The sequence below is a fragment of the Lycium barbarum genome, chromosome 12 (assembly GCF_019175385.1).
Source record: "Lycium barbarum isolate Lr01 chromosome 12, ASM1917538v2, whole genome shotgun sequence".
In the NCBI taxonomy this organism is placed as follows: Eukaryota; Viridiplantae; Streptophyta; class Magnoliopsida; order Solanales; family Solanaceae; genus Lycium; species Lycium barbarum.
In genome coordinates, this window is record NC_083348.1 from 8,329,848 (window position 1) to 8,468,750 (window position 138,903).

At 37.3% G+C, this 138,903-nt stretch overlaps 1 protein-coding gene and 1 long non-coding RNA gene across 3 annotated transcripts; both read right to left on the reverse strand.

The window, feature by feature from the left end:
* Positions 1–1,694: 1,694 nt before the first annotated feature.
* LOC132622870 (uncharacterized) lies at positions 1,695–4,180 on the reverse strand. Its single transcript, XR_009576027.1, has 3 exons — positions 4,015–4,180; positions 3,154–3,204; positions 1,695–2,175 (listed from the first exon to the last, which is right to left on the reverse strand). It is a non-coding gene; the product is annotated as an uncharacterized LOC132622870 (long non-coding RNA).
* Positions 4,181–15,420: 11,240 nt separating this feature from the next.
* Positions 15,421–77,520, reverse strand: LOC132622327 (uncharacterized). Of its 2 annotated transcripts, none has more exons than XM_060336916.1 (13): positions 76,975–77,520; positions 75,046–75,772; positions 66,121–72,101; positions 59,937–61,405; positions 55,129–55,392; positions 39,578–39,798; positions 36,917–37,188; positions 32,710–35,755; positions 25,138–25,270; positions 21,057–21,664; positions 20,039–20,941; positions 18,594–18,785; positions 15,421–16,052 (listed from the first exon to the last, which is right to left on the reverse strand). In XM_060336916.1, the coding sequence occupies exons 1-13, from the start codon at positions 77,316–77,318 to the stop codon at positions 15,855–15,857; spliced, it is 14,358 nt and encodes a 4,785-aa protein (XP_060192899.1). In that variant the 5' UTR covers positions 77,319–77,520; the 3' UTR covers positions 15,421–15,854. The 2 variants fall into 2 exon arrangements, with proteins under 2 accessions (XP_060192899.1, XP_060192900.1); XM_060336917.1 differs by having other exon boundaries at positions 21,150–21,664; positions 76,975–77,518.
* Between the last annotated feature and the right edge of the window lie 61,383 nt (positions 77,521–138,903).

A 138,903-nucleotide genomic window follows, 5' to 3' on the forward strand; every position in this document is an offset into this window, starting at 1 on the left:
ATGTATCTGATACTTTGGGTTTTCTATTTACTTTTTGTACGTTCTGTACCAGTTATGATTTTGTTTCTGTAATTCAGGCTTTGCATATTCAGTACATATTTCGTACTGACCCCCTTTCTTCGGGGGCTGCGTTTTCATGCCGCGCAGGTACCGACGACAGGTTTGCTGATCCGTCCGCTTAGGATCTTATTCTCCTATTTTGGAGCGCTCTCTTATCCAGAGCCCATCTTTTGGTATAGTCTGTCACTACTGTATATATATATTCTCGTTCATGGGTACGGCGGGGCCCTGTCCCGTCATATGATTCTGTCGGTCTGTTTAGAGGTCTGTGGACATGTTTGTGGGTTGGGGTCTTTCTGTACAGATGCGTGTATATGTTGTGTTTGGGCGATCTCATTCGCCGCGGCGGCCGGTCCGCATATGTTTAAATGTTGCTTCGTTGGCCCTGTGTGGTCTTTTGTTGGTATTTTCTGTGCGCAGGGTTATTTTGGATAGCCTGTAAAACAAAGGAAACTCTGCCGAAATTTTTCTGGAAATTATCTAACTTTGAAATATAGCCTTGTCGGCTTCCGCTATATACTTGAATGCGTTTGATAAAATTTGAGATAGCATTTGATAGATGTGTTCGGGTGCTCAGATCGGGCACTAGTCACGGCCTATGGGGTTGGGTCGTGACATATATATTAGTAATATATTGCATTTCATACGAGATAGGTCAGTCGAGATATTCAGGGAATTCTTTGGCCTCCAGATTGTATTGTTTTCAGTTCAGTTTCAGTTATCGTTTGCCTTACATACTCGATACATTGTTTTGTACTGACGTCCCTTTTGCTTGGAGGCACTGCGTTCATGCCCGTAGGTTCAGGTAGCCAGATAGGCGATCCAGCTCAGTAGGTCTTCCACTCAGCTGCAGACAGTGCGCTCCACTCGGATCGGAGCTGCAATCCCTTTTGGTATGCTATTTTGACATGTAGATATGGATATGATGGGGCCTTGTCCTGTCCTTTCTACAACTTGTGTTCCATAGAGGTCTGTAGACAGTTGTATGTAGTAAGATGTTATGTAGCCTTGTTGGCTCTCATTCTTGTGGTATAGCATATGTAGCGGCCTAGTCGGCTTGCACTACTATCCTCAGCACGTATGTATATATATATATATATATATATATATATATATATATATATATATATAGATATATATATATATATATATATAGATATAGATATATATACATACATATCGCTGCTTGTGAGTTCTTGATGCAGAGTCCATTATGCTAATGTTATAGGAGATAGTATAGCTCAGTGATAAGTTATTTATGGGCCACCATGTTGCTCAATGAGATTCAAGTACAGATTTAGGGGTGCTTGGTCAGTAGAGGTCGGGCACTCGTCACGACTCATCGGATTGGGTCGTGACAATAATAGTATGCAATACATTATAATCAAGACTCTAAAAGAGGAGACTCGTGCTTTAGCAACACAAAGTAACTTGTTATTACCAGTTGAACTTGTATCGTTAGAGTGTATACTAACTTGAAATTGGGTTCCCATTACTTGTGTTAAGTTTAAGGATTTTAGCCTTATTCCCCCAGGATTAATTTGTACTGCATTTCTTCCAAAAATAAATCTTACAAGATTATATGAAAGAAAAATCTTTCACATAACATATCACATATCAAGAAGTCTAGACTTTTCATTACATATGTGATTGTTGGATACTCTTAATTTAGCGTCATTATAGAAATATAAGAGAATGATTGCACCAGTTGTTGTCACACCCTAATTCCGCTAGGGTGTGATGGGCACCCGACCCTTACCTAGGGCCGAGCGAACCCTCAGACTCTTGCTGCACATAAAATCACGTCAAACTTTTCAAATCAAATGAGATGAAATACATCGTAAATTTTTTTTCAGAAATATTCTTCCACGTAGCTTCCAAGCATAACAAATCTATAATCATACAAAATTCAGTACATAACACAGACCGACATTTCGGCTGACGGAGCCACTTACAGACTGACAACCAATACCCACGACGCTGTCTGCAAAGTCTCTAACGTAATCCAGAAAGCATAACATACCAACTCTGACTCGGCAGCACTACGGGAACAAATGGAGCTTGCCATCTGCACTGGAACATCTTCTATACTGTCTTCAACTTACCTGGGAGTACCTGCGCGGCATGAAACGCAGCCCCCGCAGAAAGGGGGTCAGTACGAAATATGTACTGAGTATGCAAAGCATAAAGTACAGAAAACGAAGTCATAACCGAAGTAAAATGTACATAAGGTGAGCACAATAACCAGAATACCAAAGTGTTGCATTTGACGTACAAATCATACACAGGAGGTTCCGGAAGACAAATACGGCAATCAAAATGCCAACATGCTTGCTTTCCTTTGAAAAATATTTCCGTCTCATACACACAGAAAACCAGACACACAATTACTGCGACCAAAAGTCCAGCAGTCACTATCACATAGTGCGGCATACCGCGTCAAGAGTCCAGCGGTCAATGTCGCACACACCGCGGTCAAGAATCCAGCGGTCAACATCACAAATGCGGCATACCGCGGTCAAGAATCCAGCGGCCAATGTCGCACACACCGCGGTCAAGAATCCAGCGGTCAATAACCAAATTTATTACTTTCCAAACATAAATCACATATGTCAGAATCAGGCATTACACATACATACAACGTGCCCCGACCCTCGGTGAGGGACTCGGTGATTAGATTCATGTATGCCAAAATCGTATATCAGAAAAATACAGAAGGTAAGTAGCTTATCCAGAATATCAAAATACTTACTTTTATATCATACAAGAATAGCTCAAGTGAGACAAGCGAAGGAAGTTTCGGAACTTGTGGGCCCACCTCGGGTCAAGTCGAGGTGGCGGATATAAATTACAAACATTGGACTCTATGGAGTCATCCAAGAAAGTTTCAAAGCAATTCGAATACGCTTGTGGAAGTTATGGATGTTTAGACACTTTTCCAACAAAACATAAGAATTATAGTTCAATTACATTGAACGAATAGTATTCAAAATCAAACTCGGGTTTCGATGGACAGAATTGTTCCCGAGGCTCAAGTCTTGACCTAGTATACATAGGACATGCCAAAAGAAGGAAGGATAAAGCCTTACATACCTTTTCCGCTTCTTACGCTACTCCAAATTCAAGTCCCAAACTCTCCAAAATCTACAAATGGTTACATTTACCAAATATTAATTAGAGCTTTTAGGAATTCAATCTTGAGTTAACATTTGTCTACAGAAATTTCGGCAGCATTTCCCCTGTAAATGCGCCATCCCCGAGAATTCAACTCGGCCAAAAGTACAACAACAAACCTGAGAATGGAACTCGGCCAAATTTACCAACAACATTACCAACAATGATACTAACAAATTCAACGATCAATCCCAAAATATATTCTAACATTAACAACTCTTGTCACACAAGTCAACATCATTCCATTTGTATTCAATTTAATCGCATATAATCAAGCCAATACCAATGATTCCACATTCAAGTATAAATCCGAAATCATTCTAACATGATTCAAGAGTACTTCAAACAATTCACATAATATTCCAAATAACCCGACCAACATACCACTTCACCCGAAACCGTCCAAATTCAACAAGAACAATAACAACACATTTCCTTCTTTCAAATTCATGAACTACACCAACCATTCACATGCTAACAACATTATTTTCCAAAAATACAAGAAATTGTATTAAAATCACATTAGCTTCTAAAACAGCCCACAAAGATTACAACTTCCACTTGAACCATTAAACCTTCATTTTTACCATAGAATCCACAACAACAACAACCAAAATGTCACATAAAACTCATTCACCATGTTCTACAAAAACAGCCCCTACACGGCTCAAACAAAGCTTCAACATCAACCCACACAATTTTTGCATTCAATTCCACATCCACCAATTCATACCAAGATTAATCATTTCCAAAACATGGAAAAAGGGAATGAAATCTTACCTTAGAAGCAAAACTCTTAAAGGAAGCATGTGACCTCTTCAAGTGCAGCCATGGCCGTGAGTTGCCATGGCTATTGTGACCTCCATCTTTTTCCTTCAATTTGCCATGAAATCCCTCAATTTAATTATGTAGAAAGGAAGGGAGAGGGGCTGAATTTTTCTGGAAATTTCTGGAACCTTTTTTTGCTGAAAAATGAAGTTTTTTGTCCCTTTAAAGAAAAGGCCAAAGTCGGTTTACTGTAGCTACAGTACTATAGCAGTACTGTAGCGGTACTGCTGAAATGCTGTTTCTGCGTCGACAGTTCAGTTTGTAACGTCTATAATTCTCTACTCCGATGTCCTATCAATGAATGGTTTGTTGCATCACAAACTAGACTTGATGAACTTCATTTTAGGCTTTTAAAACACCTTAAAACTCCACATATACTATGAGATATGCGCCTCCAGAGTTGATTAAAATTTCGCCCAGCATTTTTTTTCAAATTTTCGTCGCACTTATTTTCTTCAATTTGCTCGATCTCTAAATATTCCGAAGCTCTCCATTGCTACGTTAAGTTGCATGTCATACTCATGCTCTGAAAACGCGGGGTATAACAGTTGTGGCCACAACTCTTAATAAGAAATGCATTTCTCAATCATTTCTCTTCTCTTCTAGCATATGTATGCTCAATTTCCATATATTGTGGAATAAAGTTTGGCTTCATGCCCAAAATGTACCTCCATTCAAGGTACAAATCCATCTTAAAGTGGATTTTTTTCTTCTTATTATTTGATCAAATGATTCTTAAATTCATAGACCAACTCTGTTCATGAACATCACATCTCTATATACAAAGAGTTGTCTAACAGACACATCTTTTCATGAGAAGTCAGAACCTTTTAAGTGACACTATTTCATAAAAGAATACAACATTTATAGGAAGGTTCATAACCTAACCATCAAATTCGTAGTTTTATCAACTAATTGTCATTAAAATTATCAAGTTGTAAATTCACTACCATATCAAGGATGTATTTTATGGGAGTTGAAGAAATAATTTTAAATCTTAAACTTCTTCAAATACTATTGGCTATCAATCATAAGCCAAGCAACCCCACACTTTAAAGTGTCCTTTCCAAATAATACTAAATACTTGAAATCTTATTATGAAAGTCGAAACCTCTCAAGTACATGAGAGAACATAACATTTCAAGTGACACCCTTTCATAAATAAACACAATATTTCTTTAAGATTGTTAGAAAAATAGGTAACATAATCGAAGAAGAAATGGCTTTGAGGCGTGGATAAATCGACTTTCCTTAAAGAGATATTGTCCGTATACAAATTGGAAAAAATACAAGCAATTCCCTTCAGGATACAACAAAGCACACGTTTATACCTGCAGAATTTTTTATTCTACTTCAAGAGTGTCCTCATATTTATAGAACTTCAGAGATGACTTTTTATAAATAGTCATATCATTTCATGAACATATGTATCTGTTCAATTTAAGACCTCTTATATTACAATCTATCTAACGGCTATGACAACTTCAAATACATGTCTGAAGTTAGGCTTTGACAAGTCAAACTTCAGACATACGGGTCGGGTCAAAAGTTGGGCTTGAAGTTTGATGAAGTGTTTTAAGATTGAAAAGAAAACACAGCCAAACTGAATGTCAAGAAAGACTTGAAGGAAATACATGAACAATAAGCAAGGATATATCATATTTCCTGTGAATACGAGCAGATTAAATTTTCCTATATATATATATATCACATAAGTGTGGTTCTGTTTTGTCTCTGCTTTCCAGAAGATATGCTCTTTAAAGCTTCTAATCCAGTTGATTGGAAGTGTTATTAATCTCGCATAAAAAGTCTGGCTAAGACACATTTGGTAATCCAACAAATGTTGCTGGAAACTTAAGAAGACGATGTTGAAATTCATGTTTTTCATTGTCTTTCAAGTCTGTTAACATGACGGGTAATCATTTATTCACTTTTGTCACGTTATTCACAGCTTTCCACTTTTGCTCATAGATTTTCCTTCTGCTTTTGTGTCAATTCTTTTCTTGTGGTTGCAAAGACTGCGTTGCTAGAAGAGGCAATCACTCAGGGCGTGTTTGGTATGGAAAAAAATATTTTTAACATTTTTTAGAAAATATTTGCCAATTTTTTAATATTTGGTTGGTCAAAATATACAGTTCTAAAGAAAATGACTTTTCTAGTAGAAATATGAAAAATAAGTTTCATAGGTGGCATTCCAAGTCCATTGTCTCCTCCTCGCCCACCCAACAACCCTAACCCCTACACCTTTACCATCCCACCCTCGCCACCCCGTAACCCCAACTCCCCACCCTTCCCCACCTTTGCTATATTACATATAACTGGTCTAGGAATAATTTTTTGTCTACTTACCGAACACTAGAAAACCCACTTATTATTATTTTTTAAAAAAAAAAACATTTTCCATGAAAAATATTTTCCTTCGTACCAAACACACTTGATTTCTAAACTCATCCCTAATTGCATTCAAACATATTATAAACAGTATGCTAATCCCATACATACTGCATACATACCCGAAGTTAGGCATTTGGAGAGGAGAATTTAAACCCGTATGTTTGAAGATTCTTAAATTTCAACTTGCGAATTTGATGTTAATTTTGAGGCAGCAGTTAAACCTGTAAAAAATTATGAACGTCGACTATTTCTTAAATGGGGATTATAGAAACGGCTATCTTTGCATTTCTAAACTTTTCAAATTCAATAGCGAAGCTATCGAAAGCTCCTTTCGTATTTTTTAATAGACGTAATGCACCAACTTAATAAACTCTAATGTCTCAATCGGAGAGCTTAGTTTGAGGAGGTCGAAGTTAGACATTCCATATATTTATATTACTTAGACTTCTTTTAAAATGAAAGAGACAAGAGAGGAGCATATATTATGACATGAAGGCAGATTCTTGTCAGAGACGTATGGTTGGAACTAGGTATATTATAGCCAGTATCTAGACCTTTTGAGATGCTAGTACAATCTAGGAGATAATGTAAGGCATAAAATAGTACAATCTGGGAGATACTGTAAGGGTTTGTTTGGAAAGCTACCTTGTTAATTGGAATTGCTGTAATGCTAGGGTTGTAATTACACAGTCTAGTAATTACACGGTATTGCAATTATGACGACCTGTTTATCTGTCAAAACGTAATTTTAATGTAATTACAAGCACACTGTTTGGTTGCACAGGTGTAATTTTTTTTTTTTTTAAAAAAGTTAATATTTGAAAAATATGTCCCTTCATAAATGATAGGGAGAATGGCTAAAAAGACCCCAAATTATAGCGCGATTTGCTGTAACATACCTAAACTTTGCGGGGCCTATTATTCCCTGGCCTATTTTGGCCTTTTCCAAATTTGAGTGGTGTGTGATGTACATGCACCGACACGTGTATATATCACATATTTTTTTTTTAATGCTTTATTCGTATTTTTTTTTCCTTTTTCTATTCACTTACATTTTCCTCAATTTGTTTTTCTATTCCTATCATACTTTTTTTCGGGAAAAAATCGAGGAGCCAAATTGGCTTCTCTTTCTCTCTCTCTCTCTCTCTTTTTTTTTTTTGATCTATTGTACTCTATTTTTTTCTTTTTTCTTGTACTTTAGTTTTTTCTTTATTATATTTTAGTATTGAAATTGTGCCGCAAAATATGGATGTCTTTGCAAAATTTGAAAATGAGGTTCATCCTCAACCTCATATCTGAATTTTCAACCAAATCCATCTTAAATCTTTTACCAAATCAACTCAAATTTTAGATATGAATTCACCAAGATATTGCGGAAACACATTTTCTAACTTTGCGATACAAAGAAGCTTTAATGGATGCCGAAGGTGTTTTCTACTCTTTCTTCACGTTTTTAAGCACACAAATCAGTAGAACATTAGAACCACAAATATCAACATCTGTATAGAATCAAACACAATAGTATATGAAATCAACAGATTCAACTTGCCAAAGACAAATAGAACCAAAAAGACAAAGAAAAACAATGAGCAAACGATGTTGTTGAGGCTTTTTCGGCCAGATCTCGCCATATACAGCCCGTTAACCATATTTCGCTGGCTTGGGGGGGAAGATCTCATCGATGTTAATGGAGTTCTGATAGATTCACGACCAGTCTGATTTTCCCCATGTTTTCAGCGAAGAGGGATGAAAAGAAGGAAAGAGTAAGAAAAGGAAAAAAAATCAAAGAAGTAAATAAGATATGTTTAAAGAAAGAAATGTTTGAAAAAAATATTTTTGATATTTTTATTTGCTTCTCACTCTCCCAAAGAGAGTGAACTACACTCTCTATACCACCTCACCATCCAGAGTGGTATATATATATATATTTCAATTTAAACCCCTCAAAGTTTAGGTGTGTTACAGTAAATCTGACATTGTTTAAGGGTCATTTTAGTCATTTTCCCTAAATGATATTAAGTAAGGTATTTAAGATACATATTTTTGTTTTTTGAAAATATATAATTGATATATATATATATATATATATATATATATATATATATATATATATATATATATATATATATATATATATATTCAAATTAATAGTATTTTAATTTAATTAATTAAAAAATTAAAAACACTTTTTTGTAAGAACATCATGGATTGGATGTTTGAAAAAAAAAATTACTATTTATAAATATAATGTCATCACATTATTCAAATGTTTTACAAAAAAAAGTAATTTATCAATTGTAAGTGTAAATGGAACAGCATGCAATGCGAAATAACAAGTCAATAGTACAATCATTCTTTCTCAGCGCATGTTTAGGTCACCTTACTAACGTGCGCCACCTTGCACCGCCATGGCTAAGCGTGGTCGAGGACGACCGAAGAAGACGGAGGAGGAACAGGTACCTATTGGTGTACAAGGGAAGAATACGACATCAAACCCAAGGCACCACTACAAGCCCTAATCTCTAGTAACAAAGAGAAATTGGGGAATACGAAGTCACCTACGATTGGGAAGAATAATGAGGTATTACCAGTGACGATGAGCTCTGGCACCCCCAAACTCAAAGCAATTGCAACAAAGGAGAATGAACCACAATCATTTTCAATTGTGGACTCACACTCTGAGGCTAATACGAGTTCGGGCCCCAAAAATGGTGTTGGAATCACTACAAATGAACTACCAGAGAAGACTATTGAGGAACAGATGCCTCAACTGGATAAGGCACACATAGCGATGGAACAGGAACATACTCCACTTTGGAAACAAGAGGCAGAACGATTGAAACAAACAAAGTCATGGACAGGGTTATTCACGAACAACAGGAATGCTGCAAATGGTATGGCCCTTATGTTTATACCGCCAGTAGTTATCGATGGTAAGCCTACAGTACTTGTGAACAGTAGTGAAAAAACAAACTAAGGAATGGACGAATGCTTTAATCCTGCATACTATGGGTGAAGCCCCGTCCTATAACTATATGAGTACCTATATTGCAAAGAACTGGAATTCTGTAGTTGACCCAACTATGTATTGGCATGATGAGGGATACTATATTGTAAAGTTCCAAAGTATTGAGGATAGGAATGAAATCTTGTACTCTGGGCCATACACTATCAATAGCAGACCTTTAATATTGACACCATGGACTCCTACCTTTGATTTTGAGCAGGACTTCCCAAAGATTATGCCAGTGTAGGTCAGATTTCCTAATCTACCACTTAGTCATTGGGGACCTGTGCCACTGAGCAAAATTGCCAGTAGAATAGGAGCTCCCATGTTTGCTGATGAGTGTACCAAGAAGCAGACAAAAGTCTCATATGCTAGGGTGTTGGTGGATGTGGATATTACTCAAGATCTGCCTAGAGAAATTATAATTACTGATGAAAAGGGGAACTCTCAGACACAAGGTGTTAGCTATGACTGGAAGTCTTTATTTTGAAAAATGTGCGCTCAACATGGGCATGAGTGCAAGGAAGGCCCTAAGAAACCACAACAGCAGAGAAATCACCAGAACCCACAACCACCAAGGGATAGAGGTGGACAGAAGGATCAGCAGAAAGGGGTACAACAGTGGGTTGGGAAACCTGTAATGATTAAGGATGTGCCACAAGGTCCAAAACAACAAGAGGAACCAACTGACACTGCAAAAAAGGATGAGACAAATGGTATTCAAACACAGAAGGAGAAGGTAAAGAATCAGGGCCCTCAGGTAGTGCAAAAGACAACCAAAAACACTCCAGTTGCTAAGAGCAGTGGCAAAGTAGCAGAGGTGTTTGTGACCCCATTGCCTAGAGGGTTCAGTGGGGATACAAATGTTGGAAGTCTTGGAAGTATGTCATATGGAGCCGCACTACAAAAGGGTACAATCATAAATCAAAACACTTTCTCCCCTTTGGCACCAGGAAGCACAGGATCAACTGGGTTAGGAAGGCCTCCAGATGGGCGGCAAGCTACTGTATCTCAATGAATTGGTTATTCCGGAATGTGAGGGGCATTAATAAGCCCTTCAAACAAAGGGAAATGGGGGTATATCTGAAAAAACATAAAGTATATCTAGCTGGATTAGTAGAGACTAAGTCATCTGAGATGGGGTTTATTGTTCATGATGTGCATAGTCAATACATCCATGGAGTAATCACTGATAGGAGAACTGATTTTTCTAGTGCTATTACTGTTGTCTATGGGAGTAATAGCCAAGAAGAGAGGAAGGAACTGTGGTCTGGACTACAAAGAGTAGGTGCTAATCTAACAATCCCATGGTGTATCTGTGGAAACTTCAACTCACCCCTAAGTATTGAAGATAGAGTTGGGGGTCTACCTGTAAGTGAAGCTGAAAGTAAGGATTTTTAGCAAGTAATAGATAATTTGATATTGGAAGATATGATATCTACAGGAAGGGTCCTTACATGGACTAATGGACATATTTGGAGCAAAATAAATAGGGCACTATGCAATTAGGAGTGGATTATTCAAAATGGACACATCATTGCCCAGTTTCAGGAAAAATATTTCTTAGACCATTCACCTGTTCATATGGAGATTACTAGAGCAACTACACATAGAAGGAAGCATTTTAAGTTCCTCAACATTCTAACTGATGATGAGCAGTTCTTATAGGTAGTGGAAACCACATGGGAGACATCAATACAAGGTACAGCTATGTTCAGGCTATGGAGCAAATTAAACTGTGTAAGATTCCATTAAAGCAAACCCAAAGTTGAAGGTCTGGAAAGCCTAGACATAAAAGTGGATGAGGCAAGACTTAGACTACAACAAATCCAAGAAGAAATTACAGCTGATCCAAGTCAAATGTTGCTGGATAGGGAAAAGGAAGCCATGGCGGATATGACAAAATGGATGAACATCCAGGAAAGGGTATTAAAACAAAAGTCCAAAGCTCATTGGTTAATGGAAGGTGATGGCAACAATAAATATTTCTTCAACTGTATGAAGGCTAGAGCAAGTACTAACTGTATCTCCCTAATTAAGGACTCTACTGGCAGAACTCTACATAGGCATGATGACATAGCAGAAGAAATACTAAGGTTTACAAGGGGCTGTTGGGATCTGCTGCTGCTATGATCCCTGCTATAGAATTACCTATCATTAGAAATGGGCCTAGTCTTACCATACCCCAGCAACAGGCCATGTGTGTGGAGATTACAAGGGAGGAAATAAAGGATGCACTGTTTGCTATAGATGACCACAAAGCTCCTAGCATTGATGGTTTCAATTCTTATTTTTTCAAGAAAACCTGGAGCATCATTCAAGAGGATCTGTGTACAGCTATGATGGAATTCTTTCAACAAAACAGGCTGCTTCGAGCTATCAATAATACATTGGTCACACTTATCCCCAAAACTTCATATCCAGAGACTATTAGAGATTTCAGACCAATAGCATGTTGTTCCATAGTATACAAGATTATCTCAAAAATCATCTCAAACGGAATAAAAGGGGTCATAGATGGAGTAGTGGGACACATTCAATAAGCTTTTATCCCGGGAAGGCTAATTGCAGACAACATAATTTTAAGTCATGAGCTGGTTAAGGGGTACACTAGAAAGAACATATCACCAATGTGCATGATTAAGGTGGACCTACAAAAATCCTATGATTCAGTGGAATGGTACTTCATTGAACAAATGTTGAAGGAGTTGGGATTCCCAAGCAAGATGGTCACCTGGATCATGAACTGCATTCAAACTGTAAGCTATACATTTATGGTGAATGGAGAGATGACTGATACTATGAAAGCCAAAAGGGGATTGAGGTAGGGAAACCCTATGTCCCTATATATATTTGTCTTGTTGATGGAATATCTAAATAAATGCCTAAATACCTTGAGGTCAGAACCAGATTTTACCTACCATCCAAGGTGTCAAGGGATGGGAATCACACATCTATGCTTTGTGGATGACCTTCTCCTCTTTGCAAGAGGAGATGGGAGTTCTGTGAGACTAATACATGAGAGATTTTCACTATTCTCAGAAGCATCTGGATTGAAAGCAAACTTAGCCAAGAGTCAAGTATATTTTGGTGGAGTGGATGATAATACTAAGGCAACTATTCTGTCTATCTTGGGGTATGAAATAGGAGAGTTGCCATTTAAATACTTGGGGGTGCCCCTTGTGACGATCCCCTTTGGGTCCCACTACTCAAGGTATTGTCTATGCCAGGGTACAGCCAGTCCGCACAGGGGCTTGCCCCATTATCCCTCTTCAAGCTCAATTGGTGAAAGGCGATTCCCTTTGGGGAATGTAAAGGAGCCAGAGGTTCCGGGTTCGATACCCCGTAGCGCTGCAGCGTGAAGAGGGATAATGGGGCAAGCCCCTGTGCGGACTGGCTGTACCCTGGCATAGACAATACCTTGAGTAGTGGGACCCAAAGGGGATCGTCACACCCCTGTCTACAAAGAGACTCACAATTCTGCAATGTAAACCGCTGGTAAATAAGATAACAGCCAGAATTACTACATGGATGGCCAAATGTCTTTCATATGCAAGCAGACTTCAACTTGTGAAAGCAGTGCTATTTGGAGTTCAGGCCTATTGGTCTCAACTGTTTTTGATGCCAAAGAAAATAATTAAGATGGTAGAGGCAGTATGTAGGAGTTATCTGTGGTCAGGAGAAGCAACTATAACTAAGAAAGCCATAGTAGCTTGGGACAAGGTATGCTTGCCTAAGAATGCTGGGGGGATGAATTTGCTAAACCTAAGAATATGGAACCAGGTGGCCATTTGTAAACTACTATGGGCTTTAAGTTAGAAGAAGGACAGACTCTGGATTACTTGGATACACAACCACTATATCAAGAATCAGGACATTCACACCATGGACAGCCCCAAGCAAGCTGCTTGGATGATAAAAAAGATCATACATATGAGGAAGTACTGGCAGGAATTAGGAAATATTGATAGCCTGATCATAGGAGGAAAGTTTCATTTGGCTACTGCTTATAAGAGACTTCGAGGAGCAGTTGAGAATGTGGCCTGGAACAAACTTATATGCTACAACATAGCTGAACCCAAACATAATTTCCTCCTATGGGTGAGCTTACATGGGAAATTGAGAACAAAAGATTTGTTGATTAAATGGGGACTCAGTGTGGATCCTCTGTGTGTGTTTTGCAACTCTGCAATGGAAACTCAGGAACACCTATATTTTGACTGCCCATTCACAAAGGGAATCTGGCAGAGTATGCTCAATTGGTAACAGTGGGATAGACGAATTCAAACATGGTCTGTTGAATGGGCTGGGTGCAGCAGCAGTCCACAGGGAAGCAGCCTAGGAAGGTGATTCTCAGGGCAAGCTTGGCAACAGTGGTTTACAACATCTGGGTAGAGAGAAACAAGAGGATGTTTCAACACAAGATCACACCTAGACAAAATATGGTGCACCAGATAAAGCTCAATTTGTGCATCAGAATCAGAAGGAATCAGAGGTTGTTTAGCTATATTAACTCATTATGAGTTTAGGAACATTGTAACTAGTTGAGTATTTTTGTCATAAAGGGCAGAATGAGAAGGGACTGAATTGGTTAATTCACCCTAGTTTTGTAATGAGTGCACTTGGTAATTAATAAAATTTCCTTTAATTGCCCAAAAAAAAAAAGTCAATAGTACTAACCCAAATAAATTAAAATCGAAAATATAACCTAAAGTAAGGAAATGAAAGATAAATAATGGAATTAGGCACTGTTACCTCCCATACCTTTTCAGGGGTGTTATTATCCCCCTAAACTTTTTTAAGACGGAATAATTACCATCTTAAGCACTGACGTGGCAAAGAGAGTGTATTTCACTCTCTTTGGGAGAGTGAGAAGTATAAAATCTGACACGTGTCATGTTTTAATTGGGTACTTCACATTTAATTACACCTAATTATTTATCATTAAAGCTAATTTTTTCTATATATGAAAAAAAATCTAGTCTTCCAAATTTAGTTTAAAAAAACGGATTTCCACATTTTTAAAAAATAAGTAGTTTTCAAGTTTTTATAAAAATTTAATTTTTTCACATTTTGACAAGAAAAAACACTTTTCCCAGATTATTTTTTAAAATAATCCAAACTTTATTTGAAAAATAAAAATCACCTAAAAATTAAAATCATGAAAATCTAGATTTTTTAAGACCAAAAAAAAAAAAAATCCATGTTTCCAGATTTTATTTCTTTCAGAAAAACGAGTATCAAAAAAAAAAAATCAAATTTTTAATTTTTTTTTTGAATATCCATTTTTCATGTTTTTTGAAAGAAAATTCAATTTTTTCAATTGTTTTTAAAATTGCCACGTAAGCTAAAAGAATTTTAAAAAATAGAGAAATAAATATACATGTGTCACTCTCTCATCAGAGAGTAGATATCCAGTTTTAGGGTGGTAACTATTCTGTTTTTAAAAAATTCAGAATGGTAATAAGATTCCTAATAATGTAAGTTGTGTCATAATAACTGCGGCCAAAGTTTAGAGACGTAATAGTGCCTTATCCCATAAACAATATAAAAAAGAAAAAAAATAGAATTAAAACAATTTTTAATATAAAAATAAAAACAAAAAACAAAAAGAAATTGAATAATAGAAGTAAATTTATTTATTTTTAAAAAAGATTTAAAAAAATAAAGAAGAAAGAAACGAAAAAGTAGTCATGTGTAATTACACCCAATTCTCAAACCCTTGAGAATTGAAGAGCGTAATTACACCCTCCCAATTACACTCAATTTCCTCCTAACCAAACATGTAATTACTTGACCAAACACACAAATCAAACTGGGTGATTAAACCCAATTACACTCAAATCCAATTCTCATGTGTCCTTCCAAACAGGCCTCAGGCGTAAAATGGTTCAATCAAAATAATTATTCTTTCCAATTTCGCCGTCTTTGAAATTAAAAAGCACGCCATTAAAAAATAACACTTCAACTGTGACTTGAATAGACATCATTTAAAACACCATAGCCAATTCCTGTACATGATTAGACCTTTTCAAAAAAAAAAACTGTACATGAATAGATGATAAGGAGACCTGTTATGAATGATACCATATGCCAATTTCTGTACATGACTAGATTACATGAGACCCTATCCTATACAAGTACCTCAAAAGTTGAGCTCTATATACCGCTCCATCTACAATAATTTCTTTTCTGGCCAGATATAAATCGCGACTTTACACTAATATGGTATCCGGAAGAAAGCAGCTTGGAAACAGTGAGAATAATTCAAATATAACACTCCAAAACTGCATCAACTATTCTTTAGCAAATGTAGCATACCACGCAAATGAATAACACCAATAAAGTACACGGTAGAAAGCTTGGTAGTAGTTTTGCAGCAATAACGTATTCAGGGCCGGAACATCCTCATGACCTTAGAGACTTGAAGCCGGCAGAATGGACACCTGGAAACTGCAGACGAGCATCTACGACAAAGCACATGACCACAAGGGACTATAGTAACGTCTACTTCAGTGTTGAGACAGATGCGGCACAACCATGCTGCTTTAGCTGTGTCAGCTTCTTTCGTAGCCATGTCAGACTTTTCCTGCAAATTCACGAGATTCACAAGTTTATATGCTAATAATTTGGCTATCTACTCGGCAGACAATAACATTTGCAACTCTGAGAGATCGATTCATGATCGTATGGTAGCATTCATAAGGGGACCAAGAAATTACATTCTGTTCCTATAATGCAACCATTGTAAAAGGGGCAGGGTTTTTAGAATTATATTGCGACATAGTTCATTTCTATTTCACGAATGAAGACACTATTTGTAGCTAATCCTAAATTTACGATCAGTTTCCAAGAAAAACAGCTGCTTATATTCAATATTGAGAACCAAACTTACACTGAAAATAGCAAGATAGCGGGAAACATAAATGGAGACAAGGAGAATGAAAAGGAGACGGACTCACAAGGGGAATGAGGAGACAGAAATTTGCAACAATAATATGCATGCCTATTCTTGCTTTACCCTTTTATTTTTTTACATGCCTACTGACCTGGATCCCAGATATAGTCTCTTAACCTTTATGAAGACCTTCTGGCCATATGCTTCTTCTCAGCTCAATAACCGTTTGAGTGATATCCACATTTGACTTGGGTTGATTCATAGCAATAACCCCATCCTCAACAAGGACCTTGTCCTCAGGGTTCGAGTAAGGCAACATTGATATCATAGCAGTGATTTTATTAAGACTTGAATGTAGATCAGGCACTAAATCAATAAGATATACGTCTAGAGAACCGCTAGGAAAATAGATAAGGAGTTTTTTACAGATTATCGAACAATTCGTTCGAATCCGACCCAACATGAATTTCTAGCTCAAATGGTTTTTCGGAACAAGATCCAAAAAGAAAGATCTTTTTCCAAAAATTCTCATTTCCTTCCCTTAATATCATACTTCGTCTCAATGAATATTCACTTTAGATTGCTTAGTCCATCTCATTATTAATTCATTGTTAAAACGATTTGAGTACAAGAAATTTTGTCAATAATTCTTGTTGTATAGGTAAACAAACTCATGAGAACAATGTCGTCAAGAAGCAAGGCTTATACTCTTCTTTGACTTCAGAACATGAGGATAACTCTTCTACAGATGCAGCCAACTCTACATCTCTGACCAATTTCTGCTATGCCAACCGACAAACCCAAACAAACACTTTACCGCGTGTGTTAAGAAGCAAGACGTCCTCTTTACTCCATTGGAGGTTCCAAGAGCTAGTAAAATGTCGATCATAATGCAAAGATGTTAGTAAAATTCTCTAACTTAAAATTTTGGACAAGAGCACTGTCATACTTTTAAAGTGTGTATGAAATCCCAGAAAGTGGGATCTAGGGAGGGTCGAGTGTACGTAGACCTTACCCCTACCTTGGGAGGTAGAGAAGTTGCTTCCGGTAGACCCTCGGTACAAGGACTCAATACTTTTAAAGTGTACGAATAAGAATCTGGCAACTCGATGATTTGGTACACACCCATGTTTTCTCATGTCTCTAAGAAGTGAACAACCAAACTCTATCTCGTCGAATATACATATTGCTTGTATCATTCGAGCAAAAGTAAATATAGGAGGAGAAATACCTTTAACAACATTTCATAAAACACATTTGGAGCAACTTTTGAACAATATCCAGCCAACAGAATTTCCTACACCTGATTGTACAACCTAAAAGTGGGTTCACAAGAGTATTCCACATATCCAATAGCATTCTAGTTGCTTGCCCTGGTAAACCAGCTCTCCTATAAGTTTTATTGAGAATGTAAACCAGCTCTCCCATAATGCCTTACAAAGAGGGACTCTTTGAGAATAACCCCTACATCTTTCATCTGTAATAACAATCTATCTATAATCTTAAATTCGATGGCGATAAAAGCACCAGCAATTTCCTTGGCCTTACTAATCGCAAGGAAAGTAAATTTTCCTAAGTGATGAGCAACTCCAAGTGCCTCAACCTGTACTTCAGTTTCCAAACATAATCCACCTCTAAGTGTATGTAAACAACTAGAAAGCATAAGGTAGTCCACATGACCCTCATTGCCGGCAAATGAATTCCACACCAACAATACCATTCTCTTGGTGAATATTAGTCATGCTCTCCATAATGTACAACATTACCAAAGTTGTCCGCCAAAACCCAATATTAATATGCGTAGGATTTTGAATGCACTTCTCAGGGGACACAACATCATTTCCAAATGCAACTGCTGCCTCATACTCAATCCCAAAAACAGGTTTAATCAGAAGAAACACAGCAAAAATTCATCACATAAGCTGGTGATAGCTACAAATGTGCAGATTCAATCTCTGACATCAGCAAGGCACGGACAACACATATTTCACCTTTCCTCGAACACTTGGTCCACTCTACTGTCCAATTATTCCAGATATGCAGTAACGTTTTTACTTTGAATGAAAGGACTTTTGGGGTTCGCGAAAATATGCAAGCATGATATTCCCTCGCCTAAGGACACGTGTGCATCACTAAAACAAGAAGACTTGGGGGAGGGACAGCAATCATATAGTAGTGGGAAAACAATGCGAGAACCAGAAATGGCAGAGGTCACTAAACAAGGAGAGATACCTGCTCGAGCAAGAGTGCTGCTTGAGAATCCTTATATTGCTCTTGTAATGTGATTGTTGTTTCCAGTAATGATTGCTTCTCCATATCCGTACTGATTCCCGCTGCAGAAAGCATCTCCTGAACTGCCTGGACCAATTCTGCAGCAGAGACTCTGCCATGTTGGAGTGCTTGAAGCTGCTGCTGCTGGTTCCCCTATCAGAAGCATCACTTAAATCTATAAGTAACAAATATTAGATCAATTTTCACAAAAAGTAGACCTAGAGACAACTTTGTTAGAATCCAGTCGATTACTATGTGCAATGGGAGGACATTTTAGCGAACATTCATTTATCACAGGGAGGTAGACAAGATAAGTTTCTGGAAATGAACATGGTATGGTGATACATCTTAAGGTCTTCAATAGCTAGTTTCCATAACCAGTGACAGAAATACAACAATGCCTAATGTGATGAGAAGGGAAGGGGGGCGGGCTTTATGGGGCACCAGTGTAGAAGGTGTGTGGAAGACGCACAAGAGATGGCTCAACCGATAGATTTACAAATTTCCCTGTATCAGACAAAGATACTGGAAGGAATATGGAGACAGTACTAGTACAATTTTTTTCGACAGAGTAATAAATTTCATAAATGTTTAGGTGAAAAAACATGCCTCAATACAAGGGTATACCAAAAACTAGAGAACATACAAAAAGAGATGGTTTTATAAGAATGACACCCAATCATCTATACAGAGTCACTACTAGTACATCAAAGCGACTGCAGACAAGCCGTTATGAAGACCCAGTTAACCATAGCAGTTGCCGGAAAATGAAAGAGGACCGGTTGAAAAGGGAGATACAAATAGAAAGTTCACCATGAAATCATTTTATTATGTGCTAATTAAGAAGGAAGCAGGATAGTTTCCTCAAAACGCTATTTGGTCTCCATGATCCCAGGAAGGTGAAACCTCTTCACTTGGACAGAAATTAGGAATGCAAACTTATATGTTGACCATTGCTCATTCATTGAAAGATAGCAGCCATGCAGTTGGATTTGTTTGGTGATATTTTATGCTAACTGGACAGCGCCTAGACTGTTGTTCAGACTCTTAAATGCTCGAAGGGGAAAGGAAGAACCAGAGGAGCAGCTTGGAATATAATACCACAGGCAGTTATGAGAAAATCGGATGGAATAAGGAAACAGTTTGATCAGATTTTTGGCCATAACACATTTTCCATATAATTTTGGAGTACACAAAAGAGAACTACATGTATAGATGGTTGGTTGGATGTAGTGATATGAATGCAGGTCTCTAAAAATCAATTACAATTGGTATTCATTAAAAATACTGCAATAAGACGGAGTTCAAAAGGCACATGGTTTTTGCTCAAAGCACTTAAGAATGCACTGCTGCTATAAAATGTCAACCATTTGATTCTACATCGGAAATTTAGCACAGGTATGTACCTCAGAAGGTCTTGACTCAACTCTTCCAGTAACACCTTCACTCCTGGTACTGTCCATCGTACAATAACCCTCCAGAGAATCAGCTGAGGAATCCTCACTAGAGATTGTGACACTTTTGAACGAAAAGACATGTGAAGATAGAAGAAGCTCAACCAAGCCCAGTGATGTTTCTACTTTGAATCTGTAGAGTGCTTGGCCTGATGATGGTCTCACATTCTCTAAAACCCTACCATACCTCAACTTTTCTCCATTCTGCTGCCGCCAAGCTACTATTTCTCCAGCATAAAAAGGTCTTAATGGGTGAAATTGTACTTGTAAAGCATCTTGGGGTAGTATATCCCTGCCAAGAAGACAATCTTTTTCACTTCTGCATCCTAATGCTTGCATATGAGAACTAAGTTTCAAGATATCAACAAGGGCAGTCTCAGAGCCCTCAGGACAGAGGAATAGAGAGCCCATTGGTAATGGGATGGGGAAGTCCAAAACCCTGCTTACAGCAATCGCTATTACATCAGCAATAGAGACATAGGCTGGTGGTTCAGCAATCAACACAGAAGCTTTAGACGGTTCAACAAAGTAAAGGGCCCTGTGACGTGATGTATCCTTCCACTCTGGGAACATCGATTCCTGTCTAACTCGAGTGATATCCAAAGATTTTGGAAGGAGCACAAAGCGTGTATGTAGACATTGAACAAATTTCAACTTCTCTGCAACCAATTTCAATGAACTTTGTATATCCTCTAAGGTAGCATGACCAATGCCAGGAACGTTACTTGCCATGCTACTGACAACAGTCCAGATTGCAGCTTGAAAGGGTCTGCTCAACAACTTGTGCCTTATAGCTTCAATTGGAACTGATCCAATGAATTCCAAAGATTGCAAATGTTCTTCACAATATAGTTCCTGCAAAGATAGACCATTAACATCATATAAGAGACCACATTATGTGGGCATACAGAAAAACATGTTAGTGTGCTAATCATTCAGGTAAGAAAAGGGGGTGAACAAACTCAAATACATATAGCAAACATGACGTCTGCAGCTGCACGAACATGACCAGAACCTTATGTAGAGTAGAAATACATATAAGTAACCACATCCTTTTGGGTACCTCTATAACCACATCTGAAAGCTTCTTGATTCCAAAGGCAATACATAACTTTTCAGGGAGATCTTGGTGGACAAACCTCAGCTTGGAAATGTCAATAAACTTAATATAGCTAGAACCATAAGAATCTATGTATACACATGACTTAGCATGTACAAGTCTGCAATCATTATCGGGGACAACTGCTTCAGAATGCCAACTGCTCATGTTCGAAGTGTTCGCTTGATCACAGATGAAATGCACAATTTCCATCACAGCACGGAATTCATTTGGGTTTAAACGCTGATATCCACATGCTTTTTGAAGATTCAAAAGGAGAGTCTTTGCAGAAGAGATAGAAAGTGTGTCCTGGAGGCCCAAGTCTTTAAGGATATTCACATACGGCAGGTACAGTGATGGGAGTTCAAAGGCAAATGGGGAAAGATTAATTGTCAGATGTGTGAAAAGGCAGCTTGCTGTCACCAAACGTGTACCATTTGCGGCAGGCATGAAGGCCACTTGGCGCAATGCCTCCTTGTCTGGCAAGGAAAAGAAAAGATGCAGAACAAATTTAATCAGCTGACAAACAAAAGAGAAATGCTCATAACACAGCTTATCTACTTCAAATCGAATCAATTTAAAGGGAGGGAAAGAAGTCTTTCAGGAAAAAAATAAAAATAAAAGAAAGCCGGGAAATGAAAGGGTGGCTATCCTTACTACATTCCACCAGCATTTCTACAATGGGAAAAAAACCTTGCCACCTAAGCCAATTCCTATGGATCATGTGATATTTTTAGTGGCAAATATGCACTCATAAACACTGTTCAAACTTGTCTAGTAATGTGTTGAGTTGACTATGTTAATTAATTAGCATGATTTTGTGAGACTTTGTTTTTCCTTTACCTCCTTTAATTGTAATTGATTGTCTTTCTTAATCGTTAGAATTCACTTGTATAAATACCCCTTCTCATGGGATACAAAGAACACTGAAATACAAAGAAGCCTTTTCTTCTTTCTCAAGTTCCACATGGTATCAGAGCCATTGCTACCTTTTGAGATGTTTTCCCCCCTCGCAGCATTAGGTTTTTTCCCCTCGCAGCATTAGGGTTCCTTTTTTTTCAAAAAGAGGTCAAGCTTTCTCTCTCCTTGAACCTGTCCGCAACAAAAACTTTGTTTGTCTGTGTTTTTGCTTGGCTTCGCCTTTCATTTTTGAGCCAACCCATCAAGTTTTTTCTGTCCGGCAATTTTTCCCCATATTTCTTCTTCTCTGAGGAACTAATTTGAAGATAATTTCCTTCTAGAGTTCTAGGAAATTCTAGTTTCTGATTTAGAGTCCTATCAAAACTATGGGGGGCACAAAGGCAACAAAGAAAAAATTTCTTCCACAAATTAGTGTTGTGAAATTACTGGTACGTAGCTTGTTTGGTCAAGGTCTTGTTTGCTCTATATTAATTCTAGAAATTTCTTGGTTATATTAATGGAGAGAAGAAACAACCTACTGCATCTGATAGTGGTCTATGAAATTTCGAGAATTCACTTGTTATGAGCCATGGAACAACGGTAAAGTTGTTTCCGTGTGACCTATAGGTCATGGGTTCGAGCTGTGAAAGCAACCACTAATACTTGCATTAGGGTAGGGTGTCTACATCACACACTTGATGCGGCCCTTCCCCGGACCTTGCTAAAGCGAGATGCTTTTTGCACCGGGTTGCCCCTTCTTTTTTACTTGTTATGACATGGTTTTTGAATACTATGCACCCCCATATCTCTAAGGCTCTAAGCAATTTTTATACTACAAAAAAGATCTCGAATTCAACTTATTGCACTTACTCTCGCTGCGTCACAAGGGTAATGATGACCATATCTTTGAGATTCGAAATAAAATTCATTTCACTAAGCAAGGTAAGTTGACTATCACTAATTATTATTCCGAGTTAAGTAGGTTATGGCTGGAGATTGACTATTATCAGGATATCCAAGCAAAGTAAACCCATGATGCAGTTCCTTTTCAACAATTGGTTGAAAAATAAAGGGTCTACAGTTTCTGGTCGATTTGGACCTAAAGTATGACAAGACCAGGGTTTAAGTTCTTGGTAAAGTTCATTTTCCTTCTCTTGAGGATGCATATTCTTATGTTCAACAGAAAGAGAGCCAACGAAGTGCAAAGCTGTATTAGGCTCAAATTCAAAAGTCTGTGTTAATTGTCTCCCATGAGCAACCAAAGGCGATCACTTCTAATAAAGATCACTTGCCCAGTGATTATTGTGAAAACCAAGGCACACAAAGGAGACAAAATGAAAACTACATGGCTGACCAACATGAGGTCAAGGTGGAAAGCGTGTAGGTCCACCAAGGGGTGTGACACCAAGGAAACGGCTATGAGAGAAACTGTCTACGGCTGAAATTCAACATTTTTGCCAACTCTTGACCAAACTTGATTCACCTTCTGTTGCTACATCTAATTATGTGCAATCACGTACTACCTTAACTCAAGGTAGGGTTGCGTACAATAGACCCTTGTGGTTCGGCCCTTCCCTGGACCCCACATATAGCGGGAGCTTAGTGCACCGGGCTGCCTTTTCATGTACTACTTTACTGCTTGCCTTAATTCTTGAATTGTTGGTTCTAGGATGACTTGGGTGTATCTGTTAAAGGCCAAAAGTGCGGTTAAGTGCTCAATTTGAGGCTTAAAAAAAAAAAAAATCTGACAATTGCACTGATACATAATAAAAGATTTGGTGCTTATCTGAAGTTCAAAGGGATAATCCATCAAACCAAGTTGTCCCTATAGTGTACAAAATGGGGTTGCTGAAAGGAAAAATAGGTATTTATTAGAAGTGATAAGATCTCTTATGTTTACCATGAATCTACTAAAAACCTACTAGGGCAATGCCATCCTAGTTGTTACCTTCTTATCGATAGAATACCACTTAACACACTCAATTTTTTCAGAGTCCTCTAGAGGTCTTTTTTAATAATCGTGGTGTCCGGGCCAACATGCGCCCACCTCGATTATTTCCACGAGATACTTGCCACCTCCCACCAGCAACATGTATCAAGTAACTCTGTCCACCAAGGCTAGGACAGATGGAAAGAAATCACCTTCTGTTTTTGTTCTACCGGGATTTGAACCCTGAAACCTCATGATTCTCAACCCACTTCATTGACCACTACGCCACACCCTTGGGTGCTAAGTCCTCTAGAGGTCTTAAAGGGTGAGAGTAAATATATTGTCCCTCCAAAGGTATTTGGGTGTGTCTGCTTTGTTCACACTAGGAATTCTGGAAAACATAATCTAAGAGCCCTAAGTGTGTCTTTATTGGGTATTCTCTTACATATGAAGGGTACAAATGCTATCATCCTCCCTCCAGGAGAGATCCTTTGTCAGCATGGATGTTACCTTTCAAGAGTCTAAGCCCAGTTTCAGTCTTACACCTCGCCTCTTCAAGGGAAGGGCAATAAGAAAGAAGAGATGGTTCTCCCTAATTCCAATGTTGAAACCACTACCACACGGGAAAGTGAAGTTGGAGAAAGAATTTAGGGGGAGACCGTTGGGCTTTTGGATAAACCTGATTTGATAAGTTACACAAACAAGTTCCCAAGTGTCCTTCCATACTTTTCCAACAAGTTAGTAATAAAGAGTTGTAAATCAGGGATGGTAAAGATGAGAAAGGAATCAACACTTAAGTCATCAATGCACTGATTGCAATAACGTTTGATAATACTATTACAGGTGATAATAAGGGTTCACCCAATAGTACATTCATGGTTGGAATAGGAAGTTAGTGTTCTACAATGAAGAGAATAAAGCCAAGCAAAGAATTGGATTGCATTATCAATTTGGTATACCAAGGAAATAGGTTGAAGTAAATCCACCTTTTTGTTTATACGAATTTGCTTCTAGAAGTCCCTAGAGTTGAAACAAAAAGGACTCTAAACAGAAATTCACTGACCTGATTTCCCCAACAAAAACATGTGATAACCTGAATAAAGATAAGTAAACGCAAAGTACCTGAAGAAGAGAGAGAACTCCAGACTCTGTCCAGGTACTTCAATACGTCAAAGGAAGCTTCATCAATTGTCTTTATGCCTGTAGTAGCTGGCCAATGCGCAAGTGTGTCTTCACCACTATTTCTTCCAATGACCTACAGTAACATTTTGCTACATGCTTATGTAATAACCAATTTTTTTAAATAAGGGTTTAATTGGTAATTTTAGCTAAAAAGGAATTTAAAAGAAAAAGAAAAAGAAATTAGAATTAAAAAGAAAATTTGAAAAGAAGGAATTTAGTGGGCCAAGCCCAAACAGGAAACGGAAAAGGGGAAAAAAAAGTTAAAGACTTCAAAAATCTGATGGTCATCAGACGTGAAGGTTTAATTGTGGACAGCTGAAAGGAAATAAAAGAGACCAAGCAACAGAGGGAGAAAAACCAGTGGAAAAAAAAAAAGATAAGAAAAGGAGAAAAAGAAAGGAAAAGAGGGGATAAAAATAAGAACTTTCATCCCAAATCATCAAGGTAATGATTCTAATCTTTTATTTAAGTTTATTACATAATTATGGGTGAATCTTTATGGTGAAATCATGGGGATATTTTGAGGAATTGAGAAAGTTTAGCTCTAGGGTTCTTCAACCAAAATCATTGATTTGAAAGGGCAAATAGCGTCGGATTTTAGACTTCTATATATCGTTGGAATCCTCTCGTTAAGGCCTTTCCGAAAACATAAGTCTTGTCGGGTTTTGAACACATTGACCAGAGGGCGTTTTCGTCCTTTAAAATTTGACTTTAACCGTTTAAGCCGCTAAAAATATAGAAGTGGTTTACCTAAGGGTTTTGACCATTCTAAATCCGTTTTTGTGTAGTTTGAGGCAATCCGGAGACTCGAGAACGCAATTTTGATTTATTGGGAAGTGTGCTTGAATTGTGAATTTGAGGTAAGTGAGACTTTAAACTTTGGGTACTTGCTTTTCAAAATCCGTTTTAAAAATATGTTTTGTCTGTCTGGTCCATGTGTTGGGGCGAGCGTGTGCTTGGCAGAATCGGTGGTCCTTAAGGCCAACCGCATATACTTTATTTTCAAATAATCCAAAACTCTCTTTATAAATTATTTTGTGATGTGATATAGCTGTGAGCCACAATGCTTCCCTTAGCATTGTGTATGCTTCCTGACATATTTGGCACATCGTGTATGTTGCCGTGGATTCATAGTGTTGACTAATTCTTTAACTGCCACTTATGACGGTTCGTAGTGTAAATTGTGTTGAGATATATAATATATTTGATAAACAGTGATTTGGACCTTCGTTGCTATTATATAATGATATATTCATGTGCATAATATTTTTGTGCCTGTTGTGTGCTTGTATTTTCTAACACTTGTTCCAGGGATATTTGAAGTGGCTGGTCGAGGATCTTACTGGGTTATATTTATGTATAACTCACTCCTTACCTGCATGTCCATGCAGATACTGTCGTTGAGAACGAGGCTGGTAATTGAAGACTTCGTGAGTGGATTCTGTTGCTGAGGTGTGCCACCGCATTGTTCGTGGAGGCAGCCATTTCAGTTTTATCTAATTTATTTCTAGTTATTTCTTTTATTTTGGGTTTACATGCCCGACACTCAAACTCATGTAACTCTGTTAGATGCTCCATGGTCTTAGCGTGGGATGTGGGCTAGAGATTCTTTTTATCTTAGCGTTGGTTGGTTTTCATAAATCGATTATGGATTTGGGTGGCTACTACTTCGCATTTTTATCATTAATAACGTTGTTGGACCTGGACTTATTTTCTTTTAGTGCTATTGTAAATGATTAAGAGTATGATATATGATTTGCCTGGCAGGTGGTGTTTGCTGGGTGCCAATCACGTCTAGCGGGTATTTTGGGATGTGACAAAGTTGGTATCAGAGCCTAGGCTTTAAGTCGCGGGTCATAGAGCAGTGTTTAGCAGAATCTTGTTCATGGGTATGTAGGCGCCCATACTTATGACCTTGAGGCTACTGAACATCTAGGATGGTTCCCCTTCTTTCATTCCTTATTCGTGTGTTGAGTTGAATCTAGTCTAATTCATGTAATACTTATTCCGCAGACGGGTAGGACATGCATATCCTCCTCTGCTAGATGTCATGGTTGATTCGAAAGTTTTTTTTTTAACGTCATATGTGCAACTGAGAGTGATACTGAGTACATGGAATGTTGTGTGCGTTGATTGTAGTTGAGATTGGACCGGTGTACACTTTGGGATAGTTTTATTTACAAAGAAAATTCTGCCAAATATTTTTTTGAATGTTTAGGAGTTAGTGAAAATTTTGAACGTTAAGAAATCGTTGAATGAAAGGGTAGCGTCTGCGGGTTAGCTAGTCATCAAAAACAAATTGTGTAAGAGCGACCATCCAAATCCGGGGTTGTTGGTATAACTTTATATTATGAGTCTTATCGGTAAAGAGAAAGAGGGTAGCGGGAAAGTAAAAAGTGTAATTGCATACCCATGCCTAAGTTGTTGGGCTTTATGGTGAAAGATATTTTGAGGAAAGTGCTTAAATGGCTCTAAGATTAATGCCTCTTAAGGCGATTCACTATTATTAGTAACGTCGTGATGGTGATGTCATAAGTGTGACTGTGGCATAATATTACATATCTTAAGTGTATTAAGTATGAGCATGATAATGGCCCTATGAGATGCACAACTTGTTCGTGGATAGGTCCCTGGGTGAATTCCAGATTGTGAACGAGAATAAGACTTAAGTATAAGAATTATTGAAACAAGATAGTAAGATGTTTAGCATGAAACTCAGTGTATAGTGGCTTGATTAGTTGTTGAAGGGAAAGACGTGGAATATTAAAGACTATCACGCACCAAGAAAATAAATGAACCATAAAAGAAGTTGGAGTAAATAAGAAATGACATGATTGCCACAGATAACTAGTTCACATAGTTTTGTTAATATACGTTGTTTTCGATAAAGCACAACCTTGAGGAAGATGAGAAACACGTTAATGAGATGATAGTATAGATGAGGATAAAGAGAAAAGTTGATACTTAGATGTACCCTTTGTGATTTCGCGGTGGAGTCTACTATTATTGGCCGGTCTATCGAACATGTGTGGACACAGTTCAGAGCCATGATACGTTTATGTGCTGGAAAAAAAAAACATGGCGTTATTGACCTTGAGGTTATCTTTGATTCAGATTGAATAACTTCGTCTTGCCTTAAGCTTGATTGCCATAAAAAGACCGTTCCAATTTCCATTTCGATAGAGCCTAATATTGAGTTTGTAATGAGTTTAAAGGATTCAATTGGTATGTCCATAGACAAAGCAACCTCGTCGATAATATAGGTCGTATCTAACTTTAACTCGAGGCACCTGAGTTGAATAACTAACTAGTGGGTTAGTGTGAGTAGTTAATAAGTTTTTGAATATGAGTTGGTAATAAGTTTTTGACTATTATTTCAGCGAACCTACTAATTATACCATATAATGGGGAGGTCGACTAAAACTTGGTATTGATATGCTGTCATTAATCTGGTATATTTTTATTTTTAATTATAGAATGACTGCAAAGTCAAAGGAAGTAAATTATAAGTTACAAGATTTCGTGATTGAGAGGTCACTATACCAAGTATAGAGCCCGGAGGTGCTTAATTTCTGTTGTTGGGGAGAACATTGAATCTATGCAGATTTTTATCACTAAGAGAAAAATGACTTCATTTTTATCATATGATGGGCAAGTATCTTTTTGTCTTTTCCTAAATTACATGATATGTGGCTTCAGTTACAGGGTGTTATATGCTATTCCAAGATAGACTTGTGATCAGGATACGCTGAGTAGTAGGAGAAAGGGGTGGATAATCTGAAGACATGTACCAAGACTTATTTTGGTTAGTGTAAATTTCTGGTGATATCTTTTGGATAGAGAATGCATTAGTGATTGTCATGAACTAGAGGATTGGGGTATTCAAAAACGTTCCTTAGCTCTCTATTTGTTATGTTCATTAATGACATATACGAATATCTTCTCAGTCAATAGAAGCATATGATGTGGTTGAAAAAGATGTCGGGATAATATTGATTAAACAACTGAGGTTAAAAGTGTGAAGTTTAATTTTTACATCATGGCGTTATGAGCCTTGTGGTGTCTAGTAAAAGGATGGAAGGTTGAGCTTAATACACACACTAAGGCTCTATCATGTGTTATGCTACAGTTATTTTTGTTTGAACATGCACAGTTGATCGATACGAGAGTGTTGACCTTATTAGGGATCAGTGATAGTCTCTAAAGACGAGGCTACTTGATAGTGGAAAAAAAAAGGAAATATTCTAATTAAAGAGTTAAATGTGTATACACCTATGGTGGTCGACTTAAGGAGATTTGTACTCGAAAAGATACAACGTTTATTATATTTATTACTTTTTAGATTCACAAAAATGCATTGGGGCCGCAGGAAGAGAGTTAAAATTGACAAAAGTTATTTAGGGTACATAAATGTTGTTCTTGTGTTTAAATCGTTAATATATTAAATACGAGTGTTAGAGACTCGAAATTTCCGATGCATGGTTGTCCCCGATAGAAAGTAAAAATAGATCAATGTAGACTTTGTAGCTGGTCTATATGTTCATTCAGAAAATTGTGATCGTAGCTTGGGTGATATTGATTGACTTAGCGAGATTGTGTACCTGATTTAAGCTGAACTATTTTTTATATATCATACTAGCTTATATGGTGGTATGTGTCGGAGATAGAGATAGTGCAATGGCATGAGATGTCAATATTGTCATGTGTGACAAGAGTAACAGTGCATGGAACGTTTATGTAGGAGCATGTGGATGTGTTCCAGCATCGCTATATGTGAAAGTGTTATGTAGGAGTATGGATGTGTTCCAACACCACTGTACATGTGAGAGATATGTAGAAGCATAAGGATGTATTTCTAACATTGTTGTACGTGAGAGCATTATGTAAGAGTGCTTGGAGGTGTTTCAGCTCTACCGTATGTAAGATTGGTGGATATGTTTCGCCATAGGATCGTGGTTGTGGCACTTGGATTGTGCCATCCTTGGGTGCCCAGTCTTAACACTAGTCAGATGGATATTACCTACCTGATAAGTGGTTAATGATCAGTTGCTTTTGACCGAGTTCGTGTATGATATTAGTTTACTAACTCATTATGCAAATCTTGTCGTTTTAGGTTTTATACGAATGTTGGAGTCTTACTCTATCTGGTTGATTGAATACTCTAAATCAGAGTAGTTGGGTCTAGACTTTGATTAGCAAGCCTTAAAGAAGATTGCATTGAATGCGGGAACGATTTCAGATAGCATAGAGTAGACAAAAGTCTTATAGTGATAAACAAGATTGTGATTTGAAGCTTATGAAAGGGAGTAATTTGAAAGTTCTCAATACGAAATGAGTCATGAGATTCAGTCGAACGGTAGGCAAAATCTTAGGTATATTGTTTCTTGTGGGATTGGGATCGAATCAGGTTGGTGCATGTGAACTTGCTTTACCTCTGTGATTGTCGGTTGTTCATCCTGTATTTCACGTGTCTATGCTAAGACGATATGTTGGTGATGATAATAATAAGATTCATCCAGAGGATGTGGAGCTCGATGAAAATTTGACTTATGAGGAGGGTCCGATATCTATTCTTGATAGGCAAGTGCGACCATTGAGGTCAAAGAAGGTAGCTTCAGTCAAAGTGTGATGGCGTAACCATCCAACCGAGGAGGCTACTTGGGAGTCTGAGGCAGATATGCGAGATAAATATCCTCATTTATTTGACGAGACAGGTATGATCTAGATCCGTTCGAGGACGAACGTTATTTTAAGTGGTGGAGAATGTAATAACCCAATTTTTTTAAATAAGGGTTTAATTGGTAATTTTAGCTAAAAAGGAATTTAAAAGAAAAAGAAATTCGAAATTAGAATTAAAAAGAAAATTTGAAAAGAAGGAATTTAGTGGGCCAAGCCGAAAAAGGAAAAGGAAAAGGGGAAAAAAATTAAAGACTTCAAAAGTCTGATCGTGAAGGTTTAATTGTGGACAGCTGAAATGAAATAAAAGAGACCAAGCAACAGAGGGAGAAAAACCAGTGGAAAAAAAAAAAGGAGAAAAAGAAAGGAAAAGAGGGGATAAAAATAAGAACTTTCATCCCAAACCATCAAGGTAATGATTCTAATCCTTTATTTAATTTTATTACATAATTATGGGTGAATCTTTATGGTGAAATCATGGGGATATTTTGAAGAATTGAGAAAGTTTAGCTCTAGGGTTCTTCAACCAAAGTCATTGATTTGAAAGGGCAAATAGCGTCGGATTTTAGACTTCTATATATCGTTGGAATCCTCTCGTTAAGGCCTTTCCGAAAACATAAGTCTTGTCGGGTTTTGAACACATTGACCAGAGGGCGTTTTCGTCTTTTAAAATTTGACTTTAACCGTTTAAGCCGCTAAAAGTATAGAAGTGGTTTACCTAAGGGTTTTGACCATTCTAAATCCGTTTTTGTGTAGTTTGAGGCAATCCGGAGACTCGAGAACGCAATTTTGATTTATTGGGAAGTGTGCTTGAATTGTGAATTTGAGGTAAGTGAGACTTTAAGCTTTGGGTACTTGCTTTTCAAAACTCGTTTTAAAAATATGTTTTGTCTGCCTGGTCCATGTGTTGGGGCGAGCGTGTGCTTGGCAGAATCGGTGGTCCTTAAGGCCAACCGCATATACTTTATTTTCAAATAATCCAAAACTCTCTTTATAAATTATTTTGTGATGTGATATAGCTGTGAGCCATGATATTGTGTATGCTTCCTGACATATTTGGCACATTGTGTATGTTGCCGTGGATTCATAGTGTTGACTAATTCTTTAACTGCCACTTATGACGGTTCGTAGTGTAAATTGTGTTGAGATATATAATATATTTGATAAACAGTGATTTGGACCTTGGTTGCTATTATATAATGATATATTTATGTGCATAATATTTTTGTGTCTGTTGTGTGTTTGTATTTTCTAACACTTGTTCCAGGGGTATTTGAAGTGGCGGGTCGAGGATCTTACTGCGTTATATTTATGTATAACTCACTCCTTACCTGCATGTCCATGCAGATACTGTCGTTTAGAACGAGGCTGGTAATTGAAGACTTCGTGAGTGGATTCTGTTGCTGAGGTGAGCCACCGCATTGTTCGTGGAGGCAGCCATTTCAGCTTTATCTAGTTTATTTCTAGTTATTTCTTTTATTTTGGGTTTACATGCCCGACACTCAAACTCATGTAACTCTGTTAGATGCTCCATGGTCTTAGCGTGGGATGTGGGCTAGAGATTCTTTTTATCTTAGCGTTGGTTGGTTTTCATAAATCGATTATGGATTTGGTTGGCTACTATTTCGCATTTTTATCATTAATAACGTTGTTGGACCTGGACTTATTTTCTTTTAGTGCTATTGTAAATGATTAAGAATATGATATATGGTTCGCCTGGCGGGTGGTGTTTGCTGGGTGCCAATCACGTCTAGCGGGTATTTTGGGACGTGACGGCTTAAGTGACTCAGTGATGTAATACCATTTAATATAAATTCAACGAAATAACCACCATACCTCGAGGTGCCTCAAAACTGTAGGACATGCTGGAGGACTTCTCAAATTGAGAGCTCCCCAAGAGTATTCTGGTGGGACAATGCTCTGCCTAGAAAGAATGGGGGCACAACTCCAAGCAAGTGGCCAGTCCTTCAATATAATAGCTTCAGAGTATGAACAGAGCACTCGCTTTCCACTTCTCTTACCGCCCATATTTGGTAAGCCTTTCTCAGCAGGAACACAGGCTATCTTCCCAAAAATACTGCAAAAGTGGTTACTGTAAAGGACAGCAAAGTTTGATATTATAGCTTTCACAAGGCTTTCTGCCAACAACCAGATTTCGAATGATACTTCATCCTGCGAGCTGAATAACTCTTTCTCAAGATCATCAGTAAGTTCTGAAGGTGGCATGATGTCTCTTCCAAGTGACTCAACTCTCTTGGCACATTCTAGGATAACATCAGATTCAGCTGAAGTGTGAAGGCCCGCCTTCTTCAAAATCCGTAGCCATCCTTCGGAAATAAACCTTTCTCCAGGAAATTTTATTCTCATGCCTGAAAACACTGATGTTAATAAAGCATCACTGGGATCAAACAGATCGTTCGGTTTAAAGAGTTCTGCAGACATTTCATCAGCGCTTCTAACAAATTTAGTCTCCTTAAGTACTTCAATAATCGATGAGTCTTCTTGTAGGTATTGCCAATTTGAGTATAGGTAGATTAAAATATCTTCCTGTACAGACTGAGGCTTCTCATCAAATCTAGGCAATCCAAATTTGACAAAAATTTGTTGATCATGCAACTCCGGCACCCCAAGGGCTCGAAAAAGGGGTTTCTCATTAGAATCGGGAGAGACAGATAGACAGCGTTCATCAAATGGCTTAAGAAAGGTATTGGAAGGAATCATACAAAGGTCATGACTATGCAATCTCGTATATGTTCCCACAACTGTCATGTATATAGGCAAATCACGCAGTACTTCAAGCTCTTCTCTTCCATAGCCAGAGCTATTTGCAGAAAAATCAGAAGCAAAGAGGGTAAAAAGCTCATCACGCTGTGAATCTGGAAAGGAAGTGAGTTCCGGAAAGTAGCCAGCATTTTTAGCTGCGACAAGCTTTGATGCTATAACTTGACCTAACGATTGCCCCTCGCTGGGTAGACATTTGCAATGACCAGCACAATCCAAAAAAGAGGTATCAAACACAGGTATATTGCACTGGTTCAGAAACGACGTCAACCAAGGGTACTTTCTCTCTGCAACTTTAAATGATAACCTGTAGGATTGAATCTCTTCAGATTCCGAAGGTAATCCAGACAGATCAGCTTCTCCACTTGCCCTATCACCAAGGCCAATAGAGTCTAAATCAGTTACAATGGGTGGAATAAAAACAAGTTTTCGCTCCTTAACACAGCATAGGACTGGACGACCAAGAAAAGCTGGAATAAGAGGCCAATCAGCGAAAAGTGCCAGGTCATCTGAACAGTCATCAACCATCTTCCAGAAAAGTCTAATCCAATTAGGAGAAGGACCACATTCACTTGCAGAAGTAGCATTGTTCTCCCATGAGAACCAGGGTGCCATATTTGAGTTGACAACATGATTTACCCAGTTTTCATGGAAGAGAAACCTCATATGATTAGCCAGCAAAATAAGGGAGAAACTCTGCAGCTTTAATAATGATTGAATCGTGCTGTTAGAACAAATGTTCAACAATATTGATCTCTCCAGTACTTTAGGATGAATAAATTTAGCAGCTAAAGAAATCATTAGTGATTGTTGATCCTTGTTTCCAACCCAAAGTTCAGTAGCTCCCAGCCTAGTAAGATGATTTGTTCCTGTTGGACAGGGTAACCCTCTGAGTTCACTAGCTACAGCTAGTAGCTTTTGATCATTTCTATCTCTAATACTATCCCCAATGGCTCCCGAAATAACATTCCTTTGGGATAAAGGACCTCCTCCACGACCAATATCTTCAACAACAACTCGGCCTAGATCAAATAAGGCCTTCCCTAAACTTGTCATCATCTCAAGGGCGTCTCCTCCAGAACTGCTTGGAGGTTGCACAGTGTTGTGAATTCTATGAGAACTGGAGCTTGATTCAGATAAAGAATTAGTGTGACCTTCACTACATTCTTTAACAGAATCTAAGTTGCTAATGTCTCTGAATGAATCAGGCCTACTTGGTTCACCAGTCTTTAGAAGCTGGATATCTGATAGGCAATACTCAAGTACATCTATGTAAGTCTCAACTGATCGGAGAACAATAGATGTTGAAGAAGCCCGAAGAAGGTCCCGGACCATCCTAGGTTTGATTTCCCTGACCGTAACCCCCAAGGCTTGTATTTCACTCACCAACTCCCACGGTACTGAGAAAACTGGATAATGTTCTTTCACGAAGGCACAAACTGTAGCTGGAAGCAAGCCACCCTCCACTCCAGTGCCAGGCTGAGATAGAAACATACCCTCCTCAGCCTTCACTAGATTTCCTGAATACAACTGCCAAACAGGAAGATCCATAAGACGAGCATAGAATGGCTGAATAACTTGCTGAGTTATACATTCCCAATCTGCTTTAGAAACCTTCACTGACATGAAATTGTTTCCATCTTGCTCCTGTTCAATCAGCAAATTTCTAGTTGACCTGGGCCAAAATGAATAGATCTGATCACCATAAGCATTCAGAGTCAAACTGACAGCTCGGGCCACACTAGGCTCCAGAAGAGAAGTGGATGGTTCCCTCCTCAACTTTTGCATTTCCAATACCAGCTTTACATAAGAATCACGAACACAACACATAAGTTCTCGATTCCAAGCTTCAATCAATTGATTTCCAACATCAAAAAGCGGCCCTGGCAAAGACTCCATTTCTTGGTCCTTGAAAACAAAACGTCCCTGATTATGACATACTAGGAAATATCCAAGTATAGTGACAGGTATGTTTATAGTACTTGACAGTGGAAGTGGGGACAGGATAAAGCTTGATGAACAAGTATTGCTAGGCTGGCCATTTTTCGATATCAGTACTGCAACACCACCAACAGGTGTAAGGTTGTATGCCATGTACCGCCTGCAAAAACCGCCAGTAAGCAAACTGCTGGTCCAAAAATGGCAGATTGATGGAGAACATGCTAACCAGGGAATTGTTACAGTAAATATCAAAGGATACTATTGGGGGTTGGGGGGGGGGGGGGGGGGAAGGGTCAATGGGTGGATTCTAGCGTGAATTACAACCCTAAAAAAGTGCATTTTATTTGTTTTTCCAATAGGGCATTCAAATCCCTAAGGATAATATAACAGTCCTTAATTGTTCTACACAATAGTCCATTTATTCGTTCTTGCAGACCTTTTTTTTTTTTTTTTTTTTTTTTTGAAATTGGTACTGTTATTCGTTCTTGCAGACCTACTAGAATGATACCAATTACCATATTTTAACAAAAAGGGGGTAAGATTGGATCTGTCTCTGACTTGACTATTGGATCTGTCACTGACTTGACTGCTAGATTAGCTGAACAAGTATGATATTCATCAAGGAGTTATGTGTGTGTCTAGTTCTATATATCAGACTAAAGGATGCCAAGCCTGCCAGAAGTGATACCGGAGGATTATATTCTTACACAGTTCTAACTGGATAAAACATTACATTTTTTAAAAATAAAGCTCACAAATACTGCAAGTGACAGATAATCACACAGTTAAAAACATATTCTATTCTAGTTTACCATCAACAGGAGACTGCACAAATGAAATATTATGAGTCAAACTACTTAAAATGTTCAGGGACATTTGAACCACCTTCCGATTTTCAGCCAAAGCCAACCACCAAATATCTACAGTAGTCTTGAAGGTTCCATGATTAAAAAGTTTTGCCTATTCCCCCTCATCTAATGTTTTTCTCCCAGACGATTATCTTTTAACCAGGAAATCTTTTAAAGAACTGCTTTCACTAAAATTTCCTGAAAATACTTTGCGCTGCCTTTCTCCCTGCTTAAATGTCCAAACTTTCCTCATTGCCAGTCCCAAACAATGTCTACTTCCCTTCAAAACCCTACCATATTGGATTTATCAATACACTTCTGATTCTAACTTTTACCTTTTCCCTTTAGCAAAAGGAAACACTACTAGTTTCTGTGACCACCAGGGGTGCCCAAATCAAAAGAGGACCAATCACCTTGGGATGTAGGGAAAATAATTGCTCATTGTACATAGTTCAATGCATCTAGTAATCTACCTGTCAAGTGCCATGTTCCTTGTTTGTCCTGAACCCAGACTAAGCACAACAAGCCAACGGTCAACTATTTTAGTTCCTTGTTTCCAAAAGTTCACATCTATGACTTGTAGCTTGATTGCGGAATTTGAGCTACTGAATAGACTTGATAGCTGGAACTTTTTCCACTTCTTCTCCGAGAAAGGGTTTCTACTTGCTGAATAGAGTGGATCAAGGTCAACAGAATATTCCAAGGATGGTTGAGGGCTTCCTTGCTCCCATATTGACAATGAAATCTGAAAATGTTGTTTCACCAGCAGAGCAATGTTATGGAGATGAGATCAAAAAAGGATATGCACACAGCCAATCGGCAATGAAATCTGAAAAATGTTGTTTCGCATACTGAACAAGGTTATGGAGATGAGATCAACAAAAAATATGCACACAGTAAGTCAAAATATAAAGCAAAAGCTTGAGTGAAATAAATCAAATATTTATGTTCAGATCGTGCTCAAGCTAATCAAGAAGAGACAATCTCCAGTACAGTTCTTTAACATAAACCTTAGGTATAGGAAATATAAAGAACTTTGAGCATTCAAGAAATCAACAGCTCTCAGAATCACTCTAGTGAGTATGGCTGTCTTTCTTGTGCTCATCTACGTTTTTCAGTTTGTTTATGTCCAACCCCAAATATTTTCAGTACGAAAAACAATGTTAAATAGGACTAATTATGCACAAATGGTCAAGATAGAAAATGGAACAATATATGAGAATGGAAATAAGGCAACTGGAGACCAGATAGGCAAGATAAGCAAAAATACAACATGCATAATTAGGATTTGAGGTCTAAGAAGAAATTTTCAGCATTGAGAAATCAGCCAGTCTAACCTGCTAGCGCTTCTTTATAAGCTGGAGGACAGTCCCTAAATGTATATGGAGGACCATCTGGAGAGAAAGAAACTCCAGATGTTTTGAGGACAGTGGCAACACAGAGCAGAAGATCAAGTTAAACTGTGTGTTACTGTGTTGCTTTTGGTACTCCCAGATTTATACAGATGATACCATCTCTATCCAAGACATTTTAGGTTCTTGTTAGGATTTTTGATTGGTCTGTTAACTTTTCCTCTTCCTTTTCCTTATTGCTCACTTGTAAATATGGTTTCAGTACAACCCATGTACTGCTTTGCTAATATATACTATTTGTTACATTCCCCCCCCACCCCAAAAAAAAAAAAAAAAAAAAAAGATGAAATGGCTTTGGAGATACACTCAAGAAGATCACCTGTTATGGGGGGGGGGGGGGGGGGGGGGGGGGGAAACCATCAAAGGAAAATATGAGGAAGAGGACAAGTGGATGACCAAGGAGGTCAGTATTCCTTATGGGGTCAGTCTATGGAGATCCATTAGGGCTCTATGGTCTGATTTGAGCCCCTTTGACATCTCTTCATCTGCAAATAATTCTCGATATGGAAACACAGAATCAGGGGGCTCTGATCTCTGAATAGGAAAAAGAGTGGATCTGCAGGGTCCCAAATGAATTGGCAAAGAACAATTCCTCCATCAATGTAGTTGATGGTAACAAAACAGTATTTTGGAAGGATGTATGGCTTGGGACAGAAAACCTCCGGGAGAGATTTCCTGATACTTTCAACCTAGTCCAGCATCAACAAAAGAGCATTGCAAAATTGTGGTCATACCAAGGATGGGATCTCACCTGCAGAAGGATGCTCAATGATTGAGAGTTGAATGGGGTGACTGAATTCTATAACAATGAGGGAAATTTTTGGTGGTTTACAGAAAGGGGCTGTTAGATTTTGGTGGAATGGCCACAGCAGTGGCGCATACAAGGTGAATGCAGCCTACAAGATTTTGAATCAGACCAACCAATAGATTGAAGATTGGTCATGGAAGCACATCTGGAAGGCAAAGATACCATATAAAGTAGCTTGCTGTGTTTGGCTTCTAGCAAAAGAAGCTATACTAACTCACGAAAACTTGAAGAAAAGTGGGATTGCTCTTTGTCCCAGATGTTTTTTATGTGGTGAAAGTGAAACAACAGAGACAGTGAGCCATCTTTTTCTTCATCGCAAGCTAACAGCACAATTATGGAGGATGTTCATTAATCTCAGAGGCATCACTTGGATAATGCCAGGCAAGGTCTCTGATATTTAGTGAGTTCGGAGGAAGCAGGATTTGAGGCAAAGGATAGATGAAGATGGAGAATTGTCCCAGCTAGTACTTGGTGGACAATCTGGAAAGAAAGGAATTCCAAATGTTTTGAGAATACGAACAACTCTGTTCAAAAGATCAAATTGAACTGTATTTTGCTCTTTTATTTTGGTGTAACAGTCCTACTCAGGAGAAATGGTAGAAATTCTTGATGTGCTAGATTCCATTTAGATGGTCAGATTAGCTTCAGTTTCTTAGAGTCAAATTGTATATATGGTTTCAGCACAACCTATGTATTGTTTTGTTCATTTATAGAAACACACACAAAAGTTGCCAGTTTCAAAAAAAAACAGTCGTGTTACGGTGGATAGCAAAATGATCTACAGTTGGATACTTCATCCCAAAAGAGATCAAATTTCGGTGACTGTTCCAATTTAACAGGTGGAAATAAATGAAGGTGACACTTAAACAAATTAAAGGAATAACACATCCAACTTGAAAATAGAGAAGCATTACCTGCAAAACTGACTTCAAAAACAAGATCGTCGCAGAAGCATTATTTAAGAACTTATCAAGCATCATTGAGATCTTCTTCAGGCCAACCTCCAACCCATCTTTCATGCATTCTGGGGAAAAAGGCATGCGTATGACAGTAGAATTGGACAATGACCATGGGACATTTTGATCAATCAACAAGGGACTGAACTGATCACGGAATCGCTCTGTCAAATTTGTCCCTGAACAAAGCCAAGAAAATAATCTTGCTCATCAATGCCTAACAGTACAACAAAAAACAACATACCCAGTGTAATCCCACGAGTGGGGTCTAGGGAGGGTAGGATGTACGCAGACCTTACCCCTACCTTTTTGGGGTAGAGAGGTTGTTTCCAATAGACCCTAGGCTCAAAAGAAAAGAAATTAAAGCTTGTTTGCAAGAAAAAATATGACAGCAACAATAACAAGGTAAAAAAAAAACCAACAAAAACAAGATCCCAAGACAGGCTAGAAAGAAATATAACAGCAGCAAAGTGGCAAGATGGACACAGCCAAAGAAGCAACATGTAACAATAAAAACGAAGTGGAAGATACTACGCAAGTACTAAATAGAAATACTGCTAATAAGGAGACAAGGAGAAGAGAAGACTACCCCCGTCTCTCACCCATAAATGTGCTACAACGTTCGGCTACCTACTAATCTTCTATCCTAATCCTCAATCTCCAAACCTTCCTATCTAGGGCCATGTCCAGAGTAAGCCGGAGGTTTATCATGTCCTGCCGAATCACCTCCCCCAGTTCTTCTTCTGCCTACCTCTACATTTCCTAACATCCAATATAGTCAACCTCTCACACCTCCTCACGGGTGCATCCGCATACCTCCTCTTCACGCGCCTAAACCATCTCAGCCTCGCTTCCCTCATCTTGTCCTCCACGGAGGGACTCCCACCTTGCCCCGAATAGCTTCGTTCCCAATCATATCTCTCCTAGTATGCCCACACATCCATATTAGCATCCTCATCCCTGCTACCTTTATCTTCTGAACCTGTGCGTTCTTGACTGGCTAACATCTAAGCCTTAGTGACACATTCTTATCACACAGGACCCCAAAAGCGAGCCTCCATTTTACCCACCCCACTCCAATATGGTGCGCAACAGCCTCATAGATCTCCCTGTTACCTGTATTATAGAAGCAAGATACTTGAAATTGTCCTCCTTAGTACAGCTTGTGTATCAATCTTCACTTCCACCTCCACCTCCACCTCGTGCCCTATGTCACTGAACTAGCACTCTAGGTACTCAATCTTAGTCTTGCTTAACCTAAAACCTTTAGACTCTAAGTTCTGTCTCCAAACTTCCAGCTCTCGTTAACTTCCCCACGTGTCTCGTTAATCAATACTATGTCATCGGCGAATAACATACACCATGGCATCTCCCCCTGGTTATGCCGCGTCAATTCACCCATCATTGGCAAACAAATACAGGCTAAGGGTTGAACCCTGCTGCAACCTCATCATGATCAGAAAGTGTTCTGAGTCTCCTCCTATTGTTCTTACTCGAGTCTTGGCTCTATCGTAAATGTCCTTAATTACCCTAATGTGAGGCACCAGAACACCTCTAGACTCTAAACACCTCCATATGCATTTTTTAGGTCAATAAACACTATATGTAAGTCTTTCTTTCTATCCTTGTACCGCTCCAACAGTCTCCTTACAAGGTGAATGGATTCTGTAATTGACTGCCCCGGTATAAATCTGAATTGGTTCTCGGAAATGACCACTCCCCTCCTCATCCTCATCTCTACCACCCTCTCCTAAACTTTCATAGTAGGGCTTAGTAGCTTTGATACCCCTATAGTTGTTATTTTGGATATTGCCCCTGTTGTTGTGCAACGGGATCATTATACTCGACCTCCATTCTTCCGGCATTCTAGTCATCCTAAAAATCACATTAAACAACCCACTGAACCACTTAATACTACACCTGCACTCTTCCAAAAATTCACTAGGATTTCGTCTGGTCGGTCGCTCTACCCCTCCTCATCTTACGAATCACCCCCTCAACCTCCACAGACTTTATGCACCTACGGTACTAAAAATTCTACTCTCGAATTGCTCTAACTGTCCTAGCGCAATATCCCTACCCCCTCTTCATTCAAGAGCGTATGGAAATATATCTGCCATCGTCATCTAATGTGAGCCTCTTTTACCAAAATTTAGCCATTCTCGTCTTTGATGCACTTCACTTGGTCAGGATCTCGGGCTCTCCTCTCTCTCTCCTGCCTTTTCCCTCAAGCTTTGCATAGAAATGCTCAAAGGTTGTCATTTTAGCCGCCGTAACCGCTAACTTTGCTTCCTTCTTCGCCGTCTTATACCTCTCCCTATTCTTTCTCTTCTCCTTCTCGTATATACTTTCCAATAACGTTGTGTACGCAACCTTCTTGGCTTCTACTTTTCCTTGGACCTCTCCATTCCGCCACCATTCTCCTTTGTGTCCACCTAGGTTACCTTTCGAGACCCCTAGCACCTATCTAGCGCTTCCCTAATGCAGTCACTTGTCCTAGTCCACATACTATTTGCGTCCCCGCTACTCCCCAAAGCCCCCATAACCATCAACTTCTCCCCTTAACTCTCGAGCTTTGGCTTGATTCCTCGCGGCCGGGCCGGCTTGGAAGCAAGCTACCTCTTGCCTATCTCACCCCCTTCCTTCAGCTAGGTGAGTTGGAGAAGAAAGTCTTAGAAGGCTACGACTCTATAAGTTTCGCGTCTTCTTTTTTTGCGTGTCTAAGCCTGCCCATTTAATCATTGGCTAACCATATACAACCCTCGTCTTCCTCTTCCTCTTCCTCTTCCTCTTGATATCCAAATCCATAATCACGAGCTTATGCTGCGTTGTTAAATTCTTGCTTGGGATATCCTCCTCCTAAAGAGTAAGTAGTCTATGAGGGTCTTAGCCACCACACTACGGTAGGTCACCAAATGGTCCTCCCTTTTTCGGAAACTCAAGTTAGCGATGACCAAGTCAAAAGCCTTAGCGAAATCCAAAAGCGAGACTCCTCCTTCATTCCTATCCCCAAAGCCAAACGTGCCATGCCTAACAGTGTTGAATGTAATACTTGAAACCCGCAAAATCTCATAGAACACATGTTAAACAGATGATCATGGCAGTGTTATCAAAAGAGAAAAGCGCAAAAAATCTCGAAAGTTAGCTGGGGATTTAAGCGCAAAGCGCAAATAAAGTGTGGGCTTTAGTGAAAAAAAGCGCAATGGTGCAAAATTACAAATATATGTATGTTTAGTCCAAGACTTATAATAGTAAGCACGAATAACAAATATATGGACAAAGAAATTGTAAAAACATCACGATAAAGTGAAATATCAATCATCTAGTGTCACCTCTTCAAGAGAGGCTCAATGGCAAGGAAAAGTATGTCTTGGAGCCATGATGACGACACTGAAGCACACATAAAGCGAGGCGAAGCGCTAACATGTTTTGAGCCTCGCTTCAGAGCTTAAGCGCGCCTTTGACAACACTGGATCATGGTGGATCGAGCAGAACCAGAAGTTCTGGACAGTGGCATGAACATTTAGCTAGGAACACATCACAGTTGTACGGTCCCAATTGGACAATATTCAATTGAAGTTGAATGAACGAGTACTTCAAGTTGAAGTTGGCAAAAACTATTTGTGTGTGGACATAAATTTCACTTGGAGATTAGGAAAACAAAGGAAATGTCTCTGATGACTTTTCTCCCAGGCACATTTTTCGAGGAAATGTCTTACAGACACTTTTAGACTCCCCCCTCCATCTCCGGTGATCCCTCTGATCACCAGAAAAGCTCTTATCTCTCATCTTTTCTCTCTTTCTTCTCCTTTTTTTTTTCCCTCTTGATTGCTAACAATGGATGATACCATTTACTTTGCAATAGGTTACAAGTCTTATGATATCACAAAAACCACTGGTACGATAGGAGAATGGTACGACTGGACTGAAAGACACAGAAATGCTATAACAAGAACAACTTTCAACAAGAAGACTATGGAATGGATCACTATGACACTGTGGGAAGTATCCAAGATGAAAGGGAATAGGGTGAGAAGATGGAAGAAAAGGACAACTTCTCAGAAGTCTTTTGTGCTAGGAACTTCAACAAGTATGGGAGATATATCAGTCTGATTAATGTAAGGGGCAGAAAGAGGTCGGTCATAATTATTCCTGAATTGACATTTAATTCAGGTTGGGTATTCATTGCGGAGAAAGTTGACAGATTCATCTGCAGTCACACAGACAGGAGAAAGATGGAAGAAAGCAGACTGCTGATAGAAACATTTCTTATGCAGAAGTGATAAAGAGCAGTAAATGTTTGACTAACAGGCAAGACAATGTCACAAAAGCAGATTCTACATTGAAGAAGGGAGAAAGAATTTGCATTAATGACAGCTCAACAAACCACAGTGTAACATTAAAGAGGAGCTTAGTAGGCCTATTTGAATTTAAAGCAGGTGGGCCACCAACTTTATCAGAGATTAGAAGATGGACTAGCAGCTTATGGAAGCAAAGCCATGGTTTGAATATATATGAAATGAGTAATGGGTCTTTTCTCTTCGAGTTTGCTTCAAGAGAGATAGCAGAACAAGTTATTGAAGGAGAATGGGCTTAGAGAAATTTTAAGGTCAAGCTACAATGGTGGAACCCAAGAATAGGTGCAGTGGAGGAAAATAATAGACCAAGCTCAATTTGGATCAGAATAGTAGGTTTACCACTACATTTCTGGTCTCAGAAAGCATTTAGAACCATTGGCGATCACTGTGGAGGCTGGATGGAGACAGAAGAAGAAACACAGCTAAGGAATCACCTTAAATGGGCTTGGATAAAAGTCAAGGGTGATGGGTCTGACATTCCCAAGGAGATGTGTATTGAAGATGATGATTTTTGCTATACCATGCAGATTTGGACTGAAGCGCCGGTAATAGTGGTTACAGGAGCTGGAGATTCAAATCGTTTTGCACACCAGTCAAAAAATAAATATCCATATCCAGTGGATAAAGAGGTGGGTGACTGCACCTTTGAATAGTTGACATATGGAAGTGATGGGAGCCCATGTAAGAGCACAGGGGCACGTGGACAGAGAGAGAAAGCTGGCAAAAAGCAAGTGGGCCTGGAGTTTTTGGGTGCAGTCCCTTCACAGAAACGAAGCCCAACCTTTCTTGTGGGCCAATCATCCAAAGCCCAAGCCAATGTTTCATTTAAACCAACAGGAAAGACATGTGAGAGGCATGAGGAAGCTATTAAAGGATTAAAAGAGATCCAAACACTGGCCTCAAAATTTCTACTGGCTTTCAAGGAATGGGAAAGCACTGCAGCTCCCAACTCTTTAACTGAAACTCAGTTGAGAGAGGAAAATAAGTCACATTCCATGAAAATGGAGCACAGAAGAGAGGAGAGAATTGATCCTGCTCCCTTATAAGAGAGTGAAGATGCCTCAGACAAAGGTGAGTGCCGAACAGAGGATTTCAACTTACAACTCCAACAAATTCATGATGTTGTACCTGTAGTAATGCATGTTCCAAATGATCAAGAAAGTAATGAAACCAAAGCTACAAATTGGGTGAGAGGGGAAATTCTGGATATAAGCAGCAACTATGGAGTAACCATAGAAGGGCTGAGGGAGAAAACACAAGCCTTGCTCATGAAACTTGATGCAAGGAAGGCTGCAAGTGAAAAAGATCAAGAAGGGAGGAAGAAAATAATTGTCTCCCGAAAAAGCAGAGGAATAGGGAAAAATGAACTGAAGAACCTACAATCCAGCCTGAATGAAGAGGTAGAGGGAGTTAGAAGTAGAGGGAGAGTACTTGCCTTGTCTTTTAGATGAATATCAAAATAATCACTTGGAATATGAGGGGACTTAACAAGATATCCAACAGAAATCTTGTTAAGACTGCTATGCAAAAATGGAAGGCAGATGTTCATTGCTTTCAAGAAACAAAGGTGAACAAAGAGGTGGAGGCTATTGCTAAACAAGTGTGGCCTTGCAGGTGGATGAAGTGTGGTTTCATTGAAGCTATTGGTAGTAGTGGTGGGATCCTGATTATGTGGGATAGGAGGGTTTGGAGTGGGAAACATATAGAATCTGGGCAATACTCTATTTCCTATAAATTTGAATCAGTCCAGAGTGCCTTCAGTTGGCACCTAACAGGGGTTTATGCTCCACATACAAGAATGGAAAAGCTGGAATGCTGGGAAGAAATTGCAGTTGTCGGAGAGTTTTGTGAAGGGCCTTGGGTAACCTGTGGGGACACTATCAGATTCATGGTGTAAAGAAGAGGCTGTAGCAGGATCACCAATGTAATGAATGATTTTTCCAGCTGGATAGAAGAACTGGAACTTCACGATCCCCACTTAAATGGTGGGAGCTTTACTTGGTTTAGGGGAATTAATCACCACAGTGCAGCCAGAATAGACAGATTCCTATATTCTATGGAATAGGAGGAAAGCTTCAAGAACATCAGACAGAGAATACTGCCTAGAGTAGTATCTGATCACAGTCCCAGTGTCCTTGAATGTGGGAACTGGGAACAGAAGAAAGCAAGTTTCAAGTTTGAAAACTGGTGGCCAAAGGTGGAGGATTTAATGAGTTGATCCAGAACTGGTGGAATGATTTCCTGGTAGAAGGGTATCCTGATTATATGTTTTGTTCAAAGTTAAAGATGCTCAAACAGAAACTCAAGGACTGGAGCAAAACAACCTTTGGGAACTCACAAACAGGAAGAACAGTCTTCTCAATGAACTAACTGAGATTGACTTGGCCCAGGACCAAAGAGAGCTGTCTGAAGATGAGATGATGATAAGGGCAACAATTCTTGCTGAATTGGAAGAATTGGCTAAGAATGAGGAAAGCAGTTGGAGGCAGAAGTCTAGAATACAATGGCTAAAGCAGGGGAATAACAATACAAAAAATTTTCAGAGAACGGCAACTGCTCACAGGAGGTATAACAACAAAGACAGATTGGTGGTAAGGGGGGAGGAAATAACAGAACCAGCAGAAATCAAAATGAAAATGATAGAGTTCTACAAGAAACTTTATTCAGAAACTGAAGAATGGAGGCCATCTTTTGAACTTGTAAACTGCCCAAAGATTTCAACTGAAGAGAAAAACTGACTCCAAAGGCCATTTACAGAAGCAGAAGTTTTGCAAATTGTAGACCACTGTGATGGTGACAAAGTAGCTGGGCCTGATGGTTTCAATATGAGTTTCTTCAAAGCATGCGGGACAACAATAAAAGATGAACTGATGTTGACTATCCAAAACTTCCATCAGAATGAGTTTTTTGAGAAATCCCTTAATGCTACATTTATAGCTCTTAACCCCAAGAAGCATGGAGCAGAGGAACTAAAAGATTTTAGACCTATAAGTCTGATTGGGGGGGGGGGGGGGGGGCAAAATAATCTCTAAGTTGCTTACTGAGAGGCTGAAAACAGTGATGGATAAATTGGTGGATGTCCACCAAATGGCTTTCTTGAAAGGAAGACAAATTTTGGATGCAGCTTTGCTCGCAAATGAGCTGATGGACTCTAGGATGAGGCAGAATACTCTAGGAATTCTATGTAAACTGGATATAGAGAAGGCTTATGACCGGAGGTTTGGGGATAAAGAACTTAAGTATACAGAATAACTGTCTACTACTTAAGTGGCTATGGAGATTCTGCTTTGAAGATAGGGCCATCTGGAAAAGATTCATTGCACAGAAATATGGTCTTCTAAATCAGTGGACCACTTTGGAAGTTGATGGAACCTTTGGGTGTAGTGTATGGAAGACAATTAGAAGGTTGTGGCCCTTGCTAAATAGTAAAATGCACATAAAGGTGAGGAATGGACTAAAAACAAATTTTTGCAATGAAAAATGAATAGGAGATACTAGTCTAAAAGAGATGTTCCCAGACTTATACATCATAAGCCTTCAAAAGAATGCCACTGTCTTTCAATTGTGGAGCAATCAAGGGTGGAACTTGATTTTTAGAAGAGCCTTGAACGATTGGGAAATAGACAGAGTAACAAACTTGCTCCAGATTTTAGGTACCTTCCAGGGCACCTCCATTGGCCCTGATAGACCTGTCTGGGAGCTGCATAACAAGGGAGATTTCACAGTAAAATCTTATTTTTGGAACATGAATAGAAATCAGTTAATGCTAGTAGACTGGCCTTGGGAACTAATCTGGAAGGTCAAAGTTCCTCATAAGGTTGCCTGCTTTACATGGTTGGTGATCAGAAGAGCATGCCTAACTCATGAAGCGTTACAGTGAAGAGGTACTCAGATTTGCTCAAGGTGTTTTATGTGTGGACAAGAAACAGAGATCAATGGTCACCTGTTCCTACATTGCAAAACAGTTGTAAATCTGTGGAGCATGTTTTTATGTTTACTTGGAGTGAGTTGGGTCATGCCAAAAACCACCTTTGAACTTTTGAACAGCTGGAAAGGAATTGGAAAAAGAAGATCTAAGTAGAACTGGTGGAAGAGTATACCAGCATGCATCTGGTGGACACTATGGAAAGAAAGGAATGCAAGATGTTTTCATGATAATGGCAGCAGCACTCAAAAGATCAAGATGAAGTGCCTTAGTTTACTTTATTTTTGGTGTAAACAGGCTATAGTGGGGGAAGTAGAATCTTTAGTTGATTTTATAGGATATCTGTAAGCTCTAGTTTTTTTGCTGTTTCAGGGTAGTTTCAGCCTACCAATGGATGTAAGATTATACCTCATCACCATATGATGAGTTTTTTGTGTGAATACAAAGTTACCTTTTACTCAAAAAAAAAAATCACTTGGAGAAAAAGTTGAAATATTGTGAGTGAAAACCATCACTTCACTTGAAATATTCCGTAGACAGTTTATCAACTTCAAATTCCCTATTCCAAGTTGATGTTGAAAAATGGACAAAATGGTAAACAAGCATTGATTTGCAGTAAAGGCAATCCTGGAATATCTGCAGGTGGTGGTATACTTAGAAATCATAATGGGGACATGTCAATGGCATTTTCTTTTCACTTTGGAATCGGTACAAACAACAATGCCGAAGGAATGGCTATTCTCAAGGGTCTGCAATGGTGTACTGTAAATCGTATTGATAACGTTATTATTGAGTCCGACTCAATGATACTGGTTAATATGATCAATGGGAACTCCAACACTTCTTGGCAAATGATGGATATCATTATCAACATCAAGGAGGAAATGTGCAAAGGAAACTATAGCATTGTGCATTGCTATAGGGAAGCTAACACTGTAGCTGATGCTCTGGCTAATCACGCTGTTGCTAACAATGTACAGGCCCTCTTCACTGGTGCTTTGGTCTTGCCTAATCAGGTGAAATTGTCACTGAAAAGTGACCAGGACAACATGCCAAATTTCAGATTCAGGGTAAAGAGGAATCAATTCCAGTTTCCATAATGACGTCCATTTTTTGCTTAAAGCCTTCCCGTATGGACCTGGCTAGCTATTGGTCATCAAGATGTTTATCAATATCACTCCAATCATGGATTATGTCTATGCTCAACCTGGCATTCTCTTGCACAAAGACGGGCTTTTTATTCTAAGAATTACTCAGAATGACATGTTCATCTTCTTGTGTAAAGAGAGAGTCCCTGAATTTCCATTCTTGATCATTGCATTTAGTTGGTCCTTAGGATTTATCTTTTCAGTGTATCAAGTTTCATATGTTATGGCGGTATTGGCTTTAAGTCCCCCTCCCACCTGTAACGTCTCTTTTGTCGAAAATAAGCATGGTAGGGGTCCATGCCAAACCCCCCACCACCATGGGAAGTGAAAGACTGGGTGGATGGCTTGAAAAAAAAAAGGCATTGATTTGCAAACACTGTTTCAATATTTGCATAATGTTTAGTTTGAAACTATGTCTTAACACTTGTAGTAGATATTTCCAACCAAAAAGTATGTCTAGATAGGAATTGGAGACATATACCAACATAATTCACTTTATTAATTCTAGAGCAATGAATATGATTTAGATCACTTGTAATTTTTGCTCTTTAGTCTGACCTCATAACATATCGATACCAATCCCAACCCCGAGTTCAACCATTGCCATGAATTTATTATGCTAAGTCTCATGTTATCAATATTACTATTCATTCATATTAAGAAACATAAAGCAACAATAACTTATAGAACTTGTCCTCTTTCCCTTTTTTATGATCTGATACCCCTTTACCAAGTTTCAACAGGAATACATTAGTTAGTCGATTATATCACTTCATATTCATTTTGGAGATTATTAAGTTATCTATGTCAGTAGTTTATATTACTGAAGGAGTTACTACAAATCATAGCAAAACAGGCCTGTAAATATTATTCACATACATCTTTACATACATTCGGAGGTTGTTAGGGCCTATTATCCCACTTACCCACTTTTCACATTTGGAAAGTACATTTTCATCAGAACAATTTAAATGTCATACATAGGACTGTAAAATATATGTATAAGCATGAAATAAGATGGATGTGCACATAAAGCATTTTGTAACGAACTTTAGTATGAGACCATACAATGGAATGGGGAAAACAATCAATTGCCTAAAATAACATGTAATTTGCAGTGGCAGGTGATGCCATCATCATACTAAATTTTTCTCAACATTACATATTGTTAGGAGCCCAGAAACTTTGTTGACCTTCTCTGTACTTCCAAACACGACACAGAAATAAGGCAACACGTCAACTATTATTTACTGCCAACAAATAGAATAAGTTTTACAAATAGAGAAAGAACTTCATTACATGTAACGACCAAGGTATTTTGAAATACCTTAACCTCCAAATCTGCCAGAGAAAATCCTACAGAAAAAACTGCCCCTCTTTCCTTCTTCTTAGTACAATATAACACACAGTAACTGCCTAAACTGCTAAGTAACTGCTATGTAACTACTGGATATATATACACATAATAATTAATTAATAAAACATTTACAATTAAGCCTTATTTTCACCCTTTTTCATGCGGTTATAGACCCTAGTGGCAGCAGGTCTAACAATACCCGCCCCAACGAGTTTCACCTTGTCCTCACGGTGAAAATGAGGAAACTGTCCATCAATGACTTCATAGGATTCCCAAGTGTTCTCAAAGTCTGGTAAGTCCTTCCACTTAATCAAAACCTCTTGGGAGCCATTCAAGAGTGTCCGACAGTCTACTACACCTTCAGGTTGCACTTGTATTTCAAGTTCTTCGGATAAGAAAGGAGGGAGCTGCTGAACTAGAATAGAATCCTTCACAGCACTCTTTAGCCAAGAAACATGAAATACAGGATGCACCCGTGAATGAGGGGGTAAATCGAGGCGATAAGAAACTTCGTCAATTTTATTCAAGACAGTACATGGCCCATAGTAACGAGGACTTAACTTCTTATTAACCTTTTCAGCAAGTGACCGAAGCCTGAAAGGTTGAATGCGAAGATAAACCAAATCACCAGGCTGAAACACAACTTCATGGCGCTTACCATCAGCATAAACTTTCATTTGAGCTTGAGCATGGGCCAAATTAGCTTTGAGTTCATCTAAAATAGTGTTGCGAGCGGCAAGCTACTGGTTGACCTCTTCAACGGCAGAAATTTCATTAGTGAACCGCAACAAAGAGGGAGGATCTCGCCCATATAAAGCTTTAAAAGGGGTCATCTTGGTGGAACCATGGTAAGTGGTATTGAACCAAAATTCAGCCTAAGGAATTTATCTTGGCCATTGTTTTGGATGTGCCCTATAAAACGTAAATAAGTCTCCAAGAAGCGGTTGACAACCTCAGTTTGACCATCCGTTTGAGGGTGATAACCTGAGCTCAATTTGAGGCCAGTACCGGACAGCTTGAATAATTCTTGCCAAAATTGGCTGATAAAAACCCGATCCCGATTAGAAACAATAGATTTGGGAAAACCATGCAAACGTACAACTTCACGGCAACATTCTTTGCTGTGTATGGATGATATAAAAGGAGAAAATGACTATATTTAGTGAAACGGTCCACCACAACAAGTATAGTATCATTTCCCATTGCTTTTGGTAACCCGCTGATGAAATCCATAGAAATATCATCCCAAACTTGAGATGGAATAGGTAATGGCTACAGCAAACCAGCGGGACTAAGGGCTTCATACTTGTTCTGCATGCAAACTTCACAACTAGCCACAAAGTTCTGTACATCCCTTTTGATTCCATTCCAATACAACACTTGTGAAATGCGCTTGTATGTCCGGAAAAAGCCTGAGTGACCACCTGCAAGTGAGGAATGAAATTCCCTAAGGAGCATGGGAATGTGTAATGACGAACGGGGAATCACCAGCCGACTTTTGAAAAATAGGCAGCCAGTTTTTAGAGCATAATTCGGTTGTGAAGCCGAATCTTGAAGCAAATCTTGTGTCAACTGACAAAGTTGATCGTCCTGTTGAATTTCTGTGGAAAGATCATCTAAGGTACTGTTGCGTAAAACAGAAACAGCCATGAAATGAAATTGGTGGGACAAGGCATCAGCTGCCTTATTTTCACAACCTGGGCGATATTGAATCTCAAAATCAAATCCCATCAACTTGGTAATCCACTTTTGTTGCTCCTCTGCCATAATAGCATGCTGGTCCATGAGAAATTGGAGACGTCGTTGATCTATTCGTATAATGAAATGTCGACCCATCGGGTAATGACGCCACTTTTGTACAGCAAAAACAATAGCCATTAACTCCCTTTCGTAAACATATTTTGATTGAGCTCGAATTGAAAACCTTTGACTAAGAAAGGCGATGGGACGTCCTTCTTACATTAGGACAGCTCCAATCCCTAATCCCGAAGCATCTGTTTCAACCAGGAACACCTTGTTAAAATCTGGTAGCGCCAAAACTGGCAAAGTGACCATAGCTTCCTTCAGAGAATCAAAAGCTAATTGAGCTTCTGTATTCCAACGAAAAGCATCTTTCTTGGGCAATTGTGTGAGCGGCCTAGCCATTTTTCCATAGTCACGAGCAAACTTCCTATAGTAACCGGTGAGTCCCAAAAATCCCCGCAAACCTTTAATATGTTTGGGACTTGGCCAAATAACCATGCTTGTTATTTTGGCAGGATCCGCCGAGACTCCACTTCCGGAAATAATATGTCCGGAGTACTCTAGTTGTTGCTGTCCAAAATGACATTTTTTTCGATTGACAACCAAGTTATGAAGTTTTAAAATTTGTAGCACCTCCCACAAATGATCCAAGTAAGTAGGAAAATTTGCACTATAAACTAATATGTCATCAAAAAAGACCAATATAAACTTGCGTAAGTAAGGCCGAAATATCTAATTCATCAAGGCTTGAAAAGTAGATGGAGCGTTAGACAACCCAAATGGCATGACCAAAAACTTATAATGTCCTTTATGTGCACGAAAAGCTGTCTTTGCTACATCTTCCTTGCAAACCCGGATTTGATGGTACCCCGATCTTAGATCCAACTTCAAAAATATAGTGGCATCCCCAAGCTCATCCAGTAGTTCTTCGTTGGAATTGGAAATTTATCGGGAATAGTAATCTTATTAAGGGCCCGATAATCTACACAAAATTGCCAACTACCATCTTTTTTGCGAACTAGCAACACTGGACTGGAAAAAGGAGTTGTACTTGGTTGAATGATACCAGCTACAAGCATTTCCTGGACAATTCGCTCAATCTCATTTTTCTGATAATGAGGGTGAACTCCTGAACGGAAAAGAGATGTAACTCCAGTACCTTCGGAATCGGTAGTCAATCCTATTTCCGATAGGGGCAGTTGACAATTGAATCCGATTTTTACCATTATTTTCATATCCGTAATAGTGCAAAAAGAAGGCCCGACTCCAAGTTGTTCAAGAATAGTGGCGTTGAGTTTCTCAACCCTTTGACTTAGGATTAGTCAGTTCTATTTCTCGATGGGGCGGGGAAGGCATATAACTCAGCGGTAGAATGTCACCTTGACGTGGTGGAAGTCATCAGTTCGAGCCTGATTATCCCTAAGGGTAATAATATGGACGAATATTGGGTGGATTAGATCCCTCTTTAAGTCGGATAGCATGATCACGACTTCTATTGGGTGGCAACCCTTTCATTTCCTCAAATAAAGTTCCAAATCTGGGTTAGAGTTCCCAGCTTGCTGAGACGCAATTCTGCCTTCATCTCCTCTCTCAGGCCATTTATAAAAATTTCCATCAAAACCGTATCATCAGCATCTTTCAAGGGTGCTGAAAGTAATTCGAGATCTTCTCTGTATCGGGCCACGCTTCCAATCTGTTGCAATCCTATCAAAACCTCATATAAGTTCCCTAATTGTGATGGAGTAAATCGTTGGAGTATGGCGAAACACATCCCATCTGACAATCGGCGTTCTTGTCTCCCACCATTGGAACCAGTTTAGGGCTCTACCTTCAAGGCAAACAGCAGCAACCTCCGAGTTATCCTTGTTATCAATGCCACTGAAATGAAAATAATGCTCTGCTCGGTTAAGCCAACCATATGGATTATCACCAGAGAATACGGGCAGTTCCAGTCTTCAAGGACGCGTTTCATCACGAAATTGTGGCTGAACTTCTCGAAATCCATCTCCTCTACGATTGTTGATGTTCTCTACCATCACATCTGCGTCTTTAATTGGATCTTCCTGAACCACTGATTTTCCTTTCATATGTTGAAGAATTTCAGCGTCATGTTCATTTTTTTTTCATCCAGTCCCGTAACTGCCCCAGGTAATTACGTACTGAACCAATCTCCTCTTGTACTTCGTCCATTGTCTTCTCTAACCCTTCAATCCTTCCCACCATTCTGATTGAAACCATGAAGGCTCTGATACCAAAAATATTAGGAACCCAGAAACTTTGCTAACCTTATCTGTAGACTTCCAGACACAACACAGAAATAAGAGCAACACTTCAACTATTATTTACTGCCAACAAATAGAATAAGTTTTACAAATAGAGAAAGAACTTCACTACATCTAACGACCAAGGTATTTTATTTTATTTTTTGAGAATGGTAATATTAATGACCAAGGTATTTTTAGGAACCTTAACCTCCAAATCTGCCAGAGAAAATCCTACAGAAAAAACTGCCCCTCTTTCCTAATTCTTAGTACAATATAACACACAATAACTGCCTAAACTGCTAAGTAACTGCTATGTAACTACTGGATATACATACACATTATAATTAATTAATTAATAGAACATTTACAATTAGCCTTATTTTCACCCTTTTTCCGGCGGTTATAGACCCTAGTGACAGCAGGTCTAACACATATTTACATGTAAATGTATGACAATGAACTTTTCTGTTTCTACATGGTAACTTCTAATAGAAACTGCTCAATTACATTGTTTTTTCTTTATACCGAATAATTTCAGACAATCTTTTTATTAATAATCATTTTTAGACCACTAAATCTAGCATTTACTGATCAGCATCGAATTGTATCCGTAACAACCAAATCTATTCACATATTGTCCAGCATAATTAGCATTAGGCACGGGAGTATATAAGCATGATTAAGCACCAAGTAGAACAACAATGCAGTATGTACCTCTCAATGAGAACATTTTCGCAGCTGGTGCACGATGTGAAGGCATTGCAAGAGCTAAGCCTTTAGGATCAAACATGTACAAGAAGCCATCTGAAACAACTGATACAAAATCACTTATTGAAAAACAACTAAGCAATCCCAGCCCATAGTTCATCGTATCACCACGCAGACTCCAAGGTGGAAGAAACTGAAGTCCAGCTACTTCATCTCTACTTAAGTTTGCCCCTTCAAGGATGACAACTAGCGCAGGCCCTTGAAAGTCACCTGCAAAATAAGAGGTTTCTAGAATGAAGACAAGGGCATCTACGGTGCGTAAAATCTAGTCTGCTTACTTTCAAGAGACACAAAATGTATGAGGGGAGGTAGCACAGAAGTTATTCTTCAGAAAAGTTACAGAAGCAATGACACGTGTTACAATGTACTTTAGTAATCCTTTAGGATGCCGGTTATTGGTTATGTTCTTATTGTGTTAGCAAATTATTCATGATCCGCATTCCAGATTTCTTTTCTTTCTTCCTCTTTTTTTTTTTTCGGTGGTGTTGGGGTTTCATTTAATAATTTTTTTGCCGTTTAAGAAGTAACTCGATGGACAATACTTAGGAATCCTATTTTGTCTAGGATAATAGGTATTAGAGTATGTCCCTTACCTTAAAATGGAGCTAGATACAACTTAGAATTCATTCATCTCGGTGGGTAGGAATTAGACTTTACTTTCTAAAGGCCACATAATGAGGGACCAAGATGACAATAAAAGCTACTACCCCGTTTCAATTTATGTAAGCCTATTTACTTTTTAGTCCATTTGAAAACAATGACCCTTTTTTTAAACTTGAAAACAATTTACCTTTAAACTTAACTTTTTACCCTTAATGAGAAGCTTTTATGGCCACACAAATGTTATTGCATCTCTAAAACCAAGTTTCAAAACTCTTATAGCCCACACAAATATTATGCCATGTTTAAGACCACAAGTTTCAAAAATCTTCCTTATTTCCCTGAACTCCATGGCCAGTCAAACAGGTTCACATACATAGAAACGTAGGGTCTTAGAAGACAGCAGAGGTAATGGTGAAGTTAACGATGTACTATAGTAGTCCTTAAAAGCAGGTTCTTAGGATTTGGGTTATTTGCTAGGTTACTATTTGTTTAGATTATTTTTCATTATATGAAATCTAGGTGCTTTTCCAGTTATCTTATGGTACACTTCTTTCCTTCTTTTTTTTTTTTTTCTTTTTCTTTTTCGGAAATTGGTAACGACTTGTACTCACAGTAAAATTCAACTTCAATTGACGCTGAATTGTGATCTTTACAGCGAAAGTATAAGGAGAACCCAACAAAAACTTACACTTTTTCTATTAAATCTACCAGGTCTCCTATTTCTCCCACAAATTTTGTTTACACTTCTTTCCTTTTATAAGAGATATTTTATGGAAAAAGGTTAGGAATCCTAGTTTGTTGAGGATAATAGGTTTAAGAAAGTTTTTCTGCTAATACATGGAGCAAGAAAAAACATTTAGTCATTCATCCTCTTATCTTGGATTTTTGCCACTTCTGAGATCTACAATGGAACTTGGGATTTCTTTGCTTCGTAGCAGTCTTCTATGGGCTTTTCATTCGTTTCCTTCAGATAAACTAAGGTTTTTATATGAATTGAATGCATAAGAAACTACTGTACTTCCTCCTGCATCACCACATTAATGTAGGAAAGAATTAATCAGAAAAAGCAATCAGAATAACTATGTCAAGGGGGCACAGCTCAACTGTAATGCAGAGTGCAAGAAATAATGAGAACATTTAGGAAGCTCGTAAACTATTTAAAACACGAAGATCAAAGTGCTAAATGGGCAAAAAAACTGTGGTAAATGGGCAAAAGAACTATCTTCTAGAAGGATGATTGGCATGAGGTTGGCAAACTGAAAATGCTCTTCCGAGACATATACAATCTTGTGCTTCAACAGCATAGGTCTATTGCAGAATTATGGGCAACCCAAGGGTGGAACTTTACCTACAGAAGACATTTGAATGACTGGGAAATAGAAAGAGTGGCTCAATTTTTTAGCACAATTGAACAATTCAGTGGGCTTCAGACAGGTGAAGATGCTTTAAGGTGGCTGGGCAGTAGTAGTGGGTCCTTCAAGTTCAGTACAGCTTACAGAATGATGAATCACCCCTCAGGATAATTTGATGAAGAGATGGATCTCATTGTGTTCCAGATGTTTCTTTTGTGGAGAAAAGGCAGAAACAGTTGATCATCTATTTCTACATTGCAAAATTACAGGACAACTATGGAGAATATTCTTAAACCTGAAAGGCATATCTTGGACTATGCCTGGTAAGGTGTTCAGAAGCACTAAAGAGTTGGGAGGAAGCAGGTCCGCAGGCAAAAGACAAGTAGATAGAGAATTGTCCCTGCTTGTATCTGGTACAATATGGAAGGAGAGGAACTCTAGATGTTTTGAGAATGTATAGAATAGCAATGCAGAAGTTCAAGCTGAATTGTATTTTGGTGTTATGTTTTTGGTGTAATCAGATATACTCAAATGATACTGTCTCTATCATTGATGTTTTAGATTCAATATAGTCATAGAACAGTAGATTTTTGGAGTTCTCTTGTATATATGGTTTCAGTACAACCCATGTACTGTTTTGCTCATGATGAAATATAGTTACAGTTACCAGTTTCAAAAAAAAAAAATGCATAGTGTCTATCAATAGCGATCAACAGTGTGGGTGAAAGCGCAGCATATTAGAGATGGAACTAGTTGGGGAAATCAAAGCCACCTTACAAAGTTTATTAATGTGGTTGGTCACTCATAAAGCTTGCCTCACCCATAGCAATCTGCAGAGAAGGGGAATGACAATTTGCAGTAGGTGCTTTATGTGTAATAGAGGTGAAAAGCTGCAGCCACCTCTTTTCGGCATTTTCCAGTGGCCCGCCAGATCTGGCCATTATTCTTCAACTTATTCAGGGTACAATTCGTTATGCAATTCTCAGTCAAAGTGCTAGTGAACTGCTGGGGACTCAAAGAAATCAGTAAGCTATTGAAGAAGATTTGGAGTATAGTACTTGCTTGTGTATGTTGGGTTATAAGGAAGGAAATAAATGGCAGATGCTTTGAAGGAAAAACAGATACTGTACAGTGTACAGAAGCTCAAATACAAATGTTTGCGGTTGTTGTCTTTTTGGTGGAACCTACAGGATAGGTGTTTGTACAGGTTTTTGTATAGTGGAATCCTCTCTTTTTGTTTCTTTCTAATTCCTCAGTGTATTGACTATGCACTTTCTTAGTGCCAAGCTGCATTGCTAACATTATATTAATTGGAATGAAAAGAAGTTTCAATGATGAAACACAGAAGTAAAAGCAAGGTAATGGAATGCAGACACAATCCTCCGATATACAGAAGAGGAAAAGAACACAAATAAGAAACAGCAATTGACAGATACTATGCTTATAGCACATCTTTTTTTTGAAATCGCTATGCTTATAGCACATCTTTTACTACATTATCATATTATCTTGCTGCTATTTTTTTTTTGATTAAGCACCGGGTGTCCGGGTCTCTTTGAGCCCCGACTAATCCCGGGGGTGCACAGGCCCTCGGCAAGGAGTTTCCCGCAAGTGCACCACGGGTAATTCAGGGTTTTACCCCAGTCCGATGGCCCTCAGAAATTGTTTGCACCCAGTGGGTTTCGAACTTGAGACCTTGAAAGGGAGCACCCCAAGGCTCGAGCCAATTACCACCAGGCCAACCCCTGAGGGTTAATATTATCTTGCTGCTATTACTACTTCTTATTACCGTTTATGTCTCCTTGAGCCTGGGGGTCTATCGGAAACAGCCTCTCTACCCGTCACAGGGTAGAGTTCAGGTCTGCGTACACTTTGCCCTCCCCAAACCCCACCTGGTGGGATTATACTGGGTATGTTGTTGCTATTGTTGTTGTTGTTATTATGCTTATGCACATGCTGATGGCGTAAAGATCATCAGTGAAATTCCTTCCATTTCTCTAAGACAAAATCAAACATAAAAAAAACACCTCACTATCCATATTATTGTGCAGTAAGACGATCAACCGCCTACCTCTAAATGAGAAGGTATACTTAAGTCATCCGATCAAAATACTAACCTTTAAAACTCTAGTGTTATTCTTGGTTGGTTGCAAAAGGTGCATGTCTCACACATGACAACCTTCAGAAAAGAGAAATTAGCATATGCAATAGCTATTTACTTTGCGGACAACAAACAGAGGATGTCAATCATCTATTTCTCCATTGTACCTTCACTTTGCAGATATGGAGCTTCTACCTCAACATTATAGGGGTTAAATCGACAATGCCGAGGACAACGAAAGAATTATTAGAGTGCTGGCACCTGCGAGGTCTAAGAAAGGCAAAGACGAATACTTGGATGCCATCCCTTCAGTCAACTAGTGGATTCTTTGGAAAGAAAGGAACAGTAGAATTTTTTAAAGCAAATCAGAATCTTTAATTAGCATTAAATACAGATGTATATCTTCTCTTTTTGTGGCACAACATGGCCCTTGCAAATGACATTGAATCTATGGTTGACTTTCTCAGCTCATTACATATGTCGTAATGCAGCCCTTATCAATTTTTACAGCAGTTACTTGTTGCTAAATGAATATACTTCCTTTAACAATCAAAAAGAAAAACTGCAGAGAAGTTAGCAAGCCATACAGCATCTGGAAGGTGCTCCAAATTCAAGAAACGCACAGTAATCACATGTTTCTGCCCTTAAGACCATCAGAGAAATAACCAATGAGTAGGAGGTTCAGAAAACTACATTACCTAGATTATGCTGCAGAAGGGACTGACACTGATGTTCTCTTCTGTCAAAAATCAGATGAAGCTTTTTCGCTTTGCAGCAATCTGCTAACTCAAGTAAGTCGTACAATAGGAAATCAGTTTTTCCATACAACTCCAAAAGTTCACATATTTTTGTGTAATCCATGCACGGTAAGTCTTTTGTCATTTCTTCACTGACTAATGACACACTTCGAAGTGATTGAACACCCAATCTTTCAGCAAGATTCTGGCTTATAGACGGATGAACAAGACGTTTTCCGCCAACGGTGTTGCTCTCCATCCAAGGAGCATCGTTATAAACAAGGTTTCCAGCACTCATAAGAACTCCAGAAGAATCAGGAAGTAATAAAGGAGTACTAGAAGCCTCAAACATTAAGCTGTCCATGTTGCAATCTGCAATTGCTTCAAGGACATGATTGACAAAACTCAGTTGATCGGCAGACAGGGGGTATCCTTTCACATCATTTTGCAATGTTTGTAAAACATGGAAGTAATCAAAAACATCAAAACTGAGTCTAACACCTAACTCCACAAGCAAATCTGTGAAATCCGTTAACTCAGACGGTACAACATACAAGTAGGGGCTGAATTTCACAGGAGAATCAAAAGCAAGTACAGCAGGAGAAACAAAATCATCTCCTATCCAAACCCACCGAGCACCATCTAAGGTAGACTTGAGAACCTCGAAGTCGTTACTACCAATAAATTCTTGCAACTGCGAATAAATTAAGAGCACCTGCTCCTGCAAAACTGAATCAAAATTAGGTGCTACATCTGAGCTTTCATTTACCTCCACATAGAATTTAGAAAGTCCAAGCAATTGTTCAGACAGAATCTCTATACTTGGGCTATCCATCCAACCAAGTTTATGTTGCAGATGCTCTGAACATTCACCGTCCAGGATATGCATCTTAGATGAAACCATCCACATCTGTGACTTGGGCCGAACATTAATTGGCATTGCAATTTTTCTTCGTGAGGCTAACCACGGCAATCCTCTGATAGGCGGATCTACAAGTACAGGACACCAACTGATAGATCTCAGTGCTGACCAAAATTCTTCTCCAGTCATATCGACAATCCAGTTGCTGAGAAATGAAATAATTCCTGAGAGGTTATCAGTAACATCAACAGCTCCTTCACTAAGACATAACCCCTGAGAAGTTTCATGACCAATACTGGAGTCCCCGTCCTGTGATGCGAGCTTTGAAGCCACTGTGTCCAACAAGTAAAGCAACCTGCTACCATTCTTCACCGCTTCTAACTCTTCAGAATTATGTAACAATGCCACAGATGTGGCACAATCAAGCAAACCAGTAAAGCTTAAAGATTGCCGAAGCCCAAGGTTAACCAAAATCTCAAGAAACTCAGGACTAGAGAACTTTTCAGATGGAAAGAAGGCACCTCCATGCAACAAAATTTCCAGTTCCGGGATACGAGGATCATAAAGCCTACAGAAACATCACAAAAATTCCACAATCATATATGTCAGAACATACTCCACGTGTTATATAGATATATATATAGATATATATATATATATATATATATATATATATATATATATATATATATATATATAATAAGTGCCAAGGAGGGACGAACACAGCAGTCCCTCCTAGTACCCACCGCTTTTCAAATTGTACCCGCAGTGAATATTTGTACCAAAAGCTATATAACTTATACACTTTATTCAACTATTTTTATATCCCACGTAGACATATGTCATAATACTTAATATTTATTCCCTTCTCATGTGTAGACATATGCACTTCAAATTTAATTCTCCGTCATATTTATTTCCTCCGTGCACTTTTACTTGTTCACTTTTGACTTTTCGTGTTCTAACTTAATATTTATTCTCTTCTCATGTATAGACATATGCAGTTCAATTTTAATTCTCCTACACAAATTTATTTCCTCCATGCACTTTTACTTGTTTACTTTTGGCTTTTTACATTCTTATAGAAAAAAGTACCAAAAGCTATATAACTTGTACACTTTATTCAACTATTTTTATATCCCACGTAGACATATGTCATAACACTTAATATTTATTCCCTTCTCATGTATAGACGTATGCACTTCAAATTTAATTCTTCGACATATTTATTTCCTCCGTGCACTTTTACTTGTTCACTTTTAACTTTTCATGTTCTAACCGAATATTTATTCTCTTCTCATGTATAGACATATGCAGTTCAATTTTAATTCTCCTACACAAATTTATTTCCTCCATGCACTTTTACTTGTTCACTTTTGGCTTTTTACATTTTTCTATTATATATAAGTCCCTTAAAGGGACGAACACAGCTTTAAACAGCTGTACCAAAAGCTTCACAGATTATACCCGCAATGAATGCTTATACCATAAGCTATATAACTTGTACAGTTTTCCCAACTATTTTCCTATCTCACGTGGACATTTCTAATATGCCATAGTACTTAATATTTATTCATTTCTCAAGTATAGAAGTATGCACTTCAATTTAAATTCTCCAACACATTTATTTCCTCCATGTACTTTTACTTGTTCACTTTTGACTTTTCACGTTCTTACCGAGTATTTATTCTCTTTTCATGTATAGGCATATGCAGTTCAATTTTAATTCTCTTACACAAATTTATTTCCTCCGTGCACTTTTACTTGTTCACTTTTGACTTTTCACGTTCTTTAAGAATTAGTAAATCCCACGTGGATGTATGCCATAGTACTGAATATTTATTTTCTTCTCATGTATATACGCATGCACTTCAATTTTAATTCTCCGACATGTATTTATTTCCTCCGTGCACTTTTACTTGTTCACTTTTGACTTTTCACGTTCTTGCTGAATATTTATTTTCTTCTCATGTATACATATATGCACTTCAATTTTAAAGGGACGAACACAGCTTTAAACAGTTGTACCAAAAGCTTCACAGATTGTACCAGCAATGAATGCTTATACCATAAGCTATATAACTTGTACACTTGACCCAACTATTTTCCTATCTCACGTGGACATTTCTAATATGTCATAGTACTTAATATTTATTCCATAGACGTATGCACTTCAATTTTAATTCCCCGATACATTTATTTTCTCCGTGCACTTTTACTTGTTCACTCTTGACTTTTCGCGTTCTTGAAAAATATAATATGTGTGTCCAAATTACCTGTTCATTTATAAACCCAAAACAAAATTAACCCTTTCTAATAAATATTCTTGAAAATAGTCTATTCGAGAGAGACTATGACAAATGTCTAAGTGGGATAAAAAAGTAGTTGGTTAAAGTGTACACTTTATATAACTTTTGGTATAAATTTGCATTGCTATTGTTCGTCCTCTTTTCATGTTTAAAGTATTAAGATTGAAGGAAAACCTGTTTTCCTTCTTTGTCAATACTTTACTTATCTTACTCTCCTTTGCATTCTCTGATTATTGTTTCTTTACATTTATAAAGTGTATTACTTTATATTTTCATTTCAGAATTAAAATTTGGTGATTTACGATATAACATATTACATTTCTAATATGTCATATAATATTTATTCCATAGACGTATGCACTTCAATTTTAATTATCCGACACATTTATTTCCTCATATTTTTTAATTAATTTAATAAAAACATTTTATTAGTTTTGCTTTTAAAAAATCCAATATATACAACAATGGTTCTCGTGTTTGGATCTGAACAGTTAATTGATTGAGATGGATATCAACTTGTCGGTATACATATAAGATATTAAACAATTTAAAAGAAAAAAATCTAAAATCAAAATATTAATTTTCCCCCACCTTCTTACTAATTTTCTTTTTCACATTGATCAACAACTTTCATTGCCATGACTATGACAAATTTTTAAAAATTATTTACAAAATGCAAACCTTAAAGACAGGCTAATTAAAGTGAATAAACGTGTTCGGCCCGTGCATCGCACGGGCATATATGGCTAGTATATATATCTATATATATATATATATATATGTGTGTGTGTGTGTGTGTGTGTGTGTGTGTGTGTGCACACGCATGAAAGTGTATTGTATGCAGATCACATAGATACGCCATACGAAATTTATATACGGTTAAAACTTTGAAGTAAAGGTCGAATAGGACAAAGACTTTAAGCATTCGATGGATTTTAATAATCTGACAACAAGGTACCAAGTTGCTAACTAGTCAAAAGTATTTTTCCCAAATAAGTTGCAGTGAAGACATCCCTGCTAGTAACAGATTATATGTGTTAGATATACACAACTACAATAAAATATCAGTTACACTGAGTATGTTGATCATGTAACACAGGCACTTCATTTAGGTAGAAGTTACACCTCACAAAAACCAGAATTGTCACAACTGACTTGATGCTCCAAAGTGCAAATTGCAAAATAAAATTGACTTAATAGTTAATCTACTAAGCCTTTCAGCAAATATTTTCTTGGTTGCCATTTGAACAAGCATGTTTGAGCTCCTGTGGAAGTTTATGAAGGACTTTATAGCATTACCTAAAGTTGTACATTAATATTCCAAATTTTCTGGAACACTTATTTTTATTTATTTTTTTATTTTATTTTTTGAGAAAATTTTTTGAGACACTTATATTACATTAGTACTTACCCTTCTGGCTGCCTTTCCCATGTTGTCCCAAGGTCTATTTTTCCAAAATTTGTTGAACGCCATCTACATCTTATATAGAAGCCAGTGATTTGCGGTTATCAAAAAATATAGAAGCCAATCTTTTGCAGTTTCCTACCACCCAATTTGCTTTCTACCTCCACAACAGATAATAAACATGAACCCTACGGTAGGCCCAGATGTAAAGAATATCCATCCTCCTCAACAGTTGATTGCATTCATTCATAGAATTAACTTGGACGAGAAGAAAAACCTCTAATTATTTGAGAAATAATATCCACAAGGAAACTGAATTCCTTCTTAATCCATCTCTGTCCTATTTTATTGGTAACATCAGTCCGTTCATGAGGGTGAGGGAAAAGATTGAGAAATTCATGTGATATTACTCAAAAGATACGGATATGATTGGAGGAACTGAATAAATCGGAGGTACATTAGTATCTCTAAGCAGGCATAGAAGGATGGATTCTGTGAAGAAACAAGAGAGTAGAGAAATATTTAATACTTGATGGTATGGTGAATACAAGGCACACTCATCTATAGGTGTCAGATACAATACACATGATTTTTGTCTAATGTGAGATAATATCCACCTTCCAACTTTTCTGCATCGAAAAAAGTATCCAGCTTAAGAGCTTAACTCTACTAATACTCTAATCTAGCGTTCTAACAAGCCCCCTTAAACTCAAAGCGGTGGAACCAACTTAATTTTAATTGTTTTGAAAACGTAAAAAATAAATATCGTCAGAAAATGTCAGAAAGCTGTCCAAAAATTATAGTCACTGGCACCTCGCTGGAAAAGCTCTAGATGCCGGAACCTTTCCATGGTAGTTGCTGTAACAATTGTTGGAAAGATGCGCCCCGCTAGAACAGTCACCAGAAGAAGCTGGTAACTGTAATGAGGCACCATGCCGAGAAAAGCGTAGTACGCTAAAGATATCACCAGACAGAAGCACAGTGCCACTGATACCAGACACCAAAAAAGCACGATGGTGCTGCTGGAACGATCACTGGGAAGAATCGCCACTAAGTAAAACGGGAAACTAAAACTATTAACTATTGGATGCTTATAATTTATTTAAACCTGAAAATGCCAAGCTTACGCTGATTTTACTCCAGCTACCTTTTTCAGCTTATTGATTTTTAAAAGAAAATTGTTGTAGCAAAACCAAAAAGGACCGAGCATGTACCAGTAATTTAATGTTAAATATAACTATACTACTGCTACAGATTATCCCTTCTCATAAGAAAATGACTCCTTGTCCAGCTTATATTTGTGAAATATGCTCTACAACCTAGCCCTAGGAACTAAATGCTTTGCCCATAGTGTTACTTCCTGCATCATTTGGTGACCCATTCTCGGAGAAAATATACCAATAACTTACCTTTCACATCGTTATACAATTGGTAGCATTACTTGTGCATAACAACTTCTGAGGAGAACTAATTTGACTAAGTGAAAAAAAGCAACTATTTGAGATCATCAAGGATTAAGTCATTCACACATGACATTAGCTAGTTTAGTGAATGGATAAATACACACACCTGATAGGATCTTTCCAGGAACCATCTCGAGTTAAAACAAAAGAAGCTTTGGAGATTGCTTCTTTGAATGCACCATCCTCTTCCATCAAATACTTGATATCTTGTAAGATGGATGAGAGTAATCCATCTTGAGAAACAAACTCAGACATGTGAGTGATTACACAATGTTTGATGAAGTCCGCCTTTGTAGGTTCTGCAACTTCTAAGTATTTATTCAAGATAATCCTTTCCTTATCTGATTCGATTCTCAAGAAATCATCATTCAATAGATCTTCATGTACACCATTTGGTTTTAGCCATTTAGTTGACCTACTCAAAGATACCATTTTTCTGCTCTTGAATGATTCAAACATAGGAATCTCTTTGATGATAACCATCTGAGTGCTATTGACAGAATCTTCGCAGAACCACTTGGACTGCAGAATGTAGCTCCTAAGTTCATGCATTTCTCCCTCCAATGCATTAGTAAAGAGCCCCTCGATCTTTTCTATCTTCACAGCAGCTGCCAACATTGCATTTAATATACCACTTGCAGTGGGAGGCTGGACATAACGCATTAAATGAGGATGGTCAATTGGGAGGTCACGCGTCAATATCAGGCATCCAACACGCAGCAAAAGTGATGACATATTCTCACTCCATCCACCATCTTTGATCACATTGGAATTTTCCACTAGCTGCAGTAGACGATTGTTTAGAACAGGCAAAATAGGCCACTTCGAAAACAAAGAGAGATCATCACAACAAGACTTGAGATAGCTCCACAGCAGTCTCATCCATTCCAAATCAGGATGTCCTTGACAACCAGGGACCCAATTCACCTGTTTAGCCAGCTGCCAGTCTGCTGGGAGTAATTGTACACAAAGTCTCTCAAGCAAAGGGCAAGTCAAGAAAGTAATGTTAAAATCTTCACTTTGCGCTACTTCACATAACTTGTCGTAGAGAAAAGCAGAGATCCCAGAGTCTACAAGTTGGTGGGGAAGAGAATCCTTAAGAAGACCATAGCCATCGCCGTGAGCAATATATATTCGATCACTCTCTCCCCTCTTCTGGAATTTTGTAAACAAACCATTGGAAAGAGGAATCAAGGGTAAGCCAAAGTAAGTGCTAGATTGAACTGGAGTTCTTAGGTCAAGCAAGCAGTATTCTAGGGTTAAGATCATAGCATTTCTATCTCTAAATTCACGATTCCTCCTAATTAAAAGAGTACGGAGCAGTTGAGGTGTAAGAAAATGCACTCCAGGGCATATCTCCTTAAATTTTTCCACAAGAGCCTCAGGAATGGTTGCCAATGGCAAACCAGCATCTGATAATGCATCCACAAGTTCCCGTGCCTTGTCAAAAGTGAAATCAGGAAAAATTGCTTGCTTTGTTGAGATCCATTGTCCACCTCTGGCTTTTGTATACAATACTTTAAGACCAGAATCTGAGATGAAGTTATAGAGTTTCCGCACCACTGACGCCCATGGTTCATATCCTATCTTGGTTGGCCAAAAGGAAAAGAATGAATCACATGGGCCAATTTCTGAAGCAACTTTCTCAAGTAAATAACCATAAGCTGGAGCAACAACATCTTCAAGTAGATACATATTCCACTCAGAGCGTTTCTTCCCACCCCCTGCCATGTCATTACCAAACCATATATCTCTTCGGTTAGATGATAACTCAAAATATGCATTGACATGCACAGGAAGCCCAGTAATCACTGGCAGTGGCAAAAAACAGAAGGCACGACCCTCAAAATTCTCTATAACACCAGCTGATGCCACTGGGAAGTCTAGCAAATTAGGGGCAATGAGATCAGATTTATCAAAATCCCCATCCAAATCGCTTTCAACTTGCATTGTGTGTAAACAAGTAGCAACACATGCCCAAGGAATAGTTTTATGGTACTTATCAAGGTTGGCATGGCTATTCTTACCCCGAATAAATCCTAAGCACTCACTAGTTAACCACAAATGTGCACGACTACCAGAAGGGCTCTTCTCGGACACCACAATCTTATGACACTTCCATGGCAAGTCTATATTCACAGACTTACATAATTGGTTAAGGAACTGAGCTTTATTAATTTTTTCATGCCTCTTCCCGTACATAAGACTGAAGACCTGATGGTTTGGATTACTTTCATCCTCAGGATCACCTACATATTGCTTGTCGACACAATGTAGCACTTGCATTTCACTGTTAGCACCTTCTTTGACAAAAATCGATATGCTTTTCACATTCCTCAGGAAAAGCAAAGTCTCAGAGACAACCTCCGAAAAGGAATGAAATAGCGCTAGGACATCATCAGGTGTGTACCCTTCTTTCTTTATTTGGCTTCTAGAAGCAACATTTTCACTCCTAAGAGGGAAACGGAAGAGGGTACCTGGGAAAGAATGTTGCAGATCACACCCAAAATGCAGAAATGGAGAAAATTGGTCAGGAAATTGTTCTAATATTCTTCTCCCCGCAAATTTGATCCGCAGGCCAGGATGCGAAGGAGATATCCCAGGTAAATGGCAGGCATGTGGGTCAAACATAACAATATTTTCGCCCGAAACAAAGGTTGGAATATCCGTAAAGTGATAAACACAATTAAACCCCAGCCCAAATCTTCCAATGGCAAATGGTTTCTCTAGTTTGGTCTCTTGACCTATACGAGAGATTGCATACAAATCTTGTGGAGTAAAAACAGAGTCGTTGAAACAGTACAAAGCAGGTCCCTGCCAATCCGCCATTTCAGGAGAGAGAACAGATGAAGTTCCATATTGAGTTTTATCCAATAAAAAAATCACCTTTGAAGCATTAGCATCCGCTGCATTTTGTACTAGCTCAAACAGAGTCCCAGGTCCATCTGCATACATTTCAAGTATATGTTTAAGCCTGGTTGTTAATGCCTCATGTTGCCCAAATGCTTCAGCAGCACCAGACAAGCTTAGGTTCATGGAATCAGCACTTTCTGCAAGCAATATCCTTCGAAGAGAGCGTACTCCAAGTTTCTCAGCAACATCATTGGAAATGTTCCCATGCACAAATCTATGGACAGTTTGACTTGCATTAAAAGCCATATTAGATGAACTACCAAATGAGGAACTAGGATCTTCTGAATCAAGCAACCAGGGAGCATCATTGTACACCAAATCCGTAGCAAAAAGCAATCTACATGACACATCAGGCAGGTAGATCTTAACTGGATCTTCGGAAAACTGAACTTCAGAAAGATGTTGTGCAATTAGTATAGCAGCCCTGATTTCCTGCGTATCCAAAGGAAGGGAACCTTTCTTTATTGCCATTCGATTTAATATATTAGCATAATCATTAGGACACAAGAACTCTCGGATGCCCAGCTCCAGAAATAGTTCTTTGAAAACTGCCAAATCCACAGGTACAACACGCATATAAGGAGCCAAATGAAGAGGACCATTCAGGACAACCTCATCAGTAGTTGCGAATCCATCTCCAACCCAAATCCAGCGACAGCCCTCTAAAACAGCCTTGACAATGTCAATTTCATCTGAAGCAAGCATGCTCATCAATATAGAATATATCCTTGGCATTGCTAAGGCCAATTCCTCCCTTAACATTGGATCAGTAACAATCTCACTATTTTTCCCAAGCTCAAGAAGCTGGGCAGCAATTACACTTCCTGCAGGTGGAGAAGACCAACCTAATTGGTTAGATAAAGCAGAAGAAGAGCATTCTCCATCCAATATGCGCATGCTTGCAGAGACAAGCCACAAGTCAGAGTATAACCTCACAAGTTTAGGAGGAGCAACCATGGACGAGACAGCAGGCCATGGTAAAGATTGATACGGAGAAGAAACAAGAACCGGGCACCAGCATATTAACCGAAGATCACTCCAGAACTTTTCTAAGTCAGATTTAACATGGCGAGGTTTAAAAGCATTTGTAGCTCTTGAGAACATTCTATTCATGGTTCCATGATCATCCTTGGTTCGATCAGGTAGCCACTTCAATGCATTCACTTCCAAATATGAAAGAAGCACTTTACCTCTAGAATGAGCAGTTTCTGGATCGGTATGCATCATTTTTTCCACCCTTCGAGCACTTTGTATCACTGTCTCAGTGGACACAGTTGTCCTGAGACCCAAACCTCGTAAGATGTCTAAAATACCAGATTCCTGGAAAGCACCATAAGGAAAGCTATCACAATCTTCCAATAAAGCATATAATTCCTCGTTTCTAGGATCATACAACACTGAAGGACTTCTCATGGAGCCATTAGACGTAGGGATAAATTCCAAGTTCCTCAGATTTGCTTTAAAATGTGCATCCTCAACACAAAGATGAGGTAGCTCTCTCAAAATCATAATCATGATGTTGTCACGAACATCAGGGTCCAGCAAATTGACCCTATCTAAGACGTGCTTATTGTAGAAGTCTGCCTTCCTCATACGTTCAACACCAAGATATCTATTTAGCACCTCTTCTTCGGTATTTGAAGAACTATTAATGAACTCAGCGGAAAGGAGAGACGCAGAACAATCCAAAGGCGGCAAGTATTTTTGAGGGTTTACTAAATCAGAGAACTGAATGCTTTCAGACTGCTCTCGACCATAAACTCGATAAACAGGCAACCTTTTGCAATTACATAAGTTGGACACATCCATACAATTGCTAATATACCACCTTGGGTCCAGAAGAAATCCACGAAGCTCATCTCTTTCTTCCACTTCCAGATGTTGAAGAAAATCTTGTGTTCTCTCAGAAGAAGAGACAACGTCAAAGATAGACTTCAGAACACCACCAGCATCAGCATCACAGACATAATCAGATAAGTCTGGATGTTGAATATCATGACTGCAATCTAGTATCTTGCATCCTATCTTAATCAGAACATGTTGCATTTTATCAGACAAGTTTTCTGCATTGAGCAATTTTAAGTGCCTAGACGGTCTATACAAATGCCCCGAAGTTGATGGTAAGATAGGCCAATCACCAAAGAGACTTAACTCTGCACATTGATCTCTGAGATAACGCCAGAAGAGTGCAAACCATGACAAAGTCGGATGGTTAGAACAAGACCCAGGGTCCCAAAGAACGTTAGTTTTATATTTCCATTCAGCAGGGAAAAATTTGGGTATTACTTGAAGGAGCTTGGGAACACTGAAAAAACTAAGGTTTGCACCAGATGCCTTTGCAACAGCCGTCAGTCTGTCCAATAAATTGCAAGGGATTTTCCTGTCGATTACTCTATCAGAAAGGTTACGAAGAAGTGTGTATTCCAAATCGTTGCATATAAAATAAGAGATTCCATTCATTGGTTCAGACAGCAAACCAAAGTCCCCATTTGCTAAAGGAAGTAAAGGCACACCAAATGCATGTATGCCAACATCTGTATCAACGAGGTCCTCAAGGCAATACTCTAACAGCATAAGCCTGTAAGATCTGTCTATTGCACTTGCAGACTTGCTTTCCCTAAGATAATGGCGTACTGAATCCGGTGTAACTATTTTCCATTTAATACCAGTAACACAAGTCACAAGCATATTAAATAATCCATTTGGCAAACAAACAACAGGCATGCCTAGCTGGACAAGCGCATCCTCAAGCTCTTTGCTTTTCAACAACTTGCTATCATGAAGAAAAGCTTCTCTTGCTGAAATCCAGTTTCCACCTTTGACATTGGAATAGAAAACAGGGAACTCAGTGATGTTCTGGTAGATGTGTTCAACTAAAATATTCCATGGCTCTTCAAATGAACCAGTGGGCCATAAAGAATAGTAAGTCTCAGTAGGACCAAGCATCTGTTGCGCGCCGAGCAGTAATTGAGCATAATTAGGAGCTACAACATCTTCTAAGAGAAGCCTATTCCAAAGAGAACGAATTCTTCCAGATCTGTCCATGTCAGCTCCATACCAAATGCCTCGACGATTCGAGGAAACTTCAAAGAATCCATTAATATGTGCATTTAATCCAGTTTTGACAGGTAAAGGCAAGAAACAGAAAGCCCGGCCTTGCTTCAGAACATCATCCTGAAAAATGAAAAATAAACAATGACAGATATGAGATGAGTAGGCACTGAAACTAACTAATAGAGAAGCCCTGAGCATAATCCTTGCAATCAAATAATTCTTGATTTTTTTTTTTCGGGGGGGTGCCTAAAGGCAGTGCAGAAGTCCACAGTCCTCCTAAATTCTGCAGCTACACATGAATTTAGGTGATACGTGGTAAAGTTAATTAACACTCAACAAGTGTACTGGAGTCCTAAGATCTGGAAAGAAGCCAACAAGTCAGGAAAAAAAAAAAAAAAAGGAACAGCTAATTCCTAACACACCTATATCTATGAGTTGGTTCATCAATGTGATTCCCATCCTCAATCAATTAGATGTGATAACTTTCTTCTGTTCTACCTTAAAAACAGAGAAGACGATACATCTTTAACACCACCGAGGACTAAACCCATATCAACAAGCACTGATGCCTAGGTACTTTAGTAGCGCCAACAGTTTAGGTTACAAGACTAATGTTAAACACACAGAGACAATCAGTGAGGTCAAGAACCCACAGGATACTAGAACATGAGCAATTTCAAATATATGACACATTAATTATAGGCTGCTGAAGCGCATCCCACAAAAATGTGTTACCGAAATGAAAACAATGGATAGGTAGATTAGATCATCCTATTTTGCTTTGCTTTTTTTTTTCCTTCACTCTTTTTTGTTTATTAACCAGCGCAGGCCCGGGCGGGGGGGGGGGGGGGGGGGGGGAGCGGGGAAAGCGGGGGAATCGGATAGATTTACTGGGAGACGACGTTCCCATCACTCGTACTTTTGAGTACCTATTGTGTTGTCCAACCACAAGACTGACAAAGGTCCGGTCTGAGCTAAGTTGCTCGGACTCGGGTGGGGCTGTCCGATACAGGTCATTTCTAGAGGTCGGATCCTTCATGATCTAAGTTTTAAGATTCGGGTGCAGTGATTCGGCTAAAAACAATTCAAATATCTAAAAATAGTTATATGTCTAAATTATGAGACATTATATGGAAAACTTACAAGGTATTCTGAGGAGAAAATATTGATCATAAGGAGAATCTCATAATGAGATATAAGGGAAAGGACTGACATAGAAATTTCTATATACAAGGTATTCCATTTTCTTCAATTTCACATTAGCTTTTGTTTTGATTTCAGATATCATTGTATCTATCCCGAATTTCTCCGTCGATTTTGGTAACAGTACAAAATCGGTTGACCATATCCAGTACGAATCCCACACCCACGTCGTGTCAACACGGGTGCGGCACCAAAAGTGAAGAGTCTGAGCAACTTAAAGTCTGAGTACTAGCATAGGTAAAAAGAAATTTATCTTCCTATACTTCATTTCAATGACACGGTTTCCTTTTAACCTTAACCTAAACTGTTCTGTGCCTCTATTTTATTTTACATAGCACACTGCCCTTTTAACGTATCCCAAATTGTTCCAACCACTTCATGAAATAACATAAATAACATTGTGCAGACCATTCAAAACTCCCCATGGTGAATTGACTTGAATTTAGTACATCGTAATGATACAGGAATATTAAACTCAGTTAATAGTTTGATGTGGATTTTCAAGGACAGAATTGGATCAAGGAGGGCATGTAATCTCCTCTAAATGCTATAATTTTTATGTACAGGAGATGTGCTAATGGGGTGATTTTAGCCATTTCTCATTTCTCCCCTCTGTTCTTTCCTCCCACCAACGCTTTCTTAGCGGTTGTCCTTTCATATCTGCTTCATTTGTTATCTTGCTTTGTCTTTATGAAACATTTCTTGTATCATAGCCTCACTTTTTTGGCATCATAGCCTCAGTTAATGTAGATAACTACAGGTCATACTTAATTGTTAAGTTATTTATGATATAAATCATTTTATATTACTTAAAATATGTTATCTAATACATTTTCCACAGATACTTCTGTCACAAGTTTTATTACTATCCAGGTCCGCACAAGGATTTATAATTATCTACACTATACCAAATGTGGGATGGGATACAAATACAACAATCCATCCTTGATCGTATCATTAAAATTCAATGATATTGTTGAGTTGTGTGACCATCTCACCTAAAAGCTTAAGTTAGAGAAAGCACACTTTTATTTATTTTAATTATATTCTCAAAACATGCCCCTCACATCCTCGCCGAATTCTTTTTCATGGCCTGAGCATGTGGAGATTTTCTTGAATCTGGGTTACAGTGAGATTAAAACCTAGGACCTTTGCCAACTCTGATACCATGTTAAAGAAATAAATCTTGGGTCTAACTCAACCCTAAAAACTAGCTCAAGAGGTGAGGATTGCCCAAGCCATATAAGAAGACCACTCATCCCTTCACCAACCGGTGTGGTACTCTTCAATTGTCGAGACATAATATAGTTGAATAATCAAAATGTGTTCTCTCTCTAACAGCTTAAGATTTCATATAAGATGGTCCCACACTTTAACGTGGTATCATATTAGGACGCAACCCAATTCTTGGTTCCCGATGTTGAGCCTCTAGATCATATTGTTCACGTTCCAGGGCGGACAGGTGTTGTTGAAGAGTCTGACATCGGTTGGTAAAGGGATAGGTGGTCTCTTTATATGGTGTGCGCAATTCTCACCTCTTAAACCAGCTTTTGAGTTTGAGTTAGGCCAAGATCCAGTTTTTTTGCATGCTATCAGAGTAGGCAGAGGTCCAAATCTCACTGCCACCCAAGCAAAAAGACAAAATTCCATGTGTTTGGCCAATGAAGAAGAATCAAACACCACGTGAGGCAGCGTGTCGAGACATATAACTAAATAATTAAAAAGTGTGCTCTCTCTAACCACTTAAGCTTTTAGATAAGATGGTCATATAATTTAACAAATATTACAATTCTTCCTTATCTGTGAAGCGTGACTTCACCTGTTTAACCGCAAAATAGCTGGAAGGGAGAAATTACATTACCTTGGATGAATTATCTGATATGCAAGCAGCAACTGATGCCCAAGGTAGAAGGTGAATATCAAAGTCCTTTGATGCTTTCGCCGCAAAAGCACCTATCCTGCTAGACGGTGCAGACAATCTTTGTACTATATAAAACCTATCAGTTCTCTTCTGTGGATGACTGCCATTAACTGCCTCGCTCAAGAATTCCAACGAAAAGGTATCCACGAAGGGCTCATTTGAATCAGTCAATTTTGATAGTTTGAGAAGTGCCTGACGATGCCAAATGGTATCACTCTTGTCTGAGTTGACAGAGCAGGAATATGTCTTCCGTGGCTCGGCCAAACCAACATCCCATTCGTACATCTCTATTGACAATACACTTTTAAGAAAAAGTAGTGAGAAAACTCCTTCCTCATAAAGCTGTACTAACATTGAAGAGATATCATCCTCCAAGTAGCCTTGCTTGGAGAGCTTACTAATAGCAGCCTGATCTGCATTCCTCAAAGGGAAACGGAATAAAGTTCCATTGAGAGGACTTTTCATGTCACAACCAAAAGCACAATATGGAGAGAACTGATCTTTGTACAGTGAGATGGCTGAAGAACTAACATAATCAATCCGTTTTCCAGGATTTGATGCTGAAACATTTGGAAGGTAAACACCTTGGGGATCAAAAAGTACAACATACTTTCCACTTACAAAGGACGGCAAATCAGTTAGATGATACACCGAGTTGAAGCCAACCCTGGAAGAAAAACACCAATACAAAGAGATAAGGTGATTGCATTTGCCAGAAACAAGATTGAGGGCAAAAACAGCACAATTTCCCCTCAACCGCTTTGTTGTTTCCTTTTTTAAGCAAAAAGTGCAATATTTTCTGAGTTTTTATAATTACTACCAAGTTTCCACTGTGAACTAATATGTTAGAAATTTAGATAAAAGAATGGGAAAGACTCTTCTTAAGAATTACTAATAACTATTGCAGAAATCCTCAGTTATAAATAAAAAAGTAACAATATTTGGTATCAAAAGGTTCTTTTGAAGAAAAATAAACACTTTCTAAACTATAGCAGATGATATGTGTCTTCAGATAATAATTACAATTACAACTCCTTGATTGGCATATAACTACTACTTAAATTTTCGACTGTTATAGCTTCTTCCTGACAAAGGCTCCTAATAATTTTAGCTGTTATCCACTTTCCTGAATTGCTTCCATGCAACCTCTGAAAATTCGAACTCACCAATAAACTCGGACAAAATCACAAATTTAAAAAATCAGCCTAGTACCAATCCAAACTCCAAAACCTGTAATCTAAGTCAAGCTCATAATCTCAAGTAGAATTTTGCAATTTTAATATCAAAAATATTTGAGATAAACACATTTGCACCCAAATTATCATCAGTCAAAGTGGCATTTACTCAAGTATACAAATTAGGCCCTCCAGTTACCAAATTACTAAAGGTCATTGGCAGTTCACATTAAAACCCACAAGTAAACCTTGGTTACCTTTGACTCAAAAAAAAAAAAAAAAAAAAAAAAAACCCACAAGTAAACCTCTTATATTGAATACTCCATCTGTTTCAATTTGTTTGTCTTACTTCCCCATTTAGTTCGTTTCAAAAAGAATGTTTCTTTGCTTTTTTGGCAACTCTTTAATTTCAACTTTCCACATAGCATGTTTATGACCACAAGATTAAAAGGCATTTTAGTACGTTCTACATAGTTTAAGACCACAAGATTTAGAAGTATTCTTTACGTTTTAAAACTTCGTGCCAAGTTATTGAATGAGGAATTACCCGAAGTTAGTCAAGTATACACATTACGCCTCCAGTTAGCAAATTACCAAAGGTCATTGGCAGTTCACATTAAAAGCAACTAGTGAGCACAAGTAAAGCTTTTATATTGAATACTACAGGATATAAAAATAATGAGGACTTAATTACCCAAAGCGGCCGGTTTTCCAAGCTTGTCCATGCTTGGAACTGCCACCAATCCTAGAAATACTAACAAAATCATCTTCAGAGAAAACGGCGTCGTTGTAAGCCAAAAGTGCAGGTCCTTGCCACTGTGCGAGCTTGTCGGACAACAATGACTCTGTCCCGTGATTACGGCGGTCAAGACAGAGACAAACTTTGGTAGCACCAGCATCATCAGCGTTCTGAATAAGTTCCTTAAGGACAGTTGTTCCCTCTGGATAATTTAATAAAACCTCACGGATTCTACGAGTTAGATCTACTTTCTGACCGAAATCTTCAAGCAGGATTGATCTAGAATCATCCATTTCCATTGTTAGGGATCAATTAACCGATACTTGTGACTCAAGTCATCATTACAATAAAACTAGATTTCAACAATGACCGACTCTAGAACAGGAACAATGTATATATATATTCTTTTTTATTTTATCTGTGAAATTATTTTGTCTGTGAATTGTGTGAAAGAAGATAGAATAAAGTGAGGCGCCAAGTAGAGATATGACGTTGAATTTCCTTTCTTTTCTTGTTTTCTTCTTTTTCCTCCTTTGTTTTTTTTTTTTTTTTTTTTTTGGGACAAAAGCAAAGCTTAAAGAGGATTGGATACGGAATATCCGTTACACCAAAAAACTTATTTTTCACTTTCAATAGATTTAAACAATCAAATATTCTTTGCAAAAACTACAATCAAACACAATTCCATCTTCAACTCCAACTCCAAAACACTAAATAAAGTGAAAATTGGTTTTCATGGCCAAACGCCTACTTAGAGGGGAAATGTTATAAGCAGAAATATCTATATCTATCTATCTACATATATTAAAAGCACGAATAATTTTCGCTAATATTTATTTAATGAAAATGCTTGGCCAAATGCCTACTTCAATTCAATAAACTAATGCACACAAACTTACTCTTGAAACCAACTAATGGTAGGATTTTTATAGTTTAGTGAAATTGTAAAGTTCTATAATTCTGTACTAACTGCACCTGGACGATCACAGAGAACAATAAAATCTTACGTGTTATAAAGTTTCAAAGTCATATCAATCCCATATTACCTCTAGATAAAGAGCTATTATACTCACGCTAACGCAACACAAAACACCTATACATCGATTTCTTTAGAGGTAATAATTTCCGTCTCTTTTACTATCATATTTTTCTGTAATTATATGCGTTCTGGTTATTAAATTTTTCCACATCTTTATTAGCTTTAATTTTTGTTTGTATTTATGCATGCATGGAAAGGATATGTGTTGATTTAAAGATTGAAGGGCCACTAGGAATATAATTTTCATTCTTAGTCTTCTTTTCTTGATAGTATGTTCATGTGTGTGTTTTCTTCTTTCTTATATTCGAGATTGTTTCTAAAGAAAAATATTTTATTGATAAACTTTTTGAATCTCTAAACGCTCTCTACAATCTCCACTATTGTCACACCCTAACCTTATTAGGGTGTGATGGGCACTCGACCCCACATACAGAGCCGAGCGAACCCGCAGACCCTGATTACACACCTAATTTTTTTTTTTTTGAATTCTGAAAGTCAATTACAAATAAAATACATGTTGAGCCTTCGAAATTTTCTGCTTACTATTTCCAGAATTTAGCAAATCTGTAATTATATAAAATTTACTACATAACACAAAATGACATATCGGCTGATGGAGCCGCTTACAGACTGACTATCATTACCCACGACGCTGTCTGCAAAGTCTCTATTACTGATCAGACATCACAGCATACATACTCTGACTCGGCAGCACTCCTGGAGGAAATGGAGCCCGCCAATCCACTGGATCGTCTTCAGCTAATCTCGTCTATCCATTTGTGGGTACCTGCGCGGCATGAAACGCAGCCCCCGAAGAAGAGGGGGTCAGTACGGAATATGTACTGAGTATGTAAGGCATGAGTACAGAAAACGAAACCATGACTGAGACAGATAGAACAACATACAAATAGCCTATCCAGAATACCAAACACTTATTATTTTTCTTTTCCAGACACGAATCATACTTACTCATCTCGTATGCCAGACGGATTACAGAACGTACAAATCACCCAAATGATGTCATATAGCAAACGGAATACCGAATATACGGAAGGTCAGAATGCTTACTCTCCAACACAAGTCATGCATATTGGAATCGGATATCATATCACATACGCGGTAACCCCGGGGACATATACCACGCCGGGACAAATACCATATCATACATACGGTAACCTCGGGGACAAATCTCACGCCGAGAGACCGGTCACATCCTATCATATACATAATAACCTCGGGGACAGATAACACGCCATGGAACCGGTGAACAATGCCAAGGGATGCGCACGATAACATAGGAACGTGGTCGCCACTCCTACCTTTGGCGCCACAACACATCATATTTCAAAAAATTTGCTCCAATCTCCGTCACACATCATAACATAACCACGATACCCGGGGGCGGACAGATAACACGGCACCCCGAGCCCGGACACATCATACTTCATAATATACCCTCGGTAACCGGGGACGGACATATAACACAGTACCCCGGAACCGGACCCATCATACTTCGGAATTCATTTATGGAACCCGGCCCTCAACAGAGGACCCGGCGAACCATCCGCACGATACATACCGGCCCGGGACTCGGTGAAGGAAATCATAACATATGCACGAGCAGAGTCGTGAGAAACTAAATGCACATAATTCAGACTCAATAGCTTAATCAAACATATTCTCCGAATATCCATATCAGATTACTTATTACCGAATACTTTATGTCAAGTTACCTTTATCAGAATATTTCTATTAAAGTGCTTATATCGCTTTTACTCAATCAGATTACATTTTTCAGGTTACTTGCATCAGATTCCTTATAACCGATTACTTAGGTCTGAATACATATATCAAAGGATTATGACAGAATACTTATCGACATATGAAGGCCCAGAACAAGTCTCGGGTCAATCGGAGTTAGTATACAAAAGTTACGAGCGTTCGAAGTACAGAACGCTCTACAATCATTTCAGAAGCTTTTCTTGGAAAACCAGAGCCGTAATCAGGTTAACTACCTTTTAGACATGATTATGGATCAAACCAAATAGAACCCTTGGAATCATACGTACGTCGGAATACTTAAGTCATGATTTACCCATTAGAATTATTTGACACTTAAGTTAGGGAGGGCATACAAATCACAAATGGATTCAGACCCACAGAATGGAATAGCCTCAAGTTACATACTACATCATATCCTACGTGGCTCTAGGGCATGCCAAAAGAAAGAAAGGTAAGCCTCACATACCTGAGTCGCGACCAACTCGTTACACTTGTTCATCCAACTTGTCAATCTACGTCCAAAAGGATTCATCCATTCGTTAGACTCGTTGTCACATACTTGTCTTAATCTTTCAAACACGTTTACTTATGTTCTGCCGGAATTTCGGCAGCATCTCCCCTGTAAATGTACCAATCCCGAGAATAAGGCTCGGCCCCAAATCAACAACAACCATCCGGGAATTTAACCCGGCCAAGCCAACAAAGATACTAACAACACCAATAAAAGATTCAAAACACATTCTAACATTAGTAGCTCTTTTATATACTATTCGACAATATTCTGTTTTCATTCAAATCAACCGCATACGATCGAACCAACATCAATATTCGTACACTCAAGTACTAATCCAAAACACTTAAACAAGATTCAAAAACACTTCGGACAACCCACAAAATGTTCAAATCAGCCCATCCAATACACAAGCAATTCTGAAATCTTCCAAGTCCAAGAAAACATCAACAATACACTTCTTTTCTTCCAAATTCATCAACTACACTAACAATCCATAATTTAACAACATTAGTCTTACAAATACAAGAAACCATATTAAGATCACATTAGGTACCAAAACAGCCCACATGATTTCAACTCCACTTTGAACCGTTAAGCCTTCATTTTACAACATAGAATCTACAACACAACAACCCAAACATACTAAATAAAATTAATTCATCCTTCCTTCAATAAACAACATCACACGGCCTCCACATCTACACACATAATCTCATGCATTTCATTTATTTTCCACACATTACAACAACACATAGGCATACTAAATTCACTTAATTCTCCCCTCCTACACAACAACACACCCACGGCTAGCCTTCAACATACACATATATTTCATAACTTTCATTCATTTCCACATATCACAACATGCATAAATCATTCATAACTCATGAAAATGGAGATTAAACTTACCTTCATTCTTCAACTTCTCCACTTGGTTAAGACTTATGAATCATCCATATAAGCGTTCTATTTGCTCCAACAACTCCACCATGTTAAAGAGCACCTTCCACATAGCAAGAAAACTAAAAGAAAATAATCCCCCATGATCAAATTTGAGGGGCTGGTTTCGACCAGCCCCTAGCCGAACCCCTCCCTTTTTTTATTTTTTTGTGTTGCTCTCCTTTTCTCTTGTCTTGAATTAGTTAGGCACTCATATATATATATGCATATAATTCAAGCATGTGAGGGGCACATGCCCCTCTCTAGAAGACTCTTCTTTTTTCTTTACTTTTCTTGAAAATTTAAAAAAAAAATGACTTAAACCCTTCTTGCCATGCAAGCTTGTCCACATGCATATTTTTCCTTCTATTTTCGGCCAACATGGCCCCTTTTATGACCTCCTTGTGAAATTACCATTTTGCCCCTACGTTCCCACATTACTTCCATTGATCACTTTGCAAATTTCTCTTTTTGCCCTTAGCCTCTCACAATATTTTCATACTAATAATGGTCATAAGTAATATTCGTAACAACTTGTGCATTAATATAGTTTTCGAAAATGGTTTCGTCCTTAACTTCCCACGACGACTTTGAAATATCCAAACGTTCAAAATACGGGCTATAACAACTATGTCTCTTGTTCTCTCTTGTTATGAAAATAGCTAGTAGCAACCCTATTTATAATAGTATGAAACCTACTTTAACTCGAAACAGGAAAACTTATTCCTATATTAATTTGACTATATATCCTAACTAGACATTAAATCCTAACCAATTTTGCTTTCCTACAATTTTGAATTATTATTTCCTACATTCTCCCGTAATTCAAAATTGTACATCTAATTCTTGATCCACTTGTCACCATCTTCAAATTGCTGAGGCACTTGTTTCTAACCCATCAATTGTTGAAGCACTTTCTCTTCAACCTTCACTCACCATCTTCTAATTTTGTTGAAGCACTTGTCTTCAACCCCGTTGATGCACTTGTCACCAACACCAAATTTTATTGAAGCACTTGTCTCCAACTTCGTTGATGCACTTGTCACCAACCCTGTTATTGCACTTGTCACCAACCATCAATTTTTGTTGAAGTACTTGTCTCCAACCTCGTTGATGCACTTGTCACCAACCTTCAATTTTTGTTAAAACACTTGTCTCCAACCCCATTAATGTGCAATTGTCTCCAACCCCATTAATGTGCACTTGTCTCTAACCCTGTTGATGCACTTGTCACCAACCTTCAATTTTTGTTGAACACTTGTCTCCAACCCCGTTGAAGCACTTGTCATCAACCCCATTTATGCACTTGTCACCAAAATTAGCTTTTGTTGAAGCACTAGTCTTCAACCCCGTTGATGCACTTTGTCACGAACACTCAATTTTGTTGAAGCACTTGTCTTCACCCCGTTGATGTACTTGTCACCAACACTAAATTTTGTTGAAGCACTTATCTCCAACCCCGTTGATGCACTTGTCACCAACCTTTAATTTATTTATTTTTTCAACTCACTTCTCCAATTTTTAGGAAAGATTGTTCCTTCCTCTTGTGTTATATTTGCTTTCTCTTTTTTTTTTTTTTTTAACCTGCCATATTTTTCTTAATCATTCTTAGCATGCTTATTCTTCATGCCTATAATATTGGCCCAACGTTTGCCTACATAATTCTTGGCCAGACGGACGGCACACATTGGCTACTGCCGCCTGCCGGCAGCTAAAGCTATTTGATTTTCTACTAGGATCGTAGAAGCTCTAATACCAATTTAAAGGAAAATATTTTATTGATAAACTCTATGAATCTCTTAATGCTCTCTACAATCTCCACAATCACTCTTGTTTCTCTCTTGTTATGAAAATAGCTAGAAGCATCCCTATTTATAATAGTATAAAACCTACTTTAACTCGAAACAAGAAAACTTATTCCTATATTAATTTGACTATAAATTCTAACTAGACATCAATTCAAATATCAAATCCTAACCAATTTTGGTTTCTTACAATTTTGAATTATTATTTCCAACAGTTTCTAAGCTAATTTTATTTATTTATTGCAATAGGAGAAGATTTGAAGAGGAAGATATAAATATTTTAATTAGTGGAGAATAGTTTTATTTGTAGCATCAACGGTCAACCGATCAAAGAGAACAATTGAGGAAGTTAGAAGGAATAATACTTCAGCTAATCCCATGTTGTTAAATAAAGCTAGGTCGGTAATGTGTGCTTGTACAATTACATTTAAATTTCTATACCTCATGAAGCACTTTTTACATATTTTCTTTGTTGTTTGTGTTAGATGGATGACATTATAGCTGGTCATGTCATGGAAAATCAACAACTGTAATTTGATTAGTTAGAAAAATTAAAGATGTGGACCTAAATCCACTCCCTTCGTCTTAATTAGTCACAACCAGATTAATGCCAACTTGATTCCTCTAATGAGATTCAAAAAAGTTGGTACATAGACCTCCAAAAGGACAATCTAGAGGCCAATGTAGTTATAGTTTTGTCATCGCAACAGGAAGTAAATAATGTTTTTGTCATGATCTCACTATATTAGCTAATTAAATTAGTAGAGTTAGTAGAAATAATGAAGGATTAGTAAGGGATAATTGTGTTGCTAGTCGGGTTCGATATTGAGTAAGCAAGGAGCATTATTAACTAAATTTTGAAATGGACGACTGAGATTAGAAGAGAATTAATGAGCTGAAAGGGCCAGGATATTGCCACGTCATCAGAAGTTTGTTATAAGTGTCAGAGGAGAGAAAATGAAAGGCATGAAAAATCAGGTGCATTTTCTTCTTCTTCTTCTTCTTCTTCTTCTTCTTCTTCTTCTTCTTCTTCTTCAATCCTCTCTTCTTCTTCTAATTCTTCTTCTCTTCTTCTTCTTCTACAGATCTATTCTTATCAATGGCAAATTTATGTTATCCTTTAGTATAGTTTTATTAAGAAATTTCAGATCTATTGTTTAAGTTCCATTTTTTCATTTTTTTATATAAGAGAAAATTGTCCCAAAAATTGTTGTTCTTCATTTTTTATTGATTAATTGCGTAATTCGAGTTGAGATCATTACATTTGGTATCAGATCAATCGATTCTACGGAGTGTGAGTTGAGAAATGGCTGAGGGAACTAGATTGGAAACAATGGATGTTAAACTAACTCAACATGAGGAGATGTTAACTGAGTTGACTGCAGGTCAACAAGATTTGCAACAGACCCAGAAGGGTATCCAAGGAACATTGGAATTGATACTTGAGAGGTTAACAACATTGGAAAGGCCTAATAGACCCCAAGGAGATGGAATATTGGAGGAGAGAGCAAACAGGCCACAGGTTCAAGAACAAAACAGGCCTCAAGGTGCAGCTCAAGCTCCTATTCCCAAATGGATTCTGCCTACTTTTGAAGGTCATGAACCTAAGGTATGGACTAAGAAGTGTGAACGGCATTTCATTTTATATAGAACTCCTGATAATAAAAAAGTAGAAGCTACTGCACTTTATTTGGATTGGAATAGCTGAGATGTGGTATCATTCATTGGTGTTGAGTAGAGGCACTATTAATTGGGCTGAATTTAAGGAGGAGTTAATAGTAAGGTTTAGTGAACAAGTTATGGAAGATGTAGTGGAGGAATTCAATAAGCTGAGCCAAACTGGAACTGTTGATGAGTTTCTAGCTCAGTTTGAAGATGAGAAAGCTCAAATGTTAGTGAGGAATCCTTATTTGGATGAGTCACACTTTTTGTCAAGTTTCATAGGTGCCCTGAAAGAGGATATCAAGGTGGGTGTTAAGCTACTTAAGCCTGCTACTTTTAGGCTTGTTATTGAACAAGCTAAACTACAAGAAAGAGCAATTGAAATTACTGAGAGGAAAGCTAGAGCTGCAGCTAAACTCTCAGCAAGGTTCAATAACCATGTTCCTGCTAAGGCTCCTGTTGAAGCTGCAACTAAGCCTAAAGCTTTCAGATTAACACCAGCAGTATATGAGTACAGAAGGAGCAACCATCTATGTTTCAGGTGTGGGGAAAAGTACTCACCTGGCCATCAGTGTCAAAAGAGGCAATTGAATTGTTTGATAGGAGAAGTAGAAGCTACAGAGGAGCTAGAAATTGTAGCAGATCCCAAATTAATAAAAAATCATACCGATACACCCGACTCACCCACAACCATAATCTAGTTGGAGGCCACGTGTCATATCTGGTATTATAAAAACCGACGTTAATGAAAAATGGCATGGATAAGTGAGTTTGGTAACGACGATGGCATAAATGAGCCAAACGATTGATGAATGGCATAAATGAGCCATTTTTTATAGTTCGATGGCATAAGCGAGCCAAACTATTGGTGAGTGGCATAAATGAGTCATTTTCGATAGTTCAATGGCATATTTGAGCCTTTTCCGAAATTTCTAATTATATTAAATTTAGATATTATGTGATCGTACCACATGCAAGTACAATTTATTATTTTAACATAAAAGAATAGGAACCTTTCCTTGTTGATTGACTCTGGCAGCACTTGTAGCTTCATTGATGAGAACATTGTTAAGGAAACTGGTTATCAAGCTAGTTATTGTCCTCCTGTGAGGGTGACAGTAGCAGATGGCAACTACCTCTTGTGCACTACTTAGTGTCAAGGGTTCACATGGAAGATGCAGGGCAGGCCCTTCCAAGAAGATTTGCTTATCATACCACTTGGAGGGTGTGATATTGTTCTACACAATGACTGGATGAAGAAGCATAATCCCACCAATTTTGATCATGAGAAAAACTGTGTTACAATTGGTAGGAAGGGAAATAAGTTGGTGCTGCATGGTATTACTGAAGAAGGCAAACTGAATATGATCTCCAGCAAAACTATGAGCAAAGTATTGAAGAAGGGTCAAACACTCATAGCACATTTGTTCATGGTAAATACAATAGTGACTGAGGAGCATGATCTAGTTAATGAAACCATACAGATAGTCTTAGAAAACTACAAGGATGTGTTCATGGAACCCAAGTCCTTGCCACCTATCAGGACCTTGGACCATGCTATTCCACTAAAACCTGGTGCTATGCCAGTGAGTTTGAGACCATATAGATATAATTTCCATCAGAAAGATGAGTTAGAGAAGCAAGTCAAAGAAATTCTCACTAACGGTATTATTCAGCAGAGTCAATCACCATTTTCATCCCCAACCCTCCTTGTAAAAAAAAAAAGGATGGGACATGGAGATTCTGTGTGGATTATAGGGGACTAAATGAGATCACTATCGAGGATAAATATCCTATACCTATTGTTGATAATTTATTGGATAAGCTCCATGGTTCAGCAATGTTTTCTAAGGTTGACTTGAGGACAGGTTACCACTAGATTAGGATGAAGGAAGATGATGTATAAAAAATAGCTTTTAGAACTTACATGGGACATTATGAGTTTAGAGTAATGCCATTTAGGTTAACAAATGCCCCTGCAACATTTCAAGCCTTGATGAATCAAAATTTTCAGCCTTATCTGAGGAAGTTTGTGTTGGTTTTCTTTGATGATATACTCATAGATAGTGTTTCATTAGAAGAACATGTTGCTCATCTGGTTGCTGTATTTGAATTGCTAAGAGCTCACTCACTCTTAGCTAAGAAGTCAAAGTGTTCTTTTAGTCATAAATAAGCTGAGTATTTAGTTCATGTGATCACCAAGGAAGGAGTTTCTACTAATCCTTCCAAGATACAAGCTATAGTTGATTGACCTACACCAGTTTCAATCAAGAGTCTGAGGGGATTCTTGGAATTGACTGGGTACTATAGAAAATATGTTGCTGGTTATGGCACCATCTGTAGACCCTTGACTGATCTGTTGAAGAAGGATGCTTTTAGATGGAATGATGAAGCTGACTTGGCTTTCACAGCTCTTAAGAAGGCAATGACAACTACTCCAGTTTTACTCTTACCAGACTACTCTAAGGAGTGTATAGTGGAGACTAATACTAGTAATGGAAGAATTGAGGTTGTACTAATGCAAGGAGACAAACTTGTTGCATTCTTTAGCAAGGTTCTGGCACCAAAACATAGCAGTAAGTCAATTTATGAGAAGGATTACATGGCTTTGCTCAGTGCAGTGGATAAATAAAGACACTATCTCCAATACACACACTTCATTGTCAGGACTGATCATTACATCTTGAAGTATTTGTTGGAACAGAAGGTGACTTCAGCAATACAACAAAAGGGACTTACAAAACTGCTTGGACTAGACTATGAAGTCTAATACAAGAAAGGGGCAGAGAATGGAGTAGCAGATGCCCTTTCTAGGCAACATGAAGATGGCATGAACAAGCCTCTTTTGAACCAAGGGCAATTGTTGGCTATTAGTGTTTCAATTCCAACCTGGATGCATAAGGTTATTGAAAGTTATGCAAATGATCTACAACTTAGAGAATTGATTGCTCAACTTACTTTGGACTTACAAAGACCTAGTCTGTGGCATTACACATCTGGTGTTCTTAGGAGAAGGGCAAGATTTATATTGGTAACACTGGAAATCCTAGACAACAAATGATCTCCACATTTCACGACTCTCCATTAGGTGGTCATTCTGGTCAGCTAGGAACTCTCAAAAGACTGTCTCAACTATTTTATTGGCCCAAAATAAAGCAGACGGTGATTGAATTTGTAGCAAGCTATGATGTGTGTGTGTGTAAGGAGCAAGGATGACAATGCAGCTTATCTAGGACTGCTGCAACCCCTTCCTATTCCCAATCAAGCTTGGAGTCACATCAGCATGGATTTCATTGAAGGGTTGCCTAAATCCAAGAACAAAGAGGTAATCTTAGTGGTAGTAGATAGAATGACTAAGTATGCACATTTTATAGCCTTATCCCATCCCTTTACTGTTGTTACTGTGGCTGAATTTTTTTGAAAAGAAGTGCATAGTTTACATGGACCACCTAAGTCAATTGTCACTGATAGAGACAAGATATTTCTTAGCAACTTTTGGCAAGCAATGTTCAAACTATTAGGTACTCAGCTTCAGTACAACACTGCTTACCACCCACAAAGTGATGGTCAAACTGAGAGAATAAACAAATGCTTAGAAAATTACTTGAGGTGTATGACTTTTAATAGACCAACTAAGTGGAAGCAGTGGTTGTCAGATGCTGAATGGTGGTATAACACTAATTTTCATACTAGTCTGCAATGCACCCCCTTTGAAGCCTTATATGGTTACTCTCCACCTCAACTGTCACAACCCGACTAGGGCCATGACAGGTACCCAGGGCTAACCACCGAGCACCACTAATTCTACTAATCATCCTACGTTCATTCATATATCTTATGCTCATAATCATAGAAAAACTATTTTCATTTGAAGCATATTTTACTTTATATACATAAGCCCTTTCGGCTATCAGAATCATAATAATGTATATACATACGAGGAGAACCTGTGAGACCATACTACCCACACATACGCATCTACGAGCCTCTACTAGATTACTAGACATATGGACGGGAAAAGACCCCGTCGTGCCCAAAATACATATATATATACATATATATACACACAAAATAATCAACCAAATAGCACCTCCGGAATAATGGAGTGCTCCTGTAACTCTGCTGAGGACTTCTACGGGTCTGGATCACCTCCCTGTCTACCTATGGGCATGAACACAGCGTCCAAAGAAAACGGACGTCAGTACGAACATTGTACGGAGTATGAGAGGCATAAGCAACAATAATACGTCAATGAAATAAAAGAAGCATCAAATAAGGAGCAGCCTATAACTGACTGTCAATTATGAAAGAAATAATGCATGCTGGCTTACTTCATAATCATCATCATATCATGTATACATATATGTATAAGCTGCCCGACCATATAGGTACGGTGTGATAATTATTAGCCTGCGTCCAGGCCTCCTGCGTTCGGGGTACCATCTCATGCCGTCCACTAGTGGTGTCTGCCCATACCATCTAGACATGGTGTATACGTTGCCCGCCTTAGCGGTGTCTGCCCGGCCATATAGGCGCGGTGTAATATCATCATCATGTACTCATCATAATGCATGCATAGAACCTCAGAGACAACTATACTTTATCGAGGTGACATAAGGTCGTGTCACGCCCAAAAACCCACCCTAGATGTGACCGGCATCCGACGTCATGAACAACATCGGAAGAACCTAAACAACACAATAATAATACTTGAACCCGCCAGGTTCAACATTCGCCTCCAACAATTTATAAATTAAATGTAACACATCATGAACACAAGAATTAAATCAGCGGAAGTCTTTATAAGTAGTTATAAACGTGGCAAACACTCATTAAGTCGTACGAGACTTTGACAATCTACCCACAATTCTGACAACTATATATGGAGCTTCTAAGAGACATAACAATCGTCAAACTTCGGGACGCAGCCCGGAAATTTAGAATAATAAATGAAACAGGAAGTGTCCCACGAACAAGGATGTGGGCTCACCAAATCAACAGCAGCAGCAGTTCTCTTAAGCGTCGAAAGTATCACGAACCTGCTCTTCTTCGTTACCTAACATACCATCAAAAACAACAATGGTATGCCTGAGTACTTTCGTACTCAGTGAGTGCCTCGGGGACAACAAGTATTATGAAAATAAAATATAATAATACATAAAGAAATCAGTTCTGAAAAGTTGGCATAAAAACAGTCATTCCACTTTGTGGTATGCCTGAGTACTTTCGTACTCAATATCATTTGTTAAACAGTTTACAAAGCCATTAATCAATATAAAAACAAGTATTCAACATGTGTATCTCCATAAGAATTATCAAAACCGATTATAAATTCTTTTGTTAAGTTACAACTTTTAATTATGCCTTTCAAATTGATCATGATTGTCAACAACAGTTCTATGAGAGATTACGAATATTACACATGCTGACACAGGCCCAAGAATCAATCACATCGAGGGGATGACCGTAGAATTCCCTTGTCACAACGCACCACACCGGATTATAAAGTCTCGGTGACCACTCATCCTCCCGAATGGCTAGGCATAAACACACCAGAATATTAAATCCCCGGTGACCACTCATCCTCCCGAATGGCTAGGCGTAAGCACACCGGAATATAAAAACCTCGGTGACCACTCATCCTCCCGAATGGCTAGGCATAAGCACACCGGAATATGAAATCCCCGGTGACCACTCATCCTCCCGAATGGCTAGGCATAAGCACACCGAAATGTGAAATCCCCGGTGACCACTCATCCTCCTGAATGGCTAGGCGTAAGCACACCAGAATGTGAAATTCCCGGTGACCACTCATCCTCCCGAATGGCTAGGCATAAACATAACAATAAAGTCCATGGCATAGAAGCCAATTCACAAATTGTCTCAAAGTTGTCACACCATCAATAACATTAACGTTCATTATGCATATCCAAAGAATAAGTCATTCCAATCAATGCTTTGAAAACGTACAACTTCTTTACAAAGATTTCTATGTCCCAATTCACTAATGAAAATGTCATTACCAACTCTTAACTAGCATTACTAAGCATCTCCCATAGAGGAAAACATTCATAATAGCTTATACATATATAAGGTTTGTTGCCATCTAGGTATAATGTGGGTTTGTCCCCTCACACACATCAACCACCATTTAGACATAAATTAGAGTTCAAGAAACATGAAAATATTGCTTTTTCTTTCATTCATTTAAAGAATCTGAATAAAATTTATGCTTCCAAATTCAAGAATAACAACTTATCAACAACATCAACAACAATATCAATAATTATTTTATATCAATATCCAACTAATCATATCCATTAAATCATACCAAAACAGCCACGAATTTTATCACAAAATAGCCACAAATTTTATCCCAAAACAGCCCCAAAACAACCACGAATTTTATCACAAAACAGACCCAAAACAGCCACGAATTTTATCACAAAACAGCTCCAAAACAGCCACGAATGTTATCACAAAACAACCACGAAAACAACCCCAAAACAGCCACGAATTTTATCACAAAACAGCCCCAAAACAGCCACGAATTTTATCACAAAACAGCTCCAAAACAGCCACGAATTTTATCACAAAAACAGCCCCAAAACAGCCATGAATTTTATCACAAAACAGCCACAAATTTTATCCCAAAACAGCCACGAATTTTATCCCCAAAACAGCCACGAAATTTATCACAAAACAGCCCCAAAACAGCCATTTGATATGCAAAAATTATAACCGAACTTTCAATGTCATTTTCTCTATTCTAACCCATTAAATCTATCAAGGATCAAGACAAGAACATCATTAAAATCTTAGACATACCTTATATGAGCAGCCACCACGAACACAACCTCCCCCAAGTTCAATTTTTAGCTTAGAACGATGGCAACAACTTGTACTACACTTTATCCTTCACGAGCCTCGGGATTCGGGGCCTCGAACTTGATCGATTCTCCACTTTCTCTCTCTAAAGTTCTGAATTTTTTTGGTAGGGGAAATGTGGCTGCTAGGGCTGAACATTTCCCTTAAATATCAAGGGAAATGGGCCTGACCCGATTTGGAATCGGGTTGGGCCAACAGCTTGACCTTTCTTCCTTAAAACGTCCATATCTCCTTATAACGATGTCACATGGAGGCCCACGACCTATGGTTGGAAAGGTATTTCAATTATCTACAACTTTCATTGAGGAAGTGTTCCCAAATTATCAACACATTTTCACAAAAATCTCCCAGAATACAGACCTACCAAAACTTAGGCGAATTTAAGAGCCCTTAAGAACTTCACTAGTTGGTTTGACTTCAAAACGACCATTTTCCACCCGAATTCATCAAGAATGGATTCATATAGATAAAATATCATCTTAACACTAGATATTTACATATTCATACTTAGTTCAAGTTTACGGGGTGTTACAGGTCGTGAACCCCCGATTCCATTATGGAGCATTTATAAGTCTTCTGCCTCACCTTGAAGGAATTAGCATATAAGGTGAGTGTATACAGTAAACAACATCATTAACTTTGGGAAAACATCATATTATGAGCTCTAGAATCTTTAGACTTAAGCTCATCATCATCATCATCATTATTTTGCTCATACTATCTTTTATTCTTAACTCATGTAGCTATTCATGAACATAGATTCTCAGCTTTTCCGAAATATAGGAGATTCATGGAGAAGAAGAAGAAGATCATGCCATAAGACTCATGCCTTAGAAAGAAGGGACTAGCCTCACATATCTTTTTCGTTTAACTAATCTATCTCTTGCTTGTTCTCCTTCAATGCCCACGTTTCTACCTTCAAGAGAATTCATATTAACATTAGCTAATCGATTACTTAAACATGCTTACTAAAGCTAATGAAAATTAGGCAGCATTTCCTTTATCTATACAACCTTTCCCATATTCCATATCAGCTCCCAAACATCGATAACAACATTCACAGTATCATAAGCAACAATCATCATTTGTCTACATTATCTACATTTCATAATTTCACCTCAATTTCTCCATAATCATGGTCATAGTTCATTATTGCATTTTCTAGCATAAAATACTTATCCCATGTTCTAAATGTCATTCACAACATACTCACAGTCACAACGCATCAATATTCATAATTCACTCCAAACTACTATTCACAATTACCACAATTTTATGTATTGTAACCCCTTTTTCCCTCTTCTTCCATAATCCAAGTGTTTCAAATTTCCAATACTTTAAACAACATGGAATAATCATGAAACTCACCTTTGAATGCGTAGGAACGGGTTTTGGTTGGCAATACTTCACTTGAGCCAAAGCCCTAGCTTTAATTCCAAGAGAATTCTTGACTTAGATGGACCCTGGTGAGCTTTATGCACTTGATTCACTTGAATTCTTGATATTGATCTTTGTTTTCCTTTGTATTCTTGTAGATGAAGTATGTGGAACCTTCTAGAGGTCTTGAGAGAGATGAAGAAGTGTGGGAAATGAAATTAATGAAGTCAGATCACATTTATATAATTGAACTTACTCAGCCAGTCGAGACTTCCACGGACACTTGTACGGTCTGTGGAACATTGCACGACCCGTACAAGTGGTCGTGGTTCACCACCTTGGAAAAAATTGTTGTTGTTGGGTTATACGGACCATTATACGGTCCGTATAAAGTTCCACGGGCCGTATAATGTGGTCGTGTAACTCACAATTTTTCCGAAGTTGTTCTCGTCGTTTCGTTTGGTCTCCAATCCTTATACAACCTTCTTAACACTTGTTTAATACTTCATTCATGATCTAAACATCCCTATAAATCATCCTTAAGGCCTTACCAAACAATTCTTAATGCAATAATGATAACCTCCAAATCCACTCCTCAAAGAGAAAGTGTACACGGTCGTATGCAATATATTTTACCCAACTATGAGTCGGGGTCGATCCCACAGGGAACAATATGCTAGGCGATTAAGAAAGTAAGAAACTTTCACCAACTAAGCTAAAGCCAAACGATGGATAATATTTTAATTTTTGAGAAAATTATAACTAATGCAAAAATATAAACTAACCTAGAGAGCGAGTAAAATGATCAATGGCCACAAGTTTGGATACAAAGGAAATTACACTCAAGTAACGATCCAATGTATTTCACGATTTACAAATAATGGTGAGTTTATATTACTTAGCCTCGGATAATGACTCTAAATTAGCTTCTTCTGAAGACTAACTAGACTACCTAATTGAATATCCCTAAAGCAATTAGGAGCATTAAGAACACCCTAATATGGCTACAAGTGGTGTCGCCTATCCCTAGGTCGATTTCCATTAGATGAGGGTTAACGCCCCAAATTCTTGTTAATTAATCTTTCCCAACCTAGATTTCCTCTTCCGAGCTCAATCTAAGTAAATGAGCGAGTCTTAGGGTTAGCTAATCCCTTATGAAGCATTCAAGAACGAGATTAATTAAAGAAACAATAACCCACTTCATTAGGAATAAAAATCATTCAATACATAAGCATAACAAGAGTTTCAAACCAAAACTTTAATCAAGAATATTTTCATACACAAGATTCAAGTAATGGAATAGAAAGCTACACACTTAGATAATCAATACAAAGCAAGGAATTGAAGAAATGAATTAAAGGTTTAAGAGATGCTCAACCAAATCTTCAAATCTTCAACCCCAAAGTGTGGTGTAGAAACCTAGTCTCCAAGCTTGATGAAAAACTGCCAAAGATATGTATTACAAAACCCTAAAAGAGTATTTATATCATTCCAAAAACGGGAACAAAATCTGGACCATAATACCCTCTTGCACAACATGCTGCACCATGTGCTATTCGCATGTTCAACATGCTAATCGCATGTTATGCCAAAACCGTAGCACATGGTGCCAATTTCTCTGTCACCATGTGTTGCACCAAGTGCTACTCGCGGGTTCAACATGTTGCACCAAGTGCTATTCGCGGATGCTGCATGCACAACATGCTGCACCAAGTGCTATTCACGGATGCTGCATGCACAACATGTTGCACCATGTGCTGCTAGCATGTTCAACATGCTGCACCATGTGCTATTAGCATATGCTGCCAGAAATGTTGATTTGTTCTATTTTTGCTCTATTTTGGTCCGTTTTGCTCCGTTATACTCTCCGGGCATCTTTTCCTACAAAACAACATAAAAACACAAAAAGTAACAACAAAAGTGCTTAAAGAGTCACAAAAGCTTAAGGAATTAGCATCGAATATCCCGTAATTTCACGGCTCATCAACACCCCCAACTTAAAGCCTTTGCTTGTCCTCAAGCAAATCAAAACAAAAATCTCAATGAGGATCCACTTTAAGCACAAAAACATGACTTTGGTTGGTACCAACAATTAGGCTACAAGCATGTGAAGCTTCAACCAAATAACTCCCTCGTTTCAAAATACAATTTCAAGAATGCAATAGAGATATCAAACTATCAAGCAACAACACTCAAGTCTCAATAAGTGACTCAAAACCACTAGTTTACTAGATATGCTCAATTGACTCAACTTGGAATTTTTGAACATCACCACTCTATCGTAATTCATATGCCCTCACAAGAAAGAAAGTCCCAAAATCACTATATTCACAACAATAACGCAAGGGACAAATACACAAAGTCACTCACACTCAACAAAGAAATTCTAGTGCTTACAAATATCACACCATAAGCTTGCCCTTATTTTCGTTCATCACTAACTCAAGAACATTCGGTTGGAGATCACATAGGGACTTTTTAAGCTTGTAATGTAGGCTTAGGGAAGGGTAGGATAAGTATGTGGGATACAAGTGACTACGCCCTCCTTGAACACTACACGCACCTTTTGTCCACTTTCCTCTTCATTTCAAAACATCACTCCTTCCTTTGCATACTAGTTTTCCCAATTATTCAATTTTTTTTTAAAAAAAATTTTGCACAAGAAGTTTGCAACCTTTTTGTATTTTTCAAATTTTCTTCCTTTCTTTTGACTTTTTCACAACACCAACCTTCACCACTCTCAGGCAACACTAACACCCCCAATTTAGGCTTTTGGCTTCGAATTCACAATTTCATGTTCAAGGAGGGAAAGGTTCAAAAGAGAGACTTTTCATCAAAAAGGGTAAATGCTTGTAATGTGGCAATCAAAGAAAAGGTCATAGGCTCAAATGGGGTTACTAGTGATATTATTTATGCAATGGTAGGATAGAAAGGCTAAAGAGGCTTTTTCAAAAATCACAAAGATAGCCCAAGGTCATTTCTCCAATCAACATAATCAAAATTAGCATTGAAAGACTAACCGGGCAAGTTCTAGATGATAAAAGTAAACACAAGAATTATTCAACAAACACTCACCACACATGACATATGAACTAGTCAAGATGGATCAATTTCACTTCCTAAGCAAGAACAACTAGTGCAATATCTCATAATCCAAAGTAAACACAACTAGTAGGTAAAGAGTCACCAAATGATCCAAAAGGTTGTCACAAAGATCATTTTTTCCTATGCACCTTGCTTTTTAACTTTCACAAAATAATTTGGAGGGGTATTCGCATTTCAATTTCACATGCAAGAGACTAACTCTATTAGTACCAAACAAGCCAAGAATTTTCACATTTTTCCTCAAAGAAAATAAAATAATAAGAGTGACTAATCCACAACATGTCAAAAGGACAAAAATTTTAAAAATTTTGAGCAAGTTTCAAAATATAATGTGCTACCACGTTCCACCCCCAACTGTAAACATTGCAGCGTCCTCGCTGCACATAATCAAAACAAAACATAAAAATAGAAAGGGGAAGAAAAAGAAATATTTTTTTTTTTACTGGCACAATGTGCGACCCTACCTGCGATTCGCAGGTATGACCTGCGAGTCGCAGGTGATGTCACTTTTTTTTTTTGCTCTCTGTCACCATGTGCGACCCGACCTGCGATTCGCAGGTATGACCTGCGAATCGCAGGTTATGACACCAGAAAACATTTTTTTCGCAACTTTTACTGGTTTTGGGGGCTGTCCGGATATCCAACATGCTCAAAACAACTCCAAAAATTCTGAAACTTTGCAGATTAGTCAAAAAGCATAAACTAAACTATTCTAAAAAATAAAATTTCAAAAACGATTTAAAACTTTTAAAACGATGGGTTACCTCCCACCAAGCGCTTGATTTAACGTCGCGGCACGACGGTTACCTTTACCACTTTTCTCGCCATTTGGAGCTTATGAATTAGGCACCCAACTTGGACTCAAGTTTGTGACCACGAGCGGTGGGGGGTGGTAAGTAGATGAACAAGCCAAACGTTAATTTCTTCATTTTGCACTTCTTGGCTTTCAAATGAGGAATGTCATTTTGCCTTCTTACTCTTTTGAATTGCAAGATGTAAGGCACTTGTCTTTCTTCTTCACCATCCAACATGGATGTATGTGGCTCAATTCCCATATCACCATACAAATCCAATGTTGAAAAATGCTTGGAATGAGACTTCAACCTCCCAATTTGCAAATTTTTTCGGATTTTGACATTCTCATTTTCCCCCAAACTAGAGTCAATGTCCACCATTTTTCTCAAGACAACTGTTGACTCTAATTTCTTTTCTTCTTTGGCATCTATAATGAAAATGGATTCGTTTGGAGGATTTTCAATTCTTGATTCCTCCTTTTCATGATTGGCCTCCAACATGGGCATTCTCTCCTCATGTTGAGCATTTGAGAATTCTTCTTGATTTTGTTCAAATGCCCACGGAAGATTTTTGTATTCATTCATCAAGCCATTTTGGAGACTAGTTTCCAAGTACTCCTCCAAGGCTTTTTGCTTTTCATTTCCTCCTTCAAGTAGGCATTCCATCATGAGCTTGAACTCTCCATTTTATCCATTCTCAACTTCTTCCACTTCCATTTCCCTATCATTGTCGCAACAAAAAGTAGAATCGTCATAGTGGGGGTTCGGGGAAGGGAAGGACACATAAGCACAATTAGCCCAATGACTATTTTGACCACCACATTTATCACATATGCTCCACTCATGGGTTCGAGATTGTGCGCACAATCCTCCCCTGGGAGACTTTAAACAATTTTGCCAAGAGTGGGGTCCTCCACAATAGGGACAAGGGTCATCAAAGTATGAACAACTTCCATCCGACCCATTTTCATGGAATGATGCCATATTTTTTTTATATTTTTTTATATATATATATATATAAGAATCAAATAAAACAATGAAACAACAACACAAATATTCACAAGTTTGGACCAAAGCAAGCAAGCTTAAGATCCCAAACTAACCTAAATACTCCAAATTGTTCCCCGGCAATGGCACCATTTTTTATAACGTCCAAATCCACTCCTCAAAGAGAAAGTGTACACGGTCGTATGCAATATATTTTACCCAACTATGAGTCGGGGTCGATCCCACAGGAAACAATATGCTAGGCGATTAAGAAAGTAAGAAACTTTCACCAACTAAGCTAAAGCCAAACGATGGATAATATTTTAATTTTTGAGAAAATTATAACTAATGCAAAAAATATAAACTAACCTAGAGAGCGAGTAAAATGATCAATGGCCACAAGTTTGGATACAAAGGAAATTACACTCAAGTAACGATCCAATGTATTTCACGATTTACAAATAATGGTGAGTTTATATTACTTAGCCTCGGATAATGACTCTAAATTAGCTTCTTCTGAAGACTAACTAGACTACCTAATTGAATATCCCTAAAGCAATTAGGAGCATTAACAACACCCGAATATGGCTACAAGTGGTGTCGCCTATCCCTAGGTCGATTTCCATTAGATGAGGGTTAACGCCCCAAATTCTTGTTAATTAATCTTTCCCAACCTAGATTTCCTCTTCCGAGCTCAATCTAAGTAAATGGGCGAGTCTTAGGGTTAGCTAATCCCTTAAGAAGCATTCAAGAACGAGATTAATTAAAGAAACAATAACCCACTTCATTAGGAATAAAAATCATTCAATACATAAGCATAACAAGAGTTTCAAACCAAAACTTTAATCAAGAATATTTTCATACACAAGATTCAAGTAATGGAATAGAAAGCTACACACTTAGATAATCAATACAAAGCAAGGAATTGAAGAAATGAATTAAAGGTTTAAGAGATGCTCAACCAAATCTTCAAATCTTCAACCCCAAAGTGTGGTGTAGAAACCTAGTCTCCAAGCTTGATGAAAAACTGCCAAAGATATGTATTACAAAACCCTAAAAGAGTATTTATATCATTCCAAAAACGGGAACAAAATCTGGACCATAATACCCTCTTGCACAACATGCTGCACCATGTGCTATTCGCATGTTCAACATGCTAATCGCATGTTGTGCCAAAACCGTAGCACATGGTGCCAATTTCTCTGTCACCATGTGCTGCACCAAGTGCTGCTCGCGGGTTCAACATGCTGCACCAAGTGCTGGTCGCGGGTTCAACATGCTGCACCAAGTGCTATTCGCGGATGCTGCATGCACAACATGCTGCACCAAGTGCTATTCGCGGATGCTACATGCACAACATGCTACACCGTGTGCTATTAGCATATGCTGCCAGAAATGTTGATTTGTTCTATTTTGGTCCGTTTTGCTCCGTTATACTCTCCGGGCATCTTTTCCTACAAAATAACATAAAAACACAAAAAGTAACAACAAAAGTGCCTAAAGAGTCACAAAAGCTTAAGGAATTAGCATCGAATATCCCGTAATTTCACGGCTCATCAAATAACTTACGAAACCTTTCCTAAACCCCACTTATACTCCACTTGTCCTTACAAATCCTTACTTGTCGATTCCTATGACTTCAAAATCTTAACGTATGCATTCTAAGACCACTAAGTATCCGTCTCATAGTCTTAAGAACTTCCCGTTACCCTTAAGCTCGCATTGGTTTATTCACTACATGACGACATGACCTTTCCAAGGTGTAACATCAACTATCTCTGGGACCCTGCTTGAAACCATAGTTCCAGCAGCTGAGGATGTTGTCATGTTGAGGCAACAAATGCAACAACTACTTAAAGACCATTTAAGTAAAGCTCAAGAAAGAATGAAGTATTATGCTGATCAAATGAGGACTGACAGGGAGTTTGCAGTTGGTGATATGGTTTACTTGAAGTTGCAACCTTATATACAGACTTCCATTACATTAAGAAGTAATCTCAAACTCAGTTCTACGTACTATGGGCCTTACTAGGTGTTATAAAGGATTGGGAAGGTTGCTTACAAGCTGGCATTACCTCCCAGTTCTAAGGTGCATCCAGTTTTTCATGTTTCCTTGCTCAAAAGAAGGTGGGCACTAGAGTAGGGGTGCAGTTTGAGTTACTTGCTACTAGTGATGATGGTCAATTTCTTGTTCATCCAGCAGCCATTCTCCAAAGGCAGTTAGTGAAGAATAATAATGTGGCTATGGTTAAGGTGTTGGTGCAATGGTCCAATTTACCACCTGAGGATGCCACTTGGGAAGACTATCAGTACCTTGAAGCTAAGTTTCCAGGTTTTGATTCCCATCCTTGAGGTCAAGGATGTTTTGATGGAGGAGGGTATGTCATGATCTCACTATATTAGCTAATTAAATTAGTAGAGTTAGTAGAAATAATGAAGGATTAGTAAGGGATAATTGTGTTGCTAGCCGGGTTTGATATTGAGTAAGCAAGGAGCATTATTAACCAACTTTTGAAACGGCCGGCTAAGATTAGAAGAGAATTAATGAGCTGCAAGGGCCAGGATATTGCCACATCATCAGAAGTTTGTTATAAGTGTCAGAGGAGAGAGAAAATGAAAGGCATGAAAAATAAGGTGCATTTTCTTCTTCTTCTCGACTTCAATCCTCTCTCTCTTCTTCTAATTCCTCTTCTCTTCTTCTTCTGCAGATCTATTCTCATCAATGGCGAATTTATGTTATCCTTTAGTATAGTTTTATTAAGTAATTTCAGATCTATTGTTTAAGTTCCATTTTTCCATTTTTTTTTATATAAGAGAAAATTGTCCCAAAAATTGTTGTTCTTCATTTTTTATTGATTAATTGTGTAATTCGAGTTGAGATCATTACAGTTTTCTCCATTATGATGATATCCTATAGAAAATTATGATCCGCACCATAGAGGAGCACCAGCCACCAACTTATGATAGCCTAAAATAGTAAAAACTTATGTAACTTATTTTTTTTTTTGTATAGTAAATATATTATTGCTTTAATACAAGTGAGTTCGGCATGATCTTACTTGATAACTGTTTTGAATTAATCTTCTTCACTGTAATTAGTGGATTAATGTTTAATAACCTATATCATACGAAATTAGCAACTTTATGAAATCAAGATTGATTTATTTTTAGTTTTTTCTAATAGTTAACAGAGAGGTTACAATGGAATTACAATATAATACAATGGGATTACAATATAATACACTGGGATTATAATGAATATGTTTTTTTCAACATAACGAATATCTGCTATTTAAGACATTGTCGAAATTTATAATTTTTTAAAAAAAAATTAGCGCTTCAAAATCAACTTCAGGGGTCTAAGATTTCAAAAACATCAAATATACGAGTATAATTATTGAACAGTGAAAATATTCAGTAATATTAATAGACTTTTATATCCTCCAAATATTAAATTAGATCTTCAAAAGGAAAGTTTCACACGTGATGAATAATACTCTTTAATCTATTGCAAGTCTTAGGGGCTATTGATGTATTCAGCCTTAAACTATTGAAGAATAGTTAGTTTATAATTATATATTCAACTGAGACCATGCCAAAATTGAAATTTTAACATTATAGATGGGGGCTTACCTGTGAGACACGTACATAGAGACTACGTTATTATAAGAGTACGAATATAAATGTTGATTGACCAAAATATCCTTCAAATATTAAACGATTTTTATGTCCTTCAAAACCTAATTATCATTTAAACTCTGAGTTTCAAGAAAATTGGATCTTCTAACGTTTTGCTTATGTGAAACGACAGTCCTGGAACGCTAACATTTAGGAACACATACAATTTGATTCAACCACCAAATCTTTAAACGAATATGAGACTATCTAATAAATATAAAATTATTAGTGCTTTCTCTCTTTCTCTATAATTAACTAAAAAATATTCTGCTTTTAAAGAAAAAGGAAAAAGAGTGTTTTGTAGTATAAGATCCCATATTAAAACAAAAATCAGAGAATGCATATTTAAAGGTTCTAAATTTTCTACGGAAAAGGCTCAAATATGCCATCGAACTATCGAAAATGACTCATTTATGTTACTCATTAATAGTTTGGCTCATTTATGCCATTGCCGTTACCAAATGACTCATCCATGTCATTTTTCATTAACACCAATTTTACAATACCACATATGACACGTGACCTCCAACTAGATTATGGTTGTGGGTGAGTCGGGTGTATGGGTCTGATTTTTTATTAATTTGGGATTTAAAATTGGGATGGTTTAATTAAACAACGTAGACCTCTAATTGGAAGTCACGTGTCATATCTGGTATTATAAAAATCGACGTTAATGAAAAATGGCATGGATGAGTGATTTTGGTAACGGCGATGACATAAATGAGCCAAACGATTGATGAATGGCATAAATGAGTCATTTTCGATAGTTCGATGGCATAAATGAGTCAAACTATTGATGAGTGGCATAAATGAGCCATTTCCGATAGTTCAATGACATATTTGATCCTTTTCCGAAATTTTTGATTATATTAAATTTAGATATTATGTGACCGTACCACATACATGCACAATTTATTATTTTAACATAAATATTATAATAATAGATAAAGGATATGCAAGTATGGTTTATTATTTTAACATAAATATTATAATAATCGATAAGGGAAATTCATGCGACGCACGTGCATAGTTCTTTTTGGATTTCAATTAGTCAAGAGATAGCCGACACAATTTGACATCATTCAGATTTTAGGAACGAAGGGGTGATCAGTTAATTGCCATAAGGATTTTCCTTCTTTTATATAATTTTTAATAAAATTATTTCACACAAATAATAGATCGAAGATTTACGTGCGAGGTACATACATAGAAACTAGTTATATTAAAAACATGAAACCCCAACTCAAAAGTTAAATTACCTAAATATCCTCTATATTAAGTTAAAATCTTCTATTTAATTAAAAAACAAACGGGTGAAGAGTTGCTATGATTTTTTCCAAAAGTCACCTCATCTATACTATATTAAAAGCATGAAGGACCTTAGAAATGTTGATTGAACTTTTTGTCCTTCATTAAAAGACTTTATAATAGACAAAATAGTCATTTAATAATATTTAGTATTTTAAAATCAACAAAAATTTGTTTATTAAATCTTTCCTTATCTATATATCTATACTATATTAAAAGTACGAAGGGTATTAGAAATGTTGATTGAACTTTTTGTCCTTCATTAAAAGACTCTCCAATAGACAAATCGTCATTTACTATTTTTTCTCAAATTATTATTTAATTATCTTTATAATATTTCACCTTTTTTATTTTTTGGAAAAGTAAAAAAACCGACCTTTATTTTTGAAGTCCTTTTTTACTTTGGCAACACTGCCTTAAATATTTTAAACCTTCTTGAAATTAAAAGTGAATAGGAGTACTCTTCAACTTGTCATATTTATAATAAATCGGTAACTATTCTAAAATTTTAGTCGGTTTTTGAAGTTATACAATAATAAATTATTGTGTATTCTTGATAGATAATTGCTAATTGAGAAGTTTCAGTTATAATTTTTATTTTTATTTTTATAATGTCTCATATATGATTAATAATTTGAACTTGACTTATTTACAATTTTGTACAGATTATTTTGATCATTTCATTCCGTCACCGGAAATTGGTTAGACATTCTAATTCATTACTATTGATGATCTTATTTATTTAAGATTATTTTTGCCTATGTTTTATAATTATTAATTGCTATGTGGTATGCCATGTTAAGTTGTTCATATTTCGTACGGAAAGAAAATCTATTACCTCTTTTTATGTATTATGTATATTACATGATTTAAAAATTGTGTTATTAACAATAGATATTTACAGTTGGCGCTTTTGCGTACGGCTGAAATTTTGATAGTTTCATCTATTCAGGTAATTAATTCTCCTCATCACATAAAAATAACTATTGTAAAATTATTTTGGCACTGTTTCACATTCTTCATCATGAATATTTCAAGAAGTATTAGTTTTAAAGTATAGTACTTACTTTTCCGATCCCATTTGCTATTTAGAATTTTGCTAAATATTATTTTTGTCTGCGTGATTATATCAATTTTATACATCATCCATTGCAAGGATCCAAAGATCATCTTCAATAAAAGTAGCATCTCTTTTCTAGGTTTTTATATTCTTGGTTTAATTTTTTTTATTCTAGGATTTTTTTTTTTGGGAGCAATTTTGTCTGTTTATTGTGTCGATCCTAAACATTTTGGGAATACTCATTACTTTGTATTGCCCAAAACTTGGAGGTAAATTTGTTCATTTTGTGCTTCAATTCTTTTAATATTCTATCTCGAGAATGCATAAATGATATGCTGAGGACACGATTCTTTTTTCTTAGAATAAATATAAAATAAGAGTTTAATTTGTCAAAATTCCAATTTTTTTATGTAGAAAAAAAAAGTTAAGCTAATTAAATTTTCAATAAGAAATGATGGGCCAATATGCCTAAAGCATGTTTATCCCCAAAATTTGTTTTTTATCTCAAAAAATGAAGGAATTCGTTCGAAATAATGTTTAATGTGTTTGTGATTTGCAATGATAATAAATAAAACATATTCAATATTGCATTGTATATGCTACAACATAATTTTTACACGGACCACTATATGTTACACCTTCATAAGTGTAAAACAATATAAGGGAAAGTAACATAGAACGCCGTTATAAATTGACATTATGTGAGATACAACAACATACTATATTTGTCTCTCATATACTAACGTATCTATAGTTATAAATGATATATATAACTAATTTAGTTAAATCACGTTGTTTAAATGTTACGTAAATATTGAATTCAATTAATATGGCGCGTAATAGAGTGCATTTTCATCATTTAGACAATTGCATTTTTATAGAAAGATGTATTCTTCTAATATAAATTATTTATTGAGTCACGCGATACACACATTTTTTTATATAATTATGTAATCTATCTATACTATATTAAAAGCACGAAGGGCCTTAGAAATGTTGATTGAACCTTTTGCCCTACATTAAAAGACTCTACAATAAACAAAATTGTCGTTTACTATTTTCTTAATATTAGGAGTTTGAAATTAAATAAAATTCTCTTATTACATATCTCCTAATTTGAACTGCTTAGGGAATCAAAAATCCTAATATTTAGGAATTCTAGATCTAGATTGAGTAAGACTCTACTCTTATATTTATTAGGACTTTAAAGTCTAAAAAAATTTGGTTAATGACAAACTCTTATTTTATTAGAAAAGAATATAATTTTTTTAGAGAAACTTTTAGAAAAAGAGCTTCATTGCTTGGTGTCAAACTAGGACATGCGGTAAAAATGGATGATCTATTTTATTTTTTTCAAAAAAATCATCTTGGAGATTGTGTAATGCTTACTCTCAAACTCTTTGTTTACACAGTAGTGATATTTTTTGTTTCTCTCTTCCTCTTTGGATTCCTATCTAATGATCTCCTGGACGTGAAGAATAAAATAAAAAAGAATTTTCCTTGCTTGATTTTAAATTTTTCTTAGGATTTGGTCTAGAATTAGAAAATCAGCAAAAAGAACAAAAAAAAAAAAAATAGCTTTCAATTGCTTTATATCGACGGATCCTATTCCAATAATTTTGTTGGCAATTTTTTCTTCTCAAGAGAGTAATATTAAATACTACAACGTGAAGGGTCATAAAAATATTATTTTCTTATATAATCATTTTTTAAGAAATAGAGTTATTATTAAATACTATTTTCGGATTTTGACGTCAAATAAACTCCTCTTAGGATTAGAAAAGTGCATATGCACATCTATAAAAGAATTTTAGCGATCGGTGGGGCAAAAACCCTCCTTAGATCATCTTCAATAGCCTTTTCTTTTGAGATTGCACTTTTTTCCCAGTCATAAAATCTTTATAATATGGGTAGATTAAAATTGCACATGGTTGATAGATGTGCGATTAATGATCAGATTATTTTCTTATTTTTTTTCATAGATTGATTGATTCTACCATACTATCTAGCTCGAGATAAATTTTTTTTTAGAGTTTTTTGCTTTAATCTTCACAGATCTATCGATATGCATATCTTCATTTGTTTGTACAAATTTATTGATATGTATACGTTCATGTAATGCATAAGGCCAATTGGTGAAAGTTTTTCAAATGTTTACCATCTATTATTCCCCTATTTTTCTATTCTTCTATCAATTTTAGGAGCCTCTTTTAAAATTTACGAGTACTTTTGTCATAATCTTTTATGAGTTAGAGCGCAACTTTCGTTATTGTATCTCCATTTTATGGTTTTGCAAGTCATTTTCTTTGAGTTAAAATATATTATGTTTATTTTTGCTTGAGTTTTTCCGATTTTCTATGTAGATTCGAAGTTTATAGAATTTTTTGTTTTTCACTTTCAACTCCATTTAGATTTAGGAGTACTAAATTTCATACACTTTCAATTCATATCAAGAAAATTAGGCCACCTTCAATTCCTTTTTGGTTTATGATTTTTTTTTTTATATTTAAATTCTATGCACAGTTTTACTTTGCATAATTCTTTATCAATTTCGAATTATATGTGTAAAGATTTCTATTGAAACAACTAATATTTAACCGTTTTCTTTCGTCAAAACGCTGTGTGATTTTTTTCAAAGTACCAATGTCGAGCAACAACTACAAATTTCAAGGTTCTCTTTCTTTGATAATATTTTTAGTAGTTGAATTTTGCATTTATGTATTAACCAATGCATCTTTGATTTGGAATATCTTTTGAACTGAGAAATTGTGTCTTGCTATTTCCTGGAAATTTCCATCCAGAACCATATTATCATGTTTATTTGCACAAATAATTTTGAAATTGAATTCATATTAGGTGGACGTGGTGAAATATCATTCGTCTTCTTTTTTACTTTTCAAAAGGAGATTTTACATCAGATAAAATTGTCATTTATTTTTTTTCTTAATATTTTAAAATTTTAAAATCGACTAAAATTCTAATTATTAAATTCTTCCTGATTTGAACTATGTCAAAAGTCCGAATATTTAGGACTTTAAATTTTTTCTAAACAATTAACACAACATAATAAATAAATGGAATAGTTGAAAAGAATCATACTATCCCTTAAGGATGAGATTTTTGAATAATCTTATTTCTTAAATGTTTAAAACTTAGAAATAAATTTTTCACGTAGTTGATATGATTAATGGAAATTATAAATCAAAATTAACATGTTTAAAATAAAGAGGATGAAAGTCTAAATACTTATTACACCTAATTCAGCAACGATGTCAATGTAGTAACATTATTTTTTCATTTAAATAAATGTTACATCTATTTTAAGGTCTATTGCTATTTTATATAATTTTAATTTTTTAATTTATTGGCACGTGCAACCCACATACATTTAAACTAGTACTATATTAAAAGCACGAAGGGCCTTAGAAATGTTGATTGAACTTTTTGTCCTTCATTAAAAAGCTCTGCAATAGACGAAACTGTCATTTACTAGTTCTCTTAAATTAATATACATAAATAGTATAATAACATATATTTCAAATTCTCTCCCTACAATTGTATAATAATTACACATAGGTTTGTTATAAAGAAAGTCCTTATTCCCATAGATTTCTTTCCATGTTTGGACAATCCATGTATAAGCGTATTTACTTGGAAAATTGAAGATGTAGCCTATATAAGCATTCTTCTTCTGAAACTTATGTTTCTCCAATTTGTTTCATAATTTGTTTTGGTTTGACTTAGATTTAGGTTTTTTTTCCCTTTATTTTTTGTAGTATAATTTCATGAACTAATATCCAACAATAATTTTGATTTTCAGTTTCAGAACTCCGCAGAATTCTTATGATTTCCTTGCTTTTATAGGCAATCTAAAGGGTTAGCCGGTCAGGTATGTCTTTATGATCATTCAAAATTCTGAATTTTTTTTGGTTTCTCATTTATAATAATATGGAGTGTGGTTTGCGCATTATAATTTCTTACACAATAATTATTAATTTATTATCCAATAGTTGTTGGCCTCCACGGGTTATTTGGACATGCCAAAACTATCTAAACCCACTACTTCTTTCATTATTTGTAATATATGTCTCTATGTCTGTTTTTGTGTGTGTGTTTCTCTATATATTTCAGAGATAGCAACTCAAAATAAAGTAGAGAAATTGTGATTAGTGGGGATGTTAAAGATCTGGTAATAAAGTTAATGACAAGTAAGCAACTTAAATCGAGATATAAACTGTAAACTTTTAGGTTTAAATTTTATGAATAGCAAAATAACTATTCTGACCCTAACAATAGTCCTATTTACCAAAAGAATATTACAGAAACACTTCCCAAATCATATTTCAAGAATAACTAAAAATAAATTATCAATCAACTTTTTGAAAAAATTACAAACTAAATTTATGAATAGCGAATAGTCTCATATCAAAAGAAAAAATGGGGCTTAAGATACAAAGACAAAGGCTTAGAAAACCAAAATTACACATAATCGATTTGTTTGGGGTTTCCTTGTGTAGAAATGACGTTCCTTTCATCTTCTTTCTGTTGTCATTTATTTTCGTGATATTTTTATCCTTAGCAGGTCTTTTGTTTTTTTTTTTTAAATAGATTTACATTGGATAAAAAGTTATTTTCTTAATATTTATTTTTTTAAATCAACTAAAATTTTGATTATTAATCTCTCCTTATTGAATTAGGTAAGAGTCCTAATGTTTATAATTTTAAAATCGATTAAATTGTTACCATATAGAAATTATTTCTTCATTTCACCTTAAGATTTGTGTAGATTGTAATAGCTCAACATCAATACTTTGAGGACTTCTGTCGACATGTTGTAGTTCATTGTACAAGTCACAGTTTGCTACTTTCCGAACTCTATGACGCAGTAAGAGGATTTGTCTATATCAGTTGCTCTAATCATGTAAATGAATACCTAAAAATCAAACAATTGACAATGAGTTTTCCTCTTTTGATAATTTCTCGTGTTTTTGATGAAATAGTATAAAATAAAATATATTCTAAATGGATGGTCATTTTTTTTTTACACTTATTAGCAAATGAAACTCTCAATATTCTTTTATATATTAAGTTATTTCCTACATAATAAATATGAATTATCGATAAAAAGTTAAAAAATAAAATTCGTTGCTAATCCTATTTAGTAATAGATTAGCAATAATTTATCAAAAATATCCTTAGCTATGAGCAATTTAATTGGTAGTTACGTCCAATTTTTTTGTAGTGTTTGTAGTCAAACGAGGTACGCGTTTTGGTCAGGCGCAAAACACGTACGCTAAAATTGACTAAAATTTGTTTATTAAATCTTTCCTTATTTGACTAAAAGTCTAATTAAGACTTTAAATCGGTAAAAAGATTGTGATATAATTAAAATTAATTAAAAGTTACCTTATAAAAATTAAGATTTACCTTAAGAACCGTAAAATTAATGCTTTGTTCTAATCAAATCTACCTTATTTAGCACCGCAAGACATTTAATAGGAGTATAAATATATGTCCACTAAGAATTTACATAAATCTGATTTGTCAACAAATTGATTATTTTATAACCGTAAGACACCCATCTCAAAGGTTCTTCCATTAAATGTTTATATTAAAAACTTGATTTCTTTTGAACTTTAACCTTATATAGGACTTTAAATGTATAATAATTCCTACAAACTTGGGGTTTCTTCAACTATAAGTAGAATTCTAATTAACACCGCATTTATGAGCGGGATATTAAATCTATATAATATCCTCATGCTCATAATAATAATCGTTCATGTTTTTTATTTTCGGTTTGCTTTCTTTTGTATTAGAGTAGTGCGCTTGTATAAATTGACAGAAAAAACTCACTTTCAATTTCAATGATTGAATTCTATTTTTTTTTAATTTAATTTTGTTTTCTATTTATCAATGAATCTGAATTGTTGATGTTGCTTAGTACACATCTGATAACATTGATTTTTTTTTTTTTTTTTTTTTTTGTAGTTTTAACTTTTCTGTAGAATCAACAGGTAAGTTTTTAATTTCTGTTGTTGATCTTTAAGCTCCTTTATTCTTTTCTCAATTTTCGCTTTTCCTTTCCTTGGTCACGATATATTATGTGATGTTATTGTGTTTTAGGGACTTGATCTCGCATGTTCTTTCAACAAGTCTTTAAGGTATAACTTTTTCATCTTATCAATTTTGGCCTGTTGAATTTTAATATTAATTTTTGTAATGAAGTTCATAATTGTATTGTGCAATTGAAGTTGCAACTAACACAAAAGCCTTACTTTTAAGTTAGACCTGGATTACATGTTGCAGTATATTTCTTAATTTTATAAACAATTTATTATTTTCTAATTTAGTATGAAAATGACCAAATTAGTTCTCACCCCCCCCCCCCCCCCCACCCCAAAGTTAAAATCTAAATAATAAAGAATAGATTTCAAATGGACAAGATTTTCCCACTTTGTGGATTATGCTAGGTATGTTATTGTTGTTGTCATTTAATATTTTTTCCTAATATTTAATACTTTCAAATCAAAGAAAAATTCTAAATTTTCTTTAATTGAACTATATAAGAACTCCTTAGAAATTTAACATTGAGTAAGATTTTACTTATATTAACATAGATTATTTCCTTATTTGAATTGTTGTTTTCAGAAATTGCTATTCAATGTTTTTAAAATTTTCCAAACCAGTAGTAGTTACTAAATGACTCGGTATACAAATCTTCTGCCCAAATAGAAACGTTAACCAATAACATACACAAATTATTCAAAGATAAATAAGAAAATAAGTTAAAAGGTTTTCTAAAAAAAAAGTATAAAATCCAATTCTCATCTTTTTAAGGTTGAAAACAACTAAGCATTATTATTAAATAGTGATCAACGAATAACCCTTTTATATATGGTAACTTTTACTCTTTTTTTTTTTTTAATTTAATTAGTTACAATAAGTTTATGTTAGACAAACTGTAAATTAATAATTTTTCTAATATTTATTTAGAAGTAGACATTTGTTAATTCACTATTTTTTTTTATTATTAGGACTTTAAAATCAACGAAAATCTACATATTAAATATTTTATTATTAGAACTACCATATAGAATGTCCTAGAGTGTAGGACTTTGAAATCAACTAGAATTTGCTTACTTAAATCTTTATTTATTTGAACTACGTAAAGAAATCATAATATTTAGAAATTTAATATTGAGTAAGACATTACCCCTAGATTTTACATAAATTTGTGGTGTCACCCACTTAAAAGTAAGAATACACCCATCTTCACCTATAAGTTAAAAAAAAATGAACCACGTGAATCAAAATTTGTATGCCAAACGACACTTCCCATGTAAATTTGATTGATCTTTTTCACATTTAAATTAAATCATGGGACAAACAGAAAGTATAATTCTCGATATAAATTATTGTACGCGCTTTGATCACGCGTAAAGCGCGTATGTCAAAACTAGTTAATCTTAAAAGTCACGATTGAATTAAAGAAACCAACGGTTACATTATTGGTTTAGAATCCCTCCAATATCTATTAGGTTTTACTCTTCCGGTTTTCATGAACATTTATTGAGACCGAATGTGATCGGACCAGTTTGTCCGGACACGTCGGTGTGTCGGTAAAAACTTAGGTCAGTAGGAACCCTATTCTAGTATAATTATAATAGTTATTTATGGTGAATTTGTAATTATGGTAAAATAGGATTTTAGTTCTTTTAGAATAGGGTTATCTTATTAGACTAGGGCAAGGAGAATACTTAGTTGTATATAAGGAGGTCATTATGATGAATGAAAAGCAGAAAGAATTCTCTCATTATTCTTATCTCTCTAAATTCTCGTCCCTATCTCGATTTTGACATAGTATCAGAGCCACGTTAGAAAGAACACATAAACTCTAAAACAATGACTAGTGACGGAGAAACCGGCGATAAAAGCCAAAGGAATCTTCGGTGAAGAAAACAAAATCCAAAGAAAAACAATCTCTCCTTATGACATTACGTCAAATGATAACCCCTGGAATTGTGGTGACACAAGTCCAATTGAAGGGTGAAAATTATGAAGAATGAGCTAGATCCATGAGGACAACCCTAAGAGCTAGGAAGAAATTTGGCTTCGTTGATGGTATGATCAAGAAGCCAGATGAAGAGTCGTCAGATTTGGAAGATTAGCGGACTATAAGCTCACTATTGGTATCGTGGATTCGCAACACCATAGAACCAACACTTTGCTCAATGATTTTGCATAAAGAGGAAGCGGAAGAATTGTGGACGAGCATCCGAGAATGGTTTGCCGTTATCAACGTCCCTCGAATGCAACAACTTAAGGGCGAACTTGCGAAGTGCAAGCAGAAGGGAAGGACCATAGTGGATTACTATGGAAAATTCACTAAGTTGTCGGGGGAATTGACAAATTATGAACAGATTATGACTTGCAAGTGTGGAAAGTGCACGTGCAATCTAGGGACGACTTTAGAAACCAAAAGAAAAGAAGAAAAGTACATCTTTTCCTTATGGGATTGGATGAAGTAATGTATGGAATGGTGAGGTAGAACATATTGGCCCATGAACCGTTGCCATCATTAAACAAGGTCTACTCAACGCTGGTGCAAGAAGAGCGTGTGAGAGGAATCACACGGAAAATGGAGGACCGGAGTGAAACCATGGCTTTTGCCATGCAAGGGAGAAGCCCTCACCGTGACCAAAGTGAAGGAAAACACGATGGAGCATTCTGCACAAATTGGCAAAGATCCGGACACATCATGGACGGATGTTTTCAACTCACTATTTCGGCGTACGCCCTTTGCGCATGACCCTAGCGCGTACCTCATTTGATAATGAACACTATATAGGAACTTGGACTTAGATACGAACTTTATCACTAAGCTGTCCCTAAATTTCTCATAGCTAATTTATTTTAAATAATTTATTATTAATCCGTCCCTAAATTGGATTAGCGACATGCTTTTCTCTTTCCGTCGATAATTCTTATTTATTTTAAAAGTGAAATAACTTAATGTTTAAAAGAATATTGAGAATAGAAATCAATTATTTATCAACATTCTAGGAAATAAAAATGTAAAATCATACTTGACTTTAAAAATCTAAATGTAATTTATATATTTAAATTTTCTATTATATATTTATATATATATATTTTGGGTGACCGACTTATTATAGTGCTAAGTGCCAACATCACTTGTCTTTTAGTTTGTTTGTATCTATTGAGTAATTAAGAATTGATCTGATCGTATGGATTTGTCTTTGGAATTTGATATGAAAGTATCACGATTTTAATTTGAGATTGAATTATATTAGGAGTTCGATTCTCTTATTCTTTTTCTAGTTGACTTAGCAAATAATTAAATTGCAATTTTATCTAATGTAAAACAAAAAAATTATGTAAGGACCTGATTTATATAAGGTAAATTTTTAGTAGATCCTAAATATATTCATGACAAAAGTCTTATTCAGAATTAAATTATAGATATTTTCGTCATTTAGTATATATGTTAATGCATTTTTACTTGGACTCCAATATATATATATATATATATATATATATATATATATAATAGGGATTTTTTTGAGTCTCCCGATGAAGCAAATTGGTTAGGTTACTGTTATTAACTTTAATGTCAATTTAATGTTGTTTTTACTTAGATTCCACAAACACAAAAATATAGCGACCGATTTCTCCAAGTGTTTTGATGGAGAAACTAAACTAAAACACTGGCCTAATGATGCCTTCTTGTAAGCCAAGTACGTACCAAATTTATAAGGAAAGGTTTGTACAAGGTAAACTATTAATTGCACTCTAGATGAATATTAGTCCTACCAAACTCAGTTATTATTTTTCCAAAAATAACGGTGGATTTTTTTACTTTTTCAAAAATTAAAACAGGTGAAATATTATAAAATAATTAAATAATACTTTGAGAAAAATATAAAACGACAATTTTGTCTATAGAATTTTTTTGTCACTCTAACTTTCATAAATTATTAGAACTTTATAATTAATTAAGGAAAATTTATTTCCTTGTGTCGTTATCATGTTAGAAAAGTAATAAATTCAAATCATGATTCAGGTTTCCACAGTAAAAAGATATTAACTTTTGGGCCTTCTTTCTCCTTTGTATCATGCAAATATTTTTGCTAAAAGAATCCTAAAACTAAGGCGATATTAATTGAGTATTATCGTATGTTTTCTAAAAATTCTTCAGTACGTGCCTCGCACGAGTAGCTTAGCAATTATAATAATAATAATAATAATAATAATAATAATAATATAAAAAGTAATAATTTTTAATATAATGCATATGCAAAAGCAAAAGTTATGACTACAATGGGTTTAATAGCATGAAATATTAAACACATTAGGGACTTCTAGTCGAACTAAGTAGACCATGCAATCAACAGATGTAAATTAATTAATGGCATACTCACCATTGGGGTTTTGTTTGCAGCTTTCAATAAATTATCAATCGGCATAGAAAAAAAGATCAACTTTCACAACCAACTTAAATACGAAACTTTTAGAGATTATTATAAAAATATAAAAGTAATAATTTTTAATATAATGCATTTGCAAAAGCAAAAATTATGACTACAACGTGTTTAATTTTCTAAATTCAAGCATGAAATATTAAACGTATCATGCAATCAACGGATGTAAAAAGATTAATGGCATACTCACCATTAGGGTTTTGTCCACAACTTCCTATAAATCATCAATTGTCATAGAAAAAAGATCAACTGTCACAACCAACTTAATACGATCTTCATTTAAAAAAAAAAAAACAATGGATGTAAAAAAATTAATGACATACTCACCATTGGGGTTTTGTCTGCAACTTCCAATAAATCATCAATTGGCATAGAAAAAAAAAACAATTTTCACAACTAGCCAACTTAAATATGAAACTTTTAGTGATTATTATAAAAATATAGAAGTATTAATTTTTAATATAATGCATATGCAAAAGCAAAAGTTATGACTACAACGTGTTTAATTTGCTAAATTCAAGCATGAAATATTAAACTTATCATGCAATCAATGGATGTAAAAAAAATTAATGGCATACTCACCATTGAGGTTTTGTCCACAACTTCTAATAAATCATCAATTTGTCATACAAAAAAGATCAACTGTCACACGCAACTTAATACGATCTTTTAAAAAAAAAAAAAAAAATGAAAACAGAGTTGATGAATTATGCTGATGAGTGCACTGCAACATAAACCAAAATCACGTTACTAGAAAATAAATGATTTTGATAAATATATTAACCATGTCAGTAGTGGAACAAAAAGAATGACATAATAAAATATAATAAAGAGGTAAACATGCAGTATCATTAGCACAATTAAATGCTATCAATACTGAAAATCACATGTAAAGTCACGTCAATAATGGAGAAAAAATATATAAAGGGCATGAGATATAAGAAGAGCTAAAAGCTATATCAAACAAATATAAAGGCGATATACTGTGTAAACTAATTGCTTATATACTTGCTAGGAAAAGAGATTCTGCTTAAACCAAATTACATTAAAAAAAAAAAAAAGTTACGTAAACAATTGTCAATGTAACAACCCCAATTTTAATGAGGGGTTAATTTATAATTTATCAAAAGAGAATTAAGTATTATTGAAAAGGAAAAGAAAGAAAAGGGCCAAGCCCAAAAAGGGAGAAAAAAAACAAAAGGAGTTTAAAGTCTGATGGTCTAAACGTGAGAAACAAAAATTAGAAAACAGAGATAGAATGCTAAAAGGGAAATGCAGTGCAAGAAAAGAAGAAGGAAAGAAAAAGAGGGGAGAAAAATAAGGATTTTCAACCCAAATCATCAAGGTAATGCCTCTGATCTTTTATTTAAGTTTATTATGTAATTATGAGTGTATTTTTATGGTGAAAACATGAGGATATTTTGAGGAATTGAGAAAGTTTAGCCCAAGGGTTCTTCAACCTAAATTATTGATTTGAAGGGGCAAACAACGTCAGATTTTAGACTTTTATATATATTGTTGGAATCGTCTTGTCGAAAGCTTCTCTAAAACATGTCATGTCGGGTTTGAACCCATTGACCAGAGGACGTTTTCGTCCTTTAAAATTTGACTTCGACCGTTTAAGCCTCTAAAAACATAGAAGTGGTTTACCCTAAGGGTTTTGACCATTCTAAATCCATTTTTGTGTAGTTTGAGGTGATCTGGAGACTCGAGAATGCAGTTTTGATTTATTGGAAAGTGCGCTTAGAATTGTAAATTTGAGGTAAGTGAGACTTTAAGCTTTGGGTGCTTGCTTTTCAAACCTGTTTTTAAAGTATGTTTTATCTGCCTGGTCCGTGTGTTGGGACAAACGTGTGCTTAGAAAAATCGGTGGTCCTTGAGGCCAGCCGCACATAATTTATTTTCAAATATACTAAAACTCTTATTATAAATTGTTTTGTGATTTGATATGACTGTGAGCCATGACTTCATTGTGGCATTGTGTATGCTTCTTGACTTCATTGGGGCATTGTGTATGCTTCCCTAAGCATTGTTGACTTCATTGGGGCATTGTGTATTCTTGAGCATTGTGTATGCTTCTTGATTTTTATTTGGCACATTGTATATGCTTCTTGACATATTTGACACATTGTGTATCCTGCCGTGGACTCGTGGGTTGAGTAATTTCTCTAACGTCCTTAGTGGAAATGGTGTTGAGATACATAGTATACTTGATAAACAGTAGTTTGAACCTTGGTTGGATATTTTATAATGATATATTCATGTGCATAATATTTGTGCTTGTTGTGTGTTTGTATTTTCTAACACTTGTTCCAGGGGTATTTAAAGTGGCTGGTCGAGGATTTTACTGGGTTATATTTACATATAGCTCACTCCTTACCTGCATGTCCATGCAGATACTATGGGTGACGACGAAGCTAGTAGTTGACGAGTTTGCTGGAGTTGATCTATTAGTTGAGGTGAGCCGCCGCTTTGTTCGTGGAGGCTGCCAAAAGTGTCGTTATCATTTATTTATTAATGTATTTTCTTTTGGGGGTTTTTAAACCCGAGTGTTTTGTAATTCTCTTAGATGCTCCATGGTCTAGTGTGAGATTTGGGCAGGAGTAATTGATTAATATTCTGAGACACTAGTTATCCGTAATTAATTATCATATTATTTGGGTACTCATTTAAATTATTAAATACTGTGAAATTATGGTTAAGATATGAAAATTTGGTTCGCCTGGCTGGTGGTGTGTGCTGGGTGCCAGTCTCGTCTAAGGGGTATTTTGGGACGTGACAAAGTTGGTATCAGAGCCTAGGCTTTAAGTCCCGGGTCATGGAGCAGTGTTTGGTAGAGCCATGTTCATAGATATGTAGGCGTCCATACTTATGACCTTGAGGCTACTGAGCATCTAGGATGATTTCCCTTCTTTCATTCCTTATTCGTGCGTTGTGTTGAATCTAGTCTATATGTTGTAATACTTATTCCGCAGACGGCTAGGACATGCATATCCTCCTCTGCTAGATGTCACGGTTTATTCGTAAGTTTTTTTAACGTTATATGTGCAACTGAGAGTGATACTGAGTACATGTAATTTTGTGTGCATTGATTGTAGTTGAGATTGGACCGGGTGTACACTTTGGGATAGTTTTATTTACAAAAAAAAATCTGCCAAATATTTTTTAGAAGTTCGGGAGTTAGTGAAAATTGTGAACGTTAAGAAATCGTTGAATGGAAGGGTAGCGGTTGCGGGTTCCCTAGTCATAAAAAAAAAGGTCAAATGATATAAAAAAAAAATTATGTGTAAGAGCGACTATTCAAATCTGGGATTGTTGGTATAACTGTATATTATGAGTCTTATCGGTAAAGAGAAAGAGTGTAGCGGGAAAGTAAGAAGTTTAATGGCATACCCATGCCTAGGTTGTTGGCCTTTATGGTGAAAGATATTTTGAGCAAAGTGTTTGTATGGTTCTAAGATTAATGTCTCTTAAAGTGATTTTCTAGTATTGGTAATGTCGTAATGGTGATGTCATAAGTGTGATTGTGGTGTAAGAATGCATAATTTAAGTGTTTTAAGTATGAGCATGATAATGGCACTACGAGACACACAACTTGTTCGTGGAGTAAGTCCCTGGATGAATTCCAAGTTGCGAGCGAGAATAAGACTTTATAAGAATTTATGAAACAACCTAGTAAGATGTTTAGCATGAAACTCAGTGTAGAGTGACTTGATTAGTTGTGGAAGGGGAAGACGTAGAATATTAAGACTATCACCCAACAGGAAAATAAATGAACCGTAAAAGAAGTTTGAGTAACGAGAAACGTCATAACTATCAGTGAGAAAAGTAATCAGCTTACACAGTTTTGTTAACATGCGTTGTTTTCGGTAAAGCACAAGCTTGAGGATTATGAGAACACATTAATGAGGTGATAGTGTAAACGAGGATACTGAGAGAACTTGAGTATTTATGAACCATTTGTGATTCGATCTAAGTGGGGGAGTCTAATATTATTGACCGGTCTATCGAACATGTGTGGGCACAGTTCAGAGTCATGATACGCTTGCGTATTGTATAAAAAAAATAACTTGGCGTAATTGACCTTGAGGTTATCTTTGGTTTTGATTGAATGACTTCATCTTGACTTGTGCTTGATTGCCATAAAAAGACTGTTGGATTTTCCATTTCGGTGGAGCCTAGCATTGGGTTTGTATTGAGTTTACAGGATTCATTTAGTATGTCTACATACAAGCAACCTCGTCGATAAAGTTCTTTTTATAATAAGTGGAGGATATAGGTTGTATCTAACTATAACTCGGGGAACTAGATTTGAATAACTAACTATTGGGTTAGTGCGAGTAGCTAACAAGTTTTTGAATATGCTTTCAGAGAACCAACTAATTGTACCACATGATGGGAAAATCGACTAAGACTTGGCTATTGATATGGCGTCAAAAATCTGATTTATTTTTTATTATGTATTATAGCATTGCTTTTCAAAGTCAAAGAAACTAAAAGAACATGTTATAAATTTTTGTGATTAAGAGGTCACCATACCAAGTATAGAGTCGTGAGGTGCTAAATTTTTGTCGGTCGAGAAGAATGGTGAATCAAAGGCAAATGTTAATCCATAATATTCAAATGACTTAGAGTGCCATAAAGGGTAAGTCTCTTTTTCCACACTTAATTATTTGTACCTGGAGTCATAAAGTGTTACCTTTTATTCTATGATTGACTCGTGATCTGGACACCATAAGTGAAATGTAAAAGAGTTAGATGTTCCGAAGACATGTTCCTAGATTTATTATGGTTAGTGAAAATTTCTAATGATATTTTTTTTTTGATAACAAAGGCATTAATGATTGTCATGCACTAGAGAATTCAAGTACTAAAAAATATCTCTTAGTACTCTTGCTATTATGTTTATTAATGAAATATAAGAATATCTTCATAGTCGATGAAGCATATGCAGCGGTAGAAGAGCATTCCATGGCCGTCTGGATAATTTTGATTAAATGCTAGAGGTTATAAGTGTGAATTTTTATTTTGATATCGCGATGTTCTAAGACTCGTGTTGTCTAGTAAAGAGGTGACAAATTGATGGTAATATGTATGCCAAGACAATGCCATGTGTGACATTACAGTTGTCTTTGTTTGAGCAGGCAAAAAAAAAAATTGATTAGCACTAGAGTCTAGACCTTATTGATGTTGGTGATTGCCTTAAGAGGTAAAGCCTACTAGATAATGGATAAAGAGGGATTATTATGACTAAGAGTCGAATGTGCACATACCTATAGTGGGTGACTTGAGGAGATTCACACTCAACGAATGCAATGTTTACAAAATTTAGTACCTTCAAGATCATAAATATGTATTGGCGAAAAAGAAAAGAAAAAAGAGTTAACGAGGGCAGAGGATGATACGAGACATTAAAAATATTTATCTTTAGCGTCTGAACTGTTCATATGTTAAATATGAATGTTAGAGACTCAAAATTTCTACTACATGATTGTTTCCAATAGAAAGTAAAAAAAAAAAAAAAAAAATAATAAAAAAAAAAAAAAAATATATATATATATATATATATATATATATATATATATATATATAGAGAGAGAGAGAGAGAGAGAGAGAGAGAGATCACTATAGACTTTCTAGCTAGTCTATACGTCCATTCAGAAAATTTTGATCGTAGCTTGGGTGATATTGATTGGCTTAGCAAGATTGAGTACCTGATTCAAGCTGGACTTTTTTTTATACATCATACTAGCCTATGTTGCGTTACGTGTCAGAGATAGTGCAATGGCATGAAGTGTTTGTATTGTTACGTGTGACAATAGTAACAACGTATAGAACGTTACTGTAGGAGTGTATGGATGTGTTCCAACACCGCCGTGCATGTGAGCGATATTTAGAAGCGTAAGGATGTGTTCTAACATTGTTGTACGTGAGAGCATTATGTAGGAATGTTTGGCTGTGTTTCAACACTACTGTATATAAGATTAGTGGATGTGTTCCCCTATAGGATTGTTGGTTATGGGGCCTGGATGTGTTCTTGCGCAGGACATAGATAGTATGGGTATCCAGTAGTAACACTAGTCGGATGGATATTACCTGTTAAGTGGTTCATGATCAGTGCTTTTGACCGGGTTCGTGTATGATAATAATTTACTAATTCAGCATGCAGATCTTGTCATTTTAGATTTTATGTGGATGTTGGAGTCTTACTCTATCAGGTTGGTTGAACACTATAAGTCAGAGTTGTTAGGTCTAGACTTAGATTAGCAAGCCTTGAAGAAAATTGCATTGAATGCGGGAACGATTTCGGATAGCATGGAGTAGACGAAAGTCTTATAGTGATAAACGAGATTGTGATTTGGAGCTTATGAAGGGAGTCTTTTGAAAGTTTTCAACATGAAATGAGTCATGGGATTCAATTGGAAGGGTAAGCAAAGTCCTAGGTAAATGTTGATTCTTGTTGGCTTTTGGATCGAATCAGGTTGGTGGCATATGGACTTGTTTTAGCTTTGTGATTGTCTGTTGTTCATATCTTGTGTTTCACGTGTCCATACTTAGATGATATGTTCATAATGATTGCCATGATTCAGTCCGGAAAAAAAAGTGGAGCCAGATGAAAATTTGACTTACAAGGAAGGTTCAATATCTATTGCTAATAGACAAGTGTGACAATTGAGCTCGAGAAGGTTTCTTAAGTGGAAGTATAGTGTGCAAATCATGTCTTTTGAGCCTTTATGAGAATATCGATGTCGTCCTCTAGTTGATTAGTTTGAACTCGAGAAAGTAAAGCTAATGTACAAAAAATTAGTGTGATATGCCTTGGATAAGGCCAATTTGAAGCAAAACACTTTAAATACAACTCAAAGCAGTTAAAGGCTTTTTCATTTAGTGATCGTGTGTTTATGGAAGTTTCTTTTGACACTAATGGTATTATGTGATATACTGAAAGAAGGATAAGTTGGGTGCAAGCATATCGCTGATAAGATTTTGGGCAACCAGTTGTGGTCGTAGCTAAGAGACTTGTTATGCTACAAGAGGTGCATGTTATATTGCGAATACGTTCTGAGAGTACATTAATGGTCTGATCCATGTTATTGAGATTGAAATAGTGCTAGTAAATGAGGATTGCGTTTTTTTTTAAAGTTGTTATTCTATATTTGAACATATGACTTTGTTAGCTATGGACAAAGAAGTATTTTGCGGTCAAAGTATTATAGTAGAACTATCTACAAGAAAAGACTACTTGAAAGTACAAGCAGGACACGCGTAGTGAATATTCATATCCTGACACTTCCAAAAGGGTGTTGGACACGTTCGAGGACGAACGTTATTTAAGTGGGAGAGAATGTAACAACCCCAATTTTAATTGGGGGGGGGGGTTAATTTATAATTTATCAAAAGAGAATTAAGTATTATTGAAAAGAAAAAGAAAGAAATGGGCCAAGCCCAAAAAGGGAAAAAAAAACAAAAGGAGTTTAAAGTCTGATGGTCTAAACGTGAGAAACAAAAATCAGAAAACAGAGATAGAACGCAAAAAGGGAAACGCAGTGCAAGAAAATAAAAGAATGGAAGAAAAAGAGGGGAGAAAAATAAGGATTTTCAACCCAAATCATCAAGGTAATGCCTCTGATCTTTTATTTAAGTTTATTATGTAATTATGGGTGAATTTTTATGGTGAAAACATGGGGATATTTTGAGGAATTGAGAAAGTTTATCCCTGGGGTTCTTCAACCTACATTATTGATTTGAAGGGGCAAACAACATCAGATTTTAGACTTCTATATATTGTTGGAATCATCTTGTCGAAAGCTTCCCTAAAACATATGTCTTGTCGGGTTTTGAACCCATTGATCAGAGGGCGTTTTCGCCCTTTAAAATTTGACTTCAACCGTTCAAGCCTCTAAAAATATAGAAGTGGTTTACGCTAAGGGTTTTGACCATTCTAAATCCATTTTTGTGTAGTTTGAGGTGATCCAGAGACTCTAGAACGTAGTTTTGATTTATTGGAAAGTGCGCTCTAAATTGTGAATTTGAGGTAAGTGAGACTTTAAGCTTTGGGTGCTTGCTTTTCAAACCTATTTTTAAAGTATATTTTATTTGCCTGGTCCATGTGTTGGGACGAGTGTATGCTTGGCAAAATCGGTGGTCCTTGAGGCCAGCCGCAAATATTTTATTTTCAAATACACTAAAACTCTTATTATAAATTGTTTTGTGATGTGATACGACTGTGAGCCATGACTTCATTGGGGCATTGTGTATGCTTTCCTGAACATTATGTATGCTTCTTGACTTCATTGGGGCATTGTATATGCTTTCCTAAGCATTGTGTATGCTTCTTGACTTCATTGGGGCATTGTGTATGCTTCTTGATTTTTATTGGGTCATTGTGTATGTTTCTTGACATATTTCGCACATTGTGTATGCTGCCGTGGACTCGTGGTGTTGAGTAATTTCTCTAACGTCCTTAGTGTAAATGGTGTTGAGATACATAGTATACTTGATAAACATTGGTTTGAACCTTGGTTGGATATTTTATAATTATATTCATGTGCATAATATTTGTACTAGTTGTGTGTTTGCATTTTCTAACACTTGTTTCAGGAGTTTTTAAAGTGGCGGGTCGAGGATCTTACTGGGTTATATTTACATATAGCTCATTCCTTACCTGCATGTCCATGCAGATACTATGGGTGATGACGAAGCTAGTAGTTGACGAGTTTGCTCGAGTTGATCTATTAGTTGAGGTGAGCCGCCACTTTGTTCGTGGAGGCTACCAAAAGTGTCCTTATCATTTATTTATTAATGTTTTTTCTTTTGGGGTTTTCAAACCCAAGTGTTTTGTAATTCTCTTAGATGCTCCATGATCTTGTGTGGGATTTGGGCAGGAGTAATTGATTAATATTCTGAGACATAGTTACCCGTAATTAATTATCATATTATTTTGGGTACTTATTTAAATTATTAAATGCTGTGAAATTATGGTTACGATATGAAAATTTGATTCGTCTGGCTGGTGGTGTGTGCTGGGTGCCAGTCTCATCTAAGGGGTGTTTTTGGAACGTGACAGTCAATATAGGACTTACTGGGGAGGTGGATTCTTGGTCACTGATTTGCACTTCATGATCAAAATACTTGAGAAAGGCTAAAGAAACATTCTTTGTTGGCACAAACTTAAATTCAGTTAAAAAAATAACCTCTTTTTGTCCCTTTCATTTTCAAAGGTTGTTTTCTCTCTCCTCTCTCTCCCCCCTTTCTTCCCTAAACGGTAAGTTTAGCAACCCCCACCCCACCCCACCCCCTCCTTCCCTGGCAGTGAACCTCCATCAAGTACGCCTCCCTCTCTTCTCTTTCGCCGGCGAACACCGACGGTAGGCTATTTTTCCGGCCAGATCTCTCTCTTCTCTCTCCTCCTCTCTTTTATTTTCTTTGCTTTTTTCTTATTGTCTTCTCATTTCTGCACCCGAAAACCCCTCGCCTGTAGGTTTCTGGCTAGGTCAGCGGGTTTCGGCATTGAACAGTAATTCCGACAGTGAACCGTAACTCGGACAGTGAACAGTAACTCCGGCCACGCATTCTTGACTCTTGACATTACATTCTTGCCTTTATTTTAGCTTATAGTGCTATCTTTATTGTCGTAGTAACCTGACTTGCTTGTGGTCTCTTGCTAACTGTGCTTTAGTATTGATTCCTGTTTGTTTTAGATAAATCTTTGATTTGCTTATATTTGTCTTAGTGGCTTTAGTGAGCGATGGTAGACTAGGGTCATGTTCTCGGATGGGGACGGGGGCTAGGGTTGGGGGGGGGGGGTAAGTGGGTTCAGGGAGCGTGTCATGACACGACTAGGGGCCATGACGGGTACTCGGAGCTGACCACCGAGCACCACTCATACTACTAATCATCATATTCATCCTGCGTTCATTCACTATTCCCATGCTTCTAATCATAGGGAAAATCATTTTCACTTTGAAACATAATTACCTTCATATACATAAGCCCTTCGGCTTTCAAAATAATATATATATAATGAGGAAATCGTGAGACCACACTACCCACACATACGTATCTACGAGCCTCTACTAGAGACATATGGACAGGACAGGATCCCGTCGTGCCCAAGACATATCTACACAAACTAATAAATCAATGGCACCTCCGGAACAATGAAGTGCTCGCAAAGTATGCTGATAGCTCCTGCGAATCTGGATCACCTCCCTGTCTACTTGTGGGCATGAACACAACGTCCAAAGAAAGGGACGTCGGTACGAGCATTGTACTGAGTATGTAAGGCATGAATAAAATGAACACAATAGGGAAATCATAAGACATGAGATGAAGATATAACCTGCTTAACTTTTAAGAGTGTGCATGTGCATTTTTAATCATATCACATATATCACCATATCACATATATCACGTCACATATACCATCGTCGTTAACCCGCGTCCGGGTAACCATCATACGCCGCCCACTAGTGGTGTCATGCCCGGCCATCTAGGCTCGGTGTAATCGTAAGCAACCCGCCTTAGCGGTGACATGCCCGACCATCTAGGCACGATGGAATCGTATGCAGCCTGCCTTCGCGGTGACATGCCCGACCATCTAGGCACGGTGTACTCATATCATCATATACTCATCATAAACTTATCATCATCATACATTTGTCATAGAACATGCATCAGAGCTTAGGGACAATCTATAACTATGTCGGGGTGACATAAGGTCGAGAACCCCCGATTACATTGTGGAGTGATCATATTCATCATATCTCACCTTGATGGAACTAACATTGTAAGGTGAGTGCACCCAATGAACAACATCAATGGATCATACTTAGGATCATTAACTTCATGGACATCATATCTTGCTTTAGAATTCTTTAGACTTAAACTCATCATCATCATTATCATGCTCGTAACGTATCTCTTTTCTTTATCTTATGTAACGCTCTTTATAATAATAGACTCATAATTTCCATTATATAGGAAAGTCGTGAAAAGATAGGAGGATTCATGCCATGGGAGTCATGCCTTAGAAAGAAGGGACTAGCCTTACATACCTTTTCGTTTAGCTACACTATCGCTTGAACGTTCTCCTTCAATGCTCACGTTTCTACCTTCAAGAGAGTTCGTATTAACATTAGCTAATCGATCACATGAACATGCTTAATTAAAGCTAGAGAAAATTGGGCAGTATTTCCTTGGTTTATACAACTTTCCCCATATCATATATCAACTCCCAAACATCTATAATAACATTCACAACATCATAAGCAACAATCTTCATACACCTATATTAACCACATTTCCCAAATTTCACTTCAATTCATCCATAACCATGGTCATAGTACACTATTGTATTTACTCACAATATAATGCTCATCCCATGTTCTAAATATAATTTATAACATAATCATAATCGCAACACATCAAGAATCATGACTCATTCCAAATTACTACTAAAAAATGCCACTATTCTCACATTCATGACCCATTTTCTATCTCCTTCTACAATCCATGTCTTTCAACCTCTCAATACCTTAAACAACATGGAATGATCATAAAACTTACCTTAGATAGTGTGGGAATGAACCTTGAGTGGAAATACTTCACTTGAGCCAAAACCCTAGTTCACTTCCAATGGGATTTCTTGCCTTGGATGAACCCTAATGATTTTCTTACACTTGATTCTCTTGGTTTGATGAAGTTGATCATGAATTTCTCTTGAGTTCTTGTGGAAGAAGTGTGGAGAGCTTTCTAGAGAGTTCTTGAGGTGTAGAGTGAGAAATGAAATGAATTAAATGAGGTTAGGGTCCCTTATATTAATTTTAAAATCTGTCCCGACTCAGTTTCACGGACTAACATACGGTCCGTATATTTTATATGGACCGTATGTCTGACCGTATCTTTGGTCCAGTGAGGGTTTCCATTCTGGACAGAATATATGGCCTAACATACGGCCAGTATATTTTATACGTTCTGTATGTTGGACCGTATAATGCCCAGCTTTCCGAAACTCGTTCTCGTCGACTCATTTGATCTCCAATCCTTATGGAACCTTCTTAACACTTTTTTAACAACTTATTAACAATCTAAGGGACATTATAACTCTTCTCCAAGGCATCATTAAGTTATCATTAACTTGTTACTCGTAATTTTTTTCCGATACATAACGTATACCTTGCCTTTCTTGGCGAACTTCCTTCTCTTACCTCGAATGTCTTTGAAATCTCAATTAGGATCATTAAATACTATTTATTACTTATAGAAACATCGTAGACTTTGTTCCTTTCGTTAGTCCATTCACTATGCATCAACATGAAATTTTGCGAGGTGTAACAGAGCGTCTAGGTTGAGAGTAGGGTCCTGGAACATTAGGACTTTGATGGGAAGTCCATAGAGCTAGTTAAGATTTTTAAGAAGAGGAGGATTAATATAGCTTGCGTCTAAGAGACCAAATGGGTAGCATCTAAAGCTAAGGATGTGGACGGGTATAAGTTATGGTTCTCGGGTAAGTTGACGTATAGGAATGGGGTAAGCATTTTAGTAGATAGTGAGCTTAGGGACCAGGTCGTAGAGGTTAGGAGGGTCAATGATCGGATGATGGCGATTAGTTTAGTCGTGGGAGGGTTTACCTTGAACATTATTAGTGTTTACGCGCCACAAACAGGATTGGACGAGGAGGAGAAGAGGCGCTTTCGGGAGGATTTGGACGAAGTGGTGGGAAGTATATCGCCCACTGAGATGTTTTTTATAGGAGGAGATTTCAATGGACACATCGGGTCAACCTCGGGGGGTTATGATGATGAGCATGGAGGTTTCGGCTTCGAAGTCAGGAGTGGAGGTGGAGTCTTACTTTTGGATTTCGCTAAAGCTTTTGGATTGGTAGTAGCCAACTCGAGTTTCCCAAAGAGGGAGCAACACTTGGTAACCTTCCGTAGTTCGATGGTTGCGACGCAGATAGACTTTTTGCTCCTGAAAAAAGAGGATAAAGGTCTTTGTAAAGACTGCAAGGTCATTCCGAGCGAGAACCTTATGACCCAGCATAAGCTCTTGGTGATAAATTTGGAGATTTTGAGGAAGAAGAAAAAGAGGGTCGTGGATGACCGGGCAAGGATCAGGTGGGAAAGCCTGACTTTGTTGAGTGCCCAGGAGATGGGGGAGAAGTTGATGGCTATGGGGGCTTGGGAGAGTAGGAGGGACGCGATCAGTATGTGGGATAGGACGGCGAACTGCATTAGGGAGGCAGCTAGAGATGTTCTGAGAGTGTCGAGAGGTCTCTGTGGTAGGCAACGAGGGGATTGGTGGTGGAATGGAAAAGTCCAAGGGAAGGTGGAAGCAAAGAAGGTGGTGTACGTGAAGTTGGTAGACAGCAAAGATGATGAGGAGAAGCGGGCGAATAGGGAATGGTATAAGATTGTGAGAAAGGAAGCGAAGTTGGCAGTTTCAGCGACTAAAACGGTAGCTTTTGAATGCCTATATGCAGAACTAGAGGGCAAAGGCGGGGATAAGAAGTTGTTCAGGATAGCCAAAGCGAGGCAGAGAAAGGCACGAGACCTGGATCAAGTGAAGTGCGTCAAGGACGAGGATGACAAAATATTAGTGGAGGAAGCTCTCATTAGACAGAGATGGTAGTCCTACTTCTATAAACTCTTGAACGAGGAAGGTGACAGAGACATTGTGTTAGGAGATTTGGAGTACTCTTAGACGCGTCGTGATTTTGGGTATTGTAGGAGTATAAAGGTGGAGGAGGTTAAGGGTCTTGTTCGTAGGATGCACAGGGGAAGAGCTACCGGGCCTGCGAGATCCCTGGGGAGTTTTGGAAGAGTGTAGGCAGGGCAGGTTTGGAGTGGTTGACTGAGTTATTTAATGTTATTTTTAAGATGGTGAAGATGCCTGAGGAATGGAGGTGGAGTATGATAGTTCCTTTGTACAAGAACAAGGGTGATATTCAAAGTTGCAACAACTATAGAGGGATCAAGATACTAAGCCACAAAGTGTGGGAAAGGGTAGTAGAGATGAGGGTGAGAAGAGACGTGTCCATTTCAGAGAACCAGTTCGGATTCATGCCGGGGCGCTCGACTACAGAAGCCATTAATCTTGTGAGGAGACTGGTGGAGCAGTATAGGGAGAGGAAAAAGGACTTGCACATGGTTTTCATCGACCTAGAAAAGGCCTACGACAAAGTACCAAGAGAGGTTTTATGGAGATGCTTGGAGGCTAGAGGTGTACCTGTAGCGTGCATTAGGGCGATCAAGGACATGTATGAGGAATCCAAGACCAGGGTAAGGACAGTGGAAGCAGACTCAGAGCACTTCCCAGTAGAGATGGGGTTGCACCAGGGATCAGCTCTTAGCCCATTTTTATTTGCCTCAGTGATGAACTGGTTGACGCGAAAAATTCAAGGTGAGGTGCCATGGTGTATGTTATTCGAGTATGATATAGTCTTGATTGGCAAGACACGTAGTGGAGTGAATGCTAAGCTGGAGGTTTGGAGACAAACTCTGGAGTCTAAAGGGTTCAAGTTGAGTAGGACTAAGACAGAGTACATGGAGTGTAAGTTCAGTGACGTGACTAATGAGGCTGGCGTGGAAGTGAGACTTGGTACCCAGGTCATCCAAAAGAAAGAAAGTTTTAAATATATTAGGTCTATTATACAAGGAAATGGGGATATTGACGGTGATGTCTCACATCGTATTGGTGCAGAGTGGATGAAATGAAGGCTCGCATCAGGAGTGCTGTGTGATAAGAAGGTGCCACCAAAACTTAAAGGCAGGTTCTACAAAGTGGTTGTGAGACCAACTTTGTTGTATGGGGTAGAGTGTTGGGCAGCCAAGAACTCTCATGTCCAAAAGATGAAAGTTGCGCAAATGAGAATGTTGCGATGGATGTGTAGGCACACCAGGCGAGATAGGATTACGATTGAAGATATCAGAGATAAGGTGGGAGTGGTATCAGTGGAGGACAAGATGCGAGAAATGAGACTTAGATGGTTTGGGCATGTGAGAAGGAGATACATTGATGCCCCAGTGCGGAGGTGCGAGAAGTTAGCTATGGATGGTTTCTGTTGCACCTCGTAGTTTTGTACATTGAGATTCGTTAGGTGTTAGTTGTTCAATTGTAGACACTGGAGTTAGTGTCTAGGATATATGTGATTATATGCGCCTATCTATTGGTTGTGAGGGTTTAAGTTCATGTAATAGGCCATGGAAGGATTGGAGGACAAGTGAATTAAGGAAATTTAGTTGTTGGAACTTTGACGATAAGTTGGGCAAGGTTTGTAGGATAATTTTGGTCTAAATTGAGAAAGGAATATCTCTAGTATATCACGAGTTTTGAAGTGAAACAAAAGCCTAAATTGAAGTTCAGGAAGTCTAGTTTCCAACGCAAGAAACCACACATCGATCCGACATCAGAATCAAACGTTATGAGAATTTCAAGATGGACTGCCAGTACAGAGATTAACTCTGCGCAAACGTGCCTGGAGGTAGCGCGAACGCGCAGAGGAGCAAGGGATAACTCAGCGCGAATGCGCTGAGCAAATTCAAGGTCGGTGCAAACCGACTTTAGAACGTTATAAAAGGGGGTTTACCCCCTTATTTTTTCATCCAAACAGCCCAAAAGTCTCCCAAACTTTCTGGAATCTTTCCCCAACTTCCACCCATCAAATTTTAGTCCAAATCAAGTGGAATCTCTAGATTTAGGTTCGGACAGCGTATAGTTGCGATTGTAATATCGTATTGCGAGGAATCTTGTCTTGGATTCAAGGCGGATATTAAGGATATTGTGGTTCTAGTGGGAACAAGGTATGAATTTTTCCTTATTGATATCGATTTAGGTTTAATTACGGAGGTAGAGCTATTAAATAATCGTATAACAAATTTGTTGGATGAGAAATTGGATAAACATCGTGTGGGATGTTTTATGGAATATTTTGGTATTGATGATGATGTAGTTAATTTTAGCGTTGTGGTTGTTGTGGTTGGTTGTTGGTATTGAGATTTCGGGTTAGGGATATAAACGGGGGAGATGCTGCCCGAATTTCGGCAGAGTCTAAAGTGGTCTAATTTGAAAGCTTAAGACAAGCATATAACGATAAGCCTGACAATAGTATGAACTCTATTGAATGTGGATTTACGAGCTTGGGAGGATAAGCGTTAAGTAGTAGAAGACCGAACAGGTATGTTAAGGCTATTCCTTCTTTTCTTGGCATGATTCCATATAAGGTAAGAGCGTAATAACATTGTGCCCCGAAATTGTCTAAGTAAAGCTTGTCATATTGTTACATGATTTTTGAGTGTTCTATTATTCTTTCTGAGGGGCTATATTCCCTTCTTATGTCCTTGAGTTCATAAAGAGATGTTGCACCTCGCAGTTTGGACGTTGAGCTCCGTAGGTGTTAACTGTTTAATTGTGAACACTAAAGTGATATGCGTCTATTCTATTGTTATAAGGGTTTAAGATCATGTATGATAAGTACCGAAAGGATTGGCGGGCAAGTGAATCAAGAAAATTAAGTTTGTCGGACGTTGGAGAAAATATGAGGAGCAATTTTGGTCCAACTTGGGGGATGAATATCTCTTAGCATATGAGCTGTTTTAAGGTGAAACAAAAGCCCAAAATGAAGTTTGTCGAGTCTAGTTTCTAACGCGACAAACCGCTCATCGATTGGACTTCGGAGTAGAATATTATGGACGTTACAAGTTCAGCTGACAGAGCAGAAACGCGTGCTACAGTACTGCTACAGTACCTGGCCCGAATTTGACCCTTATAAAAAGGGTAAAACCCTTTTTTTTTCACCAGATTTGCCCAGAAATTTCCAGATTTTTGAAGAGAGAGGGAGAGGGAAACAAAAAGTAAGCAATTTTCAAGTGACGGAGTATCAATCGAAGCTCGGATAAAAGCATAGATGTGATTCTAGTATGGTTTTGCGGTGGATTCAAGGTGGATATTAAAGATATCGCTGTTTTAACAAGAATAAGGTATGAATCTCCTATTATTAATGTTAATTTTGGTTTATTTACGGAGATAAAATCGTTAAATGATTGTATATCGAGTTGGTTGGTTATGGAAATTGGAAAAACATCGTGTGAGATGTTTATGGAATATTTTGGTGTTGATAATATTGTTGTTGATGTTGGTATTGTTGTTGTTGTTGTTGTTGTTGATTGCTGAATTGAGATTTCGGGTTAGACATATAAACAGGGAAGATGCTGCCGAAATTTCGGCAGATTCTAGAAAGATTTATTTGGAGGCTTAGGATAAGTATATAATAACGAGCCTAACAATAGAATGGATGGTTTTATATGTAGATTTCAAGACAGGAGGTAGGTTGGAAAGTCGAGAAGCGAGCTTCCAGGTATGTTAAGGCTATCCTTTCCTTCTTTTTGGCATGATCTATGACAAGTGCGAAGCGTAATGATATCCATAATGAATCCATTCCTAGATGTAGGATATCCTAAGTTCTTTGACCTCTTAAGCCCGAAGGGGCATTCTTAAGTTGTGCGATTTCATAATGTTGTCTAATTCCCGAAGGGGACATTTATAAGGTCTTTCTCTTACCTATGCATTCTACATTTAATTTTTGAGTCTCGAAGGAGACAAATGAAAAGGGGAAGAAGTTCCCATTTTTTTTTTGACAAAAAGGGGAAGAAGTTCCCATTTTTAAGAAAAAAGAAAGAAGTTCCCGTTTTGAAGTAAAAGTTGCTCCGAAGGGAGTCTTTTGATGGTTTTTAAAGATTTTCATGTATTTGCATATTTACATACATGCACGACATCATTTCATGGGGAAGGGAAAAGGGCTAAGGTGTTATATACGCAACCCACCTGATCAGCTGGTATACGATGATTATTATGCCCGAAGGGGCCATTATGCTATGATGCCCGAAGGGGCTGCGCGCAGGGTGAAGGCATGCATTATATACATACATACATATATATATATATATATATATATATATATATATATATACATACTCATGCTGCATCAAAAGTTCATATGCACATACACGTTTATCAGAGTTGGTTAAAGGTACAGGCCGAGTCTGTTACTCTTTTATCATCCGAGTCGAGATATATTGTTTCAGTTCTGCCTTACATACTCGGTACATTGTTCGTACTGACGTCCCTTTGCCTGGGGGCGCTGCGTTTCATGCCACGCAAGTGTATACAGATGAGTAGAAGACATTGGCTATAGGATGTTCCCAGGCTATTAGCTGGATTGGTGAGCTCCATCTCAGTTCAAAGTGTTGCCGAGTCAAAGTAATTATGTTATGGTATTTTGTATATGTTACAGACTTTGCAGACAGTGTCCTGTGGATAGCGCGTTGAGGAGTCGACAGTGGTATAAGGTGACCATATAGGTCGATGTGTTTTCAAGCTTTATTTTTAAGGATTTTATTGTGACTAAAGTTTTTCTTGAATTAACGATAAGGGAGAAGTCCCTGATTTGGCAGAAGAGTTTTATTGAAAAGTTTTTTTTTTACCTGACGGAAGCGTCATTTCGTAGATTAGAGGTACACAAAGGTTGTGACTCATGGACGGAATGGTAGTATGGCACTCAGCCGAGTAGGGTCTTGTGTGTCAGTCGTGAATAAAGGAAATTAAGTTTGTCGGACTTTGGAGAAAATATGAGGAGCAATTTTGGTCCAACTTGGGGGATGAATAACTCCTAGCATATGAAGTATTTTAAGGTGAAACAAAAGCCCAAAATGAATTCGTCGAGTCTAGTTTCCAACGCGACAAAGCGCTCATCGATTAGACTTTGGAGTAGAGAATTTTGGCCGTTACAAGTTCAGCAGACAGAGCAGAAACGCGTGCTACAGTAACCGACTTGCTACAGTAAAATGCTATATTACCCGACCCGAATAAAAAGGGTAAAACCCCTTTTTACACCAGATTTGCCCAGAAATTTCCAGATTTTTGAAGAGAGAGAGAGAGAGGGAAACAAAAAGTAAGCAATTTTCAAGTGACGGAGTATTAATCGAAGCACGGATAAACGCATAAATGTGATTCTAGTATGGTTTTGCGGTGGATGCAAGGTGGATATTAAAGATATCGCTGTTTTAACAAGAATAAGGTATGAATCTCCTATTATTAACGTTAATTTTGGTTTATTTACGGAGATAAAATCGTTAAATGATTGTATAGCGAGTTGGTTGGTTATGAAAATTGGAAAAACATCGTGTGAGATGGTTATGGAATATTTTGGTTTTGATAATATTTTTGTTGATGTTGGTATTGTTGTTGTTGTTGTTAGTGCCTGAATTGAGATTTCGGGTTAGACATATAAATAGGGGAGATGCTGTCGAAATTTCGGCAGATTCTAGAAAGATTTATTTGGAGGCTTAGGATAAGTATATAATAATGAGCCTAACAATAGAATGAATGGTTTTATATGTAGATTTCAAGACATGAGGTTGGTTGGAAAGTCGAGAAGGGAGCTTCCAGGTATGTTAAGGCTATCCTTTCCTTCTTTTTGGCATGATCTATGACAAGTACGAAGCGTAATGATGTAGGATATCCTGAGTTCTTTGACCTCTTAAGCCCGAACGGGCATTCTTAAGTTGTGCGATTTCATAATGTTGTCTAATTCCCGAAGGGGACATTCATAAGGTCTTTCTCTTACCTGTGCATTCTACATTTAATTTTTGAGTCTCGAAGGAGACAAATGAAAAGTGGAAGAAGTTCCCATTTTTTTTTTTTGAGAAAAAGAGGAAGAAGTTCCCATTTTTAAGAAAAAGGGAAGAAGTTCCCGTTTTGAAGTAAAAGTTGCTCCGAAGGGAGTCTTTTGATGGTTTTTAAAGATTTTCATGCATTTGCATATTTACATACATGCACGACATCATTTCATGGGGAAGGGAAAAGGGCTAAGGCATTATATACGCTACCCACCTGATCAGCTGGTATATGATGATTATTATGCCCGAAGGGGCCATTATGCTATTATGCCCGAAGGGGATACGCGCAGGGTGGAGGCATGCATTATATATATATATATATATATATGCTGCATCAAAAGTTCATATGCACAACACGTTTATCAGAGTTGGTTACAGGTGCAGGTCGAGTCTGTTATTCTTTTATCATCCGAGTCGAGATATATTATTTCAGTTCTGCCTTATATACTCGGTACATTATTCGTACTGAAGTCCCTTTACCTGGGGGCGCTGCGTTTCATGCCACGCAGGTGTATACAGATGAGTAGAAGACATTGGCTATAGGATGTTCCCAGGCTATCAGCTGGATTGGTGAGCTTCATCTCAGTTCGGAGTGTTGTCAAGTTAAAGTACTTATGTTATGGTATTTTGTATATGTTAGAGACTTTGCAGACAGTGTCCTGTGGATAGCGCGTCGAGGAGTCGACAGTGGTATAAAGCGACCATATAGGTCGATGTGTTTTCAAGCTTTATTTTTAAGGATTTTATTGTGACTAAAGTTTTTCTTGAATTAACGGAAGCGTCATTTCGTAGATCAAAGGTACATAAAAGTTGTGACTCATGGATGGAATGGTAGTATGGCACTCAGCCGAGTAGGGTCTTGGGTGTCAGTCGCGGCCCTCCGATTTGGGTCGTGACAATAGATAGAAGAGACATGTTACAGTATCGTTATTGTTTTGCACATACATGATATACATATATTTTGTTTAGCCTGGTCACTTGGTCAGTGAGACAGATTGCCTGGCCGCCAGGTCAGTGAGACAGAATTGCCTGGCCGACGGGTCAGTGAGACTTTTATTTAGCCTGGCCACTTGGTCAGTGAGACATATGATATCGTGGTATTGCATTTCATTTGAGACAGATCAGAGGGATATTCTGAGAATTCTTTGGCCTCCAGATTGTATTGTTTTCAGTTCAGTTTCAGTTATCGTTTGCTTTACATACTCGGTACATTATTTCGTACTGACGTGCCTTTTTGCCGGGGGCGCTGCATTCATGCCTGCAGGTACAGATCGACAGACTGATAGACCTCCCAGTAGGCAGAATCTGATATCAATAGATTAGTGAGCTCTCTTTTTGCTCGGGGTTGCCAGGTCCTTGGAGTCTTTTTTTTATTACAGGCTGCGTGGTACAGTCATATATCCCATAGAGGCTTGTAGACGAGTCCTGTGTACAGTGTGTCTGTGTGACAGCTTAGTCGGCTTGTATATGTCTGTTTGGATATGGTTGGATTGTACGGATACAACACCTTCGTCGACTTGCTCAGTTATGTGTATATATATGTATATTTTGGGTGAGGAGACCGCCCCAACGTTCACGAACGGTGATTCCACCTATTTAAGTGACATTTCGGGATTTGGCTTCATTTTTCCAAATCCTAAAGAGTCCAGCCGCCCCTGAGGCAGTTTTGGAGCCAAAAATGATGTTTTCTTGTGGAAGGTTATTCCCCTAACTTCTTCCATCACTCTTCCTAGTATTGATTCTCATCAAAGATCATTTGCCTAGAATCACAAATGGGCATCTCAAACCTCTTAAGTTCCCAAAAAGATGAATCCTTTGTCCTCTTGGTATAAACCCTTAGATTATTTTCTCCTTGTTCATTATCCCAACTTGGTTCTTAAATCTAATCCTTGTTTTCTCATTGGAAACACAAATGAGTCTCTACCTTGGATCTTGAAAATAGGTTTCTTGGAAATAAGCCTAAAATGGCAATTTGACCAAACAAGTGACTTGAATATGGTCATGATTGTCCTAAATAAAGGTTGATTGATCAACTAGCATAGTGAAAGTGAATCTAAAGACGAAATAGAATTCGTATCTACCTTATCAATGTTGGGGTCCTCGATAAACGCGTTAAATGGTGAATACTACTCTTGGGTCTCATGGGTGTCTCCAAACCTCTTGTGTGGTTACGCTATGGTGGCCAAGTTGAAGAATCAACGGATGTTCGTGGCGCCCGCTCGGCAATGAGGTAGGTTATGGCTTCCTTTAGGTAGACTCCGGTTAGTTTTCCGTATTGTTGTGTAGAAGGAACGGAGAATGCATGTATGGGAAATTGGAGTTTTGGGATGGAACCTTAGGGTGGTATTGTTGCGTGTGACTTGTTTGTTCGGGATTGTGGCCTGTAGACTCCTTAGGTATTGATGTGGTTTTGTTGACTGGCGGTGGATTTAGGTAACTTGGGAGTAGTGGATGGAATCTAATTGTGCCTACCGATGAAATCCAGTAATACGTGATTAATTGTAGTGAATCCAAATGTTAGATGGGAAGATAAAATGTATCATGGTAGTGATTGATGTCCTAGATAAATTGTGATGAATGACTCGAGTGTACAGTGAGATTCTTGTCCTAAACCAAAATGCTAATTTGGGAAAGTGGTAATATCGTATATCAATTGATTGACCTGATGTGTGTTGGGACTAGCCACCCCGTTACGTGTGTTTTGATTGTGCACTTGTAGTGGTTTGATGTCATGTGTAATTGACAAATATCGACTTTCGTTAGTCGTTTTGATTTGGATAGAATCGACATACCCGTTGTGGTATTTGTATTTGGATATATTGTGGCGTACCCACTGTTGGTACTTGACTTGATATATGTTGGCGTACTCACTGTTGGTATTATGATGTGATTCATTGTTGGCGTACCTCGTTATGGTACCTGTGATATTAAACCTGATTGTTGATGATTGACATATGCATTGCACGCATTCTCTCATATTCATGATGCATGGCCGATACCCGCTGATGATCCAGTATCGTTGATTGAGCGTAACTGATATTTGATAAACTCTTTACTTGAATGTTGTGAAAAGGACGATGTCCGAATATCCATTCCGAAATCATTGATTATATGAAACTGAAGTTTGACAAACTTTTTTACTTGAGTGATTGTGAGAAGGCCGATGTCCGAGGTTCAATTTCGGAATTATTGACATATGAATTGCATACATTCTCTCATATTAATGATGCATGGCCGATACCCGATTATGATCCGGTATCGTTGATTGAGCGAAACTGATATTTGATAAACTCTTTTACTTGAGTGATTGTGAGATGACCGATGACCGATGATCTATCCCGACATCGTTGTTGAATGGCTGATTCCGATGATATCCCGGAATCGTTGTTAGTGCATGGACTCCGCGGGTCCTCGAGGGTGGTGCTGGTGAGACTCCCCCTGTGAGCAATTAGCCAGGGTCCCGTCTTTTTGTTGGGAAAAGATCCGGGATGGGTGGCACTTAGATTTCACGAGTCACGCTGGGTTGTGCTACCGAGACGTCAATATTTTCGTCAGGAGTACATGTGTACACCTCATTTCCATGGCATGGCATCGAATTCATACCATTATTGCACTGCATTCCATCATGACTTGACTCTGTGTTTGATGATTGAATGGATCGGATGTATTCGGGCTTGACGTATGTGGGTTTAGATTCTTTACATAGGCGATGACAAACATTTGGCCTCGATCGTAGGCTAAATTATATTGTTGACTTGTGACTATTAAATTAACCTAAAATTAGTCGTAAATTATTTCTAAGTGAGGTTGGACAAAAAGGCATTGTAACGATGAGCTCGCCCTAAACACAAATGAACCACTTGGGAATTACATATATGTTGAGAATCTGTGTAGGTGATTGGTTAACTTATAATTCATTTGAGATTAGTTGTGGCCAAAGGTATATTGACGTTGTGATGTATTGCATATGGATATGTGATTTGATTAAGTGATTATCATCATTATTTGTCACGACCCCACTAGAGGCCATGACGGGTACCGGTACTAATATACCGAGCGGTACTAATATACCGAGCACCTCTGATCTAACATTCCGTTTTCGCTACTAGGTGGGCCACATGGACAATTTGTGAATATCTTACTTAATATAGTCATCGATGGCTATACCCGTAAGCATATGTCAACAAGCTTTACCAAATATTATACAACAACAAGGACAGACAAAGTTATGAAACGTCTATCCACATACGTCTGTCTACAAGCCTCTAAATAAGATACATAAATCCACGAGGACGGGGCAGGAGTTCACCACGCCCAAATATATACACAAGAGTAGTACCAATAAGCTGGAGCTCCGGAACAACTGGAGCGCTTTCAAGATGCCGCTGATGGAGCTTCTAAGGATCAGGTGCATCTACCTGTTTACCTGCAGGCATGAATGCAGCGTCCATAAAATAAAGGACGTCAGTACGAGTAATGTACTGAGTATGTAAGGCATGAACAATAATATAATAAGACACATGGGGCATATCATGAGATAAAAGGGTAACCTGTACATCTGAGTGCCTCTTAAGGTGGATAGCATTCATGCTTAGCTTTTCATAAAATATACCTCATGCATATGAATCACAATAGCGCTGCGGAACATGCAGCCCGATCCATATGTATAGATATATATATATATATATATATATGTATGTGTGTGTGTGTGTATGTATATATATATATATATATATATATATATATGTGTGTGTGTGTGTGTGTG

What these genes read in the sequence shown, in the direction of transcription:
- LOC132622327 (XM_060336916.1), bottom strand. Translation starts at nt 77,318, where the DNA reads ATGGAAATGGATGATTCTAGATCAATCCTGCTTGAAGATTTCGGTCAG. An exon ending in CCTTCTGCAGCATAATCTAG is followed by an intron (nt 55,393 to 59,936) that starts GTAATGTAGTTT and finishes CTTATTTTGCAG; the next exon opens with GTGACTTTCAAGGGCCTGCG. An exon ending in TTGAGTCAAGACCTTCTGAG is followed by an intron (nt 18,786 to 20,038) that starts GTACATACCTGT and finishes TGCTTCTGATAG; the next exon opens with GGGAACCAGCAGCAGCAGCT.